Here is a 144,179-nt window from a genome sequence, read left to right on the forward strand (position 1 = left end):
GAGATAGAAATCATTTTTCATCATACAGATCAAGCAAACTTTTCCTCTTTTCCTCTTCCTTTATCTACAAGTATCCAGTCCCTTTCCAAATGCATCATGCTATGGATTCTGACTGCTAAGGGATATAGGCAGAATTTACTCCAGAACCGTCAATGAAAGGATGAGAAGAAAACACAGAGCCTAAAAAGACATAGCCTCAAAGAGGTAAAGCATGGAAGGAAAGGTCGTGTGTGTGTGTGTGTGTGTGTGTGTGTGTGTGTGTGTGTAAGTCCTATCATGGAATAGTTTAAAGCCTTGGGTTCCGCCCTGGGAATTGGAATACAGTAAGTCTAGGGATTGATGCTGACCATCCATCCACCTGTTCACTGCCTTTGTGTGACCCTCTGAGACAGGACTGCAAGATGAATTTGAGAAGCCCATTCAAACCCCCCAGCAGCCCTAGGAAAAAGAACACAAGAAGGGCCCTGTTCCAGAATGTCACTTAAGATGTGGAAGGTTTCTACTGTCCCTGCCCAGCGTAGACAGCCAAGTCACTTGGAGGCTTCCTGGAAATGAAATGTGAGAGAAGATAAACTTTGCTTTCATCTTCAAAAATAAGAAAAATAAATAACCACAAAACACAGGCTGGGACAAGAAAAACGCCAACGTGCACACATAAGCAATGGTGCATTCATCAGTCCCAGTGGGTTGCTCATGCTTGCTAGACTGTACTTTAAATAATACTGGGGCTATGAGGTAAAAATGCATCCAAGGACTCTGGTTGGAAAGAATACTATCCTTTTCATCATGTGTTACAGCTTCCTTTCTCTCTCAGCCAAAAGGAAGGAGATGGAATTGATCAGTGTCTCAGCCTCTCCACTCTAGGAGCACCCACAAACATTTTAGCTGTCTTGGCCACTTTGTAAGTGGGGGAGCTGGACTGATTCACTAAAATGAAGTCTCTTTCTGAAAGATCCAGGAACATATGATACGACTTTGATGTGTGACCTGAGTGGTATCTCCTCAGTTATTAAATCCTTGGGAAGACATTTCACCCCCACCAGGATACTATAATTAGAAATATGTACAATAGTAAGTGTTGGCAAAGATGTGAAGACATTGAAAACCTCATACACTGTTAGTCAGAATGACAGTTCATTAAAAGGTTAAAGTTACCACGTGATCCAGCAATTTTACTCCTAAGTATATGAAGTATGATAAAAACATGGAGAATGTCTATTACTGCGAAGGACACACTGTCATTCATCTCCCTCAAAATACTTCCTCTTACTTTAAGCATTCTTATCCCATCATTCTTGCTACTCTTTAAAGTGGGTTCTTTTCAGGTTGGTGAAATGCTCTGGAATTAGATAGTAGCCCAGTTGTACAATTCTGTGAATATTCTAAAAAATCACACACTGAGATGAATAGTAAAAATATTAGGAAGATGAAACTCAGATTTTTTGAACACTATCTCCCAGAGCGAATCTCCTACAGATGATTCTCATGGAAGATCATGAGGTTGGTGCCAGCTTGGTTTACAGTAGAGGAAACCAAGGTCCAGACAGGACCCATCTGTTGCCCAGTATCACCAGCTGCAAGAAATAACTCTTCTGATTCTGTAAAGCCCCCACGCATCACATTTCTGCTGTACTGCTTAAGGCCACAGACTCATTTGCTTAGACTGTTTCCTACCCAGTGATGCTTACAAAGCTTACACTGAGTCTCAAGTTCCTATTCAACATTAGCCAAGCCTCCTGGACTTGGTCATTCTGATGCCTGAATGAGGCAGGCCAGGCTAGCAGACCAATCTTTAGTTTTCAGAATGGTGGTGGATCCTTAACCTGCATCTGTCAACACCTGTCAGATGTTGCACCATAAGCATGTGTTTGCCATTCCTGGGTGATTAAGGAGCTTCCTATAGATGTAATAGAAACTCCCTGATGTGCGGAGGGCGGGAGAGAGTAAGCAGCATGCAAGGGGTCCTCTCTCCCCTAAAAATTCACAGAGCCCTCCAGATGGTAATGACTCTCAGCCCCGTCTCTCCATCTTCCCCTTTCTACCAGGGGTTACCATCAGCTAGTTTTTGAGGCAGCCTCTTGAATACAGCCTTCCTACCTGGAAACTGCAAGGGCCTAACCTCCAACCTGTCCAAGATGCCTGACATGTTTTGCTTCTTCATAAATGAATGATCTCATGACTCAGTGACAATCATACATGCCTCATTTGATTTCCAGCTTTCCTTGGGTTTGTGGGGGCGACTAGAAGACCATAAGGTGCCAGACTTTTACCAAGACCTGCCTATGCATGTTTGGGGAGGCTGGGCAGGGCTCTAAAGTAAGTTATTTCCCGATTTTTCTCCTCACAGACCACCCTCCCTTAATCCTTCATGACAAATATCACTTTCAAAATAATTCTAAAGCTAAAATGGCCAGTGGCTGATTCTTGAAGGATATATATTTTTGTCTTGAAATGGGCAAAAACAATGCAGAAAAAAAAATTTTGTCATGTTTAACCCAAGACCTTCACCAAGCTACATCTCTACCCCCTAGAGACAGGATCTGGCTAAATTTTAAGTTCCTGAGGCTCGGCTTGAACTTGAGATCCTTTTGCCTCAGCCTCTCAGAGCGCTAAGATGACAGGCACATGCCACCATACCCAGCTGAAATACAGAAATTCTTGTTTGCATTATAGCCCACTGGGTCAAAACCATAAAGTGTTTTGACCTCAAGCATATAGAATAGGTGTTACTGATCTACACAGGGCAGTTGGTGTGGATCTTGAGCCTGACTTTAAATACTGCTGAGGTCACAGTAGCCCCATCCAGGCCAAGGGCCTCCAATGGGTGGAAATGCCCAGAATCCTACAGAATATTCATCCTGAACACGTGTGCTTATCAGGTGACACTGTTCTTAGGCTTTCCCATGTCTTATCATTATCACTTTATTTTGGTGGAATAATTAACTGTTCTACAAATAAGCAACAGAGCACAGGATGTGGGAAAATGGAGGACCAGGACCACTTTCCCACTGCCTGGCGAAGCCCTCACTATACCAATGACAATCTCAAACCCAAGAGATGTGCCATTCAGCAGTGTTTAGTTCCGAAGAGCATGGCTGGAGTCCAGGAGAAGCTGTTTTCTCTCACTTTCCTAGTGTGGGCAAGGCTGGAGAAGAGAGAGAAGGGAACCCCATGGGCCATCGGTCTGCATTAACTCATTCCCCTCCTTAGGTGCCTGGTGATATGAAAGTAAGTCATTTTTAAATTGGCCATATTTTCTTTTAGACATTCACAGTAAATTCTACGGTCTGTGCATCACAAGAAAATCAGCCTAGAAAGGTCCAAATCCCTAAGGTCTAGATGTCCTGGCCACCTCCCCCTCATTACTACCTTCCATACTTATACTTCTAGGTTTGAGGACCCCTTCCCCCCCCACTGTGCTCCTCAGGGGAGCTGGTAAGACCCAGAAGAACAGTGACTCCATCTCCTGTCACACCAGTGAGCAACCCAGCCAGGGCACGAATCAACTTGTGATTTTCTGTTGGACCAACCTGTCCCAAGTACTGCTGATCTCGCCCCTCCCCAGGTCTCAGTTATTTAGTAAACAAAAAGCCTTCCAGTTTTGCCTGGTAGGCCTTCACATAACTCAATACTCCATCAACACTTCCGAGCACAGGAAACCATTTGGTGAGACACCAGTATTAAAAAAATAAGCTGCATGACATTTATTTTGTCTTGTTAACATTAATATCTGTAGAAACATTTTATTGTCAGTATAAAAATTAACAGGTTTTATTAAATACTTTTTCCAATTTCATAACACATAAAATCAGTGTCATCTGCTTTCATGTTGCATGGCTATAGCAAAGTGAGTGGGTGTTTTGGAAGCAAAACACAATTCTTTAACACAGAACAAATGCTAGTGATATTTTTCCAATATCAGTCTGAGGCCAGATCTTTTGGTGAGGTGTTATCAGCAGACAGAAGCAATCCCTTAACAGCAAGGAACAATCAAAGTCCCCTGAACTCAACCTAACAATTCTGTTTCAGTTTTCTATGATGGAACTTGAAGATCCTAAAAGGTTTCTCTGATGCCAAAGAACCCGGACACCATTATCAAAATGCACCAAAGGGAACATGAGATTCTCTGACAATGTATGACTTGGGCAGGAAGCCAGTGGCCAGAGCAAGCCCACTGTTCCCACTGCAATCTTAGGTCGGTTCTGGGAGATGGATTAAGGCATCTTTGAATGAGGACGCTACTACCATTTGCCTTGGGAAGTTCAGTTAAATGTTGTGTTGGCCAATGACAGAGTTGCGTATCAAAACAAAATACCCTCTTATTCTCAGGTTCCTGTAATCAGGGCATTCAGGCGGTCTGAGCACAATCATCTGACAGCAGAGTTTAATGCAAGTAAATTGAAACTTCATTTTCTCCCAAATTAAACCTATATTGTAAATATTTTTCTTCTCAAAGGATCAGATAACTAGTTAAGTCCAAGCAATAGATTAACTAGTTCACTGTGCTGCCTGCCTAGAAATGCCACTTAAATTACAAAAAAAAAACCTATGATTAATTGTTTTGTATATTACCAATTCATTAATAAATTAATGTTATACCATTTTCCCTGAAAGCAAAAAGTATTTTTCCCACCTCTGCTCGGTGAAAATTAAGAAATTCTGTTTAAGAACAGCATTTAGCAAACAGCTATTTAAAAAAAGAGAGACCAATTTTTTAGGTGCATTGGGACATCCATTTAAAATCAATACAAAAAATAATTCCTTGTAAATATATAATATATATTTATACATAATTTGAATATATTTACATACATCCAGCACCTATATACTGCATTTGTGCTCTGTAAGTGTGTGCTGACATATATTTTCTCCAATTATTACAAAATTAACAAGGAAGGCAGAATGTGTCTGCCTTGAGTCCAACTGGGGCACAGCCAGTACCCAGGGGGAGTCAGAGGGTGACATGGTGGCTTGTGGCTGTCCATTGCTCCAGAAATATTCTTCTCCGGGTGAAGATGACAAGTTTCCAACATACGAATCTTTACACATGTGCCGATTACTTTTCCAATTATTTACTCCTCTGATCCATATATACAAGCAGAGACAACAAGCTCTTGGAGGCATGGCCTCCCAGCTCAGTGTAGGTAGGTTCCTGACACTGTCCTTTTTGGGGACAGGAAGACACATTCATTCATGTTTTAACACTGCCATTTATGTGTGGAAACTGAGGCAGGCAGGGTTCATAAGGCATGGGGTCCGGAGAAAACACAGAGTCATCTCCTGAAGAACAAGAACTCCTTGTGTCAGGGGAACTAGGTGAGTACTGTTCCAGAGGCTGACTGAGGTCCAAGTATTCCTGAAAGAAGGGAAGAGAGATGTTTTATTTCATCTCAGGTCAGGATAACAAGGTGAGTACGGTTCGAGAGGCTGACTGAGGTCCAAGTATTCCTGAAAGAAGGGAAGAGAAAAGTCTTATTTCACACACAGGCTCCTGAGAGGTGGGTTATCAGACGTGGGACAGCACAGAGAACCCTCGGAAGCTTCACAGAGGCCCAGCCCAGCCCAACATGCCAACTTTATTTACTCTGGCCTGCCCCTGACTTTTCTCTTACAGTCATCTTGAATAAACTCATGGCAGGTAGATTAGAATAATAAATCCCTGTTGAACTTAGGACATGGATGGTCATCCCAACCTGCAGAAGTGACCCCGACCTGGATAACTCTTTGTTAGAGTGTGTGGTGCAAGTTTGGCCCCAACGAAGTAGAACCCTGTAGATTCTCAGGACCTCTTAAATAGAAAGACTATGAATATGTATTTTCTGAATTACATTTTACTACGATAATTACTAGGGAACGTTCAAGGAGAATACTTCATTTGACACATAATTTAACAAACTAATTCATTACTTCCAAAATCTCTCTGAGCTAAAAATGTAAATTGGTTCAAAAAAGGCTTGGACACACTCATGTATGTTAAATTTGTAATAGGCTGTTAAAGGAAAGCGTAGGGAAATAGCGGATAGCTTTTAGTTCTAAAAGTTTGAAATTCAGAAGGCTTTTCGGCTCCCCAAGATTCACTGGTGTTGCTGCTGAGCCCCTCTCTCTCCCACCCAGATCACCAAGGATAACATTTCCTACCAGGACAGGGCATGAGCCCAGGGCCTGTTTTCCTGTGGCCCATGAACTAAGGGTGGCTTATAACATTGTAAACGGGTGGAAAAACTCAAAACAAGAGCAGTATCTGATGGCACTGAAATGACATAAAATGATATAAAATTCCAATTTCAGGGTCCATAAAGTTTTAGTAGAATACAGACACTCGTTTATTTACATAGTCTGTATCTGCGCTCCTGCTACAATGGCAGTTTCGACAGACACCATATGGCCCTTGGAACTAAAAATATTGACTCTCTGGCCCTTTGCAGAAAGCATTTGCTGACCCCTGTTCTGACTAAACAGGGACCTTTTCGATCTCTATGCTTTAACTGAGCTGGCACACCGGGGTGGCTCTGCTCACACATTCAGAAGCCAGGGACTCTTGTCTGCCATGTGGTTTTGCTAAGAAGAGGGGGCCGAAAGTGCAGACCACAGCACAAACAGCCTCTGCGTTATCAGAAAAGAGCCCACGGAATGTTGGCGACTCTACATCTTAGGAGACAAAAAAGCACTATAATTCATCACCAGGCTTGGCAAGAGTAAGAGTCCTCATCCAAGAGAGGGGATGTGTCAGTTCCAACAACATCAGCATTAACCACACAACGAGAAACAAACACGCCCACCACATCAAAAAAGAACTTTCTGCTTACAATGATATAAATGAAATTTTGTCCTAAATGGAACCATTTTTCTCAAGCATATGGTAATGATTTTCAGAAGGAAAGAACCTTCGATTTTTATATCCGTTAGACAATATGGCATTCTGCTTTTGCATTTTAGGACAGTACGTATAAATCTCAGGACAAATGGGCCCTCTTTAAATGTGTGCATATATGTATGTATAAACAAATATACACATATCTGCATAAATACGTAACAGTGAACATAGACATGGGATCCAAAAACCAGAACTTCAGCGTTTCTCCTGGTTTCTAAATGAACCCATAAACCTTCAGATCAGATAGGGAAAAACTAGGACTACCAGTGAATTGCGAGCCTAGGGTTAAAGAAACTTACACTAGAAACAACAATTTTGGCAGGAGAAGAAAGTTGGGCTCCCTACCCCCACCACGTGAACTATTCCTTTCAACTTCTGAAGGTCAGCTGTGTTCATTTAAATGCAATTGCTCCTCTATCCAGCACAAGCCACAGACACACAAGATAAAGCTGCTGGCTTGAGGCCTTCTTGTATCACTACATTTGACTGATTTCTAAAGAAATCACTTTAAAACTTTTTCTAAGTCAGAAATTTTTTTCCTTCTAGAATATTTGAGAGATTTTAACCTTTTCTGTTGTCGTAAAGACAACTATGTAACTTTGACTTTTTTCCCCCTTTTTCTTCTGTATAAAGAAGCACTGATCTTTATTAAATATCTCAAATTTGATTTGTTAACCATTTCTATCATTATGTCTTCTTGAGCTCCATGGGTTTATCCTCTTTCTAGCTCAGAGCACATTCTTTCTATAGCCCTAAAAGGTCACTCCCCTTGCACACTGAAGCAGCCACAGATATGGCCAAGTTTGAGCCTAGAGTGACAGCAGTGTTCCTTGATTATAGCTTGGCATCAGTTATAAATAAAAACTACTTTAGCAACAGGTACCAGTTTTCACTTAAAAATCCTGTAAGTCACATATTTTAGGAGGCTAGGTATGTGTCACATGCACATAGCTAGACAGCCGCTGCCAGACAGGGTCACAAAAGACCATGATGTGCCCCACAGAGGCTGGAATTATAGACCTTCACTGCCTGTGACCAAGTCATCACCAGTGGAGCACCAGCAGCTCTCATGCTAATTGCTAGGGCACAGAGAAAAGTGAGTGCCTAACAAACCCATGTTTCTTCCCCCACACACCAACATGCCCTAACTCCACTTTTCTTCCCTCCCTTCTCTTTTCTTTTACCACATCTGAGCCACTCTGCCACCAGCAACCAGAGGGCAGTCGGGGATGGCTCTCAGACTTCGGTCTCATTAGTGAGAATTCATAAAATGCAGTTCAGAGAATAACCACGACTTGCGAGAAACATACAATTTAACTCTGTCTGACTCCTATGGAAAAATGATAAGCTATAGCATGGACTTCCACAGAGAAGTTCATACATAAAAACCTGAGCTCCTATCCCCAGCCAGCCAAGACATCGTGGCTTCTGAAGGAGGGGCTCACCTCATTGGTTGTGAGAGTAAGAATTCGGTCCAGGTCTTCTACCAACTGCTTGAACGTTGGTCTCTGCGAGGGCACTGCGTGCCAGCAGTCTCTCATCATCATGTACCTGGAGAAAGGGATTTCCCGGGTGAATTAATCGCATCCAATACTCTGGGTATGGCTAAATCCAGCTTTAATTTGAAGGCAGCCGAGATGTGCCCTAAATAATGGAAATGTAAGAGAACTTTCCAAGCAGTTGAGGAAGTGGTTATCTACTTCCCCCACTGCATGGCTTCTCAAGGGCACACTGACCTACAAAACCTCACTTTACCCCGAATATTTCAGGAAGACATCTATGCATCAAGAATATCTACATGTGTCACTGGTATTTCTCTTACAGCAGAACACATCACAATGATATTACACTTATAAGACATTTTTGGAGGTTCAGGGATATGACCTACGTGCTTATAGTTATTCTAGTTTTCCTCCTCAAACACTTCTGCCTGAACCATGCTTTGGGTTTTAAGATTCTAGTTGACAAAAGTTCTTAGTTAAAAAAAAAAAAAAGTCTGAAAACCACAAGTTTAAGGTAAGGATTTTATGAACTAATCTGCCACTGCTGAGCTGTACATTAACTTCCTGATTAACTCTTAGATAGACCAAGGTTCCCACCCTTATCTTGCTTCTGAGTTTCGACAGACCCTGTATGTTAAAAAAAAAAAAAGCAATAGGCATGACAAGCACAATAAATGCCTTTATATAATGTACTACAAAATGTGGCCATTCATCAGACATCCACTGTACACTGAAAGCACTCATGGGATTACTAGTATAAAATCCCCACGAAAGGACACACAATAGAGCGCAGTCTCCAAGACAATCAGTCTTCTTAGTTCACCCCAGGGGGAGGGGCAGTGCCTCCTTTTCAAAGCATTGATTCCACTGCACAAGGCACGTGTCACTAACACAACATAATCCCACTGACAGTGTGAGGTAGATCCTTCTGGAAACTAGCTCATGATTGTAAGGCCAGGCATGGTACCCTAAGGATGGTGCTAGAACCACTTAGTTCTCTGTGCTAAAATATGAGTGAAATACAGGTAATCAGATATCAGCTCTTTTGTTCTGAGAGCTTGTGGTTGATGCCAATTGGCAGGGACAATTTTCAGTGGTCACAGATACCCCAGAAATACCCATTTTCTACTCGCCAGACCTGGGCCAGAAACTACCACCTGTGCTACAAATGGGCAGCCCCCTGACTTTCTAGCTTGGTGTCTGATTTGGGTGTCTTCCTGTCATTCTTAAAACATAGTACAGTGGCAAAGGAGGATCACTCCAGCTGATTTTCTCCTTGCCCGGGCAGCTGGATGCCCTCTGTGATTTAAACCCTGCTCCATACACTCTGGCAGGATAGTCTTTCTTTTGGACAAGTATTGCCTGTCAGTATAGCTATCAGTCTCGGCTCTGGGGTTGATACCAGACAGCTTCAAACAATTTTTCTTCTTAGAGCATGTCTAGAAAATGGTGATCTGAAGAAACTGAGACAAGTGAGAAATGTGACTCATATGGTGAGTCCACTAGAGAACCAGCAGGGGAGACCCAGTCCTTACAGCTCATTGGTGCAGTTGGCTGGCTTATCCATCCTGTGTCCTTCCTTTAGCAGCTTAAAAAGTTCCTCCACGGGAATCCCTGGGTAAGGCGAGCCCCCTAAAGTGAAGATCTCCCACATTAACACCCCAAAGGACCAGCTGTAAAAAGAAAAAAATACACCATTACTATCCCATCTAAATCACAGAAACCTGAACATAAAAAAAAATAAATAAACACATACTCAATTCTTACATTCATGGATAAATTAATCCTCCTGTAATTCATCCTGCAGGCATTTGCCTGAGCCCCGGGAGCCTCCCTAAATGATGACATGGGGATGCTCTGATGGGAGTTTTCCACCAACAGACAAAAGCAAACCACCACTGCTCTGAAAAGTTCTTCATCTTACACCAGGTGACTCCTCAAAGAGTATCATTTACTTGAATTTTCAGAGAGCCAGAGTTGGCCTTTCCGACCTATTCGGGGCCCTCAGTCCCTGGGATAATGAAGCAGAGATTCCTGTTTGTCTACATCACCTTAGCTCTGGAAACTATCCCTCCTGCTTCTATGCTGGTCAATTTTGGGGATGAAATTGCTTCCAGTTTTATACAGAGCACAAATAGCACAACAATGAAGGCAGAAACAGCTTTAAGCCTCAGTTTCCTTACAGCATAAATGATACCACGACTCTTTACAGAACAGCTGAGAGCTGAACATACTATGCCAGCATCAAGTCTCCCCCAGAAACCGTCTTGCTCATGCAAATAAAAACCTGTTCAACTGATTTTTAAAAACCATTTCCTTTGGCATAATTATGGACTCATTGGAACTTTCACCTAGTTTCTCCTAATAATAACATCACTCAACTGAATTTACAAATCTAAAGCATTAATTGGTGCCGGACCCTAACATACTTTTAAGTATGTCATAACAAATATGATGACATTTCTACTGCAGTTCTAGAATGTTATTAAGGAGGCTAAGACAAAACCAGACTTCTTCGTATTTTTTAAAAATAATCACTATAAGAAGATGCAGTGGAAATCATTGGGCTGACCACATCTCACTTAGTGTTGCCCTTTGTGAGCACACTTGGGTGGGGGAGCATGACACACCTCCATTGCAAGTGTTTCAGGAATATTTTTGTAAGCGTGCAAGGGTGTGCCAACAGCTTGGCAAATCAGTTAGCAGCTCTGCAGATGCACCCAATAAGCCATTGGAGGAGCACTTCAGCTTGGTTCTGCCTTCCATGCTCTTTGAAGGCAGGCAGATTAGGCACAGAACACTGGCTACCAGCCTCCCATAGAATCATGCTTTCTGAGGTCACCCTCTACAAAATGTGTGAAATGCAATGGCTACCAAAGAATGACAAAAGGCAAAGAACATGCAGGTATGCAACTCAAGCCCAGAAAGAAGCCAGAGTAAAAGCAATCACTTACACGTCACTCTGATGTGTGTACACTCTATCGAAAAGGGCTTCGGGAGCCATCCATTTCACTGGAAGACGCCCCTGCAAATATGCAAGAAAATGTAAAAACTCATGGGTTAAAACAAGGTTACTGCTGCAGACTGTGCCCCGTTTCGCAGCTGATATTCTAATTGTTTTCATTAGCACATCATGAGCACAGAAATAAGCTCCAACTAGAACTATATAAAGTGTGAGATGCACAGATTTGAGCTCATTATTAAATGTCATCTCCTTGGATTCTCATTATCATTTATCTCCCTGAAACACAGACACACCCTGACCAACTTCTAGGCAAAAATTGATCCAGGAACATTCAGGCTCTATTCTCTGTGATGAAAATTCTTAATAAGAGTCATCTTTTCAAAGTATACATGTGGAAGCTGCTGATTATTTTCCATATAAGATTGTTTCGCATTTTCTACAATTATCTTAAATATATCTTAAATTTGCTTACTGAGAATGTATGAAGATAATGGTGAAAGAATAGAAATAAAAGACCGAGGATAGGCCTTCACAGCTCCTTCTAGCCTCTAACCTATAAATTTGCTTTTTGGAAGTTCTACACCTTGCTAACACATTATAAGAATATAATGTTTCTACTATAACACCCCTGTTTTATTGCCATAGACTTACATTTGTTGTCTTTTTGTAATAGTCTATATTGTTGATGTCTCTGGCCAGTCCAAAGTCTGCTATTTTCATCACATTGTTTTCTGTAACCAAAACATTTCTGGCTGCTAAATCTCGATGAATGCACTGAAATCAAGAAAGAAGAGAAAGAACTAATTTCAAAATGCTTCAAGAAATAAGAATTTATTTTTTAAAATGCATGCAGAACATATATCTCGAGGCAAAAACTAGCTGTAGTACACCATGAGAGCATATTGGAGCTGTAGGATGAAGCTGCTTCTCCACAAGCCCCAAAGATCTCTAACATGACACTGTCATTTATTTTCTTAAGTCGTTTCGGAGAGCAAAAGGAGACGAACCACATTCTCTTTTATCTGTAGTTGTCTTACACCACCAATATTCTCCTGTTAGTAGCATACAGGATCGGTGTTAGGTCATCCTAAAAACCTTTCATTTCAACTCTTGCTTGCTTCAAAAGAGCACTTTTCAAAAGAGCCGGTTAAACCTCAACACCACATCGTCTTCACTTCCTGGTCAGTTTCTCCAGCATTGCAACCTGATAGCAAGCTCTCAGAAAGTTCTAGAGATTATAAACTCTGTATTTCCTTCCTACAAATGATATTTTCCATTCTTCACTGCTTCTAAAGTTTACAAAGAGCCTTTTCACCATTCGACCCAAGCGACCTCTTCCAGTCCCTCAGTTTTTCCTCCTTTGCCACTTTAGACACTGTTGATTTCCTGCTTGTATTTGACAACTCACTCTCCATTGAGTCCCCTCCAGTCTGCTTTCTCTTGGCTGTCTCCCCCACACCCCACTTTTTGGTTGGCTCCTTTCTTCCTCTGTTCCTCAAAAGCAGAGAACTTTCCCATTGGGCTTATGCATTTCTATCATCCTGGCAGTGGTTCTCAGATACATACAAAACAGTTGCAAATTTCTCTCTACCTCAACCTCACCCTTGAGATCCACATTCTCATTTTCAGCTCACTCTAGAAGAAGGCCCTATTGAGTTCCCCTGACATCTCAAGTTCAAGACTTCTATCCCCCCACCCCACCCCATTCTTACCTCCTTGGTCTCTCATAGTCACAACTTACTCCTGACACTCACGTCCTGTTGACTTGTACTCCAAAATGCCTCTGCAGTTCTCACTGTACTGCTGACCCCTTTACTCAGGCCGGGGCCACCGTCTACTCCATGCATGGATTTCCACACAGCCTGGCCAGCAGCCCTCCATGCTTCAGAACTCAGCCAGCCCCCCTTCTACACTCCCCTCCGCTTGTGTTTAGATAGAGCCAACTTGGTCCTCTCCTGGCTTCTCTCACAGCCAACCCTCCCCCAGCCCCATCACAACACACAGGCCACACAGGGGGCACAAGCTGTGTCTGCCACATACCTTATGACTAAATCCTGAACTGCTTGCTATGGGGTAGCTGGAGGTCAGGCACGACAGCAACTCTTTGAACTCTGAAAAGTTTAGTTATTATGATGTCTATATTCCTTTTCTCTAAATGATATGTTTTTGTAAGCTGCTTTGTTTCCACTGAATTTTAATACATTATGACTGCAAGGTGGATACATGGTAATTAGGATCTCAAAACATCAGCCTCTATTTGTACAAGAGGTAAGATATAAAAAAATAAGTAAATAACACCATCAAATGCTCTGCGCAAGTACCCAGCAAAGATTAACTATCACATGAAGTAGACTTATCAGTATACTCAACAAAATTGTAATGGGCTAACCCTAGACAGATACTCCATGAAATGACAAATTAAAAGGGAATAAATCAAACTACCCCGAAATATTAATAAGGAAGTATTTTACCCTGCCCCACCTCTACTCTTTCCAATGTTCACTCACTTGGGTGGGAGGACTAAGCTCAGAAACGAGGAAGCAAGAAAGCCACCCAAGTGTGTATATCCCTGGCCAGACTAGGAGCAGGAAATGTGAGAGCTCCCAGAGCTGCATGCAGAACCGTCTGGGCTGGAGCGCGTTCCTGGTTTGGAGGCCTCTTCAAATTGAACTTCCAAGCCCTGGGCCAAACTCTCCCGGTGGTGTGCTCCCACCGACTGTGCTATGTGTTTGGCAAGCCGAGTGGTCAGAAAAATCTGGCTCCAACCACACATCAGACTGCAGCAGGGAAAGAGACGCTGCCGAGGGTCACTGCCACCATCTTGTCTAGCATGGATACCTCTCATTCCAAGGTGCTAGGAAACATGTAAGCCCCCTCTGGGTTGAACAGAAGCCCTGGAACCAATGCCCAAGTAAAAGAAAGTAATTAAAGACAAGCCAAATCCTCAGCATCCACAGAAAGTTGAGTTGTCCTCCAGCCCAGAGAGCTGAATTTAATAATTAGGGCCCTGGAACCATCTGATATTCCCTTTTTCTATAAGCTAAGGAAAAGAAAGTTAATATCTCATGATGCACACAGTGTACAAGATCATATTTAATTCCCAGGGCAATCTAAGAGATGAGTGCAATAATGCTCACTTTATAGATGGGGATGACAGGACTTGCTTTAAAAACAAGAACAAAAACAATTGCTGTTCTGGTTTAACACTTCAAAAGTAACAAGGATTTTACAAATTTGCTAAGGCTCACGGAGCCTGTCACTAACTGATCTGCTCTAGGCACATGGTATTTCTTGGCTGATTCTAATCTCTAACCCCACACACAATGGACAGCTGCCTCAGGTCCAGCACCATGAGGTGTGGCACCTCAACTTTCCCGGCACTGAACACAGCTTGGCCTAGCAACTAACTCCTGGGCCATTTACAAAACCACAGACACCCTCCCCAGCTCTCCTTTGCCCCTCTTTCCAGGGAGGGGACCTCTGACAAGTCACTTCCTCTGTGGAGGTGGTAGGGGGTAGCCAGTTTCTGACCTTTCCCTAATTCCTCAATCTCCACATTTGGGGATAAGCTCTCCAGTTTTGGAAGCAGGTGCCCCTCAGGGTACCCATTCCTAAGATCTCTACCTATCATCTTTCAAATCTCTCCTAGGTCCTTAATTGCAGGTGTCTCTGGAGCCATGCAATGCCCTAAGGAAACATGACTGTCCCCTTTATCCAGGGATCTGCTGCAAAGGAAAGGAGTGAGACATACTAGGTCACTAATCAGGCCCCTACAGAGACTAACCAGTCCTGCTTGGGTCCACAGAGGGTCAAGCGTTGCCTCACAACAGCATGTGGTTGGGCAAAGGTCTAGGGGACATAGGTCTGAGACCTGCTACTTCAGTCTGAGCCTCTGGGTCTCTTCCCAGAAGTGAGGACAGCCATTCTGCCATTTCCTGTCACTTCCTAAATCCTCAACGGCCATATGCATAAAACAAGGATCCTAAGCTCACCTATTACAGTCACTTTGAGGGTTACATAAGTACTCCATGTCAGAGGGCTCGTCACTTCATCTGGCGGAACACAGGCTCACAAAAAATGTTTAGCAATTAGTAATAATAGCAACTACAGTTATTGAAACACAATTCATAAGGTGATTTCATCTCCCATTCTGTCAGCCTAACATATTCACTCTCTCAACTTGCAAAATGCATTCGACTCTTAAATGTTCTTCCCACCATCATGAGCAGCTCCAAACCAAGAAGGGTCTCAAAGTGTGGGTGAGGCGGGATAGGGAATCATTGTTTCTAGGGCCAGATCCAACATGCATGTGTCTGTCCTTGCTCTGAATTGGGCCACACAGCTGGTTTTACCTCTCCTTCCTGCAACTCTCCTTTGAGGCTTCTTCAAACTGCATCCCAGTATTCCTCTTTAGTCTCAGCTGGGTCCTGCACCAACCTTCGGCTTGACAGTTTCCTCAGGGTTTGATACAATTCCAGGCTCTTTCAGACTTCTGACTTTGCTCATTGCCATATCTTGGATGACACCCTTTTCTAATCCCTTTGCTGTCCACTCGGCTCTTGAGCTTAGTGACTACTGGCATCCCCCCTTGAATGGTTCTCAGTACTTTACCATGAGCTCTGGAATTTTCACAGAAAATTTGTCCCTCTCTGCTCTGCCTCCTGATTTTCAAGTCTTCTCATGGAAACTGAGCCACCATCCAAAGTCTCAAGTTGGAAATCAGGCAACCTCATTGATTGCTCTTTCTCTCCTAACTGACCTACTAGCTATCCTGAGTACAAATACACCCAAAACCAAACTACTAACTTTCAGTGTCGTGGGACCCAATAAATCCTAGCACAACCAGCACGTCCTTCACAGGGACTAGGCACTTTCAATCTGCTCTGCAAGCAGCCACTACAGCAACTTAAAACACACACTTAGTCTACTTCTGCCCCTCAAGAGCTTCTCACAGTGCTTAGGGCCAAGTCCAAGTATTTGTCTGGAGTTTTAAATCCCTGAATGAACAGTATCTTCCCATACTGTATGCATCCCAATGTACGTAAGTATTATCATGCTTTAGTCTCCGATGTATCAGCAGTTTCTTCTACTATCACTCTACAGTCTCTAACAGCTCAAGGACTGCTTCTGTTCTGAACACCCCACTAGAAAGAGCCTGACCCAGAGCATGAGGGAGCCCTGGGGAATATGTGTGGAAGAATTGATTAAATGATGAAGCAAGCCCTCCTACCACTTTTGTGTTAGCAGCAGCATCCTGCAAAATTGGAGCCTCCACCTCCACCCAACTAGGGCCCTGAGTGACCAAGCCCAGAGGAATTAAACAGGCCACCTATGGGATAGACTGCTCTCTCCTGGGTTCCACCTGAAATTATTTCAAATACAGAATGTAAAAACAATTTTAAAACATCGGTTCCACTCACAATAGCATCAAAAAACTAAAAAGACAATGCTAGGGATCAGTCTAACCAAGGAGATGAAAGACTTCTATCATGAAAGTCTCATAGCACTGTAGAAAGACACTGAAGAAGATACCATAAGATGGAAAGATCTCACCCATATGCATGGATTGTTAAATGACCACATTACCAAAAATGATCTACAAATTCAATGCAATCCCCATCAAAATACTAATGACGTACCTCATAGAACAAAAACAAAACAACCCAAACAATCCCAACATTCATATGAAAACACAAAGACCCAGAATAGCCTAAGTAATCCTAAGCAAAAAGAACAATTCTGGAGGTGTCACCTAATTTCAAACTGCACTATACAACCCAGTAACAATACAACATGGCAGTGGCAAGAAAACAGAGCACAGATCAATGAGACAAAACAGAGAATCCAGAAAGAAATCCAGGCAACTACAGCTATCTTATCTTGGACAAAGGAGTCAAAAATAATATACTGGAGAACAGCTTCTTTAACAACAGCACTGGAAAAATTGAATATACTCTTGTAGAAGATTAAAACTAGATCACTATCTTTCACCATGTACAAAAAAAATCAATTCAAAATGGATCAAAGATCTAGATTTAAGGCCTAAATCTTTGAAACTGCCATTAAAAAAAAAGAAAGAAAAAACCCACAAGGGATATACTTGAAGCCAAAGGCATAGGCAAAGACTTCCGGAATAGGATTCCAATAGCACAGGAAACAATAGCAAGACTCAACAAGTAAGAGTACATCGATTTAAAGGTTTCTGCACAGCAAGGGAAACAGCTAACAGAGTGAAGAGACAGCCTACAGAATGGGGGTAAGGTTTTGCCATTTACTCTTCCAACAAGAGGATTAATATCTAAAATATAAAAGGAGCTCAAAAAGCTTAATGCAAAAAATCAAAGTGCCCATTTGGTAAATTGGTAAATGAATTGAACAGATATTCTTCAAAAGCAGCAGAAATGGCCAATAAGTTCATGAAAAAATACTCAACATCTTTAGCCACTGGAGAAATGCAAATCAAACCTCATTGAGATTCCATCTCGCCCAAGTCAGGATGGCTATCATTAAGAATAAAAAACAAATACTGGCAAGGAAGCAGGAAAAAGAAACCCTTCTACACCACTGGTGGGAACGTAAATTGGTATGGTCAGTCGCTATGGAAATTAGTGTACAGGTTCCTCAAAAATACTAAACTGATCCTGGTGTAATGGTACACACCTCTGTAACCCCAGCACTCTTCGAGGCTGAGGCAAGGATAGTTAAGTTCAAGCTCCACTTGGGCAACTTAGTGAGACTAGTCAAACTAAATGGGGTATAGCTCAGTGCAAAGCACCTCAGTTCAATCCCCAGTACCTCAAAAAAGCAAACAGCCAAAAAAAACCTCAGAAGGACAAATATTACATGTTCTAATTTGTGAAATCTAAAAAAGTAGCGGGGAGGCTATTAGACAAGAGAAAGGGAATAAGGGGTAGAAGGCAGCAGATGTACAGGAAATTATGCATATAACAAAAATATACAGTTACAGTATATATTGAACCCAATATTTTATAAAATAGCTATTAATAGTAAGTGACAAGAGTAACTACTTCAAAATATTTCATGAAAGGTGAAATAGTGCAAAACCTATCCATGTTTCTTATTAAACTTATTTGCTCGTACTTTCTCTGCATATTCAGCTTTTATACGTACACATGCACACACACATGGCTGACATCTTTAAAAAGGAGTTGCAGATATCACTGATGGTTCACATCTAACTTCACATTTAGATGGTTGGTGTGAAAATCCAAAATACCAATATTTTATGCACTGAGCTTAGGGAACAAGGAAAATTCCACCTACAACATGTTAAAAAAAAAGTATGAAAGTATCTTCTGGCTATGTGTGCAATGTGTGTACACAACACAGATGAATTTTGTGTTTCAATATGGGTCCTATTCTCAGGATGCTCCATTATGTGTATGTAAACATTCCAAGTCCCATAAAGTCTGAAATCAGAAATACTGAATGAATTTTGGATAAGGGATACTCCACTTGTATCTACCACCTTAGCAATGTCACTGACACCCTCTTCTGAATCTAACTTTAATATTGTAACATCACCTAGGATGTAGTCCGCCATCACCTCTGTTTGTGGACAATGTCCTGTGGAAAAGCTGGGCCCCCGCAGCCCACCCCAGGACCACACTTTCACAGTGGTCTATTGTCCCTTTAGCCTCTTTTAATCTGAAAAGCTCTCCCTAGCATTCTTTGTCTTTCATGACACTGACATTTTGAAATGATGTCTTGTCAAATGTCCCACATTCTAGATCTGGTTGTTATCTGATACCACAGATTTTCTGATAGGCAAACACCCTTGCACCCAGGAATATGCAGGCACACACCTACACATATACAATCACAGAACTTAAAACTATTCAATTGTTTCAATTATGTTCTTAAAACCTATGATATGCTAGGAGATTTTACAGGATGGGGGGGCGGGAGGGGGGGAGAATCCTAATCTCTGGACTCTCCAGAAATGTTTCTTTTTACTTTCTTTCTTTTTTTTTTCTTTTTATCGGTACCAGGGATCGAACTGACGACCGCCTGCTTGCAAGGCAGGTGCTTATGCCACTGAGCTAAATCCCCAGCCCTAGAAATGTTTCTTTTTAAAAATCAAACTCAAAAAATAAGGCTGGACGTGGTGGCGCAGGGCTGTAATCCCAGCACTTGGAGCCTGAGGGAGGTGGATCACTGCAAATTCAAGACCAGCCTGGGCTACAAAGTGAGCCCTAGCCAGCCTGAACCAAACAGTGAGACTGTTGCAAAAAGGACAAAGACAAAAACAAAAATGAAAAAAACCCAGACCACACAACAGCTGTGGGCCTTGTTCTACACTGCAGAGAGCAAGGCTAAGGTGTGGCTAGCCCCCAAGTCCTCTCTACCCTACATAATTAACAGGAGCCACCCTGCCTGCTCATGGGACTAGAATGGCCCTGGGGATATCCAGGTGTGTGAATTTTCAAACAGTCCAGGCCCTCAGGTGACAGGTTCTATCTCCACCAAAGGACCTCACCTTTTTGAGGACCTGGGCAATTCCTGATGTTGCATCAAGCTCCGCTGCATGGGGGAGCTGAGTAGCCTGTCCTGAGCATGGGGACTCAAGGTGTCAGGATCCACCAAAATGTCCCGAGGATTCTGGACACCTGCCTAAATGCTTCCAGAATAACTTAAATGTTTTAAGTTCCGATGTGAGTGGCATGCTCGGAATGCTGGCAATGCACCTCAGGGCCAGTTCTGATTCCAGGGTTCCCTCACCAAAACAAACAACACGTACCCAGATATTCAGGACTTAAGATTGCTAAAATACTCCCCTCACTCGCTCTTTATTTTTAGAACATTTAATGCCTTATCACACTTAAAATCCTAAACACACAACCCAAATTCTTTGTCCTCAACTTCAACACCCACCCCAAAAAAAAAAAAAAAAGCCAAAGCAAATCAGAATTAAACACCCAAATAGTCAAATTCCCAAGAGCATCAAACCAGCTTTGTCTCAAGACATCTTTTTTGCTCACTTCTGCAGAGTTGTTATGAGTTTATGAGACTGCTTTGGCTTCTAAAGAGTTCATTAAACTCAAACGTAAATAACACCATAAATATTTTCCAGGTTGCACAAGACATGCAAGGGCTTGATCTAGCAAACAAGCATGTCCAAACTGCCTGATTTCTTCAAAGATACTTTTAATTGGCTTCCACCCAACCAAGCAGAATGTGAAGGACTTACTTTTTGGGAAGCCAAGTACTCCATGCCTCTGGCCAGCTGGTAGGTGCACGACACCAAGTCCTTAAAGGTCATCTGTTCCTCAGGAACACGGTTAATATCATAGGAGTATTCCATGCCTGGAGGCCTCCGTGCGCGAAGGTATTCCCGGAGGTTGCCTTTGGAGGCATATTCAACTATGACATAGAGGGGCCCTGTGGACAAAGAGGAGACTCCCTGAGGCAGCAGACTCTGGGCCACTCAGCAAAGGGCTTTTACTTCCTACACTCCACTGTGGGGTTCATGTTATTTTTGTTGGGCTGAGGACCAAAGTCAGGGTCCTGAGCACACTAGGCAAAAGCTGTCCCTCCCCCTGAACAACAGATACAGCCTTACTTTCCTTCTTGGTTTTACTGTGCAGAAACACACATATAAAAGCATACAACTCCATTCTAATCTCTCCAAAATGCTAATCTATCTCTGGTCATGAGGGCCTTAAAAGACTTTAAGAAGTAAAGATGCAGATGCACTGCCCCACCTCCATCGCTCGCCTTCTCTGCCCAGTGCCCTCCTGGAAAGCAACTATCAGAAATTTGCTCCCTCCAATTCATTTTAATTGTCCCACCTACATATATGCATCCATCAGAACCTTGTATTTTTACTCAGATAAATGAATAATAAAGATAGAACTCTGCAATGTTTTCCTTTGCACCTTATCCCTGTCACATCAAGATAGGCTGATCAAAACAAGTCTGTCATACAATTTATCCATTTCCCCCATATTCATGGGCAGTTAGGTGGCTACTAGGTCTCTGCTGTAATAGTGGGCAAAGAACATGCTGTGAATGTTTCCTTATTCATATGTGCTACCTAATCTCTTCATGCTATAGCCTGGGTTGCTAAACTAGAGTCCACAGGCCAATTCCTGCCCACGGCCTGTTTGGGTCATTAAATGTTATTGGCATACAGCCAATTCCATTCTTGTCTGTCTTGCCTAAAGGTATTACTGCCTCCTTATAACAGCACCAACCAAAAGTTACAACAAAAACCCTAAGGTTCATAAAAGTCCAAGGTATCCATAGTTGACCCTTACAGAAAAGGGTTGGCGATTCCTGCAGACAGCTCAAGGACAAATAGTTAATTCAGACATAGGCATCTCAAGTTCATTCACTACTGAATGAACCTCAAAGTGCCAGTAAGTATGCAAAGAAGGCCATCTGCCCCGCCCACTCCTGAGGAAGTGGGCTCCCCTAAACACTCCTTGCTTTCTTTGAAACTACTCTTGAGAGCTTGGCCCCCTACTGCCTATGGCAAGACCGGTGCTCCCCAATCTCTGTTTTAAGAGAAGACCTCAAACAGTCTTATTTTGAGAAATCTTGCTTAGCACTTAAAATAAATAAAGAAACCACCCTTCCAAATGGCCTCTAGGTTCTGACCCAAAAACCACAAGACCCTCCTCCTTCCAGGTTCCACTCATAGTTGGGAACATCTTCCTAAGTTTATTTTATTCTAGTTAATTAAATTTTTTTTAGTACTAGAAATTGAATATAGAATCTTACACATGTTAGGTAAACATTCTGCTATTGAGCTATATTCCCAGGCCCCTAAAGGTATTTTAAAGAGAACTTTAAACATGCACTTGAAGCATCCTGGGAACAAGATCCAGAAATGTGACTGCTTCTTGAATGATGCTAACATTCACTCTCAGTGTGTGCCTGGGAAATGTTTTCCTCTGACTCACCATCCTGTGTGCAGGCTCCTAGAAGATTGATGATATTTTTGTGTTTTCCAATCATCTTCATCATCTCCATCTCTGACACTAGATCAGAAAGATCTTTCTCCGTGGCATCATCTGTGAATATCAGGTGACTCACAAATCAGTTAGTTGCCTCTAACTCATGGGCTATCATTATTAGTGGCCAAACAAGTTTAAAATACGTAAAACTGAATTTTAGAATGAAGAAAGACTTTCCCAATACTTCTCTCATAAAATCTGCGAAGGGTCAAATGTTCAGGAATGCTCTGCTCCATGTCAAAGAGTTCACTGGGGGTCAGTGGGGTCAACAGTCAGGACTAGTTATGTGTAGGCCAAGACTTTTGGAGCAAACCTTACAAATCTATGTATTTTTCCTCCATGGTGAAATAATCCCATCATCTTCCATATGCAAGGTACCTTAAAAAGCACCCCAATTTTTATGGTGTCCCAAAGCAACTGCTGATTAGACAAGAAAAAACAATAGGGACATTCTGAATCACTACAGACTTTTACCAGTGCAAGGTTCCTAATCCAACTTGAATAGCGTTTAGCACATTCAAGGATAAGTCTGGAAGGTACCCTGCAACTGAGTACTAAGTGCAGGCATGTGTTAAGAGCTGGTGAAGGGCCATGCCTCCCACTGACTTCTCAAAGGGGTTCCAAAAGTGTCATACCAAAAGAAAAACAAAAAACAAAACCACTGGTTTAACCCTGTGATCTGTAACTTCAAATATGGGGGCTGGGAATTTAGCTCAGCAGCACAAGCACCTGCCTGGCATTCATGAGGTCATGAGTTTGATTCCCCTCCCAAAAAAAAAAGACATTCATAATTTCAAATATGAATGGCACAGGCTATGCACACACAGGCTCACAATGAACTCTGAGCAAGTGGCGAGACTGTTCCCACATACCCTCCTCAAACTAACTTAGTGTGAAAAAGCTGGCTGGATGAAAAGAAAGTGAAGTAGAGGCATGGATAGGCTCCGTGCTGCAAAAAGCTTTTCAGCTACATGAAAGGAAAAGTAATACAATTGTCTGTGTGCAAAATCTACTCTGACATATAGGGCAGTAAGGCGCAGGTAGGTCTCGCTGGCTCTGGGCCACCACTGTCATCAAGCACATGCCACAAAGCCACTGGGGCTAAGGTTCATGTGTATCCTGAAAGAGAAGATGGCCAGCCCTTGCCTTATAAGAGAAACAACCTTTTTTCTCCAATAGCCCCAGATCATGCTATGCCCCATGACAAAACCAGAAAACCTGCTAAAAAACAAAACATGGAAGCCATGACTGCCCCTGGTAGGTATCCACGGTGGCCTCCAGGCTGATGTCCACATACCTGGCATATCCTTCCTGGCAATCAAGCCCCAAAGTGAGAGGATCTCAGAATATCAGATTTCCCTGCGAGTCTCAGATCAATAGGCAAGAGACAACATCACAGCTTTGTACTCTTTGTAGCCTACTCCTCCTTCTTAGGGACAGTTATGGTGAGTGTCCCGTGAGAACCCAAGGAAGAAAGAAAGACTAACTCAGAGCACATCCCACGTCCCAGTGAGAGGCTCTGTGACCTGGAAATGATGGAAACACTCAGCTTGGAACCTCTTTTCTGAGATCTCTACAAGATTTATAATGTGACCGTTCCCTATAACTCTTCCTGTAAAAGAATACTACGGGAGAAGAAGTTAATGGTTAAAGGTTCTTTAAGCTCTTTACACACGAGCATGAAGCAAGGATGAAAGATTCGTACAGAAATAGTCAACTCCCATGAGCACAACTCAGTGTTTGCATCTTGCAGTCATTATTTACATGTATGTCACCAAGGCTCTGCACCAGTCCCACCAGCTTGGTCTCTTTTTTAGCTCTTACGTGGCTCCCCTAGATTGACTGATTATTTATGTTCTGCTCCTTGTGCAAAAAAGAAGCCATTCTGCTTCCTGAGCATCTTACTCACATCCCATATGCCAATATCTCTTTATTTGTAGGTCAGAGTTTGGGTCCTGAACCCAATGTACCAACTCCATCTAAATCCATCGTTTGTAATCAAGTGACTATTTCCTAAGCCCATAGAAACACAGAGGGAGTGAAGAACCGTGGTCCAAACAGAATGTGCATAGAAGGAATCAAAGTAACAGCTCAATCTTGGAGGCTACCACTTGCTAACAAAACTGGCTTTTCTTTTTTATAAGTACAGACCACTCAAGATAAATAGTCTGTCTAAGATGCTGATTTATCCTGAAAACTCCTCAGCCTCTCGGTCAACTATGTGCTCTCTGACCCCCTGCCATGACAGAGTTCACATGCCATAAAAGGAACATTCTTGATAAGCCTCTCCACTCTCCCCACCCCCACCACTTCTCCGCTTACCTTTCAGCATCTTCACTGCCACGGTGACTGCCTCCTTGGGCTTGTCTTTATCGATTCCCACTGCTTCCGCCATGACCACTTGCCCGAAGCAACCTTCCCCAAGGGGTTTGCCCAGCGTCAGCCTAAGTGTGTAAATAGGGGATTAGCACAGGGCATCTGTGGAGGGGTGTGACGAGGAAAATTCCGAAATTAAATATAAAAATCTTTCAGCAGCTTGCAAAAGCATAGTGTATTTATCATATGGAACTAATGAGACTTAGGGTACACACGTGCTGGAGTATTTTCTTAGTGACGTTTTAGGGAATGTCAATTACTGGTGGAACAGCTATTAAATTTCACATTTGTAGTCTTGATTTATTTTCTTTATGGAAGGCATCCTTGCTAGCGAGGTGGGCAGCCTGCCTGAGTGCCAACAGTGTGGCGCTTTTGATGTTGAACCAATTAAATATTTGTAATTTAGAATGTCTCAGAGAAAAACATTAAGCCTTTTCTTTTCTCCTTTTTTTGGTCCCTGTAAAGTGGCAGCTTTAAAATCACTATTATTCAAATACCAGTGGATTTTACGGTTACATTCCTTGCCAAGTTACAGGATATGAATCTTAAAGGCATTTCCAAGAATCTCTAATTTTTGCTAAAGAACACTTTAGAAAATAGGGTGAATTTTTTTAACATCAACTTAGATGAAATCCTTATGATTATGCAAAATTAACAAAGAAAATCTGAAGTGAACATCGCAAGTTGTGTCTCTAAGCTCAGAAGCCCTATGCACAACATGTGAGTTGTCATATATTACCTTAGACATTCCAGAAAACAATAGAAAGGAGAAGTCTGGAAGACTTATGAATGTGGTTTTCTAACTTAAGCATAACACAGTCAAGTACTGAGCTGCGATTAGCACACAGTATTTACGGTAAGTACACAATGGTTTGCAAAAGGTCAGTAGAAATAGTGAGGTCAGCATATGTTATGCTGAGGTCATCCCGTTTCTATACAGAACTAAAATTAAATTTAACATCTTGGCAGAAAATAAACATTTGCATTGGAAAAATGACCAATTTATGTCCCATTGCCCTGCTACTACAAGCATAACAATTCTCTCTTTGTATAACTTCTGCCTCCAATCTAATAAACTGCTTCTAAATAGCCTTCATTCATTGAAAATCTGCTCCACCTACGTTTGTGCTAAACACTGTTTGGAAACGCATAGCACTCAGATTTTCCACACTCGGGGTACCCCCAGGTGGGAGCTAATAGTTCAACACATACAGACTCCCACTGTTGACTGCAGTGTCACAGGTGGCAAAAACTACAGGCAGAACCTGAAAGCTGCAAGTTCTTAACATATGATCACAACTGCCCAATTCAGTCCTGCATACATAGGAATGTGCATATGAACCCAACTACTTATATAATCATGCACAGCTAGGGGCTGGCTGGGTTCACAAGAAACACCCCTTCCTCTCTGCACATTCTGCTCGAAAAGAAACCATTCCTTGTATTTTCTGTGGTGTCTCATCACTAACTGTCTCATAAATGTGTCTTGAAAGAATGAACTATTTTTCCACTACTACACCAATAAACTGGGAATTATTTCCAATAGCATTGTAACTGAATGATGCCTAGATAATTATTCATTTCGAGCTTAGGATACACATTAGTATCTCCACACTGGCTGTTGGGAAACAAAAGCTATATGAAGTTGCGTAAATCAAAATCACAAGTGCCATGCAAGCCATTTCTCCTTTCCAAACAGAGCTTGTCATATGCGGTCTCTGGAAAAGCTTATCTTTGTGTTTCTAAATCTGTGTATGTATATACAAGAAGTGTATATTAAACATGTAACATAATCCCAGGGAGACACTGCAAATGTCAAGACAAATGGGTAGCTGTTTATTAGCAAGGCAAGAGCTAGTTCAATTTATCTGATGCAAAAAGAGTCAGCATTTCTACCCTACATGACTCCCAAGCTGTTCAAACTCTTAATTAGTACTTAATTAGTACTTAGAGACCCCTGAGTAAGCTGCCATCTCTTCAGTGAAATTCACTTGGAAGGCGTGGTTAGGGGTGACCTCTGCCTAGGGGAGGGAGGCTGGCAGCACACGCTCTGCACATTTGGCTCTTGCCTAAGACAACCATTTCCCTGGGGTCTGCAATTCAGAGCTCTCAGATTACCAAGACATAAATGGAAATGAGGGAAACTCCCTTGGCCACGAGCTGCGCTGTCATGGGAGGTACAGTATATCCTATGTGTCTCATTACCCTCATTTCATAAGAATGAAGTTCAGAGAGTAGACACTCACCCAAGGCTGCCCAGCCACTGGCTGGCAGAGTCAGATTAAAATCCAGCCCAACAGAGCCTATAGTAGACGAACATGTCCAAATTGAGACGAACATGTCCAGATTGAGATATTTGGCTCCTAGCAATGCCTTCAACAAAGACCAAATGGCAGCTCTTTGACTAAATATCTTATTGGAACACCTCTATACCATCCAATAAGGAAATTATTATGGACCACAAAAGTCAAACACAGGTCCATACTTCAAGCTTTCATACCAGTAGGATATTAATACCATTAAAAATAGCAACACTTGGTGAAAGATTCTAAAGGCAAATTATATTCTACACCTAATTCCTCCAAAGAAATAAACTACAGAACAGTAATTTTCTAATAACCGGAAGTCAGAATGTCAGATCTATTTTATAGATTGGATAATTCTACTTTTATTTCATTCGGCTGGATTTGAATTGTCTAGAAATTTAAAAAATGACAACCAGATGCCATCTTGTTTGGAGACAGGTTAGGACTCTGTAGTTCTTCTTTAAAAGAACTATCTTTTTAAAAAAAAATCCATTCTTTTCTTTTCTAGGAGTTGGTTATTTAGAAATATAATCTCACTTGTACTGACACTGTCAGAGCAACACCTTTGCTGTTAAAGATTATAAAAGAAAATGTCAATTCAATATTCCCACTTATATCAAAGTTTCCATTTAAGGAGAGGCCCAGCAGTACTCACTTATCTCTGGGGAACTCCCATTTTGGATCCTCTGGCAGTTCATACTCAGAGACCCCAGCCAGCATTGGGGTGTCTGCTGTTGAGGAGAGACGTGTTGTTATCCTCACCAGTGGGGTGTTGGAGTTCATGGAGGAGCTAGACTCAGCAGAAACCTGGATACAAAACACAAAGACACAGATGTAATCCTGGGTCTTACCTGAGAAGGCTGGAAGTGAGCCAGAGCCCAGCCAGAGCATCAGTTCTTAGAAAAGAAATAGACAGGGGCTGGACAAAGTCATAAACCAAAACAAAAACCACTGGATTCTGATTCCCGTATTCTTTCATCTATGCAGTACCAGATTTTGCCCACAGTACATGTTCCTAAGATCATGTTCTCAAATGAAAAATTTTATGTGAGTCTGACCAAACTGTAAGTCTGTTTTCTATCCTAATTCTTCATGATAGTCACTTGAGGAAATGTATCCAGACCTCACTGGCTTCATTATGGCCTTAGTCTGTACCACAGCCCTGGATAATCACACTCCTCTCGGACCATGGATCAATACAGTGGTCATGAAATTTCACAAGGACTTTTACAAAATGAGCTCCTCCCCATCTCCTGTGTTTCTGGAAACATAAAGCAGACCATTTCAAGGAAATAACTCTAAGATTTGAATGTGAAAGATGTTCTGCTAGCTCCACACCCTTTTCTCAAGGTAACTCAGGACCCGGACACTGGGAAGTATTTCGTTTTTTTGCCCAGACCTTCTGGATACTTGTTTATGATCAGGCCATTTGGTGAAATCAGGCTGCCTCTTGTCAACTTCAGCTTCTAACACCAGTGCACGGGATGTGCAAAACAAAAGTCATGGAAAAGAAAAATACATCTTTATTTATAATCATATACGAGAGCTTCTCTCCCACCTAGCAGCATGCAAGACTCCCTTATTTCTTCATTTACTCTGCTGATCCATTTCAGTTTGTGTCTGACACAATGATTATTTCTTAAACAGTCTCCCCTTAGCTGGTTTCTGTGAAAGAAAAATGTATGCAGAGCCTACCTACCTACCTAAAGGATACTTCTGAGTATATCTACACAGTCTTGATGTGATCTTAGGATGCTTAAATACCGCCTTATTCTAAACCAGGAATAAGACTTTAGCCCAAGATAGTTAGAATGTGAGGTTAGCTATAAGTGGTAGATATGTGTAATTCCAGCTCTCTGAGGGGCTGAGGCAAGAAAATTGTAAATTTGAGTTCAACTTGGGCAACTTGGCAACTTAGTGAGACCTTGTCTCATAATTTAAAAAAACAAAAATGGCTTGGAGTAGAACTCAGCACTAAGGTCCTGGGTTCAATTCCCAGTACAAGGAGATGGGGAAGGAGGGAGGAAGAAGGAGGAGAAGAAGAAGGAGAAGGAGAAGCAGGAGGAAAAGTGGATGAGAAGAAAGAGAAGGACGAGGAGGAGGAGGAGGAGAAGGAGAAGAGTGAAAGAGAAAAGGGGAGGGGAGGGCTAAGAGAGGGACACAGGGAGACATGGAGAAGAAGAGAGAAAAAGAAAAAGAAAGGGAGAGAATGTGAGGTTAACATGAAGAATTCACATAGCATACCAAGCCATCTTAGTTTTGGCTTTTGTCTCCTGTCTAGGATGACAGTACCCACAGCTATTATTGCAAATACCTCTTCTACCAAGCTGGCAAAGATTGATTTGAGAGACAAACTTAACACAAACTTTCACAAGCTCCTCTAGGCTCCTCTCACCCGGAATCAGAGGACCCTTCCTCCCCAGCATCACCTTTTTTGGAAAGCCCCAACTTTCTGTTTTGTAAATCCAGACTACACTTTATATAGGTTGGAAACTCAAGGAGATGCTCAACAATAAATTGGGAAGAAAATTAGTTTACTGACATTAGATTGTTTTCAGTATTAAAATCAAGAAATAGGCCACTTATAGGATTTCCATTATCTTTTCAAAGTACACAAGACTACATTTCTGATAAGCCTTTTGATGGGGGAAAGGTGGGAGGGCCATTTACTATGCAGATGTTTATTTACTGTGAAATAGCAAAATTTTTAAAAGGGGGGGGGCTGAAAAACTGATAGTGTGGTAATCGAGAGCCTTATTCCCAAGTATCCAAGTTCTGAATGTAAATGTAAGAACAAGCCAAAAAAAAAAAAAAAAAAAAAAACAAAGGACAAGGTAAATCTACTTCTGTACAATCCACTTCTGTTTCCACTCACAGTCCAGGCTAGGTAGAAGCCCTTCTCTGAGCCTAACAGATGATATTCTAGTTTCCTTCATAGTTGACATGTGTCCAGCCTCATGACAGAAAACCAACCTCATCTGTAGGATGCATAAGAAACACCAAAATTTTCAATTTCCATCAATCACATAAGCACCTTCAGCTTCACCTACAGCAAAGGGAGTACAGAAAGACTCAGAAACAGATTTGGCCAATGAGGCTTCCCCAAGTCTTTCTTCCCACCTAACTCATTCTGTATCAATGCCATGTGTTTGCTAAAGGTACCTGGTCTTTAAAAAAATAAATCAATAAAAAGGTATTCCAGGAAGTTCTTGCACATAAACAGGCAAAAACTGCCACTCCTTACAATGGAAACTTGTGCTTGAAGATCAGAGGCAAGAAGTTCCAGCCAAGCTAGTAAAAGTCGGCCCAGAGATGAGACAATACAGGCCTCATATGGCCCAGGTCCAGCATATTCTGCAGCCAGGACACTCTGCAGGACCACCAGCACAGCCCCTCTTCACTGGACAGCAGAGTTCCCAAGACTGTACTGCTGGGCGCATGCGTGCTGTAACCAAGGGAGGAGGGAAACTGATTGGGCAATCACTGGAGGTCACCGTGCTGGACAACACCAAAGTCCGCAGAACTTAGGCACATCGGAGCTTCTGTACCTTGTCCCTAAAGATCACGACACCTCTCACAAAAGCTTCCAGAATAGGATGTGAGAAAAGTAGCTTTCCTGTAGTGAGGGTGACGACAGACATTTAAAACATTTCTGGAAGGATATCTAAGTGTTAGCAGTGGTCACCTTTGGGGAGAGAGATCGAAAGACTGGAGGAAAGGGCAGAAGATATGTCTCATTTCAGGACATTCTAGACCATTTGGATTTTATTACCATGTATGTATTTTTCTTTTATGTTTTAGGAGAAGCACTTTCTTCAACAAAAATATTTCTTTTAATAATAAGAATCTGAACTGAGGCATGAACAAAGAGAAAAGAAAACGGAGGGCATATGTGAGGAATGTATCAACTTCTAAAGTAGGTTAGAAATGGCAAGACTATTGCTTTTATTCCCCTTTTCAGCTCCCAGGTTATGTTTTATGGCATCTCTGCATCCTTCAGTGGGGTCACTCCAATGACTGCCCACAGTGAAGCAACTTTAGCTGCTGCCTGGGCTTGGGGTACCTGCAGCCCTCCACCAACAAGGGATTCCATGATCCAACTGTCAGGGTTCATGTCCTGGTTCTCAGATATCCTTATGTGAGCTTTGGGAAGTCATGTAACCTTCCTAAGGCCAAGTTTCGTCATCTGTTAAATAAGAGATAGGCATCTCAGAGTTAACAGGAGGATGAGATGAAGCAAAAACCAGCAAAATCCTTGCTGCTGAGCTGGGCCCTCAGAAAGAGCTCAGTTACATTTGCTACCTACACCACAGTATTTTTTTCCTTGGTATCTTTAGAATCACTGGTGCACAGGTCCCTCTTTGGATAAGTTAGAGTATTTGGAGACTGGGGTTTAGATACTATCAAGCTATGCACAAGGAGGGAGACAGCCTGGTGACAATAAGAGCAGCAACCTGCAGAACAGGTCATACCTTAACAGGCACATCTGATTTGGAAGTTAAGGCCCTCCTTTCCTGGCTAGGATGTGCAAGAGCTCCAGCAAACAAGAAATAAAGAAGGAAGGTAAACTGGCAGATAACTAAATCCTACTGACAAGCAGGGCTGTTTCAGAACTGAGAAATGTAATGCTTGGTCAGAAGTCAACTGCTCTGCGGTGAACCTCTGACCCAAAGGGACTCTGTAACCACAAACACAAAGCACAGCGTGGCACATGTGCACACCATCTCCAAACAGCATCTCCCAAAACTCTCTGTGAGGTTTCAACGTGAGAGCTTCTAAAATGGAAAACCTAAAAAGAAAAAAACGTAACACTAATGACTGAAACAAGATGGAAGACCTGTACAAACTTTTATTACATAAAATGATATTACTTTTGGAAATTTGGTTTACTTTTGGAACGTTTACTTTTGGAAATTTGGTTCAGATAAAGTGTAGAGATCAGATTAAATGCAGAAAATGTTTTTGTAAAAACCAAGTTTAAAAAGGGGGGGGGGGGGCGGGTAAAAAATGCCCAAAGTAAAAGCAAGTACAGAATCCGATCATTCTGTCTACTGAGGTACATCTTAATTTTACCTCCATGTATTTTACTAGGTTTTAAAAATCCCCTGTGGGACTGTAAAATATAACTGGCTTTCTCTTCACTCCCTTCCCCTCTAAAAACAAATCTGTTTGGAGGGCTCGGCGTGATCCCTGGCAGGTGGCTTCCCCCAGGAACACTGTTTCGGGGGCCCCTTTCTTCTGAATCATGTCCCCTCTGCCCACCTTGGAAGTCTTCCTTTAGCAGTGTTAGGTTATCATTTTTCTTTTTCATGAAATCATAGTTTTCCCTCTCAGTCTATCTACAGACCTTAATTCTGGAGTTTCAATTCCTTTTTAAAAAATATTCCATTGGGGCTGGGGATTTAGCTCAGCGGCATAAGCACCTGCCTTGCAAGCAGGCAGTCATAAGTTCGATCCCTGGTACTGATAAAAAAAAAAATTCACTGTTAATGAATAATTAGTTACTTATAAATTTAAAAAAAATGCTAAAACGTTAGTAAACTATTTTCCTCAAGCAAATTTTGGCAGGCATTTTTTTAAAGCATATATTTTCATGGTCTCCAATTTAGCTTCTTTACTTTCGAGAATCTCTTTACCATGTGCCATAAATCAAACTTTCAACTAAATGAGCTTTTCGTGTATTTCCAAAGTGCATATGGGAGATTAAGAGAGGGCTTTTCTTTTTCTTTTTCTTTTTAAAGGGCCACCAAGAGAGAGTGTTATCTCTTTTTACTGTATTAAAGTTAATACCTGGAGGGAACCTCAGAGGTCAGAGGTGAGAGAAACAAAGATGCTAGGGGGGAGATATGATGCAGATGTGCGCATTTTTTCCTGAGAACGGACAGATACCCTTGGGCCACAGCCTGCCAAAGAAATTGTCCACCTCTCGGACCCCAGACCTAGTTTCTGGAACCAGCACAGAAAGCCCAGTGTGCACATACTCCCACCCCACCATCTGCCTCGCTTACCAAGCCCTACGACCAAAAAAATGCTTTTGTCACATCAAGTGGGGGCCAAAGCTTCATGAGGTTTTTTGAAGTTGGATTTTTTTCCCCATTACAAAAGCGAAAAAAATTAGATAAGGAAGTTGATCAGACACTCAAGTTTCTACCTTAATAAGCCTCCTCTCCTAGACCTCCTCCAGACTCGAGCAATGTGTCACTGCAATGATGTACCAATCCAGATTCTACTTAGAAGATCTCATCACCAAATTCTAGGACTGACCTTGGTCAGATCGGCATGTCACTCTGAGGCTGAGAAAAGAAAAGCCTGGTAGAATCGGGGGAGGGCAGGGAGGCGCCAGCCAAATTGGCAGGTCCCAGTCAGGTCAGCCATGACCACTCTAATTACCCAAATGCTTTCTGAAGCCAGTGAGTGAGGTTTCATTAGACCACCTGACTGACTAAACTACTAACAATATTCCAGGATGGTAGGGCTCAGCTACCCAGCAGCAGCAAGTTTCTAGGAGTTCGGTCTCTTTATTGACTATCAGTACACAGCCCTAAGAACTTCCTCCCAGCCATGAGCTCTTCCTCTTCCTGTCTGCCCCACTCCTAACACCCCCAGGGAATGCCATGTGCCTCAAAGGTATCATTACCAGAGTGCTCTCTGATTTTCATTCTGCCTTTACCTGCAGCTGCAAGGGTGAAACGAAGTCTGAGTAAAATACCTTGCAGCCCTTGTGAGTTGCTGAGGGAGATGGAGACACTGTGAGCCCCACAGGATTCATTTAATCAGAGCCAGGCCAAAGATAGTTAAATTTCCATCCCACCTAAATACATGGCTGCAGAAAATAAAACTGACACAATCACAGAAAAACCTACTCACCAAACCCACTGTGTCTCCCGCACAAGCCACCTTGGACTCCTCCACGTCCCCCTTTGCACCTGCTCCTGCTCCCACTGGCATCCCTCAAGTGACTGGTGGGAGTCACAGAAAGTGCAGCCATCCCTCAAACTCAGGTCATGCACAGGTGGCTTCAGAATGGCCATTCCCTGTCCAGCAGGCCTGTACAAGAACCAAGAGGCTCACAAAGATGCCAAATCAACACACAAGGGCCGAGAAGTGGAGGCAGGTGAGCAGGTGCCTCACATGGTCTCCCAGCCCTGCTCTGATGGAACATGAGCCTTGGTCAAACAGGAACAACCACATGCATCTGCCTCTACCATTGGAAAGTTGCTTCCTTTTCTCCAGGCATCAAAGCACATCAAATATCAAAAAGTCATAGCTGGAAAAGGTCTAAGGCTAAGGAACCTGCCGCTAAACTGGTCTAAATGTACTCTTTCAGTTTTCTGCACATAAAAATAATAGATTGTTCTAAATCCATTGTGAAAAAAAAGAGTCACAGTTACTGAAGGATGAACACAGGAATTTCTTCTTTGGCACCAGAAAAAAAATCTCTTAGTGTCAAAAACATAAACTGGAATGTCTGTTGTATAACAGTAAGTCCAGTGTGGATTAGTGCATGTTAAGAAAAAACTAACAGTAAATACACAAACACAAATACACACACACACACACACACACACTGCTTTTCCTACAAAGACAGCAGTGATGGAGTGAGTAGGTACAGAGAGGCTACATAAATACATGTTAAGGAAGGGAAAGGGTCAGAGCCAGGAAGACAGAATGCGAATTCTACCACGAAGATACTGAGTATTACCTGTCAGACAGGAGGAGGCAGGGCCAGTGCAGAAGGAAAAGCGGCCTTATGAACACCCAGAAGCAACAAGTCCTCGTGACATCTGATTAAGGTGAGCCTGTCTCCAAGTAAAAGCATCCTTGGCATCCTTGTGGTATTCACTCTGTCATCAGCTATCTGCAGCCCTTTGTGGGGCTTTTGTTCCAGCTACCGTCCAATTACCCTTCTCTCCAGAAACTAGATCAACATCTCCCTTCTAAAGGGACATGATTAGTAACAAGATGATCTTTGGGAATAATTCATAAGGTACCAAGAGCTAAAGCATATCAACACCCTTCCCAAATAAATTAATCTCCCAGACACTGAGCTTTCCAGAGTGACTGGTATTGCTTACTTTTTTGTTTTTCTTATACTATAGTACTTAACCCTTTTGAAACACAAGGTAATTACATTTCAAACAAAGGCTCCCCAAATAACCCTAGAGCCACTGACAAATGTGACAGGCCATGTTTTATGTGGAATCTGCTTTAGATAAATTATAGTAAATTACAATGAATAAGAGAAAGGAAGGAAGAAAGTGAGGAATAAGAGAAGGAAAGAAAATGAAGAAAGAATCCTAATTTTCCTTTGGTTACAAAGGAATATGAGAAAAATGACCACAGAGAGAGAGACAGACAATGAAGAAACACCAATCAGTTAAAAGAAAAGGAAAACATAAAGAACATGGCTGTACTACTAAAGGGATTTTCATTGCTTTCTTTTTTAAATAAAAATAAATAAATAAAATTAAAGAATAAAAGGATTTTCAGGCCATACCTCTTTTTTATGAAGTTAAAAAAAAGTATTATAACCATTGCCCCCCAGGAATGAAATAACTGTGGGACGATGGTCTAGTTACACTAAATTATAGGTTTCCTACTTTTCTCTCTTAGAAAAAAAAAATTAGTAGAGACAGAGGTTCCACTCCCTGATTTCAACTCTCCAGGCCTGACTCCCAGTATGGAAGCTATAAAGAATTGCCCTGAAGACACAGCACTACTGGGCTACCTAAGTGCTATCTTTCAAAAGGATTCTAGAAGAACTGGCCAGGAACTGGTCTAACACCATTAGTGTGCCTCCAGCCACATGAATGACAACGATCTCACTCCAAACAATAGCATTCTTGGTGGCAGAATAGACCCAATTGGCCTATTTTCTTTCCTCTATGCTCTTAGCAGTTCGGTCATTCTCAGTACTAGACATACACTACAAATTTTTCAGCCTCCAGTCAGAAGAGGCACTAGGAAACGGCTTCAAAGACTTTAACAAAGACACACACGCCTGAAGTTGGAGATAGGTTAAGAACAGTCTGACTCTCTGACAAAACTACTCAAAAGGTCTACAGAAAAGAGCTACTTTAAGTCCCAGAGAGAGATGGGGAAGAACCTAGAGTTTCTTAAATGACTTTTATAATGACCTAGGGATTTGTTTAAAATGTAGATTCAAAGCTCCATTCAAGATCTACTGAACAAGAATCTCTGGGGCTGAGACTGGGGAATTTACAACTATAAAAAGTATAAATTCTACATAAAACACATACTGAATGAGTAAGTTGGCCATTTCTCTATTAAAAAAAAAAAAAAGCAAAAAAATCCCCCAACTTCATCGGAATCAAGTTTTAAATACTCTCTCACAGACTTTGCATTCACACATGACTTCTCATCTCTCTTCATGAACAAGAAGAAAAGAGTCAAAGTATTTCCTCTCTAATCCATCTTTGCAGGGCTTTGGTTTATGGTGGAAGCTTTATTTTGCCCCACTCTTTCCAAACCAAAAATAAACCAGGAACAGCAGCCACCAAGGACCAAACCCAAGGTTAAAAGCAATCCTTTGCCAGTTGCACATAAAAAGTATTCTACTACCAAATCCACTGCCACATCTGTGAGTTACTGACCATAACATAATGGTATCTGTACACAAAGCTAGGTCAGTAATTGGAGGATTCGATCAAAATTCGGTTTAGAAAAAAAATCATGGGCCAGTTCAAAGCAAGCAGTAGTTCATTTATACCCAAGTCATAGGTTTCTAATCTTGACTTAAAAAAAAATAAATCAAAGCATATTAGTCTCTTTGACACTAGTAGTATAAGCCACATCCTAATATTCATGCCTACCTCAGAAACAAAAGAAAGGGAAAAAAGAAAAAGCATTTGATCATAAGAGGTAAAAATGACCTAAGCTTTGTATTTTAGTCCCATCAAGTACACACCCAGAGAACTGCTTCTGGTGCTGTCTCCCGCCCTGCTGATCAGCTCTCTTAATTTTTTACTTTAGTCCTTTCCTGCCTTTGGAACTAGACCCACCTGCTGACCCCAGTGAAACAGTACAACTCGGACCCTCAAAGTTCCAAACGCTAATTAGATGACCACCAAGAGGCATATTGGAACCATCTGCACACTACGCTCACAGCAGTACATGGCATCAAAGCAGGGGAAGAGATCAAGAGCTGGCTGGGTCACGGGGAGGAGTAAATTTCTTTAAACTCTTTATCTACTTTCTGTTACCTGTCTCCGCAGGGGGATGCGCTTGGTCAGCTTGTGCACAGCCGGCTGGCTGCTGAAGTCTGGCTTCTTGGTCGTGGTCTTCATTCGGCACACGATGACTGTCACCACCATACAGGCGATTAAGAAGACCCCTATGCAGTAAATGGCTATCTCCAGATAATCTGGGGAAGGTGTAATCTCCTTTTCTCTTACAGGAGCTAGATTGTAGATTATAGGTGGGAAGAACAGATAAGCAGGCCACAGAGTTAGGACATTAGAGTAATGCGTCATAACATTACTACAGGAATTAAAGGCAATGACCAGTCTCGAGGTAAGGTGGGCTTCCCAATAACTCAGTGCAGCAAGATGGTAGGAAGCACAGGTGCACCAGTATTTCTCACTTTACCGCGGGCCCAGGTCACTATCTCCAGTCTTAGCGGCTATCTGCCATCAGTGAGCAGTTGACACCAAGTACCAAAAGGCAGGCTACAAGGCCATACTCTATTAGGCTTCTGGGCAGAGCAAGACCAAGAACTGCACCCCTAACAAAGGACTGCTTCTCAAGACGGCCTCTGAATATCAACCAAGCTGAAAAATGGTGAACATGAACATGCCCATTTTGTTTCTAGGAGATAGTGACCATGCGTCAGTCTTCCTGGGGCAGGCTCTTCCAGAGAAAGGCTCAGTGAGCCGATTCACCCATGAACACAGCTCCACATGAAATGACTATTCATGCAGTAGGTGCCCCAAAAAAGTTTTAGCAGCTTATTTAATATACTCCAGCATGTTATTTAATTAAATAAATCAATGCATTTACTATACAGACTGGATTGTTTATAGGAAATCATTACATTCATAATAAAACTGATGGCATTCCTTAACCATAAGAATTTTGTATATCTGCTCATACTGATTAATCACTACAATTTTTCCCTTATGAAAAAATATAAATGTGAAAATATACAGATAAAATTAATTTAGCACCTTCTCATATTAATTTCCAATAATGTTGTGCTCTCCTTTGTCCTCAATGGTCAATCTATAAGCAGTGTATTCCCAAGAGGCATTTTTCTCAAACTGCATTCTTAGGCAACAGGCTAGTACTGTCAGGCAAATTGGTTAAGAAGTGCCTGCGAGGCACTTGCACAATGCAGTACTGCAAGTAAAAGCAAGCTCAACAGCAATCTCATTGTTTCAAAGCAAATATTCACAGAGCAAATTCACAATAAAAGGGAAAATGGATGCAATGGTATTAAAGCTTATACATTTTAATCAGAAAAATACTTGCGAGGTAGTCAAAACTCTCAGCAGCACAGCACAAAACGAAATGATCAATCTATTTTTACTAGATACAAAACAAGCATGCAGGTAGCCACTGTATTCTAAAAATAAAGAGTTAATAACTGGAGTGGAACATCATAAGCTAGCAAACCACAATCTATGCAAGTTTCACAAAGGAAATAATAAAGAGGCAGCAGCATCAGAGGAGACAGTTCATAAACCAGAGATGTCAGTTAAAGACTTAGACAACAGGGCTTTGCTGATGTTTATTTCTCCACGGGGTGGAAATAACATCAAGCCCAAGATGGCATGAGCATGCGCTGCAGTAAAAGCAAACTAAGAGTCCATTCTATTGCAACATGCAACAAGCCACCGATTCCCAAGGTAGGTAACACACTGCTTCTGTACACCTGCATTCAGAGGTGCTTCCCCCGGGCACCCTAGGATACATCCATCTACTTACATCTTCTTAAAGATACAAAGCGGGTCAAGAAGAATAAACCACATATGGGATTTCAGCAAAGTGGAATTTGCAATGAGAAAAAATTACTTTGCATTTTACAAAGTAATTTCAACTTCTGTAGAGAAAAGGGAATGGACTAATTTATATATTGGCTAAAAATATTCTGATCCCATTGGATTTTAAGGGTGATCATAAATGAAGTATGGGATCTCCTTGTAACTGAATTTCTAAGACAACTTTCTTATCGCTGGGGGATCATTTTGATTTTTTTAATTTATTTTTATGCAAGGATGAAAGGGGCTCTTTCTGAGAACAGAAGCTGTGTTAATTTTATAGCAATCAACCAAGAAAAGGGAAAAACCCATGGAGAGAAAGAGCAGTATATACCTGGCAGAACTGTCAACCATGCAGAGTGAAAGGATATCCCAATAGAATTACCCGCCAAGCACGTATATTCCCCAGCATCCTCAAAAGTTACATTCCGAATATAGAGAACCTCAATTTCTTTGTCCGTGGTGTTAACACCGGCGGCCTAGAAAACAAAGGAAGCAAGAAAAGGGCTAGAGGACACAGGAATGATTGTGGAGGGGGCCATGGAACCATGAGGCCCTGCACCGGCGGCTTCAGGAGGTGCTGGCCACTGGGAGATTCCGACTGCAGCCCATCCACAAAGCCCACAACCAAGAGACATGGAGAACCACTGGCCAGCTCGCCTCTGCAGGCCCATCACCACACCGGCTTCACCACCTAGACATGCATGCAATCAGACACATGGAAAAAATCAACCCACAAAAGTCCATTCTCCAGGCCTTTTTTTGGTTTGGATTTAGGGTAATTTTCCAAAAGTATAATGCCCAAAAGGCTAAGCTGGGCTATGGTCCTGTTGGCTGCAGACCCCCATGTTGAGAAAAAGGTTGTTCTGTCTAAATTGGTTTGTAACAAAATACTACAGATAAGCCCAGTGGACATGTCACATATGCCTCTGGTTCTGTAGGAATGAACCAGAGTAAAAGGTTGTCTTGACCACAGGCTCTGGTTAACTTTACTTTCATAAAATCATCTTGCTTACATAGTATTGAAAAAAAATGGAAGCATGATCTTGGCAAGAGGAAAAACAATGAATTTTCTTCTTTTTTACTATAAACTTTGAATGTGAACCATGACAAACTAAGAAGGCCAACCTTCTTCCTTCAGTGGCACCAAGTGGTATTAACTAGGGGACATGAACTGTCCTTGAATTTGGAATAGGATCACTATGGAACCAACGAAATGATACTTTGTGGGACCAGTTATATTATGGCAGTATTTCTCTACAAACCAGGGGTAGGCGGAAATAAGAATTCTGCTTATCCTGAAATGCTACAGATTCGATATGCAGGAATGTATGGAAAATGGTATTAATGGGTAGTCATCATAGGAAATGTGCAGCCCAAACAAGATAAACCAGAAAGAACAACCTTTAAAAACAGGTTGAGGGTGGAGGGTAATTTTAGGAGAAATAAGAGCAAGCACTTTGAACGTTGTGGGTATTTTTCCATGGCTGCTGGCATCATGCCAGCTGCATCACCAAAGAAAGATTATTATATATATACCAAGGCCACAAGAGTTATCCTACAAGCTGCCTGCAGTCTCCCAAAGCACCACGTCTTTTCAGCTTCTATATCCAGCTTTCTTTTACATAACAAAAACAAAAAACAAAAACGTTGTTACCTTGCTGTTTTGGCAGGACAGTGAGCCAGGCAGACTGGTTGGCCTGCCCTATATAATTGGAGACCTTACATATATACTCCCCAGCATCCGCCTCAGTCACATTGAACAGAGCCAGCACTTCTGCATTGGAACTATTTATCCCCGAGTGCTAGAACAGACATAGGAGAACAATATAACGGCCAACCAGGAAGGACTCAGTGCCTATGGTCCCACCACCAACACACCACAAGAAAACAACCTCCTTTATGACTAAAGAGCTGTGAGTTGAGGAAAAACAAAGTCGGTGGTGAACAGTGAAAGTGACCTGTGGAGAAGGGTGGAAGGGTGTGACAAACAGCTGGTGGAATGGGTCAGCAGTTGCCCAGGTTGGTCATCTTTCCCCAGGTTTCTAGATCCTGGGTATTGTTAGCTGGAGAGAATACTTCGTTGATTGAGAGTTCTTAGTTAGCCATTGACGGTTCTATTAAAAGATTATTCTTTTTAAGGATATTCCCTGTGAGCAAATCAGCATGGAAGGTATGGTAGGCAACAAGCTAAGAAGTAGAACTACAGACTTATCTGCTCCTGGCTATAAAATGCAGGCTAGATCTAAAACTTCAAACTGGCCAGGCAAGGCTGCACCTGCCTACAAACAATTCCAGCACTCAGGAGACTAAGGCAGGAAGACTGCTGAGTTTGAGGCCAGCCTGGGCTACATAGTGAGTTCCAAGTCAGCCTGAAATACATCGTGAGACCCCTTTCTCAAAACAACGAAACTAACCAATTAACTAAATAAAAACTAAAGAGGCTGATGCTCTGAAAATGGAGCTTATCAACAAAAAATACAAGAAGAAAGTTTTCTTGCCCAACATTTCGTGGGCACAAAAACATGTCCCAAAGTTTACTGTCTAAATCATATGTTAAGCTGGGCATAGTGGTGCACACCTGTAATTCCAGCACTTGGGAGGCTGAGGCAGAAAGACTGCTGTGAGTTCAGAGCCAGCCTAACCTATATAGTGAATTCGAGGCCAATCCAATCTACATAGTGAGGCCCTGTCTCAAAAATCAATCAATCAACCACATGGTAAGTTGCTTTCAAAGGTTAAAGGATATTTTGGAGAAAAAAAAGCTAAATTGTTTCTAAAAGGTTGATAATAAAATCTGATCCTGAAGTCATACCAATAGAAATCAACATCAGAACAATGACGAACATTAATACCGTTCCTAAAGCTTTCCAAGCCCTCTTCCCTCCACTCCACTGGGGACAGAGTGTTACGATCTCCACTTTCAAGATGCGCAGCTGAGCCTAACAGTCTCATCTAAGAACTCAGACTGATAAAGAGCTAAACAGTCTGCTTAAAATTCAGCAGTTCTTCCCTAGCCCATAGCTCCCTTCTGAAATCTTATTAGCAAGCCTAATGTTCTGGTAACACAACATATTCTACTGCCCAATCCAAAAAGAACCTACTTCTCTCAAATCCAAAAGTAAGCCAAAAACCTTGACCAAACCCAAGGAGGAACCCCAGTCGCAGCCCCCTGTGAATCCTTGGGATTCAGAAAGTACTCACCTTCAGAACCTTGAGGTAGGGCAGCCCATCAGGCCCATATTTACTGCCGTTCTTTTCCACATGTTTGATCCACTGGATGTGAGGCTGAGCGTCACTGTAAACTTTGCAGACAAATTCCACGTCCCCTCCGACAACCGTGGAGACATTGGCTGGCAGTCCAGCTTGGAGGATAGGTCTGTGTGGCGATCGTTCTGATGGAGAGGGGAGGAGAGGAGGAGCAGGGATGGGAGGAAGAAAGACCAATAAATAAGTGGTGTTGTCCAGAAAGCTGTCGGGGGTGCGAGCCAAAAAGGCCTCCCGTCTGCTGGCTGACTCCTCTGGAATAACACAGAGGCCCCATCCACAACAAAAACGACTTCAAAGGAGACCGCTGGAGCATAACCCTTGTAAAAAGCATACTTATTTAGAAAATCCAGAAAATAACTTATTAATCCACATCACTGGCTAGCCATGGCCACCTAACAAACAAGGGGAAGATTTTGACAATCTAGAAGACAGATGGGATGATCTCCAAAGCCCACCTTGCCCCAGGGCTTAACATTATGGACAAGTGACAAAACTTCAAGGATATTCTGAGTGCCAAAAATGGCTCCTATACACATTGGGTGTCCTGATACATTTCTATGTACAGCAAGATGGCTTATATTTCTTTTTGTGAAAAGTATACTAGACACTAAAGGTCAAGGTTATGAAGAGCACACATATGAAGAGACCACACTAACACCTGGATTCATCTCTTTATCGTGAATCTTACTCCATTTGTTAGCTCCTCATTCATAGCCATTACGCTAATATTAAGTCAGATACGGCACTGAAAGAAACAGAGATGCAGTTCCTAAATGCAGGCTGTGTTTTAGACTATCTGAGAGGAGAGATGCTTACCATTTCTTCCCAGCCTTCACTTCTCTTGCCTCTCTTCCTTTATGGAAGAAGTTATCAACCAGGCAACCCTTTTGTCTTATGCCTAGGAAGGTTCCTCTCTGCAGAAATTGTACAGAAGCAAGGTGTGCTGGCAACTACATCCAGGGTTGTTCAAGATTTAAGTAATACCCAATTTAAAAATGGCTAAGACCTTTAACAAGTATTTCTCCAAAGAAGACACACAAATGGCCAACAGAATAGGAAAGATGTTTATCATTAACCATCAGGGAAATACAAATCAAAACCAAATCTACCTTGCATCTGTCAAGATAGCTACTACCAAAAAAAGTACTGGTGAGGGGTGATGAAACTCCCATCCACACCTGGCAGTAGGATGCAAGTGGGTATGGCCACCTACAAAAAAATATGGTGTCGCTTCAAGAAGTAATAACAGAATGACCATATGATCCAGCAATCCCACATGTATTATCCAAAAGAACTAAAATCAGAATCAGAGACATTAGCAGTCTATCTTCATTGCAGTACTATTCCTAACAGCCAAGATACTGATTTTACAAGCAAGCTAAATGTCCGTCCACAGAGAAATAAAAAAAAAAAAAAAAAAAAAAAACCTGACATACAATGGAAAACCACCCAGCTTTTATAAAGAATGAAATCTTGCAATACATGCCAAAATAGATGCACTTAGAAGACATTATGCCAGATGAAGAGACAAGGCGGTCACAGGAGGACAAATACTACATGGCTCCACTTACAGGAGGCATCTCAGTTAGTCATATGTTGATGTGTCCAAAGAGTAGAAGAGTGGTTGCAGGACTGAGACAGTAGGGGAAATGGGGAGCTGCTAGTCAAGAACCATAAACTTTCCATCCAGCAAGATGAGTAAATTCTAGAGCTCTGCAATACCACATCGCCCCTACATTCAACAATAACAAAATATGTTTCAAATGTGTTAGGACAGTAGATCTCATAGTAAGTGGTTTTTTACAAGAATAAAATAAAGAGCCCAGCAAAGCCAGAGTGCTGTGTGATCTTGTTTACACACACATTGTAACTGTAAACTTACTGAGATCTTCCTACAGGACAGCTCTGTGAGGAACACAAAATCCAATCATCAACCCCTTCCCAACTCCATCTCCTATACCTGCACACACCAGCCTCTCCCTCCTTTCTCTTCCAGCTAATGGTACCACCACCCTTAACCTCCAGCTTAAAACTGGTCAAAGGAAATGAGACCTCAGCCAGCCCAGGGCATCAAAGACATCTCCACGATGCACCTAAGAAGGCCTGTGTGCTGTGCTGGGAACAGCAAGTTACCGTGATAAATATCTAAGCCTTTCTATTGGAGCCTTTCAGATTAAAACATCATTCAGTGGAATTTGTTGGCTCAGAGCCAAACCATGTGCAAATTGATTTTACTGCATAAGCCTATTGCTGGCCTTTAAAATACTTTTTGAAAAGAAAAACTGCTAGTAGTTGCCCTTTGCACGTTACATTCTAAAATCTCCCATCACTTCACGGACACCTATGTTTCCATGTTATAAAGATAAATATTTCAGAGCCCCCAGAGAAGTCATTCATCTGTACTGATATCACCAGCGTAGGCTGAGCAGAGAAGCCAAAAGTCAAGACATCTAGTTTTTGAGGCCAGAAAAACTCAAAGCTTGGTTTCTTCAAATATCACAAGACTAAAACTTCGGCTAACAGGCTATTGCATTGATGGGCTTGTGTGCTCCTGGCTGGCCCATCCACGTGGGAAGGACAGAGTTAAGTTCACTTAGACACACTCCTCTTTTCCTCTCTTCCCACCAGGCCCCCCACCAAGAGATTTAACAGCAGGAGGGAAGCTGTCCTCAGGCTGAAAATTACCAGCCCAACTTCACAAAATATGCTCCTTCGTACCTGTCAAATATTAAGGTTTATTCCTCCCCATAGGAAAGTGAGTTTTAGGTATCAATTTGTTCCTTGGTTCAGTTTTGCATTCACCTACATATGTGTTAAGATAAACTCTGACAATCTGTCTAAAATGTCTTTTCTCCAAAATAAAAGTACTATAAAGATCTGGGGAGATAGCTCAGTGGTAGAGTGTTTGCCTAGCACACATGAGGTTCTGAGTTCTAAACTCTAGTGCCCTCCTGCCACAAAAGTACTATAAAAATTTTAATGTTATAAACTAGACCTGCCAAATCTCAAATCAAGCCCTCTTTCTTAAACATACTAGTTTCTAACAAATTGTTTCACAAGCAAATATTGTGCATTTAATACCAAATAATGCTACCCATGAACAACAGGAGCTTTCAGAACACCGACACCTTTGGCTTGCACCAGCCTTTAGGGGAAATCAGTCACTGGGGCAACCCTGGCAGGGCCCACTACAGAGTTGCAGTCTTGCTTTACTTGTGGTCAGAGCACCGCTGGGCTCCAGTTATTAAGTTATTCCATTGCTATCCAGACTATTTTCACCGAAAGGAAAAAAGAAACTTTTGCAACGGTTTAATATTATTGCATTTGCAAATTACAGCATACCGAATGTCACCGCTTGCAGTCTTGAATTCATCTTTTCAAATTTTCTCACCTTATATGAAATAACCTCTTAACCACCCGTTCTCCCCCTCAGCCCTTTCTCACTTTGGGTATAAAAACTGCAAGCAGGATCATTTTGTAATAGAAACCTTATACCGTCTTCCAAAACTTATTACAGCTGCTTTTGGTATAAAATGAAACCTCAGAGAATGTTATTTAAAATGTTTTTTAAAAGTCAGTAGGCCTCATGTTTCGTTTCTCCACATCAGGCTTTGATTTCCTTTGCAACCTTATTCTCTGCCCTTAAACAAGTCAGAGAATGAGGCCTGAAACGTCTTGGAAAAGGTCCCAGGATGCCAGCATCTGCCATGCTCGTCCTATCCCCTTCAACCATCCATCTTCCCTGGTATCCATCAGACCCTCAAGAGCAGCAATCAAGAAGTGCATGACAGCACCTAACTTCTAAAGAGTTGGGGTAAAAGCCAAATACAGATGGCTGATGAGGAAGCAGGTCTGGGAGAACAGAGAGCCTTGTGTGGCCTTCGCAGTGGCCACATGGGAAAAGAGCAGGGACAATAAAAACAATGCCCTCCCAGAGCCAACCTCCTGCCCTGGAACCTCGACAGGCCCTGAGCAAACTGAACCCCTCAGGTTTGCAACTTTTCACATCAAGTTGAAATAAAAAGGATTAGTCCATGAATTATTTCTGGATGAGAGACGAAAGCCCAAAGCTGGCTCAGTTCTTCCTCTATGTGATAACAAAATCACATCTTCCCCACAGGAAGGATTTACAATGTTAGGCAAGTTTCTTTTACAGCATGTTTAACTCTCTGATATTATATAAAACAGATTTTTTCTTTTTACAGGAGGAGTGAAGTAAATACACAGAAAGCCGAAAAGCTGATGAACAGCTCACCTCTGTTACTTGACTGCAGTTTAAAAATAGACAAGATTCTAAGCTCAGCAGGTTGCAAATGTAGAATACATGGACCTGAAACAGGATGAGAACCTTTAAAATAGCCACTCCAGGGTCCCTCTGTGCATTCCAAATTAAGACACAATGGAAAGCCGGCCAAAGGGTGCGGCTCTTGCCGATGGGACAGTTGGCTGCACTGCTGGAATGAGGTTCCACCAAATAAATGCGTAGTAAACAGACTGAAGTGCTCTAAAAAATACATTCCCTCCCCGCCTTTTTTCTCTGTCTCCCTCTTGCTCTCACCCCCTTTTTTCAAGTGTCCACTTCACTAAAGCAGAAAGCCCAGCTGCTAAGAGGCCAAATATCCAGATTGGCTCTTTCAAGTCTTGTTCTGTCGCTGGGAGCCATAACCCAACTGAAGACTGCAGGAAGAAAACACAGCTTACTTCATTCCAAGAGGTAATTATGGAGAGAGGGAGAGGGAGAAAAGGAGAGAGGGAGGAGAGAGAGAAGAAAATACCTGAGTGACAAAGAATAAATCTTTGTTAATTGACCATTGAAATTTTATAACATGCCAGTCCTTCTCTGGACATAATAATATGTTTGCTCATAAGAGATCTACAGCTTTTGCTCTGACATAGCAAAAGCCATAAAAAATGTCCAGGGAGCAGAGAGGCCTGATGTCTACAGGCTCAGTAAACATGCATCCCAGGGATCAGAAGGAGAACCAGGCTCTTAAATTACACCTATAAATTAATCAAGCCCAGAGCCCATGCTTTGGCAACACACATTGATCTCTCAAGTTTATCCCCCCAAAAGTTAACCGCCTTTGTGACAAAGAACCAGTTTGAAGCCACTTTCTCTGCCGGGAGCCCTCAGATCACACTGAGTCCTCAGTTCTGATCTGGAAGCAGCCAGTCTGCTGCTCTCAGGCACCCTTCACAGAGGGAGCATGGCTAGCCTCGCCCGCTCTGTCTTTAAATTAAAATCAAAATTTAATTACCCTTCCTTCAAAATGGCAGTTTCTTAGCAACTGCAAGGGACTGAATAGGGAAAGTACATTCTGCAGTTTGGGAGAGCGAACAACTGGGAATTCTTTTTTTCTAAAGCTCAGCCTAGCTTTTTTTTTTTTTTCCTAAAGAATAGGCGGTGGTTGCTTTTGTTGCATAAAAACACACTAAACCAGTTAGCATGAGGCATGGTTGTTAGGAAGAGGAGGCCGATCAAAGCCTTCTGAAGTCTGAGGAGCCCGATAACCTGCTAAAGGCCTCACGCTTGCTACAATTAGTAGAATGAGTTCATCACCTTGTCAAGCCTCCGCCTAACCTCTCAAACCAGACAGGCTGAATCTAGTTGGGTTCTAAGTTTTTATTTTCCCTGAACTTTAAAATGAGCAGGAAAAGGTAAGGCTGGGATGCGGAGGACATTCAGAAAGTACCCATATAGTCACAGGGTTTAGAACACGAGGCACCTTGAAAATTACTTTTTAAAGGATGAGAATCACTCATTCTGTGGAAGGGGACTGGTTTGCTGCGCTTTCCTCTTCCGATTTTGTTCTTTCCCCTTTGCTGTCTGGTTGCCCAGGTGTTCACACCTTCTGCTTGGCCATCTGCCTCTAGACAGTTGTAGAATTGGGCCAGGGATCCAGCTGCCTCTAAAACACACACACACACACACACATCTTTTTGCAGAGACAGCAATGTCTGCGGAACAAGCTTGTTTGGGGAAAGATGAAGCGTCTCCCCTCCAGCAGTAAAGTCACAAAGTGACTTATAGAGGCTGCACCATGTGAAATGCTAGAAGCAAAACACCACTAATTCCTTTGTGCTTGCTCGATGGCGTGGACAAGCAGAGTAAAGTGCTGGCTGGGGCTCAAGTCTGGGAAGACCCAAGCAGGTGGAGGCAAAGCACCTTCACTAATTAATGTCACAGACTCTGTGATTTGGTTTGGGGCTGAGTGGCTTCTACCTGCTGGGTGTCAATTTGAATCTTCTCGGGTAAATTACAGGAGAAGGGCTCTGTCTTATCTATACACCCCAAATGTTTAAGACACTCTGAGCCCTGAACTGTCCCGAAAGTTAAGCCAGAGTTGATGACTCTTTGATGTCCATAAAGTTATGCCATATTTAGGTTCGGAGTACCTTTCCTGTTGTTAAAAGGAGAGGTGGCTTTCAGATGATGAAAAAGTTCTAGAGATGGACAACTGTGATGGTTTCACAACTGGAATATACAGAATGTCACGGAATTGTGCAGTTACAGTGATTAAAATGGTTATGGCATGCCTCTCGACACAATTTAAGAAAGAATAGTCACGGGAAATCAGACAGTAGCAGGAGTACACAAGGTATAGTCTAGGATGATGGCATACCTCCACACTGAGCCAAGGGTATTTATCTTGTCCTGTTTATTAAATGAGATCTTTTCTCATTCTCGCAAAAAGATTCAGTACAAGGTCCTTCTCTGTAAGGCCTTTGGCGTGATGCTGATGTAAACTCACACGTCAGGTCTCCACAGGCTGCCTCCTGAGGAGCGGTGGTAAACACAGCTGACAGCCATCCTGCTGCGCAAGACATCACAGAGCCCCCGCACTGCCACCTGCTTAGGGGAGCAGCATCTTTCAGGAATGCAAGGTTGTCAGCTGGTGTCTGCATAGCTGGGTTTCCTTCATGAGAAAACCATGTTGGAAAAGTTTGGGGTTTTTTCATATTGTTCAAGAATTAAATGTACTCTCTTTTTGGGAAGGCTGAACTCCAAATTAGAGTAACTCCTCTCAAATAATTACCAAAAAAACTACAAACCAAACCACTGGAAAGTTCCAAAAGTCAAAATGAAGACTATTAGGTTTACAATGACTTATAACATCTATCAAAAAGGGTCCACCAACCAACCTTTAGAATCCTAGAAAAACATTCATACAGGTGCCTACTAAGTAGGTGTGTATGAAGCTTGTCACTGTAGCATTATTTGTAACTTGAAAACAAGTATGATTAAGTAAAGCTAAATGTGATTAAACTGTACTATATTCATGACAGACTAGGACACAGTCCACTAAAAATGAAGCTAGTGAATATGTACAACCATGGAAAGATACCCATTGCATAAATTCTGCTAGGTTTCATCATCTAAAACTCTTTTCTTTTACAGGAAGACTAGAAAGATCTATGCTAATCTCTGGCGCCTTGCCTTGCTCCTGGGGTGAATCAAACAGAAAGGAAAGCTTTCAGCCCATCTGAGCAAACAAGAAATGCCTCCCTTTGCTACAAACAACATGAGAATTTGGACAATGAGCCTCACTTGTTTTCTTGGAGACAAATAACTACTTCTAAATACTTCTTAGCACCAGCACTACCTAAAAACAGGTTTAAAAATTGTCACCCAAATAACAAAAAGCTCAAATCCAAAATCTGCTGGCCTCCTCACTGTCCAAGCCAGACAGAATGCTTCCATCAGCCCCAATCCACCCACTAATGAACACTCAGCAGTGATCTCATATACAGGATGGTTTTACTGCTTTTAAGCAAGATATAAAATTTAAAGGCCCAAGTCCTTCACTTTTCAGCCCCTGTCTGAAGTATACACAAACCTGTAAAATAAAGATTCCTTTTCCAATAAAGCACAACTTGCAAAAGGTTCTTCCAGAATAATAACCAATGCTTGTCTCTCAAAAGATCACCAGCTCCCTGATATGAAAGTAGATATGTCTGGGGTACAAAATGAGCTGCATTTGGGAAGGAAAGAATCCTACAGGCCTTGTTTAAGAGAATCTTACAATAAAGATGTTCCAAGATACAGAAACAAATAGATGGAGTTCCACTGGGATCTGGGAATCTCTACCCTCACTCAGCATCTTGTCACTGTGACAGTTTGGGGTCTTCTGCACAGTGAAATAAGAACTCCTAGGGTACAATGTTTGTGTCTCATTCAAGTGACTGTCACCCTCAAGTATAGGCTACATGGACATCATGTGCTCCAGAGAGGATTCATTATTACAATACAATAAATACAGATAGTCTCATTAGAGGGCTCTGCTCTATCCTCTCTCCCTATTCCAACACTATGACATTCTCACTCTTCTGGGACAAGTGGAATCACTTCCCCATAGCAATAATGGATGTCCCTGGCCACCTATCCCTCAGAGCCTCCGCACTTGACTTGCTATCATGAAAGACGGGAGAGTAACTCTTGAAACTCTGCTATTTAAGTTAGGAGCATATCCCTGTCACATCCTTCCTTCTTGATTGCAAATGTAAAACAAGCATGCAGATGGGGAATACTCCCCTGGGCATCCTTAGACAAAGGTAATCCATGATAGCAAACGACTGCATGTATCATGTAAAAGGTAAAGAATACAAGGGCATGCGCACACTCATATGACTTGGGCATGACTTGGCATAAAAGTTCCCAAAAGGACTCTCAGTTTATAAAGGTGGTCACTGATTAAGCCATATGAATAAGTTAAAGAAAAACTGCATACTTCTTGCTTTGTACTTTGAAATATATTAAGAGCTACAACATTCCAAATATAAATAACTCATTCAACTATTTTTCTGTTACAGGTTGAATGTGCCTTGTCTGGAGTATGGTATTTGGAACTAGAAGTATTTCACATGGCAGAATTTTTTGAGTGTTGGAATATCTGCATAGATTTTACCAGTTGAACGTCTCTAATATAAAAAAAAAAAAAAACCCTAAAATCACAAGTGCTGAAAACTCTGACACGTTTTTAGTGCTGAAATGATCCATGATACAATGCAATCAGTATCACACTCAAAAAGCTTTGGATTTTAGAGTTTCAGATTAGAGATGTCTGTACTCTAAGTGGGCACACAGAAACTTTGCTAAATTATAGCACTGCTGCACACAATATTCTGCTCTAGACAAATGGCTATTCTCATGCCACGCTTACCCAACCCCTAAGAAAGTAGTTTTCTCTACTCCACATCTATCTGCATCTGCAAGTGTGCCAAAGAGACCTTTTTTTATAGAAAATGTTAAGACATTAAAATGATTGTACACTTCTCCATCTTTGCCACAACATGGACTCAATGCCAAAGATCAACAAACCAAATATTAGCCTCTGTCCAGCCACCTCAGCCAGGCCCCCAGAAGAATCAAAAACAATCCATCTGGGTTTCTTCCTCACCCATAGGCCAAAGGGTGCTTGACAGTTTGCAGAGAACATAGAGAAAATGCTGGTATCACCATGTGCCATTACGCTCATCCACACTGACACCCACATAGACTACCCCTGCTTGACACTAGTAGTGATCATGCTGCCCGCTGGCCAGTCTTTGCTCCAGGAATTGCTATTGTGAAACAGGAAAGTGGAGCCACCCTATAGCAATTTAAATGCTTCTTAAACAGTACTTACAAGAGGGAGCTTGGAAATCTCTGTCCTGGAGGAAGGGGTAAGACTGACCATTCTATCAGTTAAGAACAGAGCGTGTGTTCCAGCTGGAAATAGGGGATGAACCATAGGACTGCCTAACAAGAGTCCCTTGGTACATTTACTTATTTGGTGCTCTTATTTACAGCACTGCTTCTGTGCCACTTCATCCCCCCATGGTGCCACAAGGGACGTGGGTTATCACCCCCACTGCATAGATGATGGGGCCAAGGCTCACACATGCTATGCCTTACCAAGGCCATAGAGCTAGGAGAGGATGGAAACAGGATTTCAACTCCCTGCTCACCCAACACCATGTAACTTCCCCCTGAACCTCCAGAGGTGCTACCTGGCAAGGAGACCCTTGAGGGCTGTGGCAACCACAGTTTGGAAAAAAGGCGAAAGAGGCTGCCAAAGCCACAAAAGGAGTAAGAGGAATGTGCTTCCAATTCCATTGGGCCTGCAGCGCCACGATTCCACATTAACTCTAATGGTCCCACCACAAAGGTACTCACTGCGACCTATTCCCTGGCAGGGGACCTCCATCTGCTTCCAACAGAAGGACTTTCTGTCTCTCTGCAGCTAGATTTCACAACTCCAGAGGTAGCACATAGAGTCAGCATCAGCATAAAGCACCTAATCTTAACCTTAGAGCAAGAACTGAAAAAGAAAACCAGCTATGGTGGTATATAGCTGTAACCCCAACACAAGGATCGTGAGTTTGGGGTCAGCCTGGGAAACAAAGGAAGACCCTGTCTTCCGAGACAGGGACAGAGAGAGAGGGGGACAAAGAGAGGGAGAGTAAGGGAGAGAACTAGAGAGGGAGAGAGACGGAGAGAGAAGGAGAAGAAGTGAGAGGGAAGGAGGGAGGGAGGGAGGGAGGGAGAGAACGAATAGAACTAGTTGGTGGCAAGATCACGATTATGAAAAAAAAAAATCAAATGAGATCCTGAGACCTCAAGGTCAAGAGCCACAGAGCTCCAGAGCTGAGACTTGGTGGGCACCAGGAAAAGCATGAGCATTACAGTCCAACACAGAATTCAAACATCTCCAGATCCTCAGTGCTATGTAGCTTAAGTGCTTCTGTCAAGACTACTCATCACAGAGGAACAAAAGCTCTGTCCAGAAGCCACAGAAAGATGAAAATTAGGCCTTTGATGTGATCTTCCTCAGGAGAAACTGTGCAGTGAGGATCTGAGCGTCAGTAATAAACTCAGCATTTCATTGACTAGTAAGGCCACCACTTTTTCACTGATTTAAATTCTACTCTTAGGCCAAACCCACAAAGGGTCCCATTTACTCTTCGGAAGTGATTCGAAGGACTTTGGTTTTTCTTTGTCCCTTCACCTCTGCTCGGAGATCACACTATGCCTTTGTCTTCCCAGGACCCACGCAGCCCCTGGCAATAAACAATTTGTGCAATTTCTCCTTCTCCCACTGGAGACCGGCTGCCAAAACCTCAGTGCCAGGCATCAATGCCACAGTGCGCTTATCAGTCAGGCCCTGGAACAGGCGATCCTCATTCCTCTTGAATGCACACCTGAGGGACGGCCTCCTTCATGCTTCAGGGTGCACCCCACCACATCCGAGCCAAGTTACAAAGGACTATGTCAGGGCTAGTCAAAGCGCCATTCTGGTCTACCGCCGAGCAAGTCGGGGCTAGTGGTGGAGCCAGGGTGATCTCTACCCGGCCAAAAGTAAAGTGCAGCCCCTGATGACCCCTCAACCATTCACTGAGACGCTGGTCTACTGCTCACACCTTTCACTACCAGATAAGAGACAAAGTTCTGGAAAATATGTGGCTAGTCCAGGCAAACCCAGAAGCACCACCTCTATCCCCACAGTTGCCCCCAAAATATCAAATGCCATATGAAAAAGCGACCCCGTTATCTGATGGTAATGCAGAACTGGAGTGTCCAAGAGAACACTCCCAGGGTCTTCATGAATGAGAAAGAGCAATCTGTCTTTTGACTCTCAGTCTGTGTGTGTGTGTGTGTGTGTGTGTGTGTGTGTGTGCGCGCGCGCGCATGTGCATGTGTGTGTGTGTAGCGAAGCAGCAGCTCCTACTGAAGAGTGTGGCTGCCGTCACTGCCGTCACTGTCCACACCGAAGCGGACATGAAGGAGGTACCTGCAGTGGAAGCAGCACTGACCTAGAGGCTAAGAACACCTCCAGTGAGGTGTTCCCTAGCTCCACCGCCCTAAGCGAGTCCTTACATGAATCATTACATCTGCTGGACCTAAATTACCTCTGCGGAAGATGGGGTGGGGAGGAAATGGGGTCAAGAGGCCCACTCAGTGAACTTCAAGCATTTAAACTCTGAATCTCTCCTGCAAGTTCAGTAACCAGATTAGTCTTAGGATGGCCTTGAAGACACAGGTGAAAACTACAGCAGGATATAGGAACATCAGCTCCTAGGCAGTTCTGTGGGTCCCAAAATGGCACTTGGTTTATTTAGTAAGACTTTTGATGGTGATAAATAAAAGCTAGTAAAAACTCCTTCCAATCCTCAAAAGAATTCAGCTATGGAAGGAAGCACACTGGTATCTGTAGCTGGCCACATACATAAGAGTGTGGTGTTTCTGCCTGCTCACTCATCTTGTGCCTCATGACTACTGCAGTGAGCTGAATAGTGGCTCCCAGAAGAGATGCCTGGTGCTAACCCTGGGCACCCATGCATATGACCTTATTCAGAAAAAAAGATCTTAACAGATATAATTAATTTAAAATGAGATAGAGATAAGATCATCCTCAATTTAAGGAGAGCTCCAAATCCAACAATAGGCATCCTAAGACAAAAATGGAGGGAAATTCAAACTACACAGAAGACAATTACATGAAGGTAATAAGAGCAGAGAGTAGAACGATGAATCCCCAAGGACTGGAAACTGTGACGAAGGCATGATACCTGGCAACACCTTGATTTGAATTTCTAGGCTCCACAGCTATAATCAAATATATGTGTACTATTGAAAGCCAATGAAATTTGGAATTCTTCATTACAGCAGATGGAGGAAACTGACACGACCATCACAGGAATGAGATAAGCACCATTCTTCCCATTTTGCTAAAGGTAACACAGACTTTCAAAAGAGCTAAGTAACTTGTCCCAGTCCACCCCCTGCACAGACGTACCCTCTGACATGACTGTTGCCCCTGTGGACAAGCACATGAGTCTCAGCTCCCTCACTGTCAGATCTGGGGAATGTGGAAAGAGTTCATGGCTCATCCTAGGTGTGGTTTCTTGGTGGCAGAGCCTCATAAAATCCAGGGCACCAGCAACCCTCACTGATGAACCATGGCAAAGACTTAGCACCTCCTACAGCCTGCTCCTTTAGGAAGCCTGTTTTATTACCACCACAATTACTGAAAAGTGGGGATTCACACTACTTCTCCCTTGCAATAAATGGCTAAAAAGTAATGGTGTCAATTTTAATGAGGATCAAGCAAGGCTCCTTAAAGGGCTCCCATAAACAAAGCATTTTTCTCTCACATACAACAATGGTTTGCTCTTTAATTCCAGAACACAAGAATGTCACTTAAATTACACGGGTTTTACATTAAAGTGCTTATGGGGATGCCTTTCCAAGGAGGAATTTCAATAAAAAGATCTCACCCATTTTGATGCTTCCTAATATCTGAACCACAAGTCTATGTAGCATAGCAACAAAAATAAAATCTCAAGAGAATGGGAGCAAGAACAGGGCTTCATTTTCACTGGAAAGACATTCTGATTCTCTGAGCAACAGAGATGTAGCTTAGAGGTTGTTACATGGAGCAAAATATTAAATTTGGGCCTGTGGGCCACAAGAAATTCATTTTTTAAGCCTGTATCTCTTTTGTTTCCACTTGCTGAGATGTTCAGAATGACTGCCAACCCTGTAATTCTACGAGACTCTTTAGCTGACTCAATTCTTATTTTATTAGCGTTTCTCAAAGCAATTACTAGAGTTTTGAGCAAAGATGAGAGTATTTCACACCTCCATCTTTACTGAAAACGTCTTATACTCACTGACTTTTGGCTTCTATTTATAAAGAAGGTTCAAGGCTTGGAAAATTATTGGAGTTGAGCTTTAATGGATATTCCCAACCAGCATTGTGTCATTATTGGCCGGCGTTTGGCTGGGCGATCTCCCAAATTTGTGACATAATCAGGTCTCTCTCTGCATTACTACATACACTCCACGCTCCCTCTACATCACACTACTGAATCATACCCTCTTTTCAACAAGACTGATTGCCAGGGGATTAACATTAGACAGCACAATTTCATTATTCAGCAGCCCAATTCAAATCCCTACCCTAAACTCTAAGAGAGATTTCAGGGCTTCACGGGGATGAGCTGCCAAAAAGCTCAGAGAGGAGGTGGGGCAAGGGCCTTTTGAATGTTTTACATAACAACTCCAAGTGAAACCTGCTGTAAGAGCGAGGGTTGGAATGGCAGGGATAGGACTCTACATTTCCTGGAATGGTCCCAGCAATCTCAATGAACAATTTCCAAGCCTATGCAAACCCATAATCCCAGAAGGTTGTTTTAGCACAATTATTTTTTCCCACAATAAATTAATTTCAAAATTAGGTATTTAGAACTTTTAGCTCAGAATGGAACACTCTTCCCTTTTATGGAAACACGTCACGTCAAATTCAGTACACACAAAGCCCAAAGTAAATTAGTAAATTCCAAGTCATGCGCTTTTCTAGATTTATAGCACCTTGATGCCAAAATACATGTTACCTATTTGGTTCTCATATTTAAGTGTGTTACTGCCCTTTGTGCTTGTTTTGAAAACACCTAAACACATTAATTCTAAGAATCACACTATAAATATCTCCAGGGAAACAAGAGGCCTCAAAACTTACTCTTCTATGACTACCAAAACCTATCAAATTTCACATCAAGACTTCTGAATAACCCAAATGTTCAAATAAATATTCTTCCCACTGAATACTTGTATACAAACAAGAGTAAAGACTGTATCATGCTTTCTAAGGCAGTGAATTTTGTGAATTGAACTTCATTTAACTTGACACGAAATCAAAATGGTTTTTTGTTTAGTTTCCAGCTAAATTAAACCTATATAATTTGGTTAATCCAATTTTTGGAAAGGTTTCTAGTGGCTCTTTGAGCAATCCAAGTATCTATGGAATCTCTTTATTTAAACAGGGTATATTTTATGAAAGGGAAAGAAAAACTCAAAAGTGAGATAATGCTATGGGCTGATGCATGGAAAATGATGTAGAAGAGACTCATTTATAGAGCACAGTACGTGGGCATGTGTTCCTGGCATTACCTATAGTCACATTAAAGCAAAATAACTTCTTGGGAGCTTCCTGTTAAATCTAAGTCAGTAACCTATGTGTAGGGAAAAGCATGTTAATCAGGTAAGCTAAAGAAATAGCCCAAGGACAGGCAGCAGATGGAAGACATGATAAGTGACAAGTCAGAGAACAAACAGCTCCAGCAAAGAAATCTTATCCCACCACCTCTGCACAAAGAGACATGCATTAGAAGAAGATCCATGTATTAGCAATTCTCCAATACAGAAATACCTTCGAATAGTTACAATAAAAACTCATCGTAACAGGAAAAACTTGGAAAGAAATTTGAGTTTCTAAGACAACAGCTTGTGTCATCTTTAAGATGTTTAACTAAAATGGCTTACTTCTCTGTGTACTCTGATAAAAACATTTATAAACTCGTATGTATGGTCCCCTTTTCATAATATCAGAATAGACACTGAACTGGTAGTGTCTAACAACTTTCTTCCAATGGAAGTGAAGGGCCCCTTGATGTTGACCTTTTGATAGCCAGCTATCTGTTCGGTCATTATACCTTTCTCTTTACTCTTTAGTCCACATGATACAGTTTCCCATCTTTAGGTAATTTTACCTCTCTTATAAAAACAAAATTCTTCTACATTCTATCTGATACCTTTACCCTGTACACACTAACATTTTTCAGAGTAATCTCAGCTTCCAAGCATTTTACACATTGTCTACCTTATAAAAAATGATGCTTAGGAGTCAAGAGGATCTCACAAAACCCACAAGGCCTGGCTAATCAGGATACAGAACAATGTCAGTGACAGAAGAATCCTTTTCCAAAGACAGCTAGCATGTAGAAAGAATGAACATAAACTGATTTTCTTTAAACACTTGGGAGAGACAAGATGCACGTCCATGGTTTCAAATAACTGCCACATGAGAAGAAGCGAACTCACCAACAACATCGAGGTGGTACGTGTGATTGATGGAGCCATATTCGTTCTCTACCACGCAGGTATAATTGCCTTTGTCAGATGGGACCACACTTTCCATAATAAGGCTCCAGTGCTGGTTTCGTACCTGAAAAAATAAAAATAAAGGTGGTTATTTAATCATCTTAGCACAGAATACCAGATCATTTGCTTTCTTAGTTTGAAATACAGTTGGTTAGGACTGGGAGATAGCTCCGTGGTAGAGTACATACTTAATGGTTTAATCCCTGGCACCCAAAGGAAAAAAAAGGAGGAAAAGGGGAAGCAGCTGGGCAAGGCAAGGAAGTCAGAAAAGAACTGTGTGAATTCTAAATTGTCCTCATAATTAATATGAAAATCCAGATCATCACCACGGGAACACCTAGGAAGCAGTACTGACCCGTGGAGATGTGCAGTGGTATTCTGGGATATCAGAGCAGGTCTGTCACTGTCAGGGGCTTGAGGGGTCCTGTGGCAGAACCCAAGTGACAGGAAGTTTACACAGTATCAATGCCCTGAGCAGTGAGTTACCAGGTCCCTCATCCACTGGGACTCCTCAGCCCCTATATCACCCAGGAACCACGCAGAGTCACACTAATTGGTACTAGCTGTGTCCAGCGTTGCCCTGAACGCTCCCTTCTGCCTTAGATAATGTAATTCTCCCATAGAGTGCATGAGGTGAACAGTTTTCTTGTTCCTGCAGCTTTCTTGTTTAAAAGCCCTTCATTTCTTTCTTCATGGCTCTCACATGCTCTCTGGAAGTCTTAAGACGTCTCAAGAAGAAACACAGATCTCGCCTTTCCATCCCTGGTGGTGGCTGAATAGATGTTACATGTTCCTCATATACTCAGAATTCCAAACATGGGAACAATGAGTTTAAAAGTTATATATCCATCTGTGTGCAGTCCTTAAGACTTTGCAAAGATAAGAAGCACATGTAAAATAAGCTAATGTGACTCCTACCCACAGTTCTGTCAATATCCCAAAAGACTAGACTCTAATGTTCTCATCTTGTTTTTAAAGTGTTTCAGTAGACTCACACTTTTTTAAAAGTGTAAGTTTTCATTAGTAGGACAAGATGCAAATTTTAGTGTAATTTTAGAATTCAGAGATTTAATACTTCTTTCCAAATCATTCTTAGCAATACTGAAAAAGGCACTCCAGAGAAATGCAAAGAAAATGCAACGAAAAGCCTAGGCCTAAAAATCACCAATGATCATTTCAGGAATTTCAACTGACCTTCTGAATGATGCCCTGAGTAATGCAAGTGTTTTCAGCCTTAATCACACAAAAACCGCTAATACAGGCAGAGCCTTTGAAAGCACATGAGTGAGTCAATGAACTAAATTAGAGAATGAAGAAAATCATCTCACAAGTGCTGTATTATAAAAACAGGACAAAGTAAGCAGGCCCAGTGATCAGCCTGCCAGAGTTAAGAGACTGCATGAGTTCACTCCACCACCACTGCTTCCAAGCCAGGACTACAGAGTAGTTATAGCTGGTGAGCTCAGAAACAAGATCACTGCTCATCACTGACAGTCTCTTGAAGGATCCTCTTAACAGAGCACAAGCAGTGAGGTAAAAATGAGTCCTGTAGCCTGGGATGGTAGCACACACCTATAACCCTATTCTCCTGGAGGCTGACATGAGCCCAGCCTGAGCAACTTACTGAGGCCCTGTCTCAAAATAAAAAATAACAAGGGTGTGTACTGGGTTCAAAAAGAATGACCTCTAAGCAGTCACCCACCCAACTCAGCTGCCACCTGAACTCTGAACGATCATGGAGATTGTCTCAGAGTCTAACACTATGGAGCTGATGGCAGGGAAGCCGATTCACAATACTGGAACTGAGATAGGTATCTAGCAGTAAAGTGGATCTGAGGGCATCTGATCTACAACAGCAGTACTGACGCGCTGAGACGTGCAGTAGTATTCTGGGATATCAGAGCAGGTCTGTCACTGCATTCACGAAGGATTCACTGTGTCTGGGCTATAACTTGTAGGAGAACCAACATATGGGGCCAGGCATTCTCAGAAGAGAAGAGAAGAGAAGAGAAGAGAAGAGAAGAGAAGAGAAGAGAAGAGAAGAGAAGAGAAGAGAAGAGAAGAGAAGAGAAGAGACGCCTCCCATGTGGATACCAAATTTGGTACTAAGAGAATATTCTATATGCTGGCCTCTGGGTGCTACTTGCAGCTGCAATGCACCAAGCATGGGGAGTCAGGTACTAGCCTAGCTAGAGGCAGACAGGAACACAAAGAGGTACCCACAAGGTGAGCACCTTACCCCAAGCTCTTGGGGATAGCAGAAGTGGCTTTCTCCTCATCTCTGAGGGACCTACCTATCACATGAAGGGTAACTTAGGGATGCTGCCACAGGCCCCAACGTCACCAAGCCATGTAATCCAGCATTTAGCCCTGCTGTAAATATTCAGTTCTTTGAGCCCCCGCTCAAATGTCAAGCCCCTAAGCCCTTAATCACAGCAGTGCCTCTCTCTGGACCCCATTCAAACTGTCAATGTCTTTCTTGCGCCTGGATCCAGATTTGGCACACAGTGTATTCCAAATGGAACTGAACCTGAACCACATGGGGAGGGAACATCATCTGCCTCGGCCCAAGACATTAAATACTGGCATATGCAGCTCAGCCTGGCAGCTGCTTGTTTTGCCCCAAGGGAATATGGTCAGCTCCAGTCTCTCACTGGAGATATGGCATTCTATACAAGGGACCATGCACCCTGAATACTGCAAAGACGCACTAGGAATATTAATGAGTTAACAGTGATAAAATGCTTTTATGATGAAAAGTATATTTACCAAACAGGATGTTTCCACCCTTCTGGAACCTTGGTAATCAATACTGCCCCATGCAATGCTGTTAATATTTATTTTCTTACACCACTGCTCCAGTATTTGATTCTTTGACATACCCACCAATTCCAAATGATCAGCTGTAGCATTTTCTAAAGGAACAACTAGAAACTGCCAATGGTAAGACTTTTGACACTTTTGTTAGAATATCCTACTGGTATTTAGTGGCTGCTTAATTGCAAGCTAAATAAAGGAAACAATAACTCTATAAAAATGGGAAACAAAGGTATAGAGTTTCTAAATCACTGTGTTTCTATATCAACTTTCAATGTATATCTAAAAAGACTACCATCCAATGTGTGGTCTGTTTGCTTGTTTAATTTCCCAGATTTTTGCTAAGATTATCTTGGCCTGTTAGGTCAAATGCTTATACACCACCTTTGCTGTCAAAGAACAGGAACTGTAAATACCCAATAAACATATGAAAAGATGCTTAACCTCATTAACAATCAGGGAAATGCAAATGAAAACAAGAATAATGAGACCCTGCTGCGATTCACCAGCTGATTAACAAAAATTAGAAAATCATGTCATTCAGTACTTGGTGAAGATGGAGGTAAGTATGAACATAAATTGAAAACAGGAACAGAAATTGAGGAACAAAATTTTTGATAAAATAATCTGGTGATACCATTAAAGTTAGTAAGGCATATTTTTTTGGCCACGTTAATACCAGCTTTAGGAAATCTGGCCCATAGGAAATAACACAATTCCTTCATGGCACATGAATACAATTTTAAATATTCTGTGTAACAAGATAATGGAATCCATTAAGGAGACTTAGCTGGGGGTATAGCTCAGTGGCAGAGCACACACACACAGTCATTAATAATACACAGTTTATCCTAAATAACCCAGTGGAGAGTTTATTATATCTAGATCATATATTGTCAGTAGAATAAGGTATTCGTATGTTCAGAACTAGCAAGCTATCATTATATAGCATTTGATAGAAGAAAAAAGTATGCAGATGAGAAAGTATATTCAGGATTCTACTTTTTAAAATGATACAAACACATACAACACATCCCTGTAGATGCCTATAAGCCTGACACTACAAGCGTGGCTGTATAAAACAGCCTAAATTCAGAAAGAAACATGTTGTCAGCAATTCACTTTACATAATTAAATGCAAGAATTATGAATATTGGAGGGGTTTTTTTTTTTTTTTGCACTTTCCAAACTTAAATAGAAATTTCATATGCAACAAAAAGTAAAACAACTCCAGCGCCACCCGTAGAGTAGTAGACCCCAGGTGACAGAACTCGCACATTAGTTACTCTGTAGCTAACCAAACACAAAAGTGAAGAGATAGCCAGCAACTGCAAACACAGTACAATTCTCAGCAATTTTCACTGCTGCCCAGAGCCAAATCACTGTGGAATCCATCATTATTTTCCATCTCCCAGGTAACAGAATTAGAGAGCATGGGGCTTCAAAACTATGTTCCCTAAAGTCTTTTTAAAATAACATTTCAATATTGAAACAAAGCAGATTGAAGCTAGAGGCACAAAAAGTAGATTCTACAAACATTCCACACCCCATCGATGTGAAGACAAAAGGGGACCCAGACAGGTTTTTTTCAGAATTCTTCTGTTACCCAAATCTTTCAACATGCCAGTTAAATCCCCAGTTACCTTCAGGTGACAACTGGGAATGTAGATTTAGTTTGTATGGCACCAAAAGCACACGGGTGAAAAGCCAAAGGTCAAAGAGCCAGGCTGTCACCTGGATGTTTGGCTTCCACATTGCAAAAAATATACAGACATTTCCAAATACCCAGGTGTTCGATAATAAACAGAGCAAACAGCCAGAAGCCATACTCTGTGCCAGGTCTAACACGGTGTGTGTGTGTGACTGTGAACATGCCACCCAGGACTGCTATCCACCAGGGCCAGGGCCCAATTCATGCAGGTAGACAACAACTCCTTGTAATACTCGCTTTCGGGAAGGCACCTCACAAACTAAAGTTTAACACAGACTAGCTTTTAAAATGTGTAAAATTTTACTAACCCATTCCAAAACCCCACTTCTAACAGGAGCCTGGGGACCCCAAACTATCCCTTGTGCACATATTTGGGCACATATTTGTATGAGCTGGGCTTGCATGTGTCAAGGATGTGGCACTTGCAGCTGCTTATCACACAGATGTGAAGGCAAACATCTGTTAATGCTTAAACTCCACACTGACAGAAGTTTGCTTTTCCAGAGGTGTCCAGAGAACAGGGCTGGGCCAGCTGATCATCTAGGACGGTGATGGTGAACCTTTCAGAGATGGGAGGCCAAACTGCAATCCAAACCCCACTTTTTTATCAGTAAGTGCCAACACTGCAATTAAACCGAACACTGAGCTTTAGTTTAGAAAAACAACTCGTACATTAACGCCTTTTATCTTAAAAGAAAAATGAATAGCACGTGTGTATAGGTTTGCCACCACTGATTTGGGACCTGTGGCAGAAATTCTTTCCTCCTCTCCATAAACAAGGATCTTTTCAGAGGAAGGGAGAAGCAAATCCCAAATCAAAAGTTTGTTTCCTTAGATGCCCACTGCCTGAAGATGCTCACAAGATGAGTGGTGACAAGACATCCACCACCTTTTGAATTTGGCTCTTTGAATATCTCATGACCTTCCTCAAAAAGCTAAACGGAGAATTCTTGTATGATTCAAAGACTTCATTTCTATATATTTACCCTCAGGAAGCAAAAGTAAAGATAACACTTGTTTACCAAATGCAGCATTGGTCACAGTAGCCAAACCACCCAAGTGTCCATCAACAGAGGAACCCTTAAAATGTGATACATACAGCCACATGATGGAATACTATGCAGCCATCACAATGAATTAAGTCTTGATGCCTGCTTTAACACAGATGAGCCTTGAACATACAATGTTAAGGAGATTAGTCAGCTATAAAAGGAAAAACCTATTATTAAAAGCCTATTATTCCACTCATAGGAGTTACTTAAAATAGGCAAATTCATAGTCAAAAAGTAGCACGGAAGATCCTAAAGATTAAGGAAGAGAAAACAAGCAATAACTTTAAATGTAGAATTTCTGGTAGAGGTAATAAAATAGGGCAGCAGTAATGGCTGCACGACATTCTGAATATAATTAATGTCTACTGAATTTAAAAGTGATCACACTCGCAACGCTGTTCTCCATGGTGTTCCTTGGGCTAAAATGTGTTTGCACGCTCTTGGGGAGACGCTCCTTCTGTTGTAATTCTGTAATTCAGTGTTTTTATACAACACTGGAGTGACATTTGAAGGAAGCCATTTATTGAGATAACTGAGTAAAACCATCTGGCCAGGTGACAGTGGTACCACCCATGAGACAAGCCATCATCAAAAAACATGACAATGCCTACCTAGCTCTTGAGGCTATGAAAGCACTCAGGGCCATTCATGCAAGGGAGGCACTTGGCAATGTCACAGTACAGTCCAACAGCAGAGTTGCCTGATACCAGCACCTCTTGTCCCCATCAAAGAACACTCAATCTGGGATTAAAGCTGAAGATGGCTTGACTGAGGGGAAAAAACCTCAGTAAACTACAGTACAGGTTGAGCATCCCTTACCCAAAATGCTTAGGATCAGAAGTGTTTCAGACTTTAGGTTTGGTTTTTTTCAGATTTTGGAATATGCACATAGGCACAGTGAGGTATCTTGAGACCCAAGTATAAACCTGAAATTCATTTATGCTTTCTGTATGCCTCATGCACATAACCTGAAGGTAATTTTATATAGTATTTTTAGTACTCTCCATTTTGACTTCAACCTATCTCATGAGGTCACATGTGAAATTTTCCACCTATAACATCATGTCAGCACTCAAAAAAATTCAGGTTTTAGAGTATTTCAGATTTTGGATCTCAGGATTAGAGATGGTCAGCCTGTTAATATGTTAGTCATGACTTTCTCCCTAAATACTTGCAAGGCTGAGGCTACAGATGGGTGGTAAAGCCCTTGCCTGGTATGTGCAAGGTCCTGGGTTTAATCCCCAGCAAAACACACACACATTTACACTGAAAACATTTTTTCAAATGACATTCAGATAACCAAGAAAATGTGAATCTAACCTATGCATCAAAACAACCAATTCAGTAGGTATTATAATGAAAATTGTCTCCTTAAATATAAAATATGGTGCATATATTTTAAATTCTCTTTTCTTACATGTGACATATGGTTGGAAATGAATAGTCCACATTCAAGGAATCCTTTGCTCTCTGTTTTGTTGTTGTTGCATTTTGTTTGTTTGTTTTTTGTTGTTTGGCTTTTTAAGCCAGGATTTTCATTAATGAGTTTAGACTACCCTTGAACTCACTTTGTAGCCTAGGTTGGCCTCGAATAACAGCCATCCTCCTGCCTCAGCCTCCCAAGCGCTGGGATTACAGACGTGCACCATCAAACCCAGCTTATGATCTCTCTTTGTCTCTGTTAAATACTGAAAAATGACATGAAAAATGGTTTTTAATCATCTACTCCTGAGCCATTACCTAAAAATGAGGTGGTACAGTTATCTTCTTGCTTTTTTGCATTACTTTGCAATAACTATTCTAAGCCCTAGGAAATCTCTAGCCATGAAGGTAATCTCTTATTTTGAATAACTCTATGCTGTTGTTTAAGATGAAAAATGGCTATTGCTGCACTATAGTTTAGCAATTAAATCACAGTTCTTAGAGCAGAACAGAAAGGGATCAGATATTCAGGATTATCCGATCTTCTCATTTTAAGGTAAGAGATCTGAGGCACAAAGAGCTTTAAAAAATGGTCTCTGGTCAAAACTGATGTAAAATCTAGGAATAAGCCCCATTAGGAAGACAGAGTCATGCTTCAAGTCAAGCTTTACTACTATACTAAATTAATTGCATCTTAGTAACATTCAACTAGCCTTTGCACACACACTAAAGAAAATAATAATCTGACTCTTAATCACCTAAGGAGGGCTCAGCAGGAGCTCTGTGATAAATAAGCTGAGCCACAGAACTCCAAACAGTTCCACAGGTCATTTTCATTAAAATGAGCTTTCTGTGCCATTTCATAATTCTCTCTGACTTTGCTTTGGTTTTGTTTTCCCTTCACTGGTCCCATGTGCACACCACTCCAAACAAGCTGCAATGGGGCAGAGAAGGGCCATGGTGCCCATAAACAGGAAGAAAGAGCTGGATGGATGACTCAGGCATCAAAAGCACAACCACAGTTCAGAAATGAGCAGATTTATGAAACAAAAGCAAAACCAACAGAAATAGCAAACCTTTGCAGAAAGTATCAGGTCTTTGCTCTGGAAAATATTCCTTGGAAAGCCTGACACTTGGCTTGACAAAAAGAGTTCAGAGGAGTGGATCACTGAGGTGCAGGACCCTTGTGCTTCAGTTAGGTCTCTGCTTTTTTTATTTTTGGTACTGGGGATTGAACTCACGACCTTATGCTTGTCAGGCAGACGCTTATGCCACTGAGCTAAATCCCCAGCCCCAGGTCTCTGCTTTGGAGGAAGTGCTGTGGAAAGAAAACTATTAATCTCACCAGAGAGCTCTCTCAGGTTATAATGCTCATGGAGAAAATACCAGAGGGAAAGACCTATATCAGGGCCCATGCTCCCCATGTGCTGCCCCAGTAGGTCCTGCCCAGGGCTGTGAGCATAAAGCATACCACAAGCAGTTGGCCTAGGTGGAGTGCTTGGCCCATAGAGGGGTGTGGCTTGGGAGACATTCCCATGGCTCCCTGCCTGATACCTGGGGCCAGTTTAACCTAACCCCTTCAGATGGATTATGCTTCAGATAACTGCATTTTCCCAGGACATAAGAGCTCCAGTTTTTCCTTTTTAAGTCCCAGAGGCTTCTGGGTTAAATTTTCTGAATTTCCAGTCTCCCCAAAATGAATGGCCAGTGCCACCCCTTTGTACTGTTGTGCAAACCCCTTATGCAACCACTTGCATTTGACAGATTCACCTCCTTCGTGGGCCAGCCCACCACATTACCCCAGCCTCCTCCTCACCGGAGAAAGACTGGAAGGACAAGCAGCAAGGCCCATCTCCACCAGCGGGACCCTGCATTCCAAGGCTGTACAACTCTACTCCCTTTACCTTTTTTTTTTTTCTTAAAGCAAAACACACTTAAGATTTTTGTCCCCACACGTTCTATTTCTCTTTCTCCCCAGAAATGGCTCAAACCTAAACCAAGAGAAGCACTCTGGTCCTGTGTGTCCTTGTGGGCCGGAGACTTCTGCAGAGGGCTCTTTGTTTTGCTTTGAGAACACACTGTAGGTGCTCTTCGCTTAGCAGAATGTTGTCATAAATAATTAAAACTGAACTGCACCTGTTCCAAATCAAGCAGCATTTTCCTAGGAAGCCCCCTCAGTCTTCCAACATATTTGTAATCACTGATTCAGATTTGCAAAATGCTCCTTACCCATAATAATGATGTTGTTCTTATTTATTTTGAGACAGGGAGTCCCTGCGGGTTCCTGCACTTTCTGTACTTATTTACAAGACGATTTTAATTGACAGAATCAGTTAACCACCAGGATTTTGACCACTGTTCTACCACTTAAAATTGCATTTAAATAAATCATTGAAGCAGCATCCATTACAGGAGTTGTCAGTGAGTGTAGTTCAGGTTTAAAACAATAGCAAGAGCCACAAATTTAGTGCTTCAACTCTTCCTTTCCAACCATACCACCTAATGCAATTTTTGCCTGTCCATTTTTTTTTGCTTTTTTAATAAAAAACAAACCTGCTAATCTTATTATATCTACAGACTGAACTAAAATCAAAAGGACAAATTACTCCTCTGCCTCCCACTTCCACCAATGAGCAGGAGTTGCAGGAAGTTTCACACGCAAGCTTCCCAGGCACTCCCTGTCCAGATTTGCCTTATATCTGTCTCACATTTATATGCCCCTTACCTCATCTTAGGGACAGACTCATAGGTTTTCTTCATTTTTCTCTGGGCTGGCTTTAGACATTAGTTTTTAAACATTAAAATAAAAAGGCAAAAGCATTTGCAGAACCAAATAATCCTTGAGCCTATGTTCTCATACGTATTAGGCAAGCACTATACCAATGAGATGCATCTTCAGCTTTGTAATAAACTATGCCACAACCTCTAATCATAAAAGCTATTTTTATGATGGTTATATATTTATTCCCTTGCAATTATATGTCTGTTTCTATAATATTTATCTGTATGGATACTTTCATTTTCATAGTTAAAAATAAATATATGAAAATTTTTTAAAAAGAACCAAATAATCCTTTAGAGATGGGGGTGGGCCTTCAGAGAATGGGCTCCAGGGCATCTCCATGGGGTGCAGGCTCATGCAACCACAGAAACAACAGAGTGGGGCTGGTGTGCTCAGTGAGAAAGGGTCCTTTCCCACATCCCACGGCTGTCAGGGAGAACTCGCCTCCGATGGGGCAAGCGAGCAAAGCACACACTCTGTTTCACCTTTGATGCCAGCTTCTCAGATGGCTCCCAGTGATCACCATCATGCTGGCATTTGGGTCTTTGGGTCATCTCCTCCCTAGTGCCCTGCTGAAAATGCTGGAGGGTCGTGCCCATGATTAGGGCACAAAAGGCTGTAACTTCTGTGTTCCTCCATCTCTTCCCTCTTTCTCTTTCTCCCCTTTTACCTCTCTTCCTCTCTCCCTCCCTGTCTCCCTCCCTCCCCCTCCCAGTCCCTCCCTGTCTCTCCCTCCTTTCCCTCCCCCTTCCCTCCCCCCCCCCCCAGCCTTAACTAGAACCTTGATTACACTCCTGGCAGACACCTAGGGACAGAAGCACTTGCTAAGCCATCCCTGGACCCCTGGATTCCCATGGCAACTATGAGATAATAGATGTTGCTGTTTAAGTCTCTACAGCATAGGGCAATTCTTCATATGCAGTAAGATGTAACCAATATGCCCGCTAAGTTCCAAATGCACAAAAGGATTTCGTAATAAGGTTTCCTGAAGTCATCAGATGCTAAATTCTCAAAGCTCGCTCTACATTCAACAATTTAGAGATTCTATATACTGTAACTCTTCAAGATATCCTTCCAACTCAGTCCAAAATCTCTCCCAGATGTCTCATTCTTTTCTCACAGAGCTCACACTACCTCTCCTTGCAGATCTATAGAGCACAAGATCTTCTCATGACTTCACATGCATCAGCATCCCCTGATTGCCAGCTCTACTGTCTGCCTCCCCCTGGACCAAGGCCTCTGTGGCCCTGGCCTCTCCAGTTTCCTCAGAGCGTAGGACACTGCCCAGCACAGAGGTGCTGAATTAACATTGGCTGAGTGGATGGACAGTGATCCAAAGGAACATTCACAAATACCTCCAGGGAGATGCTGTCGATTTCCAAAGCCCAAAACAGCGATGAGACTCAATTACAGGACATGATGATGGGCCCCATAGACGCCTCCAAGATGGAAGTCAGAGGCCTACCTCTGTCATCTTCTAACGCTCTCTGTGGATGAATAACTTTTCACACTCCTGTCTCCAGTCCAGCTCCATTCACTATTACTGAAATCCTACTCACACAAGGCAACTATACTAAAGCGTCTCAAATTCTACATCAGTTTGTTTTACAGGCCATAAAGCATATAGAAAACAGACTCTCAACTTTCGACCCTTTAGTTATTAAACTCTCCTCATATAAAGAACACCACAAATGGGGATTGTACTTTAAAATGGCATGCAAGTCCAGGGTAATTTTTTGAATATCAAACATTAACACAATACATTATAATCACAGGTTTTTTCCAAAAATATTTCTTCTGGTCTTGCTAACCTCAGAGGGTTTTCATGAATAAGGAAACAGTTAAAAAAACATAATATTTGAAAGCTTAGCTCTACCTTATAGCCTCCAATGCGATGTTCCTGCTTAAATTCCTTCCCGTTTTTTAGCCACCTCATGGTCGGGGTTGGGTTGCCCCCAGCGGGGCAGCGGAACTTGACCGTGTTGGCTGCAGGGACAGCGTGTAGCCGTTTTTCCATCTTTTCCGTGTTGGTCCAATACGGTGCTCCTGAATTGGAAGACAACGTTTACATTTACATTCATGGGAAATTGCATCTCCATAAGTAAGCGCCAAAGCAGGTAAGCTCATTTTATTGTGTATGGAAAGGGTCTGATATTTTTAAATCTTTTGGATAATATTTATATGAGGAACACATTTTCAGAAGTCTAGTCCAGCTGGCCTCGCTAAAGGTCCCTTGAGGGCCTGCTTATTGGCTTATGCCTATTAACAGGGAAAAAAGCATTTGAGGCACCTTCTTGCTCTCGTTGTTGGTGCCAGAAAATAACTTCATGTCAAATTGTGTTTTAAAATGTTACTTTATACTCCTAGTAAGAACATATGCAATAACAGCAGCTCGGTCCTCTAAACATACATCATTTTAGATCAAAACACCTATCAAATGATCACATGCACACAACAGTAAAAGCAGGCCAGCCTCAAGAGCCTCATCAACTTATCCATCAGTTTTCCTTTAAAGGGAGATCAATACTGTAAATTATCACCTTCATATGACAAGACAATCCAAGGAGCCATCATTAGTTTCCCAGTGCAAATACAAAGCACCCAGTGCAAATACGTCATAGCACCAGACGTACTTTAATTTTTAAGTGAAAAAAAAGTGTTTGCCTCTCCGATGGTGGTTATGTGAACCCCATAATTTTATTTGCATGCCTAAGCTGACAACTTTATAGGTGGCTACCAACTAAATGTCATCCAAAGTCATGCCCACTAAATGGACCTTATAATCATATATACAAGTGATTTAGAAACCCAAGAAAGGAGCTAAGTTTTAAAATCACCAAGTGAAGTACTGTTTTATAAGCAAGAGCCACAGCATCAACCCACAGTATGGCTGCATATTTTTCATGCCTGCTAGTAACAGCTAAAGACTGCTATTGATTGAATGTTGCTTACTTGCCAAACATTGCACTAAGAGCTTTTACATTTTTAACACATTAATCCTCACAACAATCTATTGTAAAGTCACTATTATTATCTCTGTTCACGGGGGGGGGGGGGGGGGAGGTAACTAGGGAACTAAAGAGGACAGTAGTCTGCCAAAATCCACAGAGCTCCAAAGAAATGCGACCAGGATTTGAACCAAATTGGTCTGATGCCAGAGCCCAGTTTTTCGCCTCACTCTCCATCACCACCAAGACCAGCTTCTCTAAAGGGTTAGAACCCACCTCTTCAACTACATGACAGGGAATACTGGAGTGCAGGACAGCAAGCCTGGATCAGAAGCACACATTTCCTCCTTTGTTACTGTCCAGAACTTCCACTGAAACCTTGGTCAGGAACTTAACTGTTCACACGTCCATTTCTATCCTAGCAAACTGGTACTCGCCATCCCTGTACTCTCTTGCCCTAAAGGATCTATTGACAGGCTGCTTCGTACCTCCGCTGCTTTTTTTTTTTTTTTTTTTTTTTTTCATGTCAGACGGGTAATGTGCCGAGGTCGTAACAAGGTTGAAAGGAGGCACATGTCATGCATAGAGCATGAACACCCAATCATCACGCTTATGAACCTGAGGATCATCTCCGCTGCTTTCTGATGAGGGTTAGACTGAGCGACAGCACATACATCCACAAACCACACACAACATGGGCTTCATTTCTGATGCAGGTTTAGAAGTGTCCTCTCCTCCTTAGAGGGTACAGGGGGCCAGTGGGTAGTAACAAGTCTAGCAGCCACACTCCTGTATTACAATTAGAAATTAAAATAATTGCATCCCAAATGCCTACCCCCACCCTTCCTGCTTGATCTTCAAATCTGTGATAAAAGGTGGGGCTGAGATTTCTGTATCTTATTTATCTTTGTGAACACCCAAGTGGCAAGGCGGTAGGATTTACATGGCATCATGTGATGTCACGCCAGTGCAAAGAAGGGCAAAACTATGATCAGTCATGGAGTAGCACAGAGAGAAAAAGAAAGGAGCAAAGTTGAGGGGAGAGAAGATCAGGCTGTGTTCTTTCCTTTGCATCCAGCTGCATTTGCAATGAGCAGGCAACCCAGGTAGCCATTTGGCTTTGGGTTCTTATGTCCAAAAACATCTCTTTTTTTGAGAGTTCACCATGGAGTACTTGACTCCCATTTATCACGAGACTCTCAGGACCTGGCATATACAAAACAATCCTAATAATCTTTCATTTTATAAAAGCCTCTACTTAGAAAACTCCATCCACATCCACTGAAAAGAAACCATTGAGAACACAAAATAAATAATGCGCTTTGTCACTACACAAAGACTTTTATAAATCTGACCTGCATGAAAAGCATACCACATGCTGTCAGGTGTCTGTACTCGTGGCATTTGTTTAAGTAAACACAATAGCCTATTCACATGAATTAGCTAAATATTAATGTAGTAACTCTTTCAAATAGCATCAATTACCACTAAGCTGATCCTTTAAAATGTTTTTCACATGAATGAAATCAACAGTTATGTGCTTACATACCATTAAGCATGATTTTAATGTCCCCCCAAAATTAAAAAAAATAGGACTTGCTTTAGGGAACTAGGAATGTTGATCTTTTCTAATCCCACTGGGCTAAGCCATGGGTGAAGCTGCACCTCGCACAGAGGTTGCCCCTGGCCACGTGCACTGCATAGGCCAGGATCGTGACAAAAGCATATTGGCGACAGGGTCTTTGTCCTGGCACCTTAGGCATAACTTAAAGACTTGGGTGAAAGAATCTTGCTGGAATTTCTGGCAGGTAGCCACTTCCCCGTGGTAAAGTTTCAGTCATTAAAATTGCACTTATAAAAATCTGTTCACCCAAAACAGATATTCCAACCACACATTGGGGTGCAGGCACAATGTCTCAGCCCAGGCTCCAGAGAGCTGAGCTGGGTGGGGACACCATGAAGTCAAATCAGCAATGTAGGAACAGATCCTTTACATAGCTACAGCTTGAAATCGAACTGTAAAACATTCCCTCAAGAACTATGCATGGTGACTTGGCAGAAAGGGCCACAAGACCACACTGTCTGAGGAGCTGTGAGTCTGCTGGTGACCACACCAACCCTCTGCGTAGGCTTGTGTCTGTCTGATCAGTCCACTGTCACAGCAGCCCTTTGTAAGCCTCCCTTTAATATGTCACGCTCACAGAAACCTTTAACAATGGGAGGAAAAAACTAGTATTTTGCATTGGTTCCTTCTAACCCAAAGGATAAGGTGGACTAGAAAAACAGTCATATTGTAAGAATGACCCTATCGTGCTTCCTTCTTCCTCTCTTGCATGCTCTTCTCTCTTCAATATTTCCCGCCAGTTTTGCCTTCTAACCACAGGGAATGGCAGAGCACCTAGGAAAACCCCAATGCTAAGCAAGCCTCTTTCTTCCCAGCTTCATCAGCTCTCATTTGGAGAAGGAAACAATGTAACAAATTAAAGATCTATGCAAACAGGGATGACCCTTGTACATAACAGATAACCAAAAGAGATGTTTCATTAATATCCTCATTTAAGACCTATCAGCAAGCCAAGGATACACTTTGTGGTTTGGTTTGGTTTGGTTTTGGGTACTGGGGATCAAACTCATGACTTCACACTTGCCAGGGAGGTGCTTATGCCACTGAGCTAAATCCACAGCTCAAGGATACACTGTTTGAAATCAAGAACAGGTGTAGAAGTATCTATTTATTATACCTCCCTTGGTATAACCTTAGGAGTGTATAAAGAGTGGGCTTGAAGTCAATTAATAAAGGGACAACTATGACAAACTTCTGGAGGCACACAAATTAGGTTACACTAAACTACCTGTAAACAAGTTGACCTCAGTCACAAATACTGTGCCTTAGGCTCTGAGATCCTTAGACCTTCTAATATCATATAGTAAAGAACAATGTTCTCTTAGTCATTAAATAGTAATGATTAGCAAATAAAAGAACACAAAGACCCAGCCACAATGAATGAAATTCAATTAATATACCTGTTCATTACCACTGTTACACTGAAATAGTTATTGCCTATTAGTGATAGAGTTAAGTAGAATTTTACTTTCACGCATCAGAAGTCTCTTAAAATTTGGTTGATCAAAGAGATTTATAACCTGCACAGGAACTTCCTGCCTAGAACTGCAGCACAGCCTTGATTTACCACTGCCACCCCACACTGAAGACGCAGCCTCTTCGTCACTGAGGTAGCTTCCACATCTGGATGGCTCTGTTCTGGAAAGCATTCCTGGCGATGCCTGCTGACCAGCAAAGGTGGGCTGCAGCTTAAGCCCTCTTCAGCCTATAGAGAAGGTTCTCCTGGGCTGATGGACGGAGAGATGGACCATGACTGTTAAACACCTTGGTTATAAAGGAGACAGATGTCCTCATAAAGTCCCTTCCCGTTCTAACATTCTTTCCAGTTATCTTTGTGCTCAGTAGATACTGATTCTGTCAACAAATGGTATGACTAGAGGGGTTTTGTTTGTTTTGTTGTTCTATCTTGAGACAGTCTTGCTTTGTGTAGTTCAGGCCAGCCTGACTATGTAACCCAAGCTGGAATTGAATTCGTGACAAGCCTCCTGCCTCAGTCTCCCAAGTGCCAGGATTGCAGGCGTATACCACATCTAGCTAGAGGGGCTTTTTTGACCCTGAAATCTAGTGAGAAGTCCTAGGCTGGTAGGCCTTGTTCCCACAAAAACCTTTACCTCAATACTAACGTCTAAAGTTTATGCTCTATAACCTCTCCTCTAACCAACAAGAAAGTAGAGCCCAATGTTTTAAAGGAAAAATATGGAATCATATTACAATGCTGTCTGGAAAAAAGACCTTGGTGACCATCTGCCCTGATAGCAAATGTGATCAGTGTCACCCAGAAAGGTTAGGTGATTTGATCAAGGCCACAAAGCCAAGGGCCAAGCTACAGCTCCCCAAGTTTCCAGCTCCCTGAACGCTGCTCTTTCAACCTCTCCAGGCTGCCCTGTGAACTCTCCCATGGTAATTAAGTCAAAAGTTCAAGATTTATGTAAGCTGTGAACACTCGCAACTGCAACTGTATTTTTATTGATGCAAAAATAAAAAATAAAATAGCCTGTTTCAGCTCCCAGATTAAGTCTCACAAACTCCCTAAAGCCCCACTAAGGCCTCTGTCTTAAAGCTATAATTAGGGCTTTTAAAAATATCACTAATCAGGACATTTGAATGCTTTGACCCCTGATGGGGGGCAGGCGGGGGATGTCACCATCCTTGCTGCAGACCACAGTTCATTTGTTTTCAGTTTGGCATCAACTAAGAGAAAACAAACTTCACTAAGTTTGGAAATAGAGTGAAGGCGTGATTATGAGAAGGTACATCTGTGGTTTTACTTCAGAAATCTCATTCAAACAACTCACGGCATTCAATCACAAACACTTTTTTTTTTTTAAACCAGGCAACTCACCCACAGTGGAATGTCTTGAGTCCACTGGACGCCAGTTAGCTCATGGAAGTCCCAGCAACTGCCTTCAAAGGAAGACCCTCCCACCAAGGGCTGTGTGTCTGAACTGGGGCGGGGTGGGGTGCTAAAAATGCGAAGCCATTCAGCCACCAGGGTTCGTGATCAAACACCCTATCTTCTTGATGAAGCTTCCACTATGAAGAACTTGCAAAACCATAGGAGACCGTTTTCTTTTGGTCATTTTGTTTTGTGTTTGTCCTTTTTTAATTCCTGGAAATGTTGACAACTAAGAATTCTGCATTCATCAACTTAAATAATATGTCTACCAAAGAAAAATCCCAATTAGAACAGAGGTAGTTAAAACTTATTATCATTAGCAGGTTAATCAATGAAATAAGCTTGGACTCCTGGGATCTAAGTACCTTTGTTTTCCTTATTTCCCCACAATGTAATCTGCCTTTCTTTCTGACATGGAGCATGGGACAACTCAACAGGAATGAAACCAAAATAAAAACTCTCAATCTCTCAATCTCTCCCGCCTCACACACTACAGACAGAGCCTGGCCAGCAGCAAGGATCTTGATAGCAGTGGCCTTTCTATCATCTCTTCTGCTTCAGTGACAGGACTAAACTTCGCTAAATCATGATTTTCTCAAGAACTAAGTCGCAGGCTCTTCAGAAACACCGTCACTAAACATAAGCTGAAGATAAAAATCTCTGAAATAAAGAAGCATACAAGTTTACCTACTTTGCTGCCAGATAACCCATCAAGATACTCAATACCTAGGGAAGGAAAGGACTGGTTAAATTATACTTTCCTACAAACTAAATCATAAATTCTGAGCCTTCCAAAATCCTGGATGTGTTTCAAAAATCAGCATTTGAAATTGTAACTTTGTAGCCAGCGAAAATGTGTTTCACTGAAGGGCATGCTTAGCTGCAGTATTTCCTGCCAGCCAGGCTTGTAATGACATCACAGGATTACTCTGCTTGGAGCAACAGTCTTGTGCTGGCAAGTGTGAGGTCATCAGTCAGTCAGATGCTAAAATACAACTGGAGAATGCCCTTCACATCTGTGAACTTTACTTGGGAGTATTGGCCAGATCCACCAATCAGCCCATTCCAGGGTTTTCTATGCATGTGCAACAGGATGTTATTAGATGCTAGGCAGACTCGGCCAAAAACATGTATACCACTTCAGCAGTTTGTCATACTAACAAATGTTTGGAAGCTAATGGTCACTAATTTGAGCACCTCTTGTAATTGTATTAATCTCATGATGCCTCAATAAAGTTAGTTTTTCTTTTCCTGATATATACTTTTTTTTTTTTTTTTTTTTTTTTTGGTCTTTTTGAGACAGGATCTCGCTATGCAGCTCAGGCTGGACTTGAGCTCACTTTGTAGCCCAGGCTGGTCTTGAACTTGTAAGGATCCTTCTGCCTCAGTCTCCCAAATGCTGGGATTACAGGCATGAGCCACCACGCCCAGCTCCAACAGTCTCTGTATTTTAAAGAGTCTTATGTTTAATAAGTTAGGAATAGCCTGAAAAAGGCAAAATTAAATAGCTGTTTAGGGCTGGTGTTAAACCCAGGGCCTCATCTCAATTTTTGATGTTATCTTTGCCATTCTATGTGGCTACCATGCTTTCTATATTCTATGCAGAATCTAAGACCATTGTACCTAGCACAGAAGTTTGCCTTCTTATTTGTAACCACCACGATTCAATACATAGTAATTTAGCATCAGCAAAAGAAATTACCTGCAATATGTTTTTTTTCAAGCTGGAAGATACAGAACTAAATATGTAATGTCATATTCCAAATATCTCCCCAGCAACCCTCCCCCTAAAATGTCACTGTTAGCACATGGTCACCAGATCATCATTGGCTAACTTTCCTAAAGAGGCACATTCAAGTGCACCCCAGCGCCATATCCACACAATCACAAGGCACCAAAGGAATCAATGTGGACACGTGGACGTTTCCAGGTGGTTGAAAATGCAAAGAATTTGGAGCTTCTGCAATTTTCCCTATTAATCAGGTCAGGCATTTGACACTTGAGGTGGCAAAAAATTGTTTTAATGGCAACATCCCCTTTCCCGCCTTGCCAATTACCCCACCATGGCATTCCTGTGTTCACACAGGCCACAGCTGCTTAATCTTAGTGGCCCCAGGCTCCACCTGTGAATCAGACCAGCCTAATCACACTAACAGATGGCAGAGGCCAAGTAGCCAGCTAAGAACTGCTATCACTTTAAATAGCATCTAATGTTTCACAGGCACCAAACAGAGGCACCTCCCGACAGCAGTATCTCCCCAGTACAGCTAACACTAGTCCTTAATCACTGCAGAGCACTCATTTCGGGACAGAGCTGGTGTCATTCGAGAGCTAATTACAAAAAGCCCTGCTTGAGAGGTGAAAGCATGGCAAATGCACTACGGGTTGGCAATGGTGACACGTACACAGCTCCTTTCAGCCTGGCCCTGCGATATGGTACAGGGCAGTCAGGCCGGTGGCCACCATGCAAACCCAGAGTGCACTACCGACCAGCTTCTGAGTCAGCAGAGAGCGATGCCTTCCACTCAGCCCAGTGGGTACATAACCTATACCTGCTGTGCATGCCATCATTTATTGTGGGTTCTCCATGATGTGTTCCCAGGCAGGGCACATGACCACCAGGACAGCCAAACCAAGGACAATGGCACCCACATGCGTCACTTAAGAGCTATAAACAACTACGCAAACATTCGAATTCTGCCCCTTGCATGACCCGGGGACACCCATAGGCAATGGGCCTGACGCACAGCTCTGCCTTGGGTCACTGAGTCACAGTTTTCAGCGTAACTGCTCTGCCCACCTGCCCAGGTGACTGGAGGTGTGCATGAGCCAGCAGGCAGCACAGTCTGTCAGAACAGGTTCTCAACTTCTCTGCCTCCAGCTTCGAGCCAGAGCCAAAGAAAAAAGATGTAAGGAGCATGCTCTGCCGTATGAGTGTTTAATCATTATCCACAGGAATAGCCTCTTCAGAAGGCTGGCTCAAAGCACAGAAAACACATACACTCACCTCATCTCTCGCTGTTTAACAGACGAGAGAGGTAATGGTAAACTCCCACTCAGGGAGGACCTTGCATGTCCTTGAGTCATAGTGTGAGTGGTTCTCGTACTTCAGTTACTCCAGTTTCTGCTCAGTGGGTCTGAGAACTGTAATTTCTAACAAGTTTCCAGGTGATAACGATGCAGTCCACCTAGAGGCAGCGCTTTGGCAAGTTACTGCTTCTTCTTTTTCTACCTAAATCAAAATATTTCTATTTTTGCCCAGGCTACTAAGAGACTTGGGGACAGATGTGTCTTTAACACAGTTATCCCAGGTGCCTAATAGCATGTATCGTCTCTCCTAAGCAACAATAATGTAAATGGAGGCAGGTGATTTAGAGATGGAGGTAGGAGGGTGGGTGAGAAGGAGAGGGGAAAGGGGAATAAAAAAGAATGGAGACATGTTAAGTGCATGTTCCTGCTCCCTAAGATGTAAACTTCACATATACCAATGTGCACTAATTTTCTTTTTCTCTTTTTTGGTACTGGGGATCGAATTCATGACCTTGCACTTGCCAGGCAGGCTCTTACATTGGCTGAGCTAAATCCCCGGCCCTTGTGTATATATATACATACATATATGTGTATATATGTATATATATACACATATATGTATATATACACATATATGTATATATACATATATATATGTATATATACATATACATATTTTTTTTTAAGCCCTGGGACTAAATAATGTTCCACAAATGATGCAGAAGCATCTGGACATCCAAAAATTACCAAAAAAAAAAAAAAATCTAGATATAGAACCTACAAAAATTAACTTAAAATTGACCACGATTGTAATCTAATGCAAAACAAAAAACTGTAACACTTCTCTGAGTCAACACAGAGGTGACCTTGGGTTTGCTGAAGTCTTTTCAGATGTGATACCAAGGGCACAACCCATGAAAGAACTCATAAGCTAGACTTGATATAAATCAAAAATTTTGCTCTGTGAGAGACACTGTCAAAAAAAAAAAAAAAATGAAATGAAAAGACAAGCCACAGGCCAGAGGAAATATTTTCCAAAAACAAAAGACTGTATCCAAAATATACAAAGAACTCTTACAATTCAATAATAAGAACACAACCCACTTAACAACTGAGCCAAAGAATACCTCACCAAAGAATACATACAATATGACTGACTTGTTAATGCAATCAAGCAGATAAAAAGAGCATTTTACTCACCCATCAAGAGGGAAATGCAAATTAAAACAAGGAGATATGACTACACACCCACTATAATGGCCAAACTCCAGAACACTGACAACACCAAATACTGGTGAGGACAAGAAGCCATAGGTACTTACTCATTGCTGGCAGGAATGCAAAATTATATGGCTACTAGGGAAAGCAAGTTGGTGGCTTCCTACAAATCCTAACATACTCTTTTCGTATAACTAACTGCACACTCCTTGGAATTTGCCCAAGAGTACAAAACGTACATCTAAACAAAAACCTGTACACAGATGTTTGCAGCTGCTTTATTCACACCTTTAAAGTAGGTAAATTGTGGTACATTCAGACCATGGAATAGTACTGAGACTAACAACAAATAAGCTCTCATGAAAGACAAAGAGGGAACTTAAATACATACTACTAAAGAGAAGAAGCCAATCTGAAAAGGCTACATCGCCTGTAAGTCCAACTCTATGATATTCTAGAAGGCAAAACTCAAGACAGTAAATAGATCAGTGGTTGCCAAGGTTTGATAAGGAAGAAGACATGAATAAGTGGAGCACAGGAGATTTGCAGGACAGTGAGAACTGCTCTGTACAGTATTACAGTAGCGGCTACAGGTCATGATACATTCGCCCAAACCCACAGGAAGTACACCACCAAGAATAACCCAGTGTTAACGATGAAGTTTGAGCGGGTACCCCGTGGGAACATAGATTCATCACCTGTAGCAGACATTCCACAGCCAGCTGAGGACTGACAATGAGAGAGGCTGCCCATGTATGAGGGCGCCAGGCAATGGGAAATCTCCATACCTTGCCTTCAGTTTTGCTATAAACCTGGAACCAATCTTTAAATGTTTATTTTAAAAGCTCTGTGCCTATTTTTCTTTTTTTTTTCATTTATTTATTTTCTTTGGTACTGGTGATCGAACTCACGACCTCACGCTTGCCAGGCGGGTGCTTATGCCGCTGAGCTAAATCCACAGCCACTCTGTGCCTATTTTAATAACTAATGTAGACCTTGTTTAAATGTCCCTAACAGATAAAAATTCTTTTGAGAAAATGTAGAATATGCCACACAAGCACAGAACTCCAGTGATCAATGTGCCATCTCTGCAGGAAAATTCAAGTCATGTCATTGGTGAATGTGACCAAAGCTGTATTTTATTTTCTTTATGGAGCAAGCATGCATGAGCACTCTGACTACTGTACAAATATTAACTCAGTTAATCCCCCTAACAATTCAGAAAGTATTATTACTGTTCCTGTCTTACAGTTTAGGAAACAAAAGTGATAAAATAAGGATAAAAGAGGGTAGGCAAAACTGAAAGAAAAGGAAAGGAAAAAAATGAGGAAAGAAAGATAAAATGGAAACAAAGCTTTGTAAATAAGGAGGGAGAAAGGGGTTGACGGGAGGGGAAAGGAATGGGGGGAAAAAAGAGATACCAAGCTATACCACATACAGGCACAAATTCCCTATGATGAATGTGATTAATATGTATATCAAAATTGTACCAATAAACAATAATAATAATAGTGATAAAAAGAAACTAACACAGAAGTTAAATGAGCAACTGGGAAGTGGTAAAGTAGGACTCAAACCCAGGCTGCCCAGCTCCAACAGGCTAGCCACTTTCCTACCCACCAAGGGAACAGCCTCCCAAATGTTAGTACTCAGTAGTAACAAACTGCTTCAAGATAAACAAACAACCCTTAGGCCCCTCCCCATTCCTGTCTACAGGCAAGGAATACGCTCCTTATTTCTGCTTAAACAGGGCACATGTTTTAGAAGCCAGGTTTCCTCAGTTTCGGCTGACCTTTTAGACAAGATCATCTCATCCCAAAAGCTAAGCAGTTCACTGTAAGATGCTGTATTTACCAGCAGCACTCCTGGGCTGTGCCTGTGAGACTTCACTGGTACCCTTCCCAAATGTGACGACCAGTCATTGTCAAATGTGCTAGAGGAACGGAGGTCGGCAATCAACCACCGTCAGGAACCACTGGGTTAAACCAAGCACAGTGAGTAGCTAGGAAGAAAACCAGGATGGCACACGGTCCTACCAGGGTTAGTCTCCAAACACTGAAAAACCAAAGAGAAAAAGGAAAACCCAGGAGAGAAAAGTAGTAATTGGTTTGAACAGAGTGACACAAGAAAAGACAAGCAGTAGAAAAGGATGCACAGCAGCACTGGTTTATTCATCAGTTTCAAAGTTGGGACAGGAGAGACAGGGTGGACAGCAGGGCCACAGGATATGGAAAGGCACCGAAGAGTTGACAGGAAGACAGGTGACAGCCTGGACTCTTGGAGACCTTCAGAGGTGGGCGGCTACTTACTCTTGTTGTTACTGTTCTCACTGACAAAATCTTCAGAGCCATCTGTGTCGTCCTCGTCATCTCCGGATGAGATGGCATCTGCATACAAAAGAACATAGCCATGGATGCATTTTTGCAAAGTCAAAGTTTGCGATTATCTAGAACTAAGCCAGCCATGCCCCACAGTGAATTTAGCAACCCAGGAACCCACAAGGAAAGTCTCAGACCATGTTTAGCTAAGATGGTTTTAATGGCTTAAAGTGTCTCTCTGTGATGACAGTTGGTCTCTATTATGATTCTCAGTGTTTTCTGTTTTCCCATTATTTAAACATGCTATAAAATTGGATACACTGGAACTAGATTCTAGGCTTCAAACAGATTCAAGTCTCCAACAAATTTACTGTCTGTGTAATAGTCAAAAAAAATTTTTCCCAATAAAACTTTTCAGCATTTGGATCCCCTTCAAGAACAGAATTAGTCCTTCACAAGACCTAGTTCCTTTGTGGTCTTTCTGATAGTCACCTAGTGACCTAAAAGCAGAACTTTAAAATCCTCACTAAGGAAGTGTTTGGTCCTTTCACTACATGGGAGGAAAGCTGAGGAGAAACTCAAATTTTAATAAAGGAGTCAGAAATCTGGAGCTTTCAAATTTCAATCCTATATTCTAAATGCCAAAGATATTGGTGACATGGAAGGAAAAAAAAAAAAAGATTCTGATTTTACATAAAAAAGTGCTCTGTCTTAAAAAAGACAACGCTACTTTGCACATGAGATCTCCATCATTGGTAATGATCAGCTTCTCTGGTGCTTCAGATTCCACGGGAGAATTTCAAATTAGATCAGGATTAGCTAGGTGCATAGTAACACCTACAGTCCTGGCTAGTTGGTAGACTGAGACAGAAGGATCACTTGAGCACAGGAGTTTGGGGTCCATGTAGCAAAACAGCAACACCCCATTTTTAAAATAATTAAAAATAATGAAGATCAATAACAAACTCTGAGGCTATGTGTCTCACAGCCAAGTGGCACGTCTCACTATGATTTCACTTGGCTGAAAAAAATTCTACCCAGAAAATGACTACAGAGAAGAGAGAGCATAACACTCGCAGGCCAACTCACCTGTGACATTCACCATGAAGTACCAAGTCTCACTGTCTACAGTCCTAGAGGCAGTACAAGCATAGAGGCCGGAGTCTCTAGGTGTGGCGCCTTTTATCTGCAAGTATTCCCCAATAAGCACTGTCCTATTGTTGGGCCCCAAGTGTACCCCATCCTTAGTCCAACTGATCACGGTGGCATCTTTCAACAGGCAGCGCAATTCTAGCGACTCCCCTGGCGCAGCCACGTAAACTTCTGGTTGAGAGATTTGGTATTTGGTTGGTGGCTCTGCAGAAAGGTGGGAGAGAGAAGACAGAGACAGATGGGAAGGAGGGAGAGGAGAGAATGTCCAACAAAGGTCAGTGGAGGCCCATTCATTTCCAGGCGAAGCTGTTCTAGTTTTAGAACTAGGAGGCATCTATCTCCCCCTGCACCCCAGGATGCCAGGATACAGCTCTCACTTACAGGGTAGATTTGAGCACCACAACAGCCACCAGAGGAAGCACACTCAAAACTTGCCCTACCTCGGTGTTCACATACTGTACTGCTTTAAAATCAAACTGAAACCCAGCGAGGAAGGACATTCCGCAAGCAAATATTTAAATCAATTGCCAAACCAAAGACTTCTTACACTGTAACACCTGGGAAATCCCACAAACATGGAACTTTTGATTCATAAAAACATTCAGTCTTACCAATGTATTCACTCACCATGAACATACATGTGTACCTCACACGGACTTTTATTTATCTAATTATCAGCAGTATATTTGATCTGTTTTCACAAAGTCAAATTGCTTAAAATGAAATGTCTCAAATACAAGGGAATAGAATGAATCCTTCCATGAGCTGTTTTGTTTAAGACTGGAGAATTTTTTTACTTTTTATTTTTTGGTACCAGTCATTGAACTCATGACTTCGCACTTGCCAGGCAGGTGCTTATACCACTGAGCTAAATCTCTGGCCCCACCACGAGCTGTTTTGCTGTCAGTTTTCATGAGCACTCAGGATTAGATCAGTATTGTGCTGTTCAAGAGACTTAATTCTGTGCTGGGTGAGCTGGGATATGCTGTTTTGTTTTTTCTTTCAAAATAATAAAAATCTAGAGGCCCTAATACCAATAAACAAACAACAAAAACAAGAAAGAAAAAAAAAAAAGAACAGCAAAATGCCGTGACACCAGAGTAGTAGTCTCCCCTGTGTGCAAACGTATCTTGTAAAAACACCAAGTGCTACACAACCCTCACTCCACAAAACAAGGCCAGCACCACCTGCCCAAACCCACCACACACATCCAGCGATCTTCAGCCTCCTCTGTATCCTGTGCCTTTCTTGTCTCTACCCTTTGTTCTGCTCTTTCCTGCAGAAACTAACTCATCCTTTGAGACTCAAATCCAGCAGTGCCATCCATGAGGAGCAACCCTGCATCAGTCACCTGGCCAGAAGTGACTGACCTCAGCCTACGATTGCCTGCTTCCCCAGCTCTAGGACATACATATTTCTTTGAGTGTGTCCTGTCTCCCCAAGGAATCACCAAGTTCCCCAAATAATGGCTCAGAGGATCTTTGAGGGTCTTGAGGGTCTTTGTGTCCCCCTACCTCCATCCCAGGGCATACTCAGCACACAAGGAAAGGTGGGCACTGTGAATATCATCACCATCCCCAAACATGCAGGGCAGGATGGGAACCAAAAAGATCCAGCCCACACAACTGTGCCATTGGCCTTTAAGAACAGCCAGAGCTGCTGGCTAGCGTGTCCACAACAGTCTGTGAAATACACTTTCATCTCCACAGGGAGAGCCCTGAATGGTACGCGGAGTGTCAGACCCAGAAAACACAAAGCTTCCTTCCTAGAACTGGGCTGGCTCCAAATCTGGGCAGCATCACAAGGCAATTGTTTTGCCCAGAGTCCCCTCAAAGGACAAATTACTCATATGATTCAAATCAAGTCAATTCAAGTTCTGGTCCCACTGTTTAAGTAGCATCTGGCCCAAGAAATCCCGCCCCTCACTACCAGCCAGCACAGGGGTCCCAGGACACGCAAAGGGCACCCCTCCAAAGACACACAGTCCAAGAGCGAGCTGTTAAGCAGTGCACAGACACAGAGAGATAACCACACAAAATAAAATAGGAACGGACTGAACACCGACAGATACACTCACAAAACAAGGAGTACAAGAAGGTCCCAACTGGCAGGCAGGTTATGTTCCAACTATTTATTCAACACCTACCACAGGCAAGCCTTTGCGCTGGACCCTTGGGAATCAACAGGAGATAAGACACAGTCCCTGTCCTTGTGGAGTTTCCACTGTGGTGGGGGTTACTGAAAATCATAGAAAATCTACAAAATACAAAATGTGTGAGGGATCTTAAGTAGAAGGAAGACGAACAAAGCAAGACAGGGACCCACCCAGAAATGGTGGGCGAGGGCTTAGTCCATAGCAGGAGCTGGCAAACCAGGAGCTGGCAAACCGTGGCCCAGGGGCCAAACCAGCTGCAGCTTGCTTTTGTAAATAGTTTTCTTGGCACACTGCCATGCTCATTCACTTCTGTATTGTCTGGGGCTGCTTTTGCGTTTTCAGGGCAGAGTTGAGTAGTTGCAACAGAGACCCTGTGGCCTGCAAATGTCTGCAGTCTTGCCTTTAGGAAGCTTTCTGCCCTCATGGTATTAGACAATCACAGAAGGCTCTTCTCTTAACTCAACAATTTCAGCTAAGAAGTGAAGGCAAAAATAAAGTTTAAAAAAATATTGAGCACTTGATTGAAGACTATCAGATCAGGTCTCACATGAGGAGGCAGCCAAATTGAGTGACTAACAGAAATAGTTTGAACTCTGCGTTGTAAAAAGAAGAGAGAATGGAAGAGAAATATAGATGGAAAGGAAAGAGAATTTGGTTTGGCCCCAAATCTCAGGCCATTTGCCACTCCACTCCCAGCATCCTAGAGTCACTGATCCATTCATACAACATTACAATGGACAGAGCCCCAGAGGCTACTCAGACCAATCTCTTTCAGCTGCCAAAAGCAAGGATCTATGTCATCTGGCTCCCATGTCTTCAATAACTGAGACAGCACCTGCAATGTTAGAAAGAATTTACATTGGATCATCCTTGGTCATAAATAATCAGTATTTATTATGACCACATCACATGATCAGCAAGTCATCAAGAATGTTCTGGAATTTGTTTTCCTCTGCCCAACTGATCATCAAGGATTATAGAGCAAGGAAGCAGCTGGACTGAAGCAGCAAAGCTTCCTTCCCTGAAAGGGGAGATGCCTGGGATCCTCCCAGCCCATCTGCTTCTGTCCTGCCCCTATGGTAAACAGAAGCCATGTCTCTACCAGTGATGGTGAACCTTTTAGAGTTTTCAATGATACAAACTGCCCACTGTGGCATGCATGCCACAGGTTCCCCACCACTACCCTGTACCATGCAGCAAAATGGTCTTAAATTACATTAGGAAAAAAAGAGAGCATGAAGCAAACCACTTACAACTTTGATGCAGAAATCTCTCTCTCCTGACAAAGGTAAAAGAACTCCATTTTTAAAGGTAAGTGTTTTCACTGAGAATTCCTTTCTTCATAGGAAATCAATGAAACACAACGTGCTGCAGAAACAGTGTATCTGAGTTGCTGGATCAATGCCACCAAAAATACACCACTATCTGCCAGTTGAACCAGCAGGAGTACAGGATGGTAAAGAATCATGGACAGGAGTTGTGACACGTTCAGGGTTAGACACAAATGTTTAGCAATGAGGCACTGCCCTAAATGTAAGAGGGCAATGCCCCTAGCTTAAAGGTCCTTTCCATCCTACCTAAACTCTCAACTGCAGGTGCCTCAAATGGTAAAAGAACAGAAATAACCAAACATTTTCAAGTATTATTTGTGAGGTTCTAAAGAGTCAAACAACGTGAACTTGATCTTCCAACATTGCCCATTCAGTCAGTGATAGTTACTGTTCCATGATTCTCCAAAGCTAAAGATGTTCACCATGACTTTGAGCACCACCATGGTCAGCAGACAGAGGGCATCTCAATATACAAGACATTTTACTTCTGTTTTAAAATCCAGTCTCATAAGACAGTGACAATGACCTGATGAATTAAAAACAGATCTTGTTTCCAGTGAAACCAATCAAAACTGTCACCCAGGGCTGGAGGTTTAGCTCAGCAGCATAAGCACCTGCCTGGCAAGCACAAGGTCATGAGTTCAATCCCTGGTACCAAAAAAAAAAAAACTATCATCCAATTTCCCAGTGCAATGATGAGCTTTAAGGAGAGTACAGTATCTTCCCCAAATGCATCAGTAAAATAATGATGTTTGTCCATAAAAATCGAGGCATCCCAATTTCAAAGTCTCCAATCAACAAACTTGGTAAAGTGCTTCAGGAAGCACAGAAACTCTTCTCTCCTGGATGGTCATTTCACAAAAGACCCTGCTTGGGGATAAGTAGCATCTATAGTACATAACACAGCCACACACATCCCTGTCTGTCATCAAAGTCTTAAAGCACGTGCTAGGGAGAAGGGAAAAAGGGGTGAATAGAAGCAAAAGAACAGGAAGCAAGGAGGGAATAGGGTAAAACAATAGAGGAGGAACAACGGAAGGGCAGTAAGCAGGCGAGCTCAAGGAGGGAGAACAGAATGGGGGAGACAGAATGCCAGCCAGCGCCCTCTAAGGCCTCCCAGTGCCCCACTGATCTGGCTTGTGGGCTCCTGATGCACACAGCAGAGATTTTCTGAGCCAGCATGCCAAGAATATGGTACCACACGGCTGGCTTTGCCTTTGTACCTTCCTGGACGCCATTTGGTTTCCCATGGGATGTCAATTCCCCTCCCTCTGTGCTTTGTTTTGTTTTGTTTTGTTTTATTTTGTTCTGTTATAGTTCAGACCAGTCTTAAACTCACTATGTGGCCCAAGCTGGCCTTAAACTCTTGGCCATCCTGCTGTCTCAGCCTCCCAAGTGCTGGGATTACACACATGTGCCACCATGCCCGGCTCTCCTCTGTGTCTGAACACCTTAGACAGCTCAGAGCTGCTCCCTACAAACATCACTCATACACCCTGTGACTGCATCTCCGTGTCACATCTTCCATTGTCCCAGGAGGATCCAAGACTGTCTGCTGGTCCCTCTACACCAGACATGCTGTACCCTCCCTACACCCCGCTTTCTTCCTTGCCTGGATCCCCTTCCATGTCGTGGCCGCTCCCGCCCCACCTCTGCCCAGCTTCACAGCCTGCTCTTGTGCAACATGACAGCTGAAACAGGACAGAGAAATTTCCCGAGAACCCTAAACAATTCCTTTTAATAGTCATACTAACATTTCCTGGATTCAGCATTTAATGATGCTGCAGCACACTGTTCAGCTGGCCCCTCCCCTGCACCAAAGTGCTCAGGAGAAGCTTCCAGAAGCCACCGTGCTCTGCACCAATTGCTCCTGCAGATGTTTCTACAGACAGAAAATACGTTACCATCATATAAATCTATATTCAGAAAGAAACAAGCAAGCTGGGGCACACGCCCACTAGTGCTGGACATATTTCGTCATGTTACATAAAATGCTGAACAAACAAGGTGCCCAGTTTACTTTCTGGGCAGGCTCCACACTCTCACCTCTCCCTGCCACCCCATGAGCAGGGAGGTGCTGTGCTGCACAGACATTTGGCTGTATCTGTGTGCGTTTTCTCCTAGGGTCAGACACACTAGAGAAGCATCAGCAGCGCACTGCAGACCAGGCAGCTTCCCAAAGAATGACACACTGACATTCAAAACACTGCAAGGGACTTCTACAGCTAGCCAATAAGTGAACAGCAGGAACAGTAATGGCCATCTGCACATAGCCTACCCTGCACTGACCTTCCTTCCTCCCTAGGAAATTCCTCCAATCCATATTCCTCAAGAGCCCCCAGAAACTGTAACAGAGAAGGTTCCCTGTGGGAAAAAAGGGAAACTGAGACAGAGGCCACCTGATGCAAGTCCCTCGGCAGAGGTCCTGATCTTCGAGTATGACATCACGCTGATGTCACCACCCACAAAGCTGCGAGAGCTTGCCTCTCCAGAATCCTGCAAAATGCCAGAAAAGGCTATGACTTATGCAGCTTCATCATGTACATGCAGCTGAAGTCATCACCAATGTCGTCAAGAAGGCCATCATGAGACGCCAAAGCAGCTAGAGAGACTTTGCAAATGCTTAGCTGCTTCAGGTAACACTTTACGTTGCCAAGCCAGCGATAGCAGCACTTCAGACTGTCACTTTTTATAATGTTTGCCTATAAACTTTTCCCGTGTGGTTTCTGAAATGGTGCCCAAATGCAAACAGAGAACAGATGGGAAGGCTGAGTCTTGCCCTGTCCAATCATTGCATGGAGAATTCATGACAGATTTAAACTGCTCAGGAAGAAAAAAACAGTTTATGCCAAGAGGACAACAAACTAAAGTATGTTTTAAATACAGCCATTCTGGGGTCCCCTCAAAATGGCGCTTTTGGAAAATGATCCCAGTTTCAAGGATGCAGTGGGGTGGTCTTGAAATGTGCCCCCTCAGAGTCCCTCTTCTCAGAAAGTCAGGGGTATCTAATCCTTAAACAAATTCCCCCAGAAAGAAGAAAGGGAAAAAGAAAAAGAAATTTCTAATCAGATTCCTCAGGGAGAAAAGGAAGAAAACGAAGAGGAGGAGAGGAGAGGAAAGATAAGGCAAAGAGGAGGGGACGGTAGGAGAGAAAAAGAGGGGACAAGAATGGAGGAGGAGGAAGGAAAGACAGGAAGAGGGACAAGGGGAGAGGAGCCAGGGAAGGGGAAGGGAAAGGCTGCTGCAGCAGGCAAGTCATGTTAGAGATCTCTTAGAGATCGCGGTGGTGGCGCCAAAGCTCTCCAGGCCCCATGGGAACTGCACCCAGAGCATTTAGGCTGAGCGGTAAAATGGCCTCAGGTTCCTGGTGGCCTCCCAGACATTCCACCACCCAACACAAAACAAATAAACATCACAGCCGCAGGACTGCCAAAAGTCTTGACAGAGAAACCCGAGGATCAAGCTGCAAATGTCACTGCAAAGTCATTACACATGGAGCGCGGGGCAGGTGAGTAGGTGTCTCTGTTCCAGTCACCCCACACTGACTGTCTGGCCTTTAAGACGCCCTGGAGTGGGCACACCATGGTCTTGGGGAGAAGTTGTAGTTGGCCGGTACCAAAATGTCCCTCTGTTTTCACAGGAACCGATCACAGAAAGTCTCACACTGCACTCCTGAAATATTTTTTGCAACTGCAAATCAAAGGACTGTAAACAGAGAGACAGATAGACAGACACCTGGCATATCCAACCTGCCCTATTAGAAACTCATAACATTTAACAAGATCAGAGCTGTGGAAGAGCACAACCCCCCTTTTTTATGGCACAGTCTGCATGGAGTTGGCATCAGAACTTAGCAGAAAAATAAGGCAGTGGAGTCCCCAGGATGAAGACAGAATGAACTACCTCTGGCAGTCTACCGCAAGGGCTGGGTACACAAAGACGGCATCCGCAGAGCTTCCTGCTTCGGCTCAGACACTTTCAAAGCTTTCCCTTTGCAAGAACTGACTTGTAGGAAGACAAAAGCCTGACATCAAATGGAGGCCTAGTAAGGCATAGGCACTACATGTTCCGGAGGAGAGAAGAGACGAGACAAATACTCGGCACAGTTAGAAGATGCAAGTTGTGGATCTTAGCAAATATTGCCAGCGTGAAAATGGGAAACCCAAAGAAGTCAATGCAATGCAGAGAAGGTAAGGGAAAGGCTTTTCCTTCTCTTTCTCTTCTCAACTGTCAGAGTGCCCCATGCTGGGGTCACAGGGATCTCACAACCACTAATAGCTACCGCTGCAGCAGGAGCTTGACAGCTCCCGAACTCTGGGCTGGCTCACATGCCACATGATTAGATGGCTAATGGCTAATGTTTCCAAGATGGTAACCACTAAAAATTATACATCTCACCACACCCCTCATAATTCAAGTCTGTCTTCAACAAACAGGGTGAACAGCTCTCCACATTTGAAAGAAATAATGATGGTGCCCATGAGAAAGTAAAAACAGAGAGAGTAAAGGGCCTAAGATCTCACTCATTGGGGAGTGACTCACCAACCATCTAATAATTGGAACCAAAGTAGAAACTTCACTCCCTCTGCTGTCAGCACCCCTCTCCCTCTCATTCTGAGGTTTCAGGAAGCTAATGACAGTATTCCAGGCTCAAAGAGATGGTTTACCTGCTGGTCACATGCAACACATTCAAGTCTTATAAATCAATGAAGCAAAACTCCCCCGAGACTGCCAAGACCAAGTATGGAGTCAGTGGCACCTGTACAAAATGACCAGATAGTGATGGCTTTGCTTGAACAAGAACTTCAAATTGGATCCTTTGTTCAGAAAGCATTTCCCAGAGAGATAGGCCACTAGGTTCCACAGCATCCAGGAAGTAGAAACTTGTGCTACAGGTTACTCTCCTGGCTCAGAGGCACAAAGAAGAGTCTGTGTGGACCTCGGCTCTCCTGCCTCCTGAAAAAGCGTTCGCAGAGAGACCTGGTGCTTCTTACGTTCTGCAGAGCTTTTAGGCCACTCTGCAGACCAAAAGCTACAAAGAAACCTCACTGGTGACCAGCGGGATCAGCAGGCTCTCCTTGCACCATCGTATCAGGAAGGGCAAGTGAGGCTCCCAAAAACGAAGGCATGAAAAGGACTTGTGTCCCTAAGGTCAAGAGTGGCCTTACTGAGGTGTCATCCTGGAAAATGAACATACATCATCCCCTCAAGCCCCAGATGCCCCTCTCCCTTAGACTACAGCTTGCCTGTATAAAAGAGCACTGTTCCCATGTTGCATCCTGCCACTCTGCTCGGCAGGCTCCTATTTAGCCTTCAAGGTCCAAAACCTCCTTGAGGAAATGTTCTCTAACTCTTACAGAGACACACGGCATTGCTCCCGTTCTGTTTACATTGTCATATGTGCAACAGCCAAACACAGCTGCCTTCCCTGTTCACCCCATCCACCCACTGGCCATACAGGGGGCTTCTTAAAGGAGATCAATGTAGCGCTTCTCAGATGTTATTGCACAAGATGACCACCTTCCTCGGTCCTGCCACAAGAGACCCTGGGTCAGCAGGCCTGACCTGCAGCTGAGACTCTGTAATTCCCCCCAGACACTTCAGCAAGACTGATGCTGCTGGTCCAAGTCCCATGATGTTCCTGAACAGTCTGAGACCTACTTCTGCAGGTAACTGAATGTGAACAACTGAGCCTCAGTCCTAGTTTCCCAAACAGACATAGCTCCAAGCCTACCTGCCATTGGCCAAAGTCAGCGCAAGGACAAAATCCAAGGTTGCCTAGGCTTCTGTAAACCCTGAAGTGAGGCACACACCTAGGAGAAAGCACCCCTCCACTGGGGCACAGGACAATCCCTGCCTGTCCTCTGTCCTACACTGGTTCCCACTTAGACTACAGTTTGATACCAAAGGTCAGCAGACGACACTGTCCAGCCCCCCATTAGAGACACAATCTGCATTCCTCTTCAAAGCAAGGTCTTCTTTCAAATGAACAAATCTGTCACACTATATAAAAATTACCTACATGGAGACTCCTGCAATGTTCCCAAATGAACTAAACATCTAAAAGCTCCATTAATAACATCCATATAGAATATTAATTTAGTAAAGGAAAAGGCCAGCTGCTTACCAAAATTCCACCTACTACTTGCCCAAGGACCTGATATCTCTCTGTGGGGCACAGTGACACCCCACAGGATCCCCTAAGAGATGAAATTCTAACAGACTTCAGGGGCTGAATAACATTACAACCTCACAGCACGCAGGGAATAAGCCTACAGACATCAAACCATAGGCACGTGGCTCAGCACTCCTGCTTCCTGCAGCCCAAGAGCTGAGGGCCCAAATTACACTAAGCCAGGGTAACTGGCCAGCATTCCAGAGAGCATGCCCCAGGCTGCAACCTGATTATATTCCAGAAGCAAATTTCAGGGACAGTGGCTTTGCACACTTAAGTGTTACCTATGGCTCCTAGAAGCAGCAGCTGAGACACACTCACCTCCCTGACACTGAAGTAAATATTCAATAAACGGCCCATACTCAAGAGAAGACATTTGCTAAGTCCCTTAAAGGGGAGATCAATAGCAAAATCCTGTGACATTTTCCCCCTGCCACAGAGCACACACAACCTCAGTACTCTCTGAATAAAAGAGTACTTCTAAAGTGGCCCAGTTACAAAAGAGAAAGGAAAAAAGGAAAGGGGGGCAGGGTTAAGAGTTATTCCACAAGGGCAGGGCTGCCTCCTGTTTCCTTAACTTGGGACCTTTTGGGAGCATTGTTCAGCAAGTTTAGTTAAAGGGCTAGACCATTCTTCTCTCAGCAGGACCCCAGATCCAATACCAGTTCAGAGGCTGCAGATGTGTCCCTGGACTGGTCCCCCAGCAGCATCCCAGCTATTTCCAAATGAAGGGGCAGCAGCTGGAGACTGAGAAACAGATGGCCCTCCTCATTTGAATGGGTTTGATCCCACTGCTGGGCTCAGCTAACTCAGGTCAGGGGAATGAGGCTGGTGACCGAAGGCAGAGTCTTACAGCTGCAGGCGTCCAAAGAGTCTTCAGCCAGCAGCTGGATGGGAATGACATTGCATAGGGGATTCCCAAAGTTGCTTTTTGGAGGGGGTAGAGAGATCTCGTAGGTAGAAAGAATACAGTCCCGGCTGATTTTGTACCACAGGACTTGGAAAAAGCAGGTAGGACCCACAAGGGTCACTTTTCTCCGGTATTTTACAGAGTAAAGCAACTCCTCCCCCCTGGGGGGATGCTGTCCCAGAGGACTGAAACCCATATTAATTCAGGAAATTCCAAATTAAGATGGTACTACCACAGTTAACCCTCTTCCCCAGCCCTATACCACATATTTGAGGAGAGAAAACAATTCTAAAGAGTCTACCTCTCTGTATGGCCCCTTTCAAACCTCTCAGGTGCTGGGTTTTAGGTTCCTATGGACAGGTTGTCCCACAGAATTGCGACTCTGTCCAGATCCAATCCAGCTCTCATGGCCGCCCCACTCTCACCCTCTCCCTGCCTCCACATCAGCCTCTCAAGGAACTGCAAATCTCGGGGAAGCAGAACCAAAACCAAGCAGGCTCCAGTGCAGGCTAGTCTTCTCCTGAGCTATACCTTCCAAGATGTACACTTTTCTGCAATAGATAGGAAGTAGCCTGAGATCAGCTGCACGCCCTCACCAGGAAAGCTCTGGTCCATCTCAAACACATGAAGCCAACTGTGGGCCACTGAGAGGCCCAGCCTCGGACAACCACCTAGTAAGACTAGGGCAGCCTAGCAAAAAGATGGCTGGTAGTGAGCTAGACCATGAAGCACCAGGTGAGTGCCAGCCTGCTGAGGGTGAAACTCAGTCTCAGAAGTGGTGTAGTCCATACCCTAAGAAAACCCTCAACCTGGAGCATAAGCATACTCCAGCACACTGGTTTCTGAGGTGTCCACAAATCCCTTTGAGAAACACCAGTTTTTCCCAAGAGCATCTTCTCCTTGGCTTTGAACGAGCCCCTTCTTTTTGTCACTATTTGAGAAAACCCTGTCTTCTACACTGGACAGGTTTTGAGACGCTCCTCTGCTTCTAGTCTATCACCATAGAAACTGGCCCACAGAGGAGTCTCAAAAATATAATTTGGAAAACAAATAAATGGATAAACTCAAAGAAGTCACAGCTATCACCCTGCAGCCTGAAAAATATATGTATACTATATAGTCTCTGCTGAATTCTGAAAGCTGTCATCTCACTAGGGCTGCAAGATTTTGATGGAAATCTATGCTGTGGCTTCTTTCAGGCAAGAATTCTTTCTCCCTACTAAGCCCTCGTTTCTCCTGGCTGCTCCTCCCTCACCTACTGTCCCCCAGACATCTGCATCTACTGGACAGTGACCACTGCAAAGTTCACCTCACTAAACCACTTCCCTCTACCTCCCAGCCTAGCTGCAACCAGGACGAATTCACTTTTAGCACCTAACTTTAATTTTGCTGGATTTTTAAATGGGTACTACTTCCCTGGCCTCTTTCCCCTCTAAGGATACCCTTCCTGGCCAAGGCTGGAGGAGTATCTCTGCTTCTACCTTTTCATTCTTGGATTTGTTGTGGTGGTGGTGGTGGTGGTGGTGATACCCAGTTGCTGACTGGGGAATGGATTACTTGTCTCTGATACTAATCTCTACAGGGAAGTGACATTACAAGAACCAGGTAGGCCTTGGTACTTATTATTTCCATTAACTACATGTTGTAGGAATCCCAGGGAAAGAGGCCTGTATACATGGACCTTCATTTCCCACACAAATCAGAAGTACTGAAATGGAAAATTTGATCTATCAAAAGTGCAACCAAACTTGTAGGATCCAGGAAAAACTACCACAGGCATCTGGGACAAGGAAGACATTAGGCTGGTCTGCTCAGTTAAGAGGGCTTCTGAAGAGCTGGGCGTGGTGGCTCACGCCTGTAATCCGAGTACTCTTGAGGCAGGAGGATCATTGCAAGTTTGAGACCAGCCTGGGCTACAAAGTGAGACCCTGTCTCAAAAGGACAAAAAAAAAGAAAAGAGGGCTTGTGAGAAATTGGCAATAGCAGGCCAATCCTTCCTGCACTGAACTCTTACTGTGTGACTTAGCCTGGTCCAGTACTTGGGGCCCAGTGTAGTTTCCCATTGGTCTTCTTGGAAATAGGGAGAAAACTGCTGACCAATTAGGTACATACCACCAGGGGCCATTCTAGGAGAGCTACAAAGTGGCAATTATTAGAATATTTTTATTGCCTGAGATATTTCTTCAAATGACTTTATGGGAACTGGTGTAGATATGCAAAGAAGAAATAGAATCAACCAGCAGTGTCCTTCCAAGTTTAACAGTCAAATAACAGACTTAGAAAAGCATGAGAGGGCCAGCAGAGTTCCACAGAAGATCCTCCTATTTAGGAAGTCAACTGTGCAATTTACCTTGCACCAATAAATTCACTCAAAGGCCTGGATATACACTCACTGTGAGGCTTTCAAGGAACCATTTCATCCTCAAAAGTTTCAGTTCTCTTATCCATAAAACAGGAATAAGAATACCCAGAATCAGCCCGGTGTGTAATCCAGCTCTCGTGACTGCTGTGAGTTCAAGGCCAGCCTGCACTACAAAGCAAGACCTTGTCTTAAAAAGCAGAAAACAAAAGAAAATACTCAGAATCAGCTGGATTATTAAGTTATCACCTGCTAGCTTATTGTTATCACAATCACCATCCTCATCACTATTATCTTAAAGAAAGGAACACGACCTCCACTTCCTGTCCTTTTCAAGTAATCCCCACTGGGGTAGACTGCAATGATTGTTCAACTCCGTCATCATGGTGGGTCCCATCACAAATTCTTGAGCTCCCTTCAACAAAACCTGGAAGCCCAGCAAGCTGTGCACCTAGGGGCAACCAGCAGGCTGACAGAGGAAGTGATTGCAATCCACAAGCAAAGGTGTGACAAGGAGCTCCCTCCCTGGCTAGACCACCAAGGAGCATGCAGCACCCCACCCAATCAATCCCACAAACTCTTCTCAGTCATCCTTCTTAGGGCTTTAGTCAACCTTTGGGAAACCTCAAACAGAAAATTTGTGCCTCATGGTATACATGTCCCAGTCTTTACTGCATAGCTGTAATTAACTTTTTTCAATGTAGGCAAAAATGTCAACCCTGAACCTTTTGGACTACAAGCAGCAAGAGGATCACATTGCTAAATTCCATGGGACTTGCAAAAGCCCAAGATAACAAAAAGGGCTGGACTAATCCAAGGCCCAGAACTTGCTTTCTATTTCAGTTAATGTAAATGCCTCTCATCAGATTTATCACCACATATTGTAAGGTAAACATCTTATCAGTCCTATGAAATATTGTTTTTAAATTTCCCTTGACAAAGAGATAGGGTGGGGCAGAGAAGACACCAGCATTCACTGAGCAACGACCCAGGACCAAGAGCTGAAGAACAGCTTTACATCCCATTTGGACTGAATATGCATATTGACTTATCAAGGCAGATACTATTTTTAAGGCTCAGAGAGGTTATCTAACTTGTTTAAGGTCACAGAAGCAGTAGATAGTAGCAGCATTCAAACCCAGCTCTCAAAGACAAATTCCTCCTGAGTTTGTCTCCCAAAAGTACATCATTCACTTTTATCTAAAAAGTGAGATACAAAATTTGAATTCACTGTGTAGGGGATTCTTGGCCTAACATCTAGGGTCGGGGGTTTAGCTCAGTGGTACAAGTGCCCTCCTGGCAAAAGCAAGGTTGTGAGTTCGATCCTCAGTACAAAAAAAAAACCAAAAAACTAGGATATACACTCAAGAGTATTCCTTCTGTAGCCACCCTAAGGATAAAGTGTGTCTCTTGGGAAATGTGGAAGGCCTAGCAGGACAGGATGAGAAGGGGGCTCCTGGAAAGCAGACCTAAGACTTCAAATCAAGGTTAATACGGATGTCAACTGGCAATCTGAACTTAAACTAGAAGTTAAATTCTAAACTTGCTCTCTATTTTCCATCTATAAACACAAAACACACAAAGTTCACCCTTTTCCTTGTCTGGATCCTCTTAAAACAAATTAGCATAGATCACATATGGAAAACAATTTAATACTAAACTGTCACGCATAAAAATAGGTGACATGTACTAATATACGAGTTTCAAGGTTAGAAAATATCGTGACAATTCATACAGAGCTTACTTTATTAGAGCTCAGAATTGTTTCAAGGAAAGGGGCCACGTAAATCACACAAATAAATACACCCCTTGTTCTCATTCCTAAATCTATCAGCGTTTTCCTTATGAGCTATTTTTAACCTTCTCATAAAACATGTTCACCATAACCTGAAATTCTATATGTGTGCATTCCATCCAGAAATGACTTGGAATTTATAATTCTTTAGCTAGACAAGGGGTTAAAGGAAAGCGGATGCTGTAGTTTAGGCCCCTAACTCAGTCCAGTCAGACAGAAACAGAGTATTATTTTCATTTTGCAGCAGAAGTTCACAAGGGGGTGCAGTTACTTAGTAGTCTATAATGGAATGACCAACACATCCAACACTTCAAAACTCTACCATGGTACAAGTTTTCCAAAACTACTGGAAGTCGAAACATACCTGTTTTACTTGACATACAAGTTTTTGAGGATAACTATGGTTTGACCTAATGATTAAATACAAACAGTGAAGGCCTAAAGTCATATAATGGAGACCACTGGAAGCCTATGGTCACCATTGATGGGGACACCATCTTAAGACTTCCTACCATGCCTAACCCTAACAACAAATAGCACAATCAGAGGAAAGGAGGGAATAACATGTAGAACTGTGACTTCTGTCAGTTTCAGAAGGAGACATCTTTAAGCCATCAGGATCACCACAAACAGGCCGACAGCTTATTCTGCCATATTAGTCCTTGAAAGAATCTCACTTCCATTGCTTTCCTCACCTCCTCACCAATCCCTAATCCAAGGCCAGAGCTGCAACCTAACCAGATCACTTCAGATCTGCCTGCGTTATAGCAGAAGTGAAGAGACAATTTAAGGCTTCTAAAAAGCTTTCGGGTTTCCAGTGAGGGTCATCTTGCTCCTCAAAATGCTACACAGATTCAAGAGCCCCTAACAAACCAAGCTGAGCACACAAAGTCAAAGCCAAGTTGGACACAATGACACGGGAGCACAACTGCTCAAAACCCACCTGTTAGCTAAGCTGTTTCAGGGCTTAGCCCAAAGCACTCACAGGTCAGCTCACAAATTAAAGGCCACCACTATCAGTGAAAGGAAGCTACACTGAGGCAAGTCGGTGAGGAGGACATCTGGTACGGGTGTGGCACGATTAGCAGGAACAGCCTGGAGAGCTAACAGAGGCAAAAAGGTAGAGCCATCTCCTAATCTCACTTGGGATAAAACAAAAAAATAAGAAGACTACAGGACCCCAGGCTAAAGTCTCCTCACAAGCAAAGAAATAGAGACAGACTGTGGAAATTTCTCCACAGCCACAAACAACCCTCTCCAGCTGAGTTATATGTTGAATAGCCTGCCACTTGCCAACCCCCCAGAATAATTTCTGAACTGCCTACCAGACAGGGCACCCAGCTAAGAATCAAACCAGTGGCATGAAAAGCTGTACTGGCTGAGTTTCCTACCTTATGTAACACACTGGCACCTCCAATCCACTTCCCACGCTTTCCTTAAAGACTAAAATTAGCTTAAACGGAAGTGGAAAAGTAAGACAGACTCTGATGAAAGAGGGGTAGCAGGCTTTTAACAACCACCCTGGCCAAGTAAACAACCAAACAACAATCTACAGGCGGGAAGACTACATATTAATTGAGAATTCAACAAACTCTTCCCTTTGAAACACTTTTCCACGCTTTTCATAACCACACAATTATTCATTATGCTTGCTGTTAGAAGCATCTCTTACTGGGTTGCTCTAGTTAGTTGAATTCTCACCCTCAATTGGGGGGGGGGCCTCAAAAGCAGCAGGCATGGGCTTGGGGGGCGGTGCATTTTTTTACATAGGTGTTCAGTGTTTTAACTGATTAAAAAAAAACAAGCAAAACGCATGCACCCCAAATTCAGATTAGAAGGAGCCAATATAGAAATTTATACAAATACCAGTTCTCTGGCTTGCCAGATTTTTGCTCTTGAAGTAATATTAAACACAGCTCTTTTTCTGTGAGTTGTGAAATACTTTATACACTAATAAAGAATGTGTATTGCATTGTGTATTTAACTGCATAAGCCTGCATTTGTTTTAATTGACCAAGAATAAGTTCTTGTTCCTAAACTATCAAGTTACAGTCAACTCTTAAATATTAACACTCATACTGAGGAACAAAGATGAAGATAATACAAAACAGAAGATTATTGTGAATCATTCACTTTTGGTATGCGGATATATTCTTTTTTCTTTTCTTTTCTTCTAGCTTGCAATTAAATGCGTATGGCTGATACTATGGCATTTACAGTACTTCTGACAAAGGCCTGAAACTACACTGGAAAAATGTGACTTAGGGAGGTCTCTGGGTAGATCCCATGCTCAGTGTTGCTGCTTTTGAACTTTGGACCAACTTGAATTGATCCAGGACAGCACCACTTAAACCGTAATCAGAAGACTGCCAAAAATTGGTTTTGTTTTGTTTTGTTTTGTTTTAAAAAAAGCATGCCAACTACATATTTTTCCACCAGGTTGCCGCTTTTCAGAACCATACTTTGTGGAGGGTGGGAAAGTAATTAAAGGTGGGAAAGTAATTAAAAACCCTTTTATTTTAGCTCCTACTGTGCTGGTATAAACAAAATTCTCTTAATGTCAACAATGACTTAATTAACCAAAGTAGGTGACAACTGCAGGAAGAATTTGAAAGTAATAGTTTCCTTTTCTCTCTAATCAAGCTTCAATATCCTCTAAACGTTGAAAATATTAATAAAACAGTAGTTGGCATTGGGGACCTCCTCTCTTCAAATCTATAACTACATTTATACCCTCCGACTGTTCCCTGCATCATTGAATGATCAATTGGAAATCATCACCTTTAATTTGCAATGTTAGCGACCAAAATGTTCAGGAAATTGTCTTAGATCAACTGAGTAGACTTGACTCGACTGGTACCACTTGAGAAAGTTTACAGCAGATGCTAGAATATGATGCCTTATGACATATGATATGGCATGATTATGTACAATCTGATATTGTACAAAGCCAAATGCCTGGACGTAGCCTTTCCTTGAAGGGTCAAAAGAAAAGCATTATTTACTGTGGGCGTCCAAATTCCTCCCAGGAACTTCACAATCACATTTTTCTTTCACCCAATAGACATTATCTAAACTTAGCTTCCCAATTAGCAAACCAAACAGTCCTCTGAGATAAGGCTTAAAAGATCAAAGCTAAACTTACTGTTAACTAAAGCTGTAGTCACACTAACCATGGACAGAGAGATGGACACACCTAGAAGCTAACCCAGAACTGCTCCAGCAGCTCCCAGTCACTAAAAACTCCTTCTCCCTCTGTAATTCTAATGGGCACTGACACCAAGTCAAAACTTAAAGAGATCGCTGGCCTTGTGCCCCAAATCAGATGGTGAGGTTGACTGATGGAGAAAGGGAGCGTGGAGAGCAGGCACTGCTGCCCTCTCTACCCAACAGCAACTTTCCCCTCAAGCATCTGTTTGTCAACACTAGCAACTGGCATAGCCAGCCCAAGGGACTGGAAAGACCCTCGCTCTCAGTTCACTGGAGACACTGACTACAATACCATACACCAGGCACCATGAGATGCCAGGACCTGTGCCAACTGCTTCTCTTGAAATCCAGTGACTTTTTGAGGCAGTAATCAAAAGGCCTACTATCCAACCCCTGGGAGACAGAAGGGGAAACTGAGGTTAAGCATTTATATGCTTTTCCAAAGCCTCCTTTTGGTGGAGTTTTGTACATTTCTCTAACTGTTCTGTTTTTCTTAACATCTCATTACTCTGGGGAGAGACCTCATGGAAATCATCAACCCAGGAAAATGCACAAAAGGACACTGATAGAGTACGATCCACAATTTTCAGGACCTCATGGCCTTTCACCCCCAACCCCTAAGTGCATGCACAGGTCCCCCAGTCAAGAAGACCCGCTTTCAACAATACTCACATTGTTGGATATAAATTCTTATACAAAGAACCATTTGGGGGCCTTCGCCCCTGTCCACTGTTCTTTCTCTACCTACCTCTCTGCCTGCGCGTACACACATATTTTAAACTTCCTTCAATAATTAAATGCGGGAAAAGAAATCCTCCAGGACCATTTTACACTTTACGTTGACAAAAATTCACACTAATGCTACCTTGAACATTCAAATGAAAAATGACAGTTTTTCCTGACTTAGGCCATTTGCTGACACCCATACTATAGGAAATCCCAGCTTAGCGTCCTCAGTTTGTGCTGAGCCACGGACTCAGGGGAAAACCAGTAATTAGGGAAACATCCATTTTAATTATTAGCAAAATTAAAGAAGTACAGGCATGATGCTCAGAAACCGGGAACTTTTCCCCTCACATTAAGCCACTTTAAAGTGCTTTACCACTGAAAATTACACTACTCCTGCTGTTAATAGCCCAAATCACAAAAAGGCCACTCCATAAAAGTCTGAAGCCACAGCCCATACAAGCCTCCAAAATGCACCTCTAAAAGATTCCCTTTCCAGAGACTTGGTAGGCGACCCACTGTAACCACAACGGGTAATTACAAAGCCACCCTGCTTCCTTGTAACCAGAAATTCCCCAGTCTCACTCACATGCTTCAAGCCACAGATGTCTTGGTTCTTATCCTTTTTTGGGATGAGTGCACGAGTGCTTCCTGGACCCCTCTCTCAGACTCTCATCTCGGATGGGAGTGCAGTCCTTCTTGTGGGCATCCAGGTTGGGCTAAGGAGGCCGGGCCTCCTGTCTCTCCCAGCCTAGCCCTCTGGGCGAGCACGACGCACTCCCACAATAGCTCAGCTGACCCCAGACTCCACTCAGGACCACGTCAGGCTCCCAAAGCCAGCAGGCACCAGGTGGGCTCTCGGCAAACAGGTTCATTAAGTGGCGATGAGTGCTGGGATCTGCCGTTTTACTCTCGGATTACCACTAGAAAAATAACTCAGCTACCTATATTCCCTACTGATGACAGATTTCAATGCTGCACCAAGTAGAGGCTTGGCTAAGGAACACTGCCTCCTGAGAAAGAGGTTCCAGACTTGCCCAGCTGAATATTTCAGCCTTGTGGAGTCCTCACAACAGGCTTTCTGCCTTTGCAATTAAGTCTCCAACAACGAAACACTCAGGCACACCCTGTGAAATCTGAAATTCTCACAGATGCGGGAGATTCCTTGGTGTATTCACTTTCAAGTCTCCTTAAAATAGAATCTGCCACTCCGAAGCACAGTGCTGGTATATAATGAATTACTACAGCCTTAAAAAGTCTTAATATGTCAAGGCTCTGCTGAACTTCAGAACCTTCCCCTTAAACAATGAAAATAAAACGTCAGCATTTAAGATGTTAGCAATTTCCCTCAGTGGTTCCTTTTGTCATAAAATAGTAATTCTTTACATGCAAGCAAGACTCTCTTCCAGCAAAAGCTGCAGCAGGAGGCAGTAGATGCCAGCCAGCTTTTCAAGGTGCCTCCCTGCCACAGCTCTCCTGGGCATTGGCTAAAGGAGCAGTCGCTGTCTCCTCACCCAGCAGAGAAGCACACACTCAGAAACCACCAAACTGCATCATTCTCCTTGCCAAGTGGCAGCAGAAATCTTCTCGTGCCATCTCCCTCCTAGGAGGGAGCTATGAGACCCCTCTCCCATGCTATCATGAGACGGCAGCTGACTCTAAAAAAGACCTTATCAAGTGCCACTCCTCCCCCACCACCGTCCCAAAACAAACTTGGTACCTTGAAAGCGAAATTAAATAACTTACCTTCCGGCTCTAATGTGGTATCTTCAACTAAATTGAAGGAGGGCCGGGCCAGGGACAAGGTTGCCATGGTGATCACAACCAGGCAGATGAAGCGACCCCAGCTGACCATGGTTACGGTGCCAATCCCCGGTCCTCTTCCATATCTCCATGTGGACGTTAATCCCATCTGCACACTTCCTCCAGGAGCATGGACTGCAGCCTACAATGCCTTCAGCCCTCAGGGGGCTCAGGACCCAGGGCGCTGCGGTGGCGGCTGGGCTGGCTGCTGGACTTGCTGCTGCTGCCACTGCTGCCACCACTGAAAGAAAAAGATTCCTCGAGTCAGTATAATCTTCTTTCCCAGCGCCAGCTCACTTAAGCACAAATGGGCTAACACCGTTTCTCAGCCTCTCCAGTGTGTGCAAACAGAGTTCTTTTTCATTATCAGCAAAAGCCTTCCACCCTCACCTTGGAGCCCCAGGGACCAGCCCAGTCCCCAAGAAGTGTCAGGCTGATCTTTCAAAAAGCATACTTCTAAGAAATGGTTAAAACGGTCACTTCAAGACCCAGACCCAAACGCGCAGCCACTTCAGTTAAGCAAAGTGTGTTCTTCTTCCACTATCCACTATCGCCTCTACAGCCTTCTAAAAGCAGAAGCAACATGACCTTAGTTTCAAGGGCAACTACAAAAGCAAGTTAAAAATGCTCCGGTTGGCATAACCAACCTCGTTAACGTCTCTCAGCCCAGCTGGGCTTTCGGAAGCTCTCCGGTGGAGGTAGCTGCTTACAGTCAGACCTGGGTTTCAGCTGAGCTGGAGCTAAGATGCTATCCCTCCCTAAGCACTGCAGCTCTCAGGAAGCCAGGAGACAAGCAAAAGCAAAAGAATCCTAGGATGACTACAAAAAACTTCCATCAGTTTACACTTGTCAGGATTTATCTTCAAATGTAAACATGTATTTCAATCTCTCACCTTGCAAGCAGCCACTTACAAAGAATGAACAGAACTATAATACAAAGTGGTTGATTCAAAAAGAAACTCAAACTAACTAAATGAAAGCGCAGGGCCTACTAAATGTCTTCAACCTATATCAAGGAGGTTAAAAAACAGAGCAGATGCAAACATTGATGAATAATGCAAGAGTTTACTAGTAATGATGATGATATGTAAGTTGTGGTATGTGATTGGCCCAGTAACTTTCAATATGCTAATTTATTGGCTAAAATTCCAAAGTAGTAGATACAATAAGGAGGCACGCTACTTACTATTCTGTTCACTCATTTGATCAAGGCAAAGAGAATTTTCCAAGAAAGTTGAAAATAGTTCAAATAGCTTAAGATTTACCAGCATCCTGTGTGACTAAGTATTGAGTCAAAATCCACAAATGTTAGAAAAATTAATTAAAGCACTCCAGAGGAAAAGTACATCAACTTTGGGCTTCAGATTCCATTAACCACATAAACGTGAAAATTGGGGGCAGAGTAAGATGCACAAAAATCTCTAAACCCCAGGCTTTTTGCATAGATTTGAAGTTTTAAATTATGACCCAGGACTTCAACACTACCAGGGCTCTATCCTAAAGACAGCTCCTTGTAGCTTTGACTAAAGATTAAAACAACTGTAGACAAACGGGATGTATTCTTTCCAAAGGAGAAATCATGAAAACTGCTTTAAAGCAAGCAGAGATGAAACACTGACGGGCCGACAAAGGGAAAACAAGGGTACGCATGTCCACATCCTGGGTTACCAGATTGCTTACAAGAATTTCCCTATTTTCTTCTTCAAGAATCTCAACAGATAATTCTACATACATGCAGGAGGAAGGTACATAAGCTTTCTAACATAATACACTAAGCATTTGCACAATGCAGAGAAATTTTCTGCCTCTCTCATGCAACTTCATGTATCACTAGCTTATGTCCTACCTAGCAGAAGGTCTGGCCCAGACTGCTTCCCAGATCACTTTACCCTCCTGTCCCTACCCAGCAGAGCCTTCTTAGATCAGAGAAACGTGGATAGTACCCTTAGCTGAGTCAACTTTCCTTCACCAACAGCTTGCACTGGAAACTTGAATTTCAGTACCTGCAGGTCCAGGCCCCACAGCTGCTCCCTGCCCTCTGATCGATGGAAGGTGGGGACTGAAGGCAGCAGGTCTGCACAGCTCCTCACTGCAGTGGACAAAAGTGCAGGGCGACCTCCTAGGCAGGATAATTAGGTCCCGAGGCTCAGTGTTGGGAACACAGGCCCAGCATGCTGCTGGCGGCCACAATCCCAGCTTCCTGCCTTCAATACCATAATCCTTCCTGGAGTCTGAGCCCCAGTGAAAGCCCCAGCGTGTTTATTTTTCCCCCTGAAAGGGAACTCTCTTCTCAGCCTATGCGAGGGAGTTGTCACCCTCCCTCTGATGGATGGCTCTTCATGGCCACTGGCCCTTCCAGTCCATTTTCTCCTCGCCACAAGCCTGCCTCCAAAGACAGGCAAAGTGACCAACGGAAAGAGCCTGGTTGGGGAGTGGTCCTCACATCGGGCCTGTGTTGGGCTTCTCAGCCCAAAACAACCTTCTCAAACCTCCAGCCCCAATAAGGCAGGTCAGTGCACTGCCCACCTAACCTAGTATCTACCTAAGGGGACAGCCTGTCCTCTGTTGGCTCGCCAGCCTGAGTACTTGGCGTTCAGTCCCCAGGCAGGTTTTGCATCACCACAGTCAATAGTGGCAGGCAGGTCAGGGATGCTGGCCCTAAGTGCAGTCCCATCTCACCGCTTCTCCACTTCTGTCCAACGCTGAATACAGCAGGGAGCTGTCAAGAGGTCATGTCTAGGGGTCCAAATTCCTCAACATACTGAAACCTCAAAAATTACAAGCTGATCCAGGACCACAATCCCTCAACACGCTGGAATTCGAGCACTCGGGTTGCTGGTCACCACCACAACCACCCCGTTTCTTTGTAGCGTTTCTTTCCCTTGCTTGCCTGGAATATCCTGTTTTCCCCCCTGCTTCTTGGGGCGCTAAAGAGCATAGAGAAATCTGCATTTTAATTGACATTCCAGGGAGAGGGAAAGGGGGGCCTGATTGCTTTTCTATTCAAACTAAACAAGCTTTTCAGATGAAAATGAGTCGAGACTGGTGGAAGATTTACAGGGATTTGGGACGGAGGGGACAATAGAGTTTTAAATGTTGATAGCGTTTCACACCAAACACATAATGAGTGCCCTGAGTTTGAAAGCAGGTTCGTCTTTAAGAATAGATTTTATTGAGCTGGCGAGAGGACGGAAGATCTTCGGGAAGAGTTTGGAGGGAAGCAGGCGGCGAGCTGAGCGGTGGAAACTCCTCGCCCCCCGGCTGCCTCCTGCTTCTGCCTCCCTGGCCATGAGTGTCGGAGCTAGCGCCACGCAAGGCCCTCGGCCGATTCCCCAACGCGGCCCAGGCGCTGAAAGAATGAGCGCGCAAGTTAGAACTCGTCTGCGCTTTCGACATCTCTGAGCAGCTAAGAGCAGAACAAGCAGGCAAAAAAGAAAAAGTCGGTTCAGCTCGCCCCCTAGCCCCAGGCTCGCTGTGTGCTCCCGACGGCGGCTGCGGTCGACCCGCACCCGGTATCGAAATCCAGAACCGAGCCGCTGCCTTCCCGAAGGTACCAAGCCTAGCAATAGCCACCCCCTCGGGAAAACTCGCCGGCCCCGCCTCCAGAGTCTCCTTCTCAGTAAAGGGGCCCACCGGGGCCAGGATGAGGCAGGCGGACGCTCCTCGAGCACGCAGATGAGGTGCCCGAAGATGCCCTCCGGAGCCCTGGCCTGCGGGGCTGTGCCATGCACACACCGCCCCTGGATGGAAGGAACGCGCCCAGCTGGTATGCTGGGGCCAACTGGAGTTTGATAGAGAAGGTTGTCATCGGCACAGGCATATGTCAGCATCTGAATGGGGCGTTAGTGGCAGAACTCCCCAAACGCCGGGCATCCGCTCGTACCCACCTCTCACATCACCTATTACTCCTAGGATGACAGAAAGCGCACCCCTACAATGCCAGATCTCTAGCGCCCCGCACTCAATAGACAGTGCGCCTTGCGCGCGTGGCTCCCACGGCGCCCACCTTCCCGCTGGCGAAGCTCCCGGAGGAGTCCGACACTGCGATTACCTTGAATGGCAACGCTCCTCCGCGATCTACGCTGTCCTGGAGCCTGCAGTGAGTCGGGATGGAGCAAGCGACGAGCTCGGGGAGGGACTCCAGAAAGTGGTCTTGGGATCCTGGCCGGCGCAAAGACTCCGAGGCTTCACATGCACCCCCGGCTGCGGGGGCGCGCGGGCATGACGCCGCGGGCTGCCCTCGGGTTTGGGGAGCGAGAGGAAGAAAGAACTCGGGCTTGGCGCTTCCTCCTCCAAACTTTGCTCGCAAGTTGGGAACGTTCACAGTGCGCTGGAGAGCTGCGGCCTCGGGGCCCGGGGTCTCGCGACCGAGCCCCGCCAGCCCGGAGAGGAGTCGCCGCGCCGGGCCAGGTACGGCGCAGGCAGCCCCGCGGCGCCCGAGCTTTGTGGCGGCCGCGCGCACTCGCTCCCCCGCCGCTCCGCACCCGCCACCCGCCCGCTCGGCTCTCCGAGGCGCTCTCGCGGCCGCCGCCGCCGCCTCCTCCGGCGGGTCACGCCCCCGCTGAAATCCGAGCCGTTTCCTGGACGGCGGCGCCCGCTCTGCCAATCAGCGCAGCGCGCCCCGGCCGCCTGGAGCCCCGCGCCGCTCCCGACGTCTTGGAGCTGCTGGAGACACCGTCCGGGAGGCGAGGGCCCCGGGCACGGTGGAGGTGGAAGGGCGCCACGGTCTCCTCCGAAAAAGGCCCGGTGCGCGCCCCGCGCTGCCGCGTCCTCCCCTCCCCGGCGAGTGAGGCTGGTCGGTGGTTTGCAGCGTGGCTGTGTTTCGATGTTTTATGTCAAGTTAGGAAACAAATGACAGAACGCGCTTCCCCCTAAAGAGGCCTTGAAATATGTCTCCATGGTACTAAGGGAAGAAATGCAATGCGACTGAAGCTTTTGGAGGAAAGGAAGAAACCTAGAAATATTTGTAGGATGATGTTGTCATCTTTTCAGGCCTTCTAAACAATAAAAATAAGACAAAAAAGCGAAAATGCATAGAGGCCCTTCTACAAGGAGGGCACATTGAATAGGTAATTGCACAAAATTCGGGTGCCTCTCACGTGCAATAATATTCCCAGTTTCTGATCAAAGAGGGTAAGTAGTTTGCCAGCGATGTCCACCTGGGTGCTACCGCCTGACTTTGAGTGTTACTCTCTTATAAAAAGGTAAAATCTCCCAACAGCACAGGTTTTTTTTTTTTTTTTTTTTTTTTTAGTCATATGTATTTGTATCTGAGAAGACTCAGCCAGGCATGCTGGCACACACCTGTCATCCCACCGCTCAGGAAGGCTGAGGAAGAAGGATGACAAGTTCGAGTCCAGACTTTGCAACCTAGCAAGAGCTGTCTCAAAATAAAAATAAAAAAGGCCTAGGAGGATGCCACTCAGTGCAAAGACCTGGTCCCCGACTAACACACACACACACACACACACACACACACACACACAAAAACCCTCTGTAGAGTAGCTGGGGATATGCAGTTCAGGTTAGAGGGCTTGCCTAGCATGCATGAGACCCAGGGTTCCACCCAAGCAATGCAAGAAAAAAGAAGGGATGGAGGAGTAAAACCCAGATCTGCCATGAACAGCTGTATGACCTTGAGCAAATCAGTTCCTCTTTTGCATCTTAGATTATTCAACTGCAAAACATAATGCGTCAACTAAATGCCAGGCTATAACCCATTAAAGTTCACATTTTCTAATTGCTTTTTTCACTAATCTGTCTTTTTTAAAAGACTCTTTCCCTCCTTATCTACCTCCTGAGCAGTTGTGCCTAAATTCAAGACACTATAAATAAAAACCTAAATTATTTTTCTTTAGGAAAGGTCACTAAACCCAGAAGTAGTTTAGAATCCTTCTGACACCTGAAGATGGAACAGGGAACAAACGCAGCCCAGAAGGTCTGCTTGTCCTGCATTGGGCAGGGCAGTTATACCTGGGTCACTAACAATGCATACTTCTTACCACTCACAGAAAATTTCTCAGGGCACCACCTGATTAGAAAACATTTTTATTCACCATAGAGTCTGGAAAATTATTATGCAAATTACTGGAAAGTCAGGAGTAACAAACCCATTTTAATGCCTTAGGCAAACAGCCACTAAATTACAGCTTGGAAATCTGACCCCAAAGATAATAGTCTGATTCTTAAGCACAGTTATCAGTCTACGTGTGTAGTGGGATGGGTATCTTTTGGGTAGTCTTCTAACCAGAGTCAGTTCCAGACCTTTTTAATTAGCAGACACCTTGGTCAGGTGCACTCCACCAGCCGCTTCTACTGGGGTTGCTCAGGCCATACTGATGTGTTTTCAAGTTCCCAGACTTAGGACCACAAAAGAGATGTGGCCAAAGGCTGCCTGCTCTGAGCTGGCACTTACATCTTTATATCCCAGCCAGTAGGCAGCCAGAGAGTCTCAGGACGGGTCCTTCCCATCCATCCTGCACAGATCCATCAGCCATGGAAAATGCCCTTAACACATTCTCACATAAATTACTGCTGCAGGAAGCAGTCCCTGTCCCCATTCATCCCCAGCTTTATGTGGGCTGAATGGAAAGGAAGCCTTCCACTGAAAATGACAAGTAAGAACACCTACTTTAATGTCCAGACACCATTTGTGGAATTTGTTCTTTATACTGATGAAAAGACAGCAACCCTTCCAAAGCCCCTGACCCCCTTAAAAGAGCTCATTTTTAAGGGAGCCAAGCCTGCAAGCCCCAACTCTTCGGTTTTGAGACGCTCAAAAGCATGTTTGGAATTTTTTGAAAAATCAATTCTGGCATCATATTTAGGCTTCAAGTGACCCCAGTCAATCCAGGAAACCTTTCACACCAGAAGCTTTTGAATGAGAAAATAATCTCTTTACAGTTTTTTTTTTTTTCCTCCCCTCTTCCCTCTTCAAGTGGCTGGAACCGCTTTTGTCAATGGCCTCCTGTGAATGGTGTTGCTAATAAGCCTATTAATGAGGCTCCACGGCCGAGTGTGAATAGGTAAATAAGCTCCAATCTGCTGAGGTTCTGGGGCAAGGGCAGAAAAGCCCGCAAGAACTAAAGGTGACAGTTTGAACTGAACGGACCGCCAGCACCAGGTTTCAACTGAAAGAAGCAGCAGACAAGGCCACATTCACCGCCCTGCACCCCCTACCGAGGTCCTTTTCTTCACAATTTTCTCCTCTTTACAAAATGTCTTGAGTAGTCACTCTTTTTTTTCCAAAACCCCCTTTTTTTTTATTTTCATGCTAGTAATGATACATCAATTGGAAAGGAGAAAAATGAGGACACCAGAATTCGGACACCCCACTCAAGTCCAGAAACAAATTACATCCTTAGCCCATTGGAGATGGGAAGCGGAAAGGGTTCTTCTGTGGCAGCCTCTCCTGTAAGATAAAGCAGTTCCTCTTAGCAATTTGTTTTCTAACGGGTGACTGTTCCTTCGCCACCACCCCTCGAAGGACCAACAAAACAGGAACAAGTTTTGCTTTGAGCTCTTCTGGTATGGATCTCAGCTTCCTGCAAAATTGAATTTCATTCTTTAAGTAACATCTCAACAATATCCCCAAGAAGGATGGCAAGTTTGAGCCCAGCCAGGGCAATGTAGCAACTAAGCAAGACTGCCTCAAAAAATTAACTCATTAATATACAAATAAGTCTAGGGGCTGTGGCTCAGTACAAAGGCCTCAAGTTCATAGCCTGGCATGGTGGGGCCCTCTTCTAACCCCAGCACTCAAGAGGCTGAGACAGGAGGATGGCTGCAAGTTGGAGACCAGCCTTGACTACAAAGTGAGCCCAAGGCCAGCCTGAACGCGTAGCGAGATTCTGTCTCAAAAAGACAAAAACAAAAGTTCAATCTTCGGTACCACCGTTATTGCTACAGCTAATAAGAATACTGGCCAAAGCATGAAGAAGCACCCAAACGGTGGGGACCAGAGTGGCCTAAGGAGCACAATGGTTACTGAATCCACGATGAGGGAGGCTGGATCCTGGCATCTCCCATCCATCTTCAAGGGAATTTGTGGCCTTTAACTAATCATTAACCCCACTACCACATGGCATCCCTGATACTAAACTTAGGACTCAGTTTCTAAGCCAAGACTTCCCCAACGACTGTGGGTTTGGAAGGCTGGCCTCCCCGTGAATGGGTTCTGCTTGCAAGTGGAGAGGCGCCAGGCAGCTCTCTTCACTCTAGCTATGTGACCTTCGGCCAATGACAACTTGTGCTCTCAGAGTCTTCCATTTTTCAGCTACAGAGATATCCATAGTTGCTATGGTAAGACATCCTTGGTTGTTATGCCAGGATATCACATAGCATCGCGAAAAGAATGAATGACTTAGGACAGGGACACTTGGACATTTTGATTCAGATGCTCCACTCTACGTTTGGAGAATCTCTCCAGCACATGGGAGAGTCCATGTATTTTCCATGAGAGTTACCACCATTTGCATGTGACTATCCCACTTCCACCTCCAGAGACCCTGGGTCGGGAGTGAATCAGTGAAGACCTGCTAGCACTGTGACAGCATTATGCGGCTTTTAATGGTGTTATATTTATAGTTATTGTGAAGCTGGTGTTCACACAGGCTGGAGCTGTCACTGGTGATATACACTCCCCACCGCATCCTAGCCCAGCTGATTAGCCTGGCAAGCCCCACCTAGACGAGATGTCCAGGGAAGGCAGGTACAGTTGAGAACTGCCTGTCTGCATCACCTACTCTCTCAAGCAGCAGGAGAGGGGGATGATGCCTTGTGGTAAACACTTTCCACCCTGGGGGACACATTTGGCCCCAAGAAAGAGCTAGGATTTTTGTTTGTTTGCTTTTTGTTTATCAGTTTGTCATCCTAGGGATTCAATATAAAATCCTGCACATGCTAGGCAAGCACTCTAGGTAGCACAGAGCTTCTTTAAGACTATGAGGAATATCTGAATTAGAATTGCCACTGTGCCTGCTCTGCCCCAGTTCCAGATTTCTGTGATTTTTTTTGTTTTGATTTGTTTTGTTTCTGTACCAGGGATTGAACTCACTACCATGCACTTGCAAGGCAGGCACTTATGCCACTGAGCTAAATCCCTGGGCCCAGATTTCTATGAGGTTTAAAGCAGCCTGGCAGTTCTTCCTAAAAAGACCCGACCAAGGGGAATAAAGTGCAAAGGAAACCAAGAGATCGTGAAGTCAGCCATGCCGAGTGATACCCTGTTATGTCACGTGACTGGGCTCTTTCTAGAGATTGTGTTCTTGAGAGAACCAAGATATTTTGAGTAGGATTCATCAATTTCCAAAATGCTCCTATTTCCAGAGATTAATCACCCACCTTCATGGAGCCAGTCTGCATCTTTTCCTTCATATGCTCTACAAATTCATGTGGGACGCACTGTTGCTATAAATGTTTCAGAGGTTTCAAGTTCAGGTGTGTCATCAAGCACATAGGAGGCTTTTCACCTCTTTCACACACCTGGAGTTCCATTAGTTGAATTCACAAAGCTTTCAAAATAGGGGAAGAATTAAGGACTAATTTGTGACTCGGAGGATATGATTTTTTTTTTAAATAAATGGAAATGAGAAATTCTTAACATGGCTAAGGCTTGTGTTTGAGACGTTAACCCAAAAATCCTACACATATCTGCCATTGGTCTATTGTTCCAAATGCAATGGAGAGATAACTTGGGAAAGCTGGTTGCATTCTGGGTACAAAAAAAAAAAAAGCTACTATAAAATTATAAAAGATGGTATGTGGGGATTAATGGAGAAATTTTGATATGTTTGGGAAATGAGATTCTATTATTTAGGTAAGATAATTTACTTAGGTAAGATTAGGGTAGCTTGGTTTTGCAGGAGAATTTTCATGTACCAAGGAACACAGTTTAAGGGATTGAATGGCCTGATGTTTATAATACACTTTTCAAGTGGCTCAGAAAAAAAGGGCACAAACTCATAGACAAAGCCAAAAATGTTACTCTTGGCACTGGACAGTGAACATTATACAGTGCTCCTTGCACTATTCTTGCAACATTTCTGAATGTCTGAGTAATTTCATAACCAAAATATGGAGGGGCTCTAAGGACAGAATGGACTCTGGCCTCAATACTGCCCACCCTGTGCCACCTGCCCTTGGGACTGGGGCAAGTTCCTGGTGTCTGCCAACCTGAACACGGGAAGGAAACTCATGGGTCAATTAACGGGCTGGCAGAATGAGTGAGATGCAATGTCCACAGCACCCAAAGTCTCTAGGCACTGGAGCAACCATGTGATACCACAGACAGGAACAGCCAGGGCTCCCAGGGCTGGGGGTTTTCATCCCAATGTTATCAGAAAGGCTGACCACGTGATGATCCCGGGAAAGTCACTGAACTTGTCCCAATTTCCTGCCACCCTGCCTCACTTTCTTTTGTATAACTGATGAGTCCCCATTGTAGGTTAAATAGAAACTAATCTAACCAGACAGAGTGGCACACATCTGTAATCCCAGCACTCTGGGATGCTGTTACAGTGTATCTCTAGATCAATAGTGGTGAAGCTTTTAGAATTTTCAATGCTACAAACAACCCACTGTGGCTCGCATGCTATAGGTTCACCACCACTGGTCTAAACGTCTCCCCAAAGCCTCATGAGCTCATGAATATTTGACACTGAATCATAATTATCTTATCCTGGGTCATGGGTATGTGATACAGGGGTAGTCCACTGATTACTTTCGCATAGTTCTGGATAGGCACAGTTCATGATGGATTTACTGAAGGGGGAGACCCACCCTGAGTATGAGTGTTACCAACCAATAGGCTTGTAGCTTGGTAGAATAAAAAGGGAAAGAAGAAGGAAGACGCCACTTCCCAGCTGCCATATCATGAACTTTCTCTTCTCTGCCTTCCCCTCTGCCATGCCCCCTTGCCTTGAAACCAGCTGACTATAGTCTGAAACACCCAAAAACCATGAGCTAAAATAAACCTTTCCTCCTTTAACTTGAGTGTGTCAGGTATTTTTTTGTTAAAAACAAAGAAAGGGCAGTAACTAAGACAGAGGCTAAGCTAGGAGGAACACAGATCTAAGCCTAGCCTGGGTGATTTAGCGACATAACAAGACATCTCTCAAAGTTTAAAATGAAAACGAGGTTGTAGCTCGGTGTGAAGGCTCTGGGTTTAATTCCCAGCACCCTAAGAAGAGGGAGGAGGAGGAGGAGGAGGAGGAGGAGGAGGAGAAACAGAAACAGAAGAAAAGAAGAAGAGGAAGAGAAACATCTGTGATTTCTGGACCACCTCTGAACATTCCCTACCTTCCCTGTCAAGCTCAAAAAACCCGAGAAGTTGTCATTTGTCCATCACCAAAGGCCAACCTCATATTATAGGAAGCCAATGCCCATTTTAAAATATTTTGAAACTGTAGTCTAGGAACACTGCTGTTGATGCCTCTCTACTGGTAACCAGTAGCTACTGGGAAAGTCCTCTACTCCTGGCCCTTTGTCGTTTAAGATCAATTTATGGCATGGCATTTCTTGGCTGTAAGACTCAATGCCCTTCCGCCACCCCCACCCACCATAAATGGGGACCACCTCCACCTCAACAACACCTCCTAGCAGACTGCCCTTGGGGTTCAGGGACAAGAACTCTACTCAGCATTCCAGCGACCATCAGGAAGGAACACAGGATAGGTCTCATTTGACAAGCACAGTCCTTAACTGCTGAGCTAAGTGACTTGGCTTGCAGCATCTGCTCCGGGCCTGGGGCCCCTGTAAACCACCTCTGCTCACAGAGACACTTTCTCCAGATGCTAGATTTCTGTCTGTGAGGATGACTACTCCCTCAAGACCCTGGAAACTCACTCCTGAGATCTGGGCTGTGAGCCCTGCGGGAGAATCAGTTGTTCACGCCCTTGGGAGTAAGACATTCACTGGGGACCACTGAACTATGGCAGCCAGGAAAGCACTGTCTGCCTCTGCATCTCTGGGCTCCTAGGGCTTGCTCAGCCTGGCCAGTGCCAGTCAGTTTAGGGAGCTGTGTCGCATCCAGCAGGTGAAGGACAGATTCTCATGACTGCAACTTAGCCCCTTCGTATTTCCTAACCAAGGAATAAAGGAAGTAGGTGTATATAGGGTTTTTTTGTTTTGTTTTGTTTTGTCTTTTTCGTTTTTATCGGTACCAGGGATCGAACTCACGACTGCCTGCTTGCAAGGCAGGCACTTATGCAGCTGAGCTAAATCCCCAGCCCCTAGGGTTTTGCATATAGTCAGTGGTACCTATCTAGAAGTAAAAGCCATTTTGGACTGACTTTGCAGTGGCAAGTTACCTTTGCTTGCAAGAACCTGGCTTCCTCCTTCTCCCCGCCTTTCTCCTGCGTTTGTGTTACGCTGTTTCCCAAAGGTATGTGTCTACTTTGTCCAAGCACTAAAAGAAGTTTCCCTTAATGATCCAAAGGGGAGAAAAACGGTGGCGCCAGGATCCTGGAAAACTTGGGGAAGGAGACGGAGAATACAGAACAGAAAATATCATAAAACCACAAACCCAGTAACCCTTTTAGAGTCCCAAAGCTCTTATATTTCATCCCCAGGCTGGAGAGAAAGACCATCAGAGGGAGAGATATTTGTTTAACAAATTTCTAAGAAAAACTTCGAGCAAAATGAACTCCTTCGCGGAGCCCGAGGCTGGGCGGGTGCAGTGTCCCGAGCCCCGGGCGTGCAGGTTGGTCCAGGTGAGCGTGGCCGAGCCGGGCTCCTTTGTTCCCCCTGGCGCTGCGCGGCCAGGAGCACGGCGGGCGTCGGCGCCCTCGTGTGGCCGTGGGCGTCTGCGCGGGCAAAGGGGGCCAGCGCGGGAGGGTCTGAGCGCTCGGGTCCTGGGGGAAGCGAGCTCCACTCGGGTTCCTCCTATGCGGGCAATGAGCGATGGAGGCCGAGGTGTGTCTGCAGCAGGAATCCAGAGGCTGGCCCCGACACAGCTGGCGTGTCTTACCCCGAGGGCTGGGGCTCGGGATCCTGCAGGTTCGTGGGGTGGTGACAACCTGGCTGATCACCACCGCGGGCTTCCTCTGTGCACAGTGTGGTCTTGCCCCACACTTTCAGCTAGCAGTGTCATCTCGCCACTTGGATCAGCAAGGTGGAGAACGACCTCTCCATCCCTGTCTTAAGCCAGCTTCCGCTTCCCACAGTTATTGACTGCTGGACCCAGATGGGGACCTTTAAGATCCTGGTATTTCTGCTTCCAGTCTCTGCTGTGCTAATTGCCCAGCCCAAAGCGGGGGATCTCTGCTCTGCTATTTCATTGGGTCACTTGGAGCTTTGGTGGCTTCCATGTGCAGAACCACAGTGACAACCCTTTTAGCACAGTGTGGATGCTTGCTGGGGGACGTTTATTTGGTGCTATGTTCCAAGCAACGCAAGATCATGGCCTTCTGTGGATTATCACATTTCCATCACAGGGCCCTGTCAGGCAGTCCTGTGTGACCCCATGTGACACACTGGGCTATGGAGAGGGAGCTCAGCCAAGTTCCGGGAATGAGAAGGGAGCCTGGCATTGGAGCCGGGCTTACCCTGAAGCTGTCTCTGTCGTCTGAGTAAGAGGAAGACAAGGTAAGTTCAGGGCAGGGCAGTGCAGAGGCTTCTGTGACTGAATGAATGTATGGGCCCTGTCCTCATTTTCTCTAAGAAGCTGGCCATTCTATCCAGATGATGACAGTTGTTGCATTTTTAGACGCTGGCTCCTTTTTCAGTGGGACCGCGGTTCTGCAGGTTGCAGCCACCTGCCGTTGGCCCTGTGTCTGCCCGTTCTTGCCATATTGTTATCTGAATAATGAAGTACAGTCAGCTTTCCATGGCAACAGGATCCATATTCACAGATTCAAACAACTGAGGACCAGCAATATTTGGGGGAAAACTGTATTGGCACTGAGCATGTACAGACTTTGAGTGGGTGTCATTATTCCCTAAACAATACATGGTAACAACTATTTACATCACATTTACATTGAGTAAGGTATTACAGATAATGAGAGAAGATTTAAAGTTTATGGAGGATGTGATGGGTTTTATGCAAATTCTGTTCCATTTTATATAGGGGACTTGAAGACCCACACATTTTGGTATCAGTGGGAAGTCTTGGAATCAATCTCCTACACACATCAAGGGTAACCATAATGCTCATACCTTCTTAACATTCAGTGTGGATTGAAAGGACTACATCAGGTAAAGGGCACGCTTTATGCATGGCCAATTTGTGTTACCTGATATTACTATTTTCAAATTAGGGCCATTTGGACCTCTGTCCCAGGGTTCTATTCTAACCCAGACTTACTTCCTGCTATACATGCTTGCTGTGTGACCTTGAACAATTTATCCAGCTCTCCTGAGCCTCTGTGTCTTTCTTTCTTTGAAAATATTAGATGTAACCATCTTCAACTTGATTCAAATAGTATGGATTTTGAAAGCACACTTAGGACAGTATTGTAGTTAAAGTTTGCAAGGGAATTGATTTAACACAGGACACATAATTCATAGGATTATTTTATAATATTCACCCAAAAAGGTCAAATGAAGAGAATTGTAAGAGATTTGTCAAGAACTGAAGACCCAAAGAATGTGGCTTTAAAAAAAATCCAGCTGTGGATTTTATCATATGTGGTAGTATAAACAAAAATTGTTATAGGCAAAGAGACAATATAGAAACCATTGTTCATTTTTCTATTAGCTGGTTCTAAATACTCTACAATGCTTTCATCCACTTGAATGGTGTTACACTGTCTTGATATGTTTGATGCTATAGCATATGAAGTTATATTCAAATATTTCAAAGAAAAAGACACTATGGTAACTACTATTAAGTCGGGTTATTTGGTGGTGAAGCACTAGGTTGCTGAAACTGTCACGCTTGGACCTGTATTGTTATGTTGTTATGCCCTCTTTTATCTCAACCTCTCCCTTATTCATTAAAAAGTTATTTAATTTTTTTTATTTGTTTTTTAAACTAAGGGGGAAAAAACTGGCAGGATATATTATAGTAACTTTTTTGATTTCCTATTAACATGATTTGAAGTCCTGTAATACTCCCACTATCTTGTTTTGACTGATTAGACTCTGTTCTGCTCTATATGATAGTATTAAGTATCAGAGCAACTACTTTGAAGGCAATAAGATTCACTTGATGCCCATTCTGGTTTGACTATTATCCTCTTTTGAAGTTCTGTAAGGTTTACAATATTTAGGTTTTATTGGACTTGTTCTCTACTGTTTTGTTCAACTTTATAATACCTAATGAGATAGACAATTCTTTATTTATTTATTTATTTAGGTCTTTTTCCTTTTTCTTTTTTTTTTTTTTTTTTGTCTCTTTTCATTTTTATCGGTACCAGGAATCGAACTCACGACTGCCTGCTTGCAAGGCAGGCGCTTATGCCGCTGAGCTAAACCCCCAGCCCTAGGTCTTTTTCCTTTTTATCGGTACCGGGGATCGAACTCATGACTGCCTGCTTGCAAGGCAGGGGCTTATGCCGCTGAGCTAAATCCCCAGCCCCTAGACAATTCTTCTTAAGGAAGCAAGAGGCATTATGGTAACCATTGTTGATAACCTTGTACTCTGTTTTTACATCATGTGTTATGTCTATCCTTGATTTTGACTGACAGCTTTGTTTTATCATGTTTGATTTTATTCTCCTACAAAAAAAAGTAATAAGATCTATGGGAGCAATAAAACCCAAAATGTGTAAATTTTGTTGTAATAAAGAGAGTGGGGGGGGGGGGGGAAGTGCCCTAAAGGATACAACAGCAAATGTGTTTAGGTATGTTAAATAGATGACCATATTCATATTTTTGACTGGATCATTGAACACAACTATTTACAGTCTCACTGTTTGAATGTTCACTTTGTATACTTTGATCCTGTGACCTGAATCACCGTTTCAAAGATGATAGTGTGTAATCTATTAACTGGTACTGTTTTTTTTTTTTTCTGTAGTTCTGTATTACTTGTACCCTTACACTATTTTGTTTTGTTCTGTTTTTTTTCTCTCTCTCTCTCTCTTTTTTTTTTTTTTTTTTTTAAATCCAGCAGAGGACCTAGATCCTATGGCAATGTCCTGAACAAGTCCAGCCAGAGGCCTAGAGCACATGGCAATGTCTCATGCAAGTTTGTATCAAGGATCTGCACTGGGAAGGCCCAAAGATCAAACGCTGGAAGCTAGGAAGTCTGAGCCAGCGGGATGTAGTATCTATGCCTACAGGCTGAGGGAGCTGCCCTGAAACCAGGAAGCAACACCCAAGATGAAGACCAGAGCTTCCTGAAAGAGATCCTGAAAGCCATCCTCAGTGACAGCAAGGTGCCAAGTCCATCTGACATCAAGCTCGGTGGAGTTTGTATCAGGAAAACCAGCTGCGGCAAGCTTCTCCAGAAGAATCAATAGTACACCATCTTCCCCTCCAGTTCTTTTACGCAACAGTCCGCAAGTGGGCCTTCCCCACCTAGCACCATGCTGACTCAGCGCAGCTGGGTATTCCCACTCAAGTTGACCATTAGTTAATCCACCACAAGCAGAGCACGTCATCATTTTCTCCTTTCCCTCAACATCACAGAAAAAAATCATTCCATGTTGGCTCATCTTGTTCATTTTATCCAACTGAGGCATCATTTGTTTTAAATTTCTTTTTGTCCCACTTACTGTGAACAAATAATCTACTTACTTTCTTTGTAAAAAAACACTCTGTATGCTTCAAATCAACAACAAAGATAATGTTAGCTTCATCTTCTCCAAATAAGGCAAGACACTCCAAATAAGGCAGGACACTTTAGGTCTTATTGCCAAATTTAACCGATGAAAATTATAGGACATGGTGAAATTTGAATTTTGGATAAACGGCACATTTTTAATGTAAATTTGTCACCAATATTGCATGAGCAAATATTGCATGGGATATGTGTACATTAAAAATTATTAATCATTCAATTAAAATTTGGATTGAATACACTGCATTCTGCATGGCTACTCTGAGCTGAGAAGGAGCCCCTCATGGTGGACGGGAAGTCCAAGTGTGGTGGGCTTGGCAGAAAAATCTCTAATGTGTTTCTGGGGGCTGCCCACTGTTTGGCAGCCTGGAACTGTTTTTGAAGTGATTGATTTATGTACTAATAGAGGTTCCTGATACTTGGTGATGATAATCATCTATCACCAATTGGTATTTCCTGCTAAATCAGTACTGAGCCGCACATGGGAATGATACGCTTAGCAGTCATGTGTGTACGTGGAAAGTGCAGCTGTGCTTGGTTCTTGCCACAGTGATGGAACCAGGGAGGCATTTAAGGCCCTTGACAGTTCCACCAAGAGCCAGACAAAGCAATCCCTACCTTTCACAGCCATCTCTGGTCCCTCTCAAGAGGACGCCTGGCCACCATCAGTTAGTTTCTCAGAGCCTGGAGACCATGTCACCAGGGAATCACGTATTACTGGCTTTCCTGCCCAGGGTTAGTGTGGGGCCCAGAGAGCCTGAGAATGCAGCCCTCTTGTCACTGTGGCTGTGTGGCTGATCAGCCATCCTACAGGGAGGTAAGGAACAAAGCAAAGACCTTGTCCAGGATGGATGCAGATGAATTCCTGCAACAAATGTGGCCACCCCAGCCCTCTTTTTCTGGCTGTTTCCCGATGCCAACCCCTTCTACTCTGCCTGGCTATGACCCTTGGAGTCTGCTTCATGCTAGGGCCCTAACCCAGCATCAGCCATCTGCTGTTGGTACCACCCGCACCCCAGCCCAAAGGGCCACAGATTTCCCCTGTCCAGTTCTCCTTTCCTTACTACCAGCTCCCTGCCATGTCATGTCCCATGCCCCTTCTTCTGTAGACTCCGTTTACACGTTGCACACCTCTGCCATAAGTTCCTTAGCACTGGACAGCTAAGCCTTGTGGACTTCAGCTTCAGGCATTCCTGAGCTCCCGTGGCAGCACATCTACTGACCAGCTCTCTGAAAACTTGGTGATGCCACCTCAGCACTCTGCTGTGCCTCAGTTGTGGTATCTGTTCTGTAGATGGCATACTAGCTTCTGTTGCTGTTGTGAAAAGTTTCCACAAACTTAAAGTTGCACAAGTGTGCTATCTCACAGCTCCACTGGTGGCCAGGGCTCCATTCCTCACAGGGGCCCTGGGGAAGGATCTGCCTCCGTTCTCAACGGGCTATTCCTGGATTCCACTCCTGTGCTGTAGAACACAGGTGCCCCTTCCTTGCAGAGGGCCCAAGGGGAGCCTTTCAACAGATTCCTCTGGATTGGAAACCAGAAGTGACACCCAAGTCCCTTACATGTGTCTCCAACATCTCTCTCCATCTGCTGCACCTCTACTGCTCCAGCTGGAAGTTGTCAAGTATGAAAGCTCAGGTGATTAAATGGGTCCATCCAAATAATCTCCGTGTTTTAAAAGAACTCTAATTTCCTGTCTGTAGAGCCCGCATTCCCAGATTCTGGATTAATGCAAAGACATTTTTTTAGGGAGTCTCTGTTTCGCCTCCCACCGGTGGGTAGTGGTACTGCAGGGGAGACAAAGTACCAGTATTTCCTCCCACTTCTGTAACAGTAACACAAATATGATAGAATTGTGGCGCGGCTGAAAAGAAGTATGAAATATAAATGACCTTTTTTTTTTTTTTTTTTTGTCTTTCTCATTTTATCGGTACCAGGGATCAAACTCACGATTGTCTGCTTGCAAGGCAGGCTCTTATGCTGCTGAGCTAAATCCCCAGCCCCAAATGACCTTTATTTTAAGAAGGCTGGGAGAGGATCCCTCGAACCACTGGGGTCCGGCATTCTCTCCGGGGTCTGGCAATCTCTCCGTCGGACACGTGGCATGGGGGCATACGTGTAGCTTAAGTTTGGGGTGGTGCCTAAGGGGCATTAGAGATGTACAGGTAGCCCATTGGTATTCATTTCATGCCTAGGCAAATTCCTAGGGGTGGGGAAGATAGAGCTCCTTGGTTCCACCTCCAAGGCTTTACCGGCTACAGTGTCCCATCTAGGCCAAAATCCTTTCAGTCCCATCTTTTGATTATTAGGAAAAAGGGCGGAGATTTACAAGTCAACTGGCTTTCAACCACAGGGACTTCTGTCTCACAGTTCTGGATGGGGTAAGTCTCAGACCAAGATGTTGGCAAGTGCTTAGAGGAGACTCCTTGCTCTCTGACTCCAGCTCCTGTGGTCATAGGCCATCCTGGGCATTCCTGGCCATCCTAACTATCCTCAGGCTGCAGCAGCAGCAGCAGCACTTGGTCCTTGCATAGCATCATATGACACGCTGTCTATGTATCCATGATCAACTTCCCCCCACTTACAAAGACACTGGTCATACTGACGTAGGACTGACTTTAATGAACCTAACTTGATGACACCTGCAAAGATTGTATTTCCATATAGGTCCTGAGAAATAAGACTTCACAGTTCACCTCAAGGCACTGTAAAAGCACTTAGCACAGTGTCTGGCTGCTGGCTGGCATAATAAACAGTGGCAGTTGGCAGTGCCCAAGCCGAGTTCCCTCTGGGCCCCTGTGGGTACAGGCCAGGATAACAAACGACTGTGGCAAGAATAGAGAAAGCACTCCTCCCCTGGCCTCCCTGACACCTCCAGCCCTTTCCTCCACCTGCCCCCACCTATGATGTCCTCCCTTCTCCCGAGCACCTTGGCCATACTTTGGCTCCTTTTCACATCCCGCCCCTCACAGAGGCCGCTCTCCCTCCTGCCCTGGGTCCGGTACCCACTAGCAGCACTGACCAGTGAAAGAAAGAGGATAGTGAGCTGAGGCCACCCTTGAAATCCTGGTACTCAGCTGGCTGGGGAAAGAACCTTGCTGTGAGGTAGAGCAGGGGAACAAGGTTTGAGGGCTGGAAGGTTCGGAGGAAGAATAATTTCCAAGCTAGAAATTGTACCCTCTGCCTCGCTGGGTCTAATAACAACTGACCTTGTAAATGTGAACTGCTCATCCTAGAAAGCGAAACAGTAATTCTGAACTTTCTCGCCAATTTAGGCTCCCAGGGCCGCTCACTCTTTGGGGTCTGCATGGCATACGAGACACCAGGCAGCACCTGCTTCCCACCCTTGTTTGTTCACTGTCAGTTTGTCCACTGTCGTGATATCAGCCTGCTCGGAGACACAGAGCAGAAAAGCTTGCTACATCCCACCAGCAGTCCAGAGACCTGGCTCCGTGGCTTTTGGATGTCCGCATTTAATAAATTAGAACACATATGGACGCAGAATAGTCCCTAGACACAAGCAGAGTGTAGTGGAGACCGAGGAATGACTTCCAAGCATTTTAGCATCCTGACTGCTCCTCATTTCCGGAAGCATCTTGAACTCACTTTTCCAGGCACCCACGGGAACAGAGGTAGAGGATGATGAGGAACAGCTGTCCATGCCTGGGGACCAGAAGAGACAGGAGGCCCCTTCACAGCCTCGCTCCTGGTTGTATTGAGGTATTGGCAGAGCTGTGCTTAGAGGAAATGCCTTGCTTTACCATCTCACCCCCAGGAAAGAAGGGTCTCCCAGCATCCTGTCTGATCAACTTGGCATTACCAAAGTCTAATGCACAACCCAGGAACAATCAATAATGATTTGTTGATCCAGGTTGGTGGCATAGGCCTGTAATCCTAAAACTGTGGGAGGCTGAGGCAGGAGGATTGCAACTTTCAATCCAACCAAGAAACCTAAGGATTAGCAAGACTGTCTCAGAATAACAAATAAAAAATTTTAAAAGGGCCTAGGTTTAATCCCCAGTACTGTGAAAAAAAATGGGGTGGGAGATCTAGCTCAGCAGCACAAGCGCCTGCCTGGCAAGTGCAAGGTCGTGAGTTCAACAAATCAATGAAGTTATCGGAAGCTGCCAGAGAAGGTTCAGCAAGCCATGCCCAGCACAAGTAGAAGTTTGGTCCCAGCCCCATCCAGTGACCAGAGCCTGCTGCCCGCCTCCTGAAGGCTCACCCCAAGGCCAGGCTGCAGGCAGAGCACACAAGCAAACTGAGTTGCTGCAGGTCGGCACTGAGCGCCCCGGCCACATGGGAGGCGAGGCCTTTTGCAGCTGTTTATATGATGTATATCTGGTGGATAAATAAACTTCATTCTCCAGGGCTGCCAATCTCTAAACATGTAGAAATATACATTCGGTCAGAAACTTTAAAAAAATAAACCAATGCGGTGATGTTTGACTGGATCTTCCTAGTGCCACAGCCCCGGGTCCCCGCTACTTGCCTTTCAGCGAGTTAATAAACCTGGTTTATGGCTCTCCGCCCCCACTCCCCACAAGCCTGTGTGCAGAACTTCTGCTTGGAGGAAACTTGCCCTGTTAGATGCAGGGGCAGAGAGGAAAACAGCAGACCCTTTACACAGCAGCCCGCTTCACAGGCGCAGGCAGGGGGAGCTCAGGCTAGCAGGGGGAGCTGGGTCCCCCTCCTTCTGCCCCTCCTTTCTTTGTTTCTCTTTCTTTCCTTCCAGTACTGGGGAGAAAACTCAGGGCCTTTGCATTAAGATACATCCCCAGCCATTTTTTATTTTGAGACAGAGCCCCGCTAAGTTGTCCAAACTGGCCTCAAACTCACAAGCCTCCTGCCTCAGCCTCCTGAGCTAGGATTAGAAGTGTGAGCCACTGCACCTAGACTAGGCTGCCTTTTAATCATGACTCAGAGGCGCCTTAGGCGGGCATCTGGGACTTCCTGTGCCTCTGTCCCTCAGGGCACAGGAAGACAGAACTAAGAGGAAGGAGACTTGGTTCTGGGTTTCACCTCCCAGTCTCAGCCTGTAAAGAGGATGGTGCTGGGGAATTTTACCACTTCCTCCCTTGTCCTGACCCGTGATGAAGAGGGGGCGTTTATTCCTCTGGTACCCATTCACAAAGTTCTTTCCCAGGGACTGTCCCCCTAACCCTCTAAGACAGCTATTCATTCATTCATTCATTCACAGGGTAGGGGGCCCTGTTCTTGGCACCCACTGATCACACCGGTGAACAGGGCGGTGTAGCCTGCTAAAGGCTAAGATTACAGGAGCACAGAAGCCAGGCTTCAGGAAATGGGGACTCAAGTATGTCTTGGGGATTTCAGGGCTCACCTAGTGAGTGACAGAAGAAAAGTCCCAGAGTCTGGGTCTGGTCCCTATGAGGAGGCTGCACCCCATCCACATTAGCCAAGAGTCCACAGTTTTGTACTAGGGAAAGGGGAAGGAAGAAAAGCAGAGGGGAAGAGAAAGAGAAGAGAGAGGAGGGAGTTGACACAGCACAGGCCATGCCGCTGCCATCCTAGGTGACAACCTTGCTCTTGCGATGGGAGACAGAAACTGGGACCTGGAATCCTTGTGCAGCCCCTGAGCACCGCAGGGTTAGCACAGAGTTAGCACCTTGCTCATGGCACCAAGGTGCCGTTCTAGCTACAGAATACAAAGCAACCACTGCCTTGGTGCTCCATCAAAACGCCAGCAATCAGCACCAGCCCTAGAGGGCACACAGCCTACAGACCTCCTCCGGTGAATGCCACAGGCCATTTTATTAAGTGAGCTTTGCCTCCAGTGCTCACCTTAGCCCAATTCCTCTTCCCTTCCCCACACACTCCGAAATGAAGGGACCACCATACCCCCACACCCAAGAACAAGTCAGTGCCCATTACAGCTGTCATTTGGACACAGCCAGGAACACTGCAAGGGAACAAAAATTGCTGTGGTGGACACCAAGGAGACAGCTGGCTTCTCCTCCAGGGATAAGAAGCTCATCACTTCAGCCGTCATGAGTGCTGGCAATGCCAATTCTGGGCAGAAGTGCTCATGTCATCTCCAGGGACTGACCACTGACCAGCTGTCCCAGGTTCATCCTGAAAGTCCTCTGTCCTGGGAATCCTCTCGGTCTGTCACCCTCATTGCTAAGGTAGGGCGTAGTATGAAAGGTCTGGACTTTTGCCAAGGAGCGACAGAGCTGAAGGGCCATGGCAGACACTGAGGAGGCTGAGGGCCCTGCAGAGACCTGTGCCGTGACTGCGGCTCAGTTCACTTACACCAGTCCTACTTCCTCACTCCTCTGTGGCCAGGAAGCCCGAAGGTATCACTCAACAGGCTCAAATTGATGACAAATCTCAGCCTCAGAGTATTTCATGAGGAACCAGAGCAAAGGGACCAGTGAAAGCAGAATTGGTTTGGCAGTAGCATCAAGCTTTTCTCTTCTTTTTCTTTAGTATAGATTAAACTCACGGCCTTTGCATTGAGTTACATCCCCAGCACCCCCCCTTTTTTTTTTAAATTTTTTATTTTGAGAATGTTGCTAAGTTACCCGGGCTGGCCTCACACTTGTACTCCTCCTGCCTCAACCTCCCAGAATACTGGATCTACAGGCTCATGTCACCACACCCAGCTAGCATCAGACCTCTTGCAGCTGTGCACTAATATCAAGACAGGCTCATTAAGTGCACAACTGGAAAATGGGACTCCTGTGTCCACATGTCCCCCTTTTGAGAGGCCTCCGTTCTCCCCTTTACACTTTCTTTCCTGACCTGATAATGGAGACTTATTAAAGTAAAAGTGGATCAATAGCTGTATTGAGTTCCTAGGACTCTACAACATCTCTAAAATTGGCAAAGACATTTGGGATGTTGCTAAAATGGGAATTCCAAATGAAAAGCCAGGGAAGCAGAGCAGCCAGGGAGACATGCCACTGAGTCCCATCCAGCCAGAGCAGCAGTGGGGAGGCAGCCTTGGGCCCTGGGTGCCCTATTTTCTCGGCCTTCCTTCATGTCAAAGAGGAATAAGGACAACACGGGCAATTTTGTGATGCTGGGGACCAAGACTTAAAGAGAACCCAGACCTACCTTGCTGGCAGGTTGTCTGGGAGGGGAGAAGATACATAGGTAACATTTTTCATGGCATAGAATCGAACCCTTGGCATCTTCTGAGCTACACACCTAGCCCTGCAATTTACATTACAAAGAGAGTTTGAGATGATCACCAGGGGAAAGAACAGCTTCTTAATCCCTGAATGAGGACAGGGCTGGCCAGGTGACATTGGGACAAGGAAGATCGCCAGCCTGTGAAGTGAAGGTTGGGAAAGGCGTTCTGCTAGGACTCCTTTGGCTTTAACATTAAATAAATCACCAATCAGACCCAGCCTTCACTGGAAATTCACATGTTGGCCATATACTACCCCTTATAATTAGGAAAACATATTCTCTGCCTTCAGAAATCTTGTTAGCAAACCCATCATCTCTGGGTTTCTCAGTTATGTACTGCTGAGCACAAATGATCCAAAAAGTAGTGACTTCAAACAACAACAGGTAAGATCACACAATGCTCTGGGTTGACTGGGCTGAGCTAATTGACTCTTCTGCCTTAGAGGGGCAGCCTTAGGGACTGCATTGCCTGGAAAGCACACATTGATTGGGTGCCTCTCTCTAAGTTCGTTCACATGTTGGCCATCAATGGAAGAGCCTCTGTTTCTCTCCATGTGTCTCTCTACACAGTTGAGACACGCCACTGAGTCCCATCCAGCTGAAAAGCTACAAATCTCCTAAAGCTGGGTCTTCAAAGTTACACAGCATTGCTTTGTCGTATTCTATTGAGAAAAGTAGATCAGAGGCTCAGCTTCCAGAGGAGCAACAAGAGCCCTCATCCCTCTAGTAGGCCGGCAGGGAAATGCAGCGTCTTTATTTGGTGATAGAAAACACAGCATTTAGGTAATATCACTGCGCTGCCAAAAACCTCTGCTGTGGGCTGAGGATCCAACAGACCAGCCAGAAGGATCATTTGGTGATCCTGGTGGGGAAACGGGCAGCCTAGGGAGCAAAGTCATAGACATCAGAACCATCTTCATCTTCCCTCAAAAGAGGAGACAGCTGCAGGGTTGTGAGGTGGCTGGCTTCATTCTGAAAGCTCTACCAACCCGGGCTAGCCACTTCTCCTGCTTGGCTTTTAATTTTCGATACTCTTGATGCAAATCAGGAGCCTTCACTGGTTACAAACACCTACTTCAGGTCAGGCAGTGAGATCAGATTGGGAAACACACTTCCTCTCTATACCTTGCAAACCACAACTCTAAAGACATTGTCCAATAGCCATTTTCCAGTCAGGTGCGGGGGCACACACCTGTAATCCCAGCACTTGGGAGGCTGAGGCGGAAGGATTGCTGTGAGTTCGAGGCTGGCCTATACTACATCGTGAGTTCAAGGCCAGCCTGTACTCCATTGCAAGACCCAGTCTCAAGAAAAAAATTTTATGCATACCCATTTTCCACAAGTCAACTAAATACACTACAAAGTGTGAACTCAATACACAGGAGCTTAATCTTGAGGCTCCATTCATGTATGATTAAGTTATGACTCCATAGACAGAGATCAGAGGGAGAAAGAAATGCCCACTTGCTCCCATTTTTTTAAACTTATTCCCCACCTGATTTCACATGCACAAGCTGCAGGTGTTATATTGTCAGTCCAGCAAGGATCTCTGGGCCTTCCCTGAAGACCAGTGCACCTCAAGAAGGGCAGGTCCATCAATTTCTAGGCATGCAGGAGGGTACGTGAGGATGTAAAAAGCAGCTTTAAATGCTTTTCCAACAAATAATGTGGAAAACACAGTGATTTCCAGGAAGTGTTTTCTTACCCTCAGAGCAGCAGCCCTGGACAATCACCTGCACGTGCATCTCTGCTTCCCCTGTGATTAACAGTGAGGTCCATCCACAGTCACTGCGTATTTTTCTACTTTCTTTTGCAAGGTTTTTCCAAAGCAACTTTAAAATCAAACAGAATTGAAACAAACAAACAAACAAATCAGAATAGTTGGTCCTCACATCAAGGCATGTGTGGGAGCTTTTGATAAAAAGACATATAGATTTAAAAACCTGCAATAAATAACATTGAAAAACTTCAAGCAATTTCCACTGAATCACAGATTTGTTTATTTATTCATTTGACCAACATTTCTTTGGTACCTGGTATGCCAGAACCCAGGACAGCAACAACTGTGAGCAAAGTGCCCTGTGTTATCTGGAGCCTGCAGCTGGTGGGGGACACAGGTGTTGAGCAAGTGGCCCCAAGTGTGAGGAAGGCCACAGATGAGATGGGCCCAATGCCCTGTATGGACAGGCTCTGTGCTGTAGGAATAAATCCTGTTGTCTTTTCTATGTATCATAAAACATTACAATAATTTTGATTCTACAGTCATATGGCAAGGTCCTATCTGAAATAATAACTTTTTTTGTACCAGGGATCGAACTCATGATCTCATGCTTGCCTGGCAGGTGCTTGTGCCACTGGGCTATATCCCGGTCTGGTAATTTATTTTTAACAAACATTTCAAGGGCCCATGTTGTCTGCTGCTGCATTTTGATTGTACATTTTGCACATTCTCTCACACTTATGATCTACAGATTTGTCTGAATCTCATACCACCACAGGGTTGTCAATAAATGGACATTGATCACACAGTAAAACAAATAACATCTCCATGATGTGGCCCTGCAGTCCATTAGTCTAGAGACTCACTGTTGCTTAGTATTTTTCTTTGGTCAAAATACAGAGCCATCTTGGTGAAGTGAGGAAGAAGCTAAGCCTCTTCCAGAGCATGCCAATGTCCAGCTCAGCCCTGGAGAGTAGAAGGCAGGTTACAACCTCTATCTGACGTCAGTTCCCCTGTCTGCAAACCAGGTGGGAGGGATAGGTTAACCATGGGTTCATCAACTCTCTCCATGAGTGAATCCTCAGAAGCAACAAGAAACCAACTGGGACCATGTTGGTGCAGCTGTACATACCCTTAGGGAACAGGTTCTTCTGTCCCCCAGCCACATAGCTGTGTCTAGGGACCCTTCTGCTGTTATTTGTTTGGCAGGAGAAAAAGCTGACCTTGTGTGAGTTAGGCAGGTTTGCTCCTACTGCTGGCTGCCCCCATACTGTAAGGTCAGCCCTGCTGGAATGGGGTGCTTGGTTTTGGCATCACTCTGATGAGCCATTAAGCTCCATCACAAACAGCCAATCAAAGAAGCCTTTACACATGTTCCTGGAGAAGACAAGGGTTCACATAAGGGCGTGGAGGAAAGGGGTACCCAGGGTCAGCACCTGAAAGTGGCCCAGGAGGAAGACCCCATCCCACGCAGGGAACCTGGGGTCCCTGAGCATGTCAATGTTCCCCAATCTGGAACCCCAAGCAGTGAACACTTCCATCACACAAGTCATCTAAGTTGGGTTGATGCATCAAATTCCATTTACAGAAGTGTCCCTGCTAGAATAAATGTGACACCCATAGTGCTAGGTGCCTGGAGACTCCTTGAAATGACTCTACCTATTCCTGGGAACATTTCTGTTCATGGCAGCAGTGGGCCTGGGATCAGGAGTTCACAGGGAAGTGAGAGTGATAAGAGCTGCCTTTAAGGAACATAAGCAATAAATCTGCCTCTGTCATTGGAAAAGCTCCAATGTGGCAGAGACAAGGCAGTCCTATGAGCCATGGAAGCCGGGTCTGAGGTGTCTTTGACCTGCAGTCATACGATGTATCTCTGCACTCACTGTTTTACCCAACTTTGGACTCATCTCTTCATTCCTACGGCCCTGAGAGCTGCATTAAGCTTGCAGGTTCTCAGGGTGCTGTGGAAAATATGTATATTTGGACCCAGTGGACCTCAAGTCTCAGCACTATCCTTAGAAGACACCACTCCTGGCTCTGGCAGTCCATGTGTGCATGGACCAGTGTTTCTCTTCCCTGCTTTTCTTGCGGTAACATGGCATGCTGCAGAAGAGACAGATGTTAACATAATGAACGTGTCACGTCTGAAGACCTGGAGGAGGTCCCCAGTCTTAAACAGACAAACCAGGACTCATATGCAAGTTTAAATGAAGCTGACCAAGAGTCAGGTGTGGCCGGTTGTCCTAGGGATCTCACATGGCGTCACTGAAGAAGTTAGAGTGACACTGGTCAAAAGTCACAGGGGAAGAAGACTTGTACATTACTCAAAAGCACCTGAAACACAGGGCTGCTTCTCTGATGAGATGGCTTCTGCATTTCCAGGCCTTCTTTCACGTGTTCACCTTGTCTCAAAGTCCCTGCTCTGAACAAACCAGATGTACCTGGAAAAGTGGCACTTCCTCTTTAAGCCTCTCGCAGATCTCCCTGATTTCTTTGGCATTAGGGTTGGGCATCTCTGGGAATCTGACCCACATCTGCTCAGGATAAAGAACAATTATCAAGCTGAAACATGCCTTGAACCACCACACCTACCTAATTGATGCTTTACTTACGCTAATGTTCCAGATTTGTTTGGCCTCCCCCAAGTGCCAAGTTGAAAAAGCAAACTCATTATTGTAGGTCGTCCTTGATGCCTGGGTGTGTGTCCCGTCACGCACATGCACGACAGCCTTCCCATGTATGCCATGGACCCCAGCCTCATCAATGGTACATTGTTTATTAGTAATAACCACCTTCATATGCACCACAGTTTTGAATATGTTCTGGGAATCTCTTCTGAGCCATAGGTCTAAAACAGAATAGCAGACAATCTATTGATTATCTGTAGAGGCAGTAAAGCACTAAGGGTTAGGAGGGGTGAGATACTGGCTTCAGACGTCCAGGATCTGGGTTTGACTGTCAGTTCTGATGAATCTTTAAAAGCTGAAACTGTGACATGAAATCATATTTATAAAGTGCACCATCTGGCAAGGAGCAAGTATTTGAAAAATGTTAGTACTTAAAGGTAGCATGCAAGGGGTTGGGGATTTAGCTCAGTGGCATAAGCGCCTGCCTTAAGTATGCAGTCGTGAGTTCGATCCCTGGTACCGATAAAAATGAAAAAGACAAAAAAAAAAAAAAGTAGCATGTATATAATGTCACACAACCAGGACACTTAGGACAGCGGGCAGGCACTATAAAAATTGTACCTGAATAGTAGGTGTGACCCAGGACTGCCCCAGCACGCAAGGTATGTGGTTACCATACCTATGTTTAATGGAAGAGACCCTTAGAGACCATCAAATCCAACTCACTTATTGAACATAGGAAGCTAGTGAGCCCTAAGCAGATTAAGAGTGACCAGAAGTCACAGTGCCTATTAGCAGAATGTCACGCTGATTCTGACCCCGCTCAGGCTCATCCTACAGGTGCTGACCTCGCAGTGGTTGTGTCCATGAGCATAGTCCAGGGTAGCTGTGGGGAGATGACCTGTAACCCTCACCACGATTCTGCAAGATGCTGATTTACACAGGAGGACAGTGAACTTCAGTTAAGTTAAGAAACTTACCAAAGACACCCCATGGTTAAGTATGGTTTCCAGAACTGGGGTAACCTCTCTCCTTCAGGCCTGGGCTGTTTTGCACTGAAATATGTCTTCGTCATTTTTCATGCCACAATTGGTACTTGGCACCCTAATGTTGGTGATACCAACAACTTACTTTGAGTTTACCTGCTCTTTCCTGGTATGTTTATCCTTCCCTTTGGTAGATGGGCATAACATCCAGCTCAGAATTAACTCTCCCCTATCTGTCTCTATCATCAAATAATTACTTGTTTATATGCCTGCTTCTGGAATTGAGTTCTTTGGAGAGAGATAATGTTCATGGCATAGTGGGTGGTTTACTGTGGCTCCTAAACAAACACTTGCTGAATGTCACCCCTATCTGTCACACCATTGACAATCCAGCAGGAACTCACACAAAACTCTAAGACACAAAACTCTCAGAAGGAACCTAAAACATCACTGCTAATGAAATGCTTTACCTATAGAGAAAATATGACAAGCCATAGCCTCCTGCTCAATAACTCAGCTCCATTTATGCCTGATAGATTTTCCCACTCAGATCCTTTTTTCTGGGGTGCGTTTCCATCCTGCCTTCAATCCAGGAGAACCAACATTTATCTTATGTTTGTATTAGAGCTGGCTCCCGTGGTTTGCAGGAGCTAAATATACTCAGGTCTTCAAACAGCCGTGTACAGGGAAATCTCCAGGAAGTACTGGTGGAAGTATTTACACTACAGCAATCAGCAAATGCTGCAGATCAGGGTCTTTCTTTCTTGAGAGCCCATTGCTAAACATTTGTGGATACTCCAAAGCATGTGTGACATCAGACTTCACTCCCCTCATTCAGCCTGCTGTTCCTGTTTTAGACACTCTGCATCCACCACTCAGCTTCCCCAGTTTCTACCGCTGTATCCATTCTCTCCACACGTTCCTGCCTCTCCATGCTTCCAGCTCTTCCCTGCAGTTGTGGGCAATCAGCACTATCTATGTTCTAAACGACATAGTCTCCATAATGGAATCTTTTTCAACCACGTTTCCTTCCCCTCCAAAATGAGTCAGTTCAGGATTCTGCTTGTAAAAATGTGTTTACAGAACTTCTCTCAGATCTATGCTTTAAACATGCCTTTACTTACAAAAAGATAAAAGAAAGAAGTTCCCCTCTACTCCCCCGTTCCATGTCCCATACGAAGTGTGATCATCACAGTTTTTAATCTCCAGCATACCGCGGATCTTGTCTGGTGCCCACATATGGACTGAGTTTCTTTTAAACAGGCTAAAATTTCTCATCTCTCCATGTAGTCTTTACAGATCCACTAGGGTGAAAGGCTCTCACCACTTCCAAGCCTGGCTGCCAAAAAAAGGCACAGCAACCCTCTTCCCTACCCCCATTAAAAACAAGTCTCCTAAGCAGAACACTGATCCACAGAGTTAAGTTAAGGCCAGACTATTCAAACGGACAGTCACACACTGGCAAACCTCTGAGGCTGAAATCTGAGCTGCTCTTTGCAGTGTGCATTGCGGATTTGTAGCAAAGCCTGCTTGCATTGCGAAACTCTCATCTTAGCACTTCCCTTCCTTGCAGGCAATTTCCACGCATTGGTTTAAGCATTTGACTCTTTCCTTAGAGGAATGGTACCTAAAGCCTGGGGCTGCCATGGCTTTCCCTGGCCACAGTTCTTACAGTGGTTTTACAAATCACAAATAGGGTTTTACCTAGAACTGGTCGACTTAAACTCATCCTAATTCAGCTGCAGACTCTTGGTTCGCCTCCTCCGTGGGTTTCCCTGACGATGCAAGTCTCTGAGAGCAATGGAAAGATCATGCCTTATTAATTTAGCTGTAAATCAATTATTTTGGAAACAACATGAGGAGACTGGAAAATCTTGCTAAAAATAGTAAATCACTCAAGTGGAATAGTTGGTTTTAAGACAATTAATTATGCAGCAGTGATGTTCTTAATCATCTCTAAAGGAATCTTCTCTCATAATACAACAAGACATGAAGTCAGGATGTTGGCAAAACCACCTGATCTGAATTTATTGTGCAGTGCCTGCTTGGTTCTTCTTGATTCATACTGAGGGTACTTGGGGTGGAGAGGGGACTAACAGAGCTGGAAAACATGTTTTGGCCACCTGGGTGTCATCCTGGAGGAAGAATTCAAGCCAGTCCCATTAGTGGTGGCTCGCTTCAGTGGAGGGAACCCCCACCACTTACCTGATTTCCCCTGCTTGTCACTGCACAAAGTCCTGTGCTAGGATGCAAGGGCAGGTAGCCTATGCCTCCAGGAATTGATGTGGTGGATTAGGGATCCTGGAGCACACAGCCCCTCAGATCTTAAGCATTCCCACAGATCTTCATCATTGCTTCCAACTGTCTTGTAGAGACAGCTCACATTTATGACCTCAGCACTGTTCATCTATTCTTTTTTTAAATCCTTGTGGCACAGTAACATTTACCAGATTAGTTATTCTGGAGCCACAGATCAGGGGCATCAGGCACATTCACTGTCACATCAGGCACAGGCTCTGTAGTGTAACATCACCACCTGCCAGCTCTAGAACATTTCATTCCTCACGACTGCACACATCTACCCTTTTATCCTGTGACACAGGATAATCATCATCTGTAGATGGGAAACTGAGGCACAGAGCTGTGCAGTAATTATCATCTTTTAAAGAGATGATGATGTTAGAAATCCAGGTCTGCCCCAAACCATCTAGGAAACAGTTAAAGAATTAGTATTCTAAAAAAAAAAAAAAAAGAATTAGTATTCTGTGCTAAGTTGTGCCCTTGTTTAAAAGCAGCAGGTCTTCTGACTAAACCCGGGCTCAGCAAAAGATTTCTTCAAAGGGCCATTAAAATTACTTAGGCTTTGTGGGCCACCCGGTCTCTGTGGCAATGACTCAATTCTGTCCCCCTAGCAAAAGCAGTCATAGATGAAATGCAGATGAATGGGCGTGATTGTGTGTGATTTACGGACAATGAAATTTTAATTTCATAAATTTTTTCTAACGTGGCAAAATGTCAGTAACAAAATATTACCATTTCCCTATTTTTAAGCTTACAGTTTAGTGGCATGAAGTGCATTCACATGCTTTTTTAGTTAACATCGCCTTGCATCTCCAGAACATTTTCAATTCCTCAGACTGAAACTCGGTCTTCATGAATTACTGCTAACTCTCCACCCCCAGCCCCAGTCCCTGGAAAGCGCACTTACTTCTGCTTTTTATCTCTACAAATTTGACTGTTCTGGGGACCTTGTATAGGAGGACTCGTACAGAATTTACCTTTTGTGTCTGGCTTTCTGCACTTTGAATTACGTATTTGGGGGGGTTGTGTTTTGTTTTGTTTTGTTGCACAGAGGGTCTTGTTAGGTAGCTGAGGCTGGCCTCAAACTCACTTTAAGAGCCCAGGCTGACCTCAGATTCACAATGACCCTTCTACCTCTCCTTCCTGATTGCTGAGATTACAGGTATGCACCACTATGTCCAGCTAAATTTCATATCATCATTTTAGTATCACTCTGATTTTGTTGTTGTTGTTCAATAAATTAAATATGTTTTTAAAAATCTCTCATGCCAAGGGCTGTATGAAATCAGGCTGAGGCCTGGATTTAGCCTCTAGGCCACAATTTGCCAACCCCTGATCTAAACAAAGGCTTTCAAAAATGTGAGTCTGGCCACCTGCTTTTCATAAATGCTTCAAATAAGGCACAGAGAGGCCACGAGACTTACACATTGTAACAGCTACACGGTGGCCATATGTAAACCAGTAGCAGGGCATTCATGCCTCCAGTTTAGAAAACAAAAAATAATTTTCCCATCTCTGAGTTTGTTCACCAGAAGTGGTTGTGTGTAGTTGTGGTAGAAGTTACCATTGTTGCGGGTGAACACACAGGAGATCTCTACTAGCTTCCGTCCTGGAGACAGGATTGGCAATGCATTAGCCACTCTGCTCTAGAAGAGCTGTCAAATAGGCACCCGTTCTCTGACCATCATTCAAGTCAAACCCCTGGGCCCAATAGTGAATAGTCCGCTTTATACACGTGAACCCTCCTTCCATTGGAACGTGCATTTCTTTTCTGCACAATGACATACCAGATGCTTGAAAGACACATCTTAAAAAATAACAAACATTCTTCGGTTCCTTTCTGGTGACTAAAAGGATACTGCATTTATAACACTGAGCTCTCAGCAGCACCCAGACTTATTCTGGCTTTCTTCTTCCCAAGTCAGAACTTGCACACATGAACTTTGCTGCAGGCTGGCATGGTGGGGAGCGTAGCACAGAGATTCCTAGGGGACCTTGCCCCAGCTGGCACAGTGGTGTGGACAGTGCTGGGTGTGAGAGTTGGGTTTTGAAGGTATCTGTGGCCTGCATGTGTAGATAAGTGCCCACATAAAGAGCAACAGCTACTCTTGAAAAGCTCAACAGAGAGACCTCTGGCAGCAGGAGCAGAAGTGTCCACTGTGTTCCTTTTCACAAGCCCTCACCCCAGTTATTTGTACATCAAATCTCTTTTGAGTAGTGGGAGCTTCTTTCTGAGGCTTTGCATGTCCTCTGATTCTGGGGAAACTTCCGCCTGTGACACCATAGGTCCTTGCACTAATGGGCTCACCTGAAACTCTGCTCCAGCAGAACACAGCACACCTGCTTTCCATTCTTTGTAACTGCGCATCCCTTTCGAGTGATGATGCTTAATGCTCCCGTGGACACTGATGAGAAGGCTCTGCTTTCCCAGCTTCTGTCCACAGCTCTAGCCTCAGGACAACTACAAATAGAGTGTAACTGCAGGCACATTATGTGTAATTAATAATACGTAACAAAGGATCTTTATTCACAATAAACCTCTCTTTATGACAAAGATTCTGTCAGTGATTCTGGTTAATCGTAATTTCCAAATTGGATGAGGTGTCTGATGAATGCAAGCAACCTTGAGGGGATAAATCAATGATGACAATAGCAATAATAACAGAGAAGAGGAGAAGCAGCAGCTGCTGCCCTTGCTGTCTGGTAACTGGTAGGTAGGCGTGGTCCTGGGCAGCCTACCAGGCACTCATTCCGTAAGAGCTGCGAACTCAGTCCTGCATCTGGTGCTAGTGGGGGCCCAGAGATGAGCCTGGAACTCAGGGGGTCCGCATTCTGGTAGAGGGGAAAATATCTACATCTTCGGAACCATAACCCAGGGCAGAGAACACTGACAGCAGACAGGAAAAGAGGAGGGAGGTGGTCGTCTCAAATCTGGGGAGAAGTAGAGAACAGTGAGAGTCTGAAACTACAAGTGTCCATCATGTTAAGATTAAGTATTCAGGATCCTTTTGTAGCTGCCAGCCAGACTTTAGATTCCTCCTGGCCTCTGGACTGAGGTTTTGTTTTGTTTTGTTTTTTTCTGTTGTTGTTTGTTTGTTTTGTACCGAGAATTGAACTCATGGCCTAGAGCTACATCCTCAGCCCTGGACCTGAGACTTTCCTTTGCCTCTGATGCCCAAGCTTCCTTAACCTTCACTATTAACAGCAGGGCCCCAGCTTGCACCTTTGGACCAGGGTTGTTAGCTGACTGCTTAGCTCCTGCAAGACCAGAGCATCACCTCATCCTCTTGGGGCTTCCTAGAGAAGGGTCCAGACCCAGAACCACACATTCTGCTTTTAGAAATGCTAGCAGGTTCATGAGACTGTTGGAGCTCATCTGTCTAACCTTTTTGTCCACAGGGCGGGGTATGTTGTTGCCCCAGACAAGAATAATGGATCACAGTAAGTTGCAGACTTCCTGGGTTGGGAAAAGATGAAAACTGACTGCAAGAGAAACAGAAGACCCAAACCTCCACAGGAAGAGTGGCGTCTGAAGTCACATTCTGGGACTTGATGAGAAAGAATTCACTATTTCGAGCTTTTCTTTGTTCACAGCATTGAAATAAAAACTTTTGTATGTTGTAGCCTATGCTGCCCTAAAAATGCTTCTTAGGAGAGTTTTGACAAATTCAGCTTCAGGGGAAAAAAATGAAATAAAACTTCTATATAAAAGAAAATTATAATCCAAATTAAATGTCAAACCAGAAAAATGATTTATGAAATACATAGTAAAAGATGATGATTTCTACTAAATAAATATTCAGATGTCCAATTTTTTTGAAAAGGCGAAAAAACATAAAGAAGCTGTTCTTGAAGTAGCAACCAAAATGACTGATACGTACAAAAAAAAATAATCACTTTCCCTAGTAATTGGATAATTTCATTTTAAAGCAACATACATTCAAGACATAACTTTTCATCTCTAAACAGATCTCAGAAACCAATAAAAATGCAGTTTTAGTGAACTGGAAAGATAAAAACATCCACCTACCATTGGTAGGACTGTAATTTGGTTAACCTTGGTAGGCGATAAGTTTCAACATATGCCAAACATCTTTTTAAAAGTGTGTTTCACTTTCATCACAGCAACTTTAAATGTAAGATTTGTCCTATGGGAAGAATTATGGGTGTGTACAAAAATTTATTTATAAAACAAGTCTACTGCATTCTGGCTTATAATAGTGAAAGACAGGAAACTGTCTAAATGACCAAGAGTCAATTGACTAAAAATAAAGAGCCGAACAATAAAACTGTACAACCATCGCACTTTCAAAATAAGTTTAATAACATGGAAAGACGTTCACAGTAAATTAAATGAAGAAAATCATATTGCAAAACAATGTGATATGGTGATGTTTTGTGAGGGAAAAAAATCCCGACTGCAGAAAAGCATCAGGAAATACATATTGCAAGGTGTTAATGGAAGTTGTTTCTGAATAGGTGGAACTGTGTGATTTATCTTCTACTCTTCTATTTATTTGTATTATCTGAATTTTCTTTAACAAGGAGAAAAGATTGCTTTGCTATTAATATTTACACAATCAAGGCTGGATTAATAATACTTGCAGCAAAGAATAAACATGTCAAAAATAACAAAGGTAGAAATACATATGAAATGGAAAATTGTATAATAGGTATTTTAACAAAGAGAATGTATTATTAACTAACAAAGGCTTGGAAAATCATTCAGCACCATCAGTAGTGGGAAAATCTGCAAAATTAATAAATAAAAGGGAATAAGCCGGGGATTTAGCTCAGTGGTGTAAGTGCCTGCCTGACAAGTGCAAGGTCGCGGGTTGGATCCCCGGTACCAAAAAATAAAATGGAATAATTTTCCAATTTCCAATTTATTAAAGCATGCAAGTTAGAAAATAATTATTTTTCCCCTCATAGATGTCTACTGCAAATAACAATACTTATGAAATTTTGTGTTTTAATGTATAGTGGTATAATACTCTACAATATAAATACAACTTATAGAAATTTCTATAAAGTAAACCTGAAGAAACATGCTTAATTTTCACATTTGTGTGTTTAAATTGGAAAAGTTGCCTTTTATGTCAAAAAAAACCTTCACAACCATTAAGAAACATAATCATTTTAACTGAAAAATAGTACATGTGTGCTTTATTTTATAAGGTTTAATCAATATGTAAGATTCAAAGACAGCAAATCTCAACCTCTGGAAATCGCAGGATTAATATTAGTGAGCGTTATTCTGAAACTCTGTAAGAACAGAATGGAGGATGGATAAAAATAAATATGTTATATTTCTTTCTCCTCCTTCTCTCACTCCAGTATTCTCATTGTCCAGAACTGTGTCTAATATGCAAATGATTCTCAATATATATATAGTATGAACAACCAAGAAAATACCTTATGATAATGCTATAGTAGAATAAAAAGAATTTAAGTTATTTTTAAAATTCAAATTAGTTAAAATTTCATGGATATGAAAAAACGTAAAGAATCTCTTAACTTCAAATGAACATTTTACTTCCAAAAGAAATATTTTTTCTAATAGATTCCTCCAAGATTAAAACAAAGGAGCAAACTGTGAGTCAAAGTCATGACATGATTGAATCGGTTATGCTTCTTGCAAGCTTTTGTTTTAATTGTGATTTCTTGTTCTTAAAGAGGAAGTGTGTTCTCCTCTCCTCCTGCCTCCTTCCCACCTTCCTGTTGCCTTTATTAAGTGGATCACATTTCCCAGGTCTTCCCTTTTAATTTGTCCTTTGGGTTGATGGGGCTTTGGCCCAGAAGAGCGCACAGGTGCTGCTCTGAGTTCCTCCTGGTTTCTTGGCCTGAACAGCAGCTCACACAGTCGACTGTTTGTGGATTTTGCTTTCTTTCCTTTGGAACTCTCTAGACATTGCTCCATTGTCTCCTTAGTGAGCCCAGGATGCCTGATGTTTTTTCCCTTGCAGGCTTTTTCTGCCTGAATGTCTGAAGAAGTCTTTGTTTATCCTCCAAGTTCAATATCTGAACCAGGATACAACTTAATGTCAGCCACTGCATATAATTTTTCCTGATGCCCTTTTGATCTAAAGATTTATAATTTGTTTCTGCTGATCTGTCTCTCTGAGTATATTTTTTTTATTTCAGTGGTTGGGTGCCTAATTCCAAGACATCAACTATCACTATATTGGATCATCTTTGGCCTTGGTAGCTATTACCCCCTCTTGCATACGGTAATTTTTGGTTTCTTATTGTGAGTTTTCCACTAATAATTTCAGCAATTCCACCATGTCATAATTTAAATTTTGGTGGTGCCGTCATGATTCCTTACTTCTAATTTATGATATTTTTAAAACCTCTCAGTTTGTTTCCTTGACTCTGAAATAATTTCCAATTTTATTCATTAAATTATCTTACTTTGAAATTTTATTTTCCTAAATTCAGTCATTAAATTCTTCTATTATCCAAAATAAGTCAAAGGTAACTTCTGAAATATGTTTTCAACCAAATAAGCCCTCCACATTCCTTTTGCTGGTCGCATTTCCCGTCTGTTATCTTGATATAGGGGAATGAAACTCTCGGCCTACTATGTTCTGTGCAAGTTTGTGTTCTCTAAAATCAAAGAGTGAATTTTAGGAACAACGGAGGGTAAGAGTAGAATATATTTATTGAGAGAAAGAAATCTTCTGTCTAAGAGAGACAGAAGGGGTCCCGAGCAGGTTGCCAAGTGTTGGGAGCCGCGGCCGACACTGGTCGCCTTACTTGGCGGACGTAGGGCCTGTGGGTGGGAGCAGAGCCTGAGCTAGATTGCCCCTCCCATCGAGTGAGTCAAGTTGGCGCCTGCTTCCTGCCCCCTGATTGCGCTGGCGACTTAAACAACCCGCTCTGTAAGATAGTCTGCCTAGCAACAGCTGATGTTAGCCAGTCAGCCCGCATCGCGCGCTTTGAACTGATTGGCTACTGTTGCCCTATAAAAGTGAATGCCTTTCCCGCCACGAGAGGAAGCACAGAGAGAGATAGAAAAAGTCCACCGGCGAGAAAGGGCTGGTGGCAGAGAGGAGGTCTCGCGGGGCCCACGCGGAGATAAATAAAGGCAAGGTTGCACACCGCCAGACTTTGTCGTGTGTCTTTCCTGCCGGCCGGGAGCGACCCCGACATTTGGTGACCCGCACGGGGACTGATCAACCCCGAGACACGGCGGTGGTGTGCAACGCTCCAGCGTGGTGCTGCCGGACAGGTGAGTTGGGGATAAGCCTGGGCTCTGGGTGGCGCGCACCTACAGGGCTTTTAGACTCCCCTCAGGCTCACGCGTAGGTGACGGGTTCTTTAAGTCACACGCGGTGAGTTACAGCCCTTAGAGGTTAGAGATGGGTAATTTACCGAGCGCGGAGGCGCGGCCCTTGGTAAAGGCCCTTAGAAAGCTTTTAAAAGCTAGAGACCTCAGGGTAGGTCAAAAAACACTGGAACTATTCATAACAGAGGTAGATAGGGTGGCTCCCTGGTTTTTACCCACAGGGCATTTAAACCTGCCGTCATGGGAGAAGTTAGGCGGGGACCTCGCCTCGGCGGAATTGGGAGGTGATATTTCGCCGGCTATTCGCCCCCTGTGGGAAATGATACATGCGTGCCTTGACTCCTATGCCGAGTTGCGCCGCGAATTGTGTGCGTGCGCCGCTCGAAAAAAAGCAGAGAGAGGAAAAAGGACCCCCAAAAGCCCTCTGGCGGGGAGGAGATAGAGAGCCATCCGCTCCGCCCTGGAGCTCTTCTCCAGAAGTGGCTCCCCGCCGAGAGGCCGCTACAGGGAACCCTCCCTTCTCTCAGCCGGCACAGGAAGTGACGCCCCGTTCCACTCTGTCGCGACCGCCGTCCTATGACGTTGCGCCGCGGGGCGGACGGTATTTTCATGGGCGGCTACTCTGCCGAGCAGGCTGAGAAAAACGCCGGTCGAGGAAACGGGGGCTGGGGATTTAGCTTAGCGGCATAAGCGCCTGCCTTGTAAGCAGGCAATCGCGAGTTCGATCCCTGGCACCGATAAAAAAAAAAAAAAAAACAAAAAAGACCAAAAATAAAAAAAATAAAAAATAAAAAATAAAAAGGGGGAGTAAGCCAAGGCCTGCCTCCAAAGGCGCGGTTATCTATGGCATGACAATGGATGGGCCCGGATCCGGTGGTTAGCTGGAACCGAGGCGCGGTTTGTGTTTTTCCGCAGGAACCGGGATGAAAACCACTGTGGGTCCCAGAGAGGTTGACGCGACAAGTCCCTCGACTGAAGATCAGGCCTGTTCCAACCACAGACCCAACAACAAGATGAGCCCTAAAAGAACTGCAGGATAATCCCTTTTGGGGAGCCTGGAATGGCTTGCTCCCCTATGTTTTACCATTGTTAGGTCCCCTGTGCTCCTTGCTTCTGCTCTTACTTGTAGGACCATTCTTGCTCCGATGGGTTACATCATTTATTAATGGGCGCCTTGCGGCGGCCCGGCGTCAAGTACGCCTGGTTGCCCGTGTGGCCCTGGCAGCAGCCCGTGATGGGCACAATGACCCCCAGGCCTACGCATGGCTCGCTCGACTGGCCTACGACCGGGTCTAGGTGTGGCGGGTCTTCCGCATTCCTTCCCTAATGACACCACACAGCAGGGTAGGTGAGTCGATGACGGGTAAGAGCGTGCCTCCCCAGCACGACTCGACCTAAGCCAGGCCCTACCCCATGGCGCACGAAAGCCGCTGGATTACTAGAATCTGACCAGATCTAGATGCCTCTCCGAGGGGATCACACGGAGGGGCATGAGTGCATGCCTATGTGCATCCAGGTTCCGTCCAGTTCACTCCTGGCCCTGGAAAAAGGACGAGGGTCTCAAGGCCTTGGCAGACCCGGGGGCGGCCGACCAGGGTCCAAGCCAAGGGCCTACGGTGGGCCTCAACACAGGGCATAAGCCTCTGCACTCGATCCAGGGCGGGCTGCGATGCATACATTCACTCAAAGTAAATAAAATAGGGGGAGATGTTGGGAGCCGCGGCCTACACCGGTCG

At 43.7% G+C, this 144,179-nt stretch overlaps 1 protein-coding gene, 1 long non-coding RNA gene and 1 other non-coding gene across 15 annotated transcripts; 1 reads left to right on the forward strand and 2 right to left on the reverse strand.

Annotated features, from left to right (window-relative positions):
- Nucleotides 1-3,680: 3,680 nt before the first annotated feature.
- Fgfr2 (fibroblast growth factor receptor 2) lies at nucleotides 3,681-107,867 on the reverse strand. 13 transcript variants are annotated; one of them, XM_063244863.1, is made up of 18 exons: nucleotides 107,682-107,867; nucleotides 103,574-103,871; nucleotides 83,104-83,370; nucleotides 82,006-82,083; nucleotides 69,857-70,026; nucleotides 58,137-58,260; nucleotides 42,209-42,399; nucleotides 39,339-39,483; nucleotides 37,229-37,425; nucleotides 27,661-27,812; nucleotides 24,646-24,767; nucleotides 22,270-22,380; nucleotides 20,553-20,743; nucleotides 11,993-12,115; nucleotides 11,331-11,401; nucleotides 9,912-10,049; nucleotides 8,320-8,425; nucleotides 3,681-5,356 (listed from the first exon to the last, which is right to left on the reverse strand). In XM_063244863.1, exons 2-18 carry the CDS (start codon nucleotides 103,737-103,739, stop codon nucleotides 5,192-5,194), a joined length of 2,517 nt encoding a protein of 838 aa, XP_063100933.1. In that variant the 5' UTR covers nucleotides 103,740-103,871; nucleotides 107,682-107,867; the 3' UTR covers nucleotides 3,681-5,191. The 13 variants fall into 13 exon arrangements, with proteins under 13 accessions (XP_063100933.1, XP_063100931.1, XP_063100932.1 ...); XM_063244861.1 differs by having other exon boundaries at nucleotides 27,661-27,811; nucleotides 37,222-37,425; XM_063244862.1 differs by lacking the exon at nucleotides 39,339-39,483 and adding an exon at nucleotides 40,662-40,809.
- On the reverse strand, nucleotides 71,453-71,554 carry LOC111754521 (small nucleolar RNA U13). Its single transcript, XR_002789199.1, has one exon. It is a non-coding gene; the product is annotated as a small nucleolar RNA U13 (small nucleolar RNA).
- Nucleotides 107,868-116,484: 8,617 nt separating the features above from the next.
- On the forward strand, nucleotides 116,485-120,602 carry LOC134475225 (uncharacterized). The gene is made up of 2 exons (XR_010046257.1): nucleotides 116,485-117,214; nucleotides 119,685-120,602. It is a non-coding gene; the product is annotated as an uncharacterized LOC134475225 (long non-coding RNA).
- The last annotated feature ends 23,577 nt before the right edge of the window (nucleotides 120,603-144,179 follow it).

Source organism: Cavia porcellus, unplaced genomic scaffold (assembly GCF_034190915.1).
Source record: "Cavia porcellus strain 051 isolate PalLab524CR breed Dunkin Hartley unplaced genomic scaffold, mCavPor4.1 scaffold_2, whole genome shotgun sequence".
In the NCBI taxonomy this organism is placed as follows: Eukaryota; Metazoa; Chordata; class Mammalia; order Rodentia; family Caviidae; genus Cavia; species Cavia porcellus.

Excerpts from the sequence above, each read along its gene's own strand:
- Fgfr2 (XM_063244857.1), bottom strand. The coding sequence starts at position 103,739 with ATGGGATTAACGTCCACATGGAGATATGGAAGAGGACCGGGGATTGGC. Across the intron at positions 82,084-83,103 it reads CTTCATGGTGAATGTCACAG|ATGCCATCTCATCCGGAGAT; the intron begins GTGAGTTGGCCT and ends TTTTGTATGCAG. Across the intron at positions 37,426-40,661 it reads TGTCCTGCCAAAACAGCAAG|CTCCTGTAAGAGAAAAGGAG; the intron begins GTAACAACGTTT and ends TCTACAATCTAG.